This window comes from Nuphar pumila, chromosome 15, assembly GCF_984573655.1.
Source record: "Nuphar pumila chromosome 15, dmNupPumi1.hap1.1, whole genome shotgun sequence".
In the NCBI taxonomy this organism is placed as follows: Eukaryota; Viridiplantae; Streptophyta; class Magnoliopsida; order Nymphaeales; family Nymphaeaceae; genus Nuphar; species Nuphar pumila.
In genome coordinates this window covers 8,633,290-8,777,468 of record NC_143263.1, presented here as the reverse complement: position 1 = coordinate 8,777,468, position 144,179 = coordinate 8,633,290, and the positions used below count along the sequence as shown (strand labels likewise).

General features: G+C 36.9%; 4 protein-coding genes across 4 annotated transcripts; 3 read left to right on the top strand and 1 right to left on the bottom strand.

Annotated features, from left to right (window-relative positions):
• Positions 1-10,270: 10,270 nt before the first annotated feature.
• LOC149814390 (uncharacterized) lies at positions 10,271-19,616 on the top strand. Its single transcript, XM_089989012.1, has 10 exons — positions 10,271-10,375; positions 10,768-10,833; positions 10,983-11,137; positions 11,662-11,949; positions 12,334-12,460; positions 16,577-16,681; positions 16,771-16,873; positions 16,946-17,071; positions 18,464-18,657; positions 18,846-19,616. The coding sequence occupies exons 2-10, from the start codon at positions 10,781-10,783 to the stop codon at positions 18,934-18,936; spliced, it is 1,242 nt and encodes a 413-aa protein (XP_089845138.1). The 5' UTR covers positions 10,271-10,375; positions 10,768-10,780; the 3' UTR covers positions 18,937-19,616.
• Positions 19,617-32,572: 12,956 nt separating this feature from the next.
• Positions 32,573-37,134, bottom strand: LOC149814389 (F-box protein SKIP5-like). Its single transcript, XM_089988442.1, has 5 exons — positions 37,027-37,134; positions 33,780-33,924; positions 33,602-33,680; positions 33,129-33,187; positions 32,573-33,032 (listed from the first exon to the last, which is right to left on the bottom strand). The coding sequence occupies exons 1-5, from the start codon at positions 37,124-37,126 to the stop codon at positions 32,651-32,653; spliced, it is 765 nt and encodes a 254-aa protein (XP_089844568.1). The 5' UTR covers positions 37,127-37,134; the 3' UTR covers positions 32,573-32,650.
• A 935-nt stretch (positions 37,135-38,069) lies between these two features.
• FTSH12 (FTSH protease 12) lies at positions 38,070-103,768 on the top strand. Its single transcript, XM_089988441.1, has 20 exons — positions 38,070-38,476; positions 38,580-39,026; positions 41,414-41,601; positions 44,081-44,304; positions 54,719-54,996; positions 55,245-55,322; positions 55,425-55,667; positions 55,763-55,903; positions 56,035-56,202; positions 73,438-73,550; positions 74,632-74,848; positions 75,407-75,478; positions 79,290-79,409; positions 79,500-79,616; positions 79,813-79,986; positions 95,798-95,917; positions 96,059-96,133; positions 99,233-99,340; positions 100,388-100,468; positions 103,161-103,768. Exons 2-20 carry the CDS (start codon positions 38,586-38,588, stop codon positions 103,236-103,238), a joined length of 3,036 nt encoding a protein of 1,011 aa, XP_089844567.1. The 5' UTR covers positions 38,070-38,476; positions 38,580-38,585; the 3' UTR covers positions 103,239-103,768.
• Positions 103,769-128,498: 24,730 nt separating this feature from the next.
• LOC149814387 (IQ domain-containing protein IQM1-like) lies at positions 128,499-132,874 on the top strand. The gene is made up of 10 exons (XM_089989913.1): positions 128,499-128,589; positions 129,316-129,911; positions 130,010-130,124; positions 130,205-130,270; positions 130,462-130,550; positions 130,658-130,745; positions 130,881-131,027; positions 131,375-131,467; positions 131,654-131,755; positions 132,091-132,874. The coding sequence occupies exons 2-10, from the start codon at positions 129,391-129,393 to the stop codon at positions 132,499-132,501; spliced, it is 1,632 nt and encodes a 543-aa protein (XP_089846039.1). The 5' UTR covers positions 128,499-128,589; positions 129,316-129,390; the 3' UTR covers positions 132,502-132,874.
• Positions 132,875-144,179: the final 11,305 nt, after the last annotated feature.

The window sequence follows — 144,179 nt, the reverse complement described above, 5'->3', positions numbered from 1 at the left end:
TTCAACTGTTTCAATTTTTTTCACCTATCACCTACCTATGCACACCATTTGTTCGATCAATTGCTTTTGTAAGGAATTTCATCCGTTTTATCACAAATTTTTGTTTCGAGATATGACTTCTTTGAAATTGGGTATAATATTAGAAGAATACAAAGTTACCTCTTTGTTCTAAAGCATTTGGATGTTCTTGCACCATCTTTTGCGTCACGTATTATCTTTTATGTTTTAAATCCTGATTGGGAAGGTCTAAATGAAGCCAAAAGGGAGATTATGTTGTGATGATTATATTAGGTTGGCTTTATTGTTTATGTTGGCCCCCGATGATTCACTGAATCCCACGTCTGTGTTCGGGGCTTTGAATGAGCACCACGTATACAAGCACATGGGAGATTATGTTGTGATGATTATATCTGGTGTTGTTGCAAAGACTTAAGTACCCTTTCTTGCTATTCTTCTCATAAAGTGATGGTTTGAGAAAATGACAAAAATGCCCTTCATTCAAAAAAGAAAAAACAAACAGTTCAAAAAAAGGACAAACATATCCTCCATCCAGAAAGTCGAGGATGATGTTGACTCTTCAAAGTCTTCTTCTTCTTCTTCTTTCTCCGTTCAAAAAAGGACAAACATGTCCTCTATCCAGAAAGTCGAGGATGATGTTGACTCTTCAAAGTCTTCTTCTTCTTTCTCCGTAAAACACTGTAAAACCCTCTCTCTCTAGAGAAGAAATCAAGGAAGGCAAAGAGTTCTCCCTGGAGAAGGCCATGAACATCAACCCTCTCACTCTCTCTCCCTTCTCTCTCTACTTCTGTGCACATCCAACAGACGATTCTACATTGCTCCATCACCATCTTCTTTTTCTTCCTTCTCCATAAAACACTGTAAAACCCTCTCTCTCTCTAGAGAAGAAATCAAGGGAGGCAAAGAGTTCTCCCTGGAGAAGGCCATGAACATCAACCCTCTCACTCTCTCTCCTTTCTCTCTCTACTTCTGTGCACATCCAACAGACGATCCTACATTGCTCCATCGCCATCTTCTTCTTCTTCCTTCTCCATAAAACACTGTAAAACTCTCTCTCTCTCTAGAGAAGAAATCAAGGGAGGCAAAGAGTTCTCCCTGGAGAAGGCCATGAACATCAACCCTCTCACTCTCTCTCCCTTCTCTCTCTACTTCTGTGCTTGATTTAGAGTTTTTGCCCTTACAGGAGGGGGGTCCGGGGGCTCCCCCCCGGCGCGGATCCCGTCGGGGGTCCAGGGGGGGCCGCCCCTGGCGGGGGGCTTGGGGGCCAGCGCCCTCCAGACCAAAATTTTTTTGGGCCTTCCAACAACGATTTGTAGTATTATCGGGCTTTTCTACAACAATTTGTAGTATTTTCGGGTCTCCAACGAAACACTATAGCGATTTGCGGAAGACACTACAAATCGCTATAAAGATTTGCGGAAGACACTACAAATCGCAAATCGCTATAGCGATTTGTAGTGTCTTTCGTAAATCGCTATAGCGATTTGTAGTGTCTTCCGCAAATCGCTATAGCGATTTGTAGTGTCTTCCGCAAATCGCTATAGCGATTTGTAGTGTCTTCCGCAAATCGCTATAGCGATTTGTATTGTTATTCAGTAAGCAAATCGCTGTAAATCGCTACCCGAATTAGGACAAACTTGTCAGGGCCATATCTCCCTAACCGGAGGTCATATTCCAAATTCGTAAAAAGTGGTGTCTTCGTTATTGAGTCTAGTTTATTTCTGTAAATTTTCAGCGATTTCTATTGTCATTTCATTCCTTATTTTAACTAAAAACCATGCCTCTATTATTTTGTGTTATTTGAGTTGCACAACACCATTCTCGCTTGACATCCACATCTTGATTCCGGCATGCTCCTTGTTGGATTTTCCATTGATTTCTTCTAACCTTTCTTAGAACAAAAATATGTATTTCTCACCACGATACCCTGTGTATTTTTTTACCACGACACCCGGGACCCGTGCCGGGGGGAGCCCCCGGACCCCCCTCCTGTAATGACAAATACTCTAAATCAGGCTCCACAATGAATCAAGTTGAACGATGCTACCCACGCTGGGCGGAGCCCCCAAACCCTCCTCCTATAAGGGCAAAAACTCTAAATCAAGCTCCACAATGAATCAAGTTGAACTATGCTATCCACACTGGGAGGAGCCCCCAAACCCTCCTCCTATAAGGGCAAAAACTCTAAATCAAACTCCACAACTCATCAAGTTGAATGATGCTACCCACGCTGGGAGGAGCCCTCAGACCCTCCTTTCCGTAAGGGTAAAAACTCTGAGTCAGACTCCACAACTCTTCAAGTTGAATGATGCTACCCACGTTGGGAGGAACCCCCAGACCCCTCTCCTGTAAGGGCAAAAACTCTGAATCGGGCTCCACAACGAATCAAGTTGAATGATGCTACCCACGCTGGGAGGAGCCCCCAAACCCTCCTCCTGTAAGGGTAAAAACTCTGAATCAGGATCTACAACTCATTTAGTTGAATGATGCTACCCACGCTGGGAGGAGCCACCAAACCCTCCTTCTGTAAGGGTAAAAACTCTGAATCAGGCTCCACAAGAGTCAATGTGCAGGTCAGCCGGTGCTTGATGGAGTAATGTAAGATCTTCTGTTGGATGTGCATAGAAGCAGAAAGAGAAGGGGGAGAGAGAGAGAGAGAGTGAGAGGGTTGATGTTCATGGCCTCCTCCAGGGGAGATTTCTTTCTCAGATAATCCTGCAGTGCAGAGACTGAGTCTTAAATAATCATCTTCGGGGCACTTAAGTCTTTACAACCACTCTTTTTCAAGAATCGTCATTTTTTTTGCACCAATGGAGAAGAGGGTACTTAAGTCTTTGCAATCGCATCAAACTCCAATGCTAATTAATGCTGACAAACATGGGGATACGAGATGCACATGCTTACATACGTGGTGCTCTTTGGGACCCCTGAACATGAGATGTAGCTAACTGCCCTGTTCGGGGGAGAACATATAACCTGCTTTGGTATAATTGTGTGTTAGTTGTACCTAGAGTATGTAAGGATTTATATATTAGCGGAATGGGAGTATTGTTATCATTTTTTCTGCCTAGAAATAAGAAGCATTCTCCAAATAATCCTTTTAAGAGATTAAATTTGGTGTATTTGCCAAATAGCTAATGCAACGTGGTGTATAAAGATGCTTAGGATGTAAAATATTAGCAATAGCACTTGATAACCTTCTACCAGAAATGTATTGTTTAATGATTGAAATGAACAGTTAAGGTTGAATCCCCATGCAGGCCTAAAATCACAGTATGTTGTGATTTGCTAGTAAGAGGGGACATGCTTCTGTATGAACACAAAAATGAAAACAAATGATTTGCTAGTAAGGGGTGAATTGAGGGTAAATATGAGAACTTGTTTGTTTTATGTTGAGTATGATAGCAGTATGTATAAAATAGAGTTGGTTTTTGGCTTGATCTTTTTTTGCTCAGTTTTGATGAATTTGGAACACTCATGAATTTTCTCTTGTTGAATTGTTGAAAGATTTCAAAAGATTGAATTTTTCTTTGAGTGGAGGGTTCATTCCGTAAAAAAAAAATCTCTGTAATCAACTTGATTTCTTTTAGAAATTCATCTGTTTTTAAATATTTTAATATATGTTTTTTTGAACATTTTTAAACATTTTTTATTTTTTAGATCGGATCTGAGATTTTAGATTTTAAATATTTTTTATTTAAAATGATGGGTGGATCGAGTTATACGATCCAAAATGAAGTAATCTGACCCATTATCGATGACTGTTCAAGTTCTTCGCATATCATTATCAATCAGCAGGCATTTTGCAACACAACAATTGAGTATAGTCCAAACAAACGTTGCACTCTTCTTTTTTGTTCATTTCATTCAATCAAACATACTCTAACAAACGTTGCACTCTTCTTTTTTGTTCATTTCATTCAATCAAACATACTCTAATTGTACGGGATTGAGTAAAGAAATGAGCTTTTCTTCTTCCTTAGGATTAAAAACTATATGCGCAACCCAATGCTAGATAGAAGTTTCCGTTTGCAGAAAAAATATTTATTAATAATGGACCAAAAGATGCAAAGAACTTACCTGAAAAGTTTTCCGGGCCAGGAGCGATGTCACCATCTAGATCAAACTCTCTTTTAATCACTTCCTCACCTCGTCAACAACCGATTCTCTTTTGCATTCACAACAGGGTTCATAGGGTCATCAAATCCTTGAAAATCAATGTCAATCTTGGTAAGAAGCTAGTAAAAAATTCAGAAGTTTCAGGAAAAAGGTACACGGATCTTACACACGTCCCATCCTCTCTCTGCAACCATCCAATATGTTTACGCTAAATGTTCTTATTCGCCAACACATGGAAATGGAAAGAATTCCTGTCTCCCTCTTCAGCCACAGACAACGCGACTTCTGACGCCAATTGGCTTCCTCAATACAAAGAATATCAGCCTTCTCGTTCTATAGCATCATGATTCCCCATGTCCACTTAGACTTGTAACTGAGCAATTTCATCATTGATATCATCTTTAGGCGTCATGGCATGCTTTGCTTTTAAGGGGTACGTATCTTCATCTTCGTTGTCTTCAGGCTCGCCATCCTCGTCTCGTCGGTCTTTTAAGCGCATGCTTCGCTTCTAAGGAAATCAAACAATGGATGGCTGGATCACCACGTGCCCCACGATCCTCAGTGGTCTGAAATCCTCTCCCTTCGAAGACTTTGCCGTGAAACGGGAGCCGATGTGGTGGACGACGTTTGCCCCTGCGCTATCTCCAGCGAGGAAGCACCGTCCAAGATCGGCGAAGTCCGACAACCGGGCGGGCTTCGAGATCGACTAGAGCACAGCCTCGACGTCGTCGGGAACCGGTGCTCCGGTGCGATGCGGTAGTTCACCAAGACGACGAAGGCTCAGAGGCGACAGGCGAACTGGCGGCAAACAACATCGTATTGCCTGATCGGCCGCGAGGAGCGTGAACCCTCCGTCATGGAAAAAGACAATCACCGGGAGCTTCTCTCCGACGGGGGCTCCTGTCGGGGTGAAGAGGCGGAACCAGACGCCGGTGGTGGAGTCGACGACGAAATCGGTTGCGGAGACATCGTTCACCAGCCGGTGGTCGTCACCATCCACTGCTTATAATAGTTCTTATTTAAAAATTTTATTATTTTATTAATATTGTATATTTTACTATTTTGATTATGAAGCTCAGGCTTCAACGCCTCAAGGCTTAAGCCTCGCTTCATAATAGGCTCAACATCTCACTTAGTCTCATCGCATTTAACAACCTTGCTCACCACCCTTAATCAATTATTTTTTAATAAATATAAAAATACTAAAAAATAATTTTAATATCTTTAAAGATTATTTTAATAGTTTTAATATCTTTAAAAATACTAAAATATTCAAAGAACCACGCGCAAACGAGGGCACATCCCTTTTAGGCAGAAAAGGGCGGAAGCAAATCAGGTCATGCTCAAATGAAGACATAAAATATTCAAGGAACCACGCGCAAATCGGATGGCCAGGATGTCAGCATGAGCAAAAACGCTCATGTTCAGCATGACATGATCTGCTTCCGAAAAAGGACACGTGAAGGTTTATAGGAGACAAAGGAAAATAATATTTGCTTTATTGAAATATTAAATAGAACTAGTTTTTTTTTTAAATCAAGCTAGGGTCAGTCAGACCTTACCAGTTACACAACGATACCATTAGGATTTGAACTTGCAACGTCTCAGCACAACGTGACGGTGTGATTTCTTAGAGCAATAAAAATTTAAAAAAAAAAAACCCTCTTTTTAATTTATTTTCTTTGGGAAAGAGATCTTGACGTACAAATGGGTAGCGGAAAAATTCTGAGCTCATAACTCACAGTTGCTAGGATCTAAACCTGGCTTTTTAATACTTCAACTGTACATCCTTTTTTTATTTTTCAGTTGTAGAAAACTGCTTTTTCCCTCAAAAAGAGATGAGATCTTGAACAAGATGAGTGGTAGGGCTGTCAACGGGTCTGGTTTAATTGTATCGAATATCCAACATGACCCGAACCTGAATTCCTGGGTGTGTTCATGTAAAACGCCAACCTGAATAATATTCCAATCGATCCAAACCCGACCCGAACAAATATGCAGTCGGGGTTTGGGTCATGGTCTTGCTGGGTACCAAACCATGTCTTTGTATTGTACTTGACCAATCTGATTATTTTATATGTATTTTTTATAAAAAAAAACTGAAATTATTGGGTCCAAGTTTGGGATTCCATTTTCATGACCCGGCAAAACCCGAACCCCATCATTAATTATATGAGTGCGTATGGGTCGACCTTCACAAGATCTATTGACAACCATAATGAGCAGGCAATATTTTACTACGTCATGTGAAAAGTATAAATGTTCAAGATTCAAGGCAAGTTTATATGGAATCAAACAAGGTGTAATTGGGTCGGACATCGTAGTGAATTGTTTCCATTAGTTTGCATTATCTATTGCAAGCTGTTTAATCTTCTTTTTTTATGATAAAGTTCCCCACTGAATCGGGTTCCGATTCGTATTGACCTTGAATTGTTGGGCCAATTATTCAGGTGAATTGGCTGATTCGATTTACCTCTGAACCAAACTGAATCACCCAACTTTTAACCAGCAGTTGACACATGTCACAAAAGTATAAACAACAACAACAACTACGCCTTCATCCCAAAACAATTGGGGTCGGCGATATGAACCAACAAAGAAAATCAATATGGGTCTTCCACATGAATCCTTCTCATCCAATCATTTTTATCCAATGCCATGTCCTCGGTGAGGTTCAAAGCATTCATATCCTTTCCTATCATCTCCATCCAAGTCTTCTTAGGCCTACCCCGACCTCTTTTAACTAATATATTTTCTCATTTTTCCATCCTTTTAACTGGAGCATCATTAGGCCTTCGCCGAATATGTCCAAGCCACCGCAAACGATTCTCTCTCCTCTTATTTTCAATGGGTGCAACGCCTAACTTCTTACATATCTCATCGTTCCGAATCTTATCTTTTATTGTATTTCCACACATCCATCTAAGCATACGCATCTTAAAAATAATATTTAAAGTATTAAACAATTTTTTTATTTATTTGAAAAAAACATAATTGGATCGTTTTGTATTGATTTTCTGCCGATACTTATCGTGTGATTCAGGCCGGTGTACCATTACCTAAGCCCAGTTAACGATATTTCATAAAAAATTTATTTAATGCTATAATACCAGTGAAAGGCACCAGGTTAAAGATATTTCATAAAAAAAAATCTTTAATGATATAATATTTGTGAGTTTTGATTGATGTAATGATTACTGCAATTGGTAACATATCAATCAGTAATGATTGTCAATCTTAATCAAAAATTGGAAACCATAGATTTAAATCAGAGTTGATGTGGTAGGGTTGAATTGGGATTTGAATTATACATGATAGTAGTGGGTTTGGTAAAAAATATTCTAGAAACCATCTTTTTACATGTAAAAAGTGCAATTGGATCGGATTTTGATATAAATTGAACTGAAACCAACCTAAAATACTGATATGAATCCATGAATAATCTGAGTTAGCATATCCAAATCCAATCTGATTATGTTTTTACTTTAAGGATGTGAATGCGAGAATAACATGTGGGACTCGAATCCCCTCTCAAAAAACACATGCCAGACTTGAATCAGATATCGAATGACATCCAAACCTTTTGCAATGCTAATGTCTGTCTATACCATAGATGTCATAAACGGGTATGGGTACTGGTGTGGATACAAGATATTGGTATGGGTACATGAGGGCTTAAAAAGTTTCAGGTACATCTTTATTTGAAACACATGTTGTTACGAATCCAAAAAACATGATACGAGGTTCTAATAAACATTGATATAGTTTCTAAAATAATTGGTACGAGTTTTTAACAAGTTGATATGAAATATATATTTTTATAAAGATACCTACAAATTAAAATAGTTAAACATAATATGTAAATCAATCATTATTGTATAATAATATTTTTATATCTTCTAATATTTAAAAATCTTATTAAAAAGCGTATATATAAAATGAAATTGGTATTTGTATGTAGGAATACTAATAGAAACAAACTTGATACTCATTTATAGTATAATAAGTTACCTTATTCTTGGGACAAGTTTCTTAAACATCTTATACTTATTTCTGTGGTTTTGAAGACGAGTTTTGTACTGGTATATGGTACTGAAACACATGAAACGTGATACGCTAAGTTGTATCGAGTACCAATGCAAGTATGGTCTATACAAGAACCTTAGAAAGCAGAGGCGGAGCTAAATATGGGCCAGGGTAGGCAAGTGCGCACCTTGACCCGGAAATAAGGGAGTTTGGGTCAAGGTGGGTAGTACCCACCATCCTAACCCAAATGCTGTGCCCCCCTAAAACCAACCCAACCTCTCTCTCTCTCTCTCTCTCTCTCTCTCTCTCTCTCTCTCTATATATATATATATATATATATATATATATATATATATATATATATATATATATATATATATATATATATATATATATATATATATATATACCAACTCTAGGCTTGCCAATGTGCGGTTAGTGATGTGAGGTTTTCGTTTTGCCTAAAAAATATCTCCAATTACTTGTGATGCAGTCATTTTTTTATCTAATTTTTTTACAATGATATTTAAATGAGGATGGACCCATGCCTATTGTCAGTACATTCACAATTAAGATTAGGTACATATTGGGCCCAATTGGTATGTTTGGTACCCTGGTTAACTGTTTAAACATTTAAATTAATCTAGTATTGAGTCTAATAGTCAAGTTACAATGTTGAATGAATAGTTCACGATATTAACAGCCACACAAAATGGGCTCCTCTTTATTTTGGCATTCAGGGCTTGCATAGAATTTTTAACAAAATGTGAAAAATCTATAACAAATGGGGAAACCATAATATATTCACGCACTTTTGGATGAATATAATTTACTTTTTAATGATTTTTTACTAGCCATAATTTGAGAAATTTATCTAGGAGCTGAAGAAATGATGGTGAAAATTTTCATATCCATGCAGCCCGTTATTTTCATATGATACGGATATTTTATTTTTTCTAAAAAAAAATTACTACTTCCAAATGGGGTTAATGCCCTATCCTTAGACCATGTTCAGATGTGGCAAAAAAATTCTTAAAAAAATGGAAAACTTTGACCACCACTTTCCCACCTTCTTAGGTGGAGAAGTTATTCACATGCACGATTAGTGAAATCACACAATATTAGATTTTTTTTTGTTTGGAAGTGCATGAGAAGATTCTGTTTTTCTATTTTTATAGAGAAAATTTTCATTCTTTTCCCAGTTTGATAGGTGTTTTTTTTTTGGGATATCTGAGAAATGCCAAAAGTAATGTGACACAACTGGTTAAAGTAGGGACTCTTAAACCTGAATGTTCAAGGTTCAAATCTCACTGTTTGCACTTTGCACTTTTTTTTTAATATATACACGGAGAAACCGCCCCTAGGATCAGAGACCTAGCCAAGCTGGCTCTGCCTGCCCTACTTACTATCACTGTCCTGATAGTGTAAATTTCAGTGGGCTCATGCGTGATTTTTTCAATCAAGATTTTTTTTTAAAGAATTCAACCATGAAATCTTGACACATTGTACACCATTAAATTTTGAAGCCCTTAAAAAATATGCATATACAACGCCATCATACAATTTAAAACATCTTTCTGACTAAACAAACCATATAAATTATATCCATAAAGCTTGAACCACAGGCAAAAAAAAATCAAGAAAATGTGATGAAAAAGACGTTTCCATTAAAGGGTACGGTATACTCGAGGGTATCTAATATTGTTCCCTTTTATGCTGAACCACCTAATCTAATCGTGGCATGCCCTTGATTTTCATATATCTAATCTTCAAAATCAAAAATTAACTTTTCAACGTTCCATTTACAATTTTCATGTGCTAACGACTTAAAGTTGGCTACAATATACATTTACAATTTTCATTGAAAATATCAAGAAACTGCTAAAAGATATTAAAACAATACCAGTACATGTTAGAATCTTGTCATCTTCATAAAGTGTCTGACTCGTATTACCAATGGCACACACTCTAAATGGCGTGTTGTGACACCAACCTAAAAATTTAAAAGCCTGGGTCCAAAGGATCCGGATCAGATCCAACCCGTTGGCAGCTCCCTCCCCGGTTTCTCAACCCCACCAAAGAAGAAACGGAGAATAAGTAACCCCTCGACTCTCTCTCTCTCTCTGCTGGTAGCTGCGATCAACTTCTGCAAGACCGCTTCCGAATCGGTTCGTTGGTCGCTTCCGTTAGCCGAAAACCGACCACTCTTGGGGTAACTCTCAAGTTTCTTGTTGTTCGGAGATTTCCTGTACCTTGTCTTCCCTTTTTCTTAAGCACTGTCAGTTTCTTAATCGGTTCAAATACCACCAAATCTCTTCTTCTTATGTAAGTAAACGTTTAGTTAAAAGAGAACGATTTAGGCCATTCTCTCCCTTTATTGCAGCGTTACGATCCAAGATAGAGAAGAAATTTGGTTTAGATAGACAAACCCCAACATAATGTTAATGGCGATAACGTTATTGTTATATTTTTCTAAGATTGAGCTTAGATGGTGGTGTTCTCTCTTTATGAAGGGTTGCTTTCTTTCCTTTATCTTTTTAAAAAATTGGGTTTTTGGGTATGATTCTGTGGTTGATTTCCATCCCTTTATTTTCGTTTCATCAGGTGATCGGCAAGGATGCCGGACATCCAGTCTGCAGTTAACGAGATCGTCCTCAAGCTCAAGAGACGGTGAATTTCGATTTGATTTTGTTCGTTTTTTCGGTTTGATTTCGTATAGATTGCGCGAATTGCATTAGTTTTGGTTCGTGGGTATTGTGATTTTTTTTTTTTGGATTTTTCATCTGTTTAGTTGGAAGGTGTTGGGTATGTGAGTGCAGGCAAATTGAGGGATCCCATGCTTGTGCGAAGGAAACTGCGACGCTGCTGCGGACGGTGGTTTCTCACCATCGGATATCGCATACCAATCAGGCTGCTTCCTTGATCGATGCGGTCAAGGCGGTTGGCACACAGCTTATTGCTGCAAATGCTGTTGGTAATGCCATATTTTTCCTGAATTTGCTTCACCAACGTTGTTAATTTGTCTAGACATCCTTATGCAGTTCATATAATCGAGAAAGACTTTGGTTTTTAGCGACGTCCATGGTGAATTTGTAGCACTACCATGCGGAAAATGTGGCAATTCACACATAAAAAGTAAATGAATTGATCCTACAATGTGGCACTACCATTTTCTTGTTTTTGTTGGTTGAAGTGGTTACTATTTTTATTATTGATGTTAAGGTATTACTGGCAGCTATGTGTAGAACAAATCAGCCTCGTTGGTTGAATGGTTTGTTACCATGATTTTTGAAGGCGTTCATCTACCTTCTTTGTTTTGTTGGAAATATTAATTTACAACTATCACACTGGCAGTTATAGTGCTGTTAATTTTGCTATGTGATGATATTGAATGTCTGGTGTTCGTGCATTTGGAAGTTTGTTTCTGAAGAAGGTGAATTGTGGTTCGCATTTATGATGGCATTCCTTTGATTGTATGGAAACATGATCCTTGTGCAGAGCTCGCTGTGGGAAACATTGTACGCCGTGTGTTACATATAATTAGAGAGGAGGATCTTACTCTGGCGACTACTGGCATTGGGGACTTGAGTTTGTCTCCTGGCAGTGATGATGAGGATAATGACCAGGATGAGGACCGGCCTACCCTATCAGCAGCTGCAGTTGCTGCTGCTTCCAGAAGTGCATTACGTGCACCATCATTGCATACCCTTCTTGAGGATATACCTGTCACAGCAACTGCTCCTCATCCTAGCTCATCTGGAGGAGATTCTGAAGGGAGAAGCAAATGTAAGTTAATTGAGGTCCATTTTCCTACTAGAATTTAAAAATGCTGATCTATGTACCATGATCCTGGACCTTTTTTGTCTCGCCTTCCCCCTTCTATGCATGCAAACACACACACACATACACATACACATGGTCTACTTGCTGGAATGATATTCTCTTGGCTTCGTTCATTGATTAGCTGATTGGAGTAGTATCTTTTGAGGCCGAAATGTGCTGAGATTCTTTTCAAAGATTCAGTTTTACTCTTGCTTTCAAACTATGAAGGTTACACTAGGGCTTAGCTTGCTGTAAAAAAAAGTTGCAGGGTAGATAATGCATGACACCAAACACTTTTATTGTCACATAGAGATTTATAGACTGTTCTCTTCTTTTCTTGTGTTGCAGCTGACAAGAACTCAAGGAGTTGGAAGCTGAAGCGTGGTGTTATTGAGGCTATAAATGAACTAATTAATGACATTGACCATTGCCACTCACAGATTGCTGATCAAGCACTTGAGCACATCCATCAGAAGTACTCTCTCTCTCTCTCTCTTTCTGGGTGTGAGGGACTGTGTGTTTGTGTTTTACAGCAACCTTTTGGTTTGGGTTCTGGCTGATATCCTTAACAGTTTTGGTTTTAGAACTTGAATGCTGGTTATGACTTAGCATCCCATGGAACTTCTCCACTAGAGAAAAAAAGAGTGGTTAATTTTGGTGTTCAGAATGGTTTAGAAGGATTTTACATGTGGGAGATGAGAAGCCTTTCTATATCAGTCCAGTTTGGATTGAGTTTTCTGTTGAAAAAAATTCTCATGTTTGGGAAGACATGGGAAAGTTCGCTTTTCCTAGAAAAAGGAAATTTTCATTATATTTGTTCTGGTGGGGCGGGGAGGAAGGGAAGATGCATGATATGATATTGTGTTACGACTTACGATAACATGTGGACATGTGTAGTAATAGAAAGCTGGACAGAAGTGGCCTATTTATGCATATACTTTAGCACATGCAGGCACACTCAGTACTCAAGAAAATAATGTTATTTAAATAAATTTTAAGTACGCTAAAAACAAAAATAAAATAATGTTGTTTGCAGAAATGTGGGTTTCCCTAGTCCAATCTAAAGTGTTCATTATACTGTAGGTAGAGTAACCTAAACAAATCTTACTATGTCATATATTCATCCAGTTTCTACTTTCTAGTGATTCTTATAAGATAGAATGTGACTCGTATTACAACTACTTGTTATTGGAATGATTAACTGAAATATCTAACTAAGCCTTGGGAAATAAGAGGATGCCCATACTATCCCTAAATGTTGGTACTTGAAACTTCTTAGATCGCTTTTGACCAAGATTTTGAAGTATAAAATTGTCTGAATCTTGAAAAATTCTCAAAGCAGGTGTAGATTATCTAGAATTGACTTCAGTGGAGAGGTCAAGCTAAAATGGTTCCCCCAAGTATAAACTCATTGGCTTACGTTTATACCCTGCATTAGTTTGCTGCTGGTTGTTTTGTGGTTGTCATGTTCTTGCTCTGAACATAAAACATGCAGTCAACATCATTATACAAGTACCTTCCAGGGTTTCAGAAATTTGCAAGCACTAGTATCACCTGTGGAATCAAGGCATTTACTGTTGCAAGGGAAAACCATTGATTATAGTCAACATCAATGTACAAGTATCATTCATGCTTTCAGAATTTGCAAGCATTAGGGTCGCCTATGGAATTGAAGCATTTACTGTGGCAAGGGAAAACCTTTGACTGTCTTAAATTGTTGAAGGGGAACCATTGGCAAAAGTGTTCTGTGGCACAAGTGTTGGAAGAAGTTTGTCAAAAATTAGCTTTAGTCAAGATTGTAAAAAGCGCATTGTAACCCGTATTGGCCTGGATCAAAATAAGATACGTATTGTATCATAAAAAGTCACATTTTCCACTAAAAATTTCTTTAAAAAAATAAAAATACAAAAAATCTAAAAAAATCATAAAATACAATAACAAAATGTATTTATGCAATAAGATTAACTAAACATAGATATTGTCATTAAACATTCATTATTCAACTAAACATAGATGTTTCTCATGTCACAATCAACTAAATATAGATTTTGTTACACACAAGCTTTGTGACAAAAAATACAAAACAACAACATCAGTCATCTTCACTATCAAACATCCCACATTCTGCATCAGAGATGACATCTTGTTGTGGACCTTGTGTCTCTTCATTTGGTTGTGCAACCACTGCCCAAGCATGTGTCAATGCTTGTGTCGCTCGCTCCCTTAATCTAGTATTCATATTTCTAATTTCTTCTGTATCAGCACATATCTCAGCTCATGTCTCATTTGTAGCCGATGGACATCGTGGCATTCTTCCACCAACTACTACAATATGCTCTTTCATGCATTCCAAGCCTTCGTGAAGTAGTAAATGACAAAATCTACATTTTAAAATCATGTGCGCTCTATGATTGTCAAGAATCTCACAATATCGTAACATTGGCTTATCAGCCCATGGGGGACGTCGAGCCATTAGTAAATCTAATTACGACAAATACAATCAATTATGATAAAATAATACTACATTCAAAAGCCAAAAGGTTTTCATAACTCATTACAAAAGTTAAACTTACAATTTTTAGTTACAGAATGTCATAATAAGAAGAAAGTCAGACAAGCTAGAGTTTAGAAACATATGTCTATATATAAAAGTCAGCTCCACTCTTTAGTATCAAACTTAAGCTCAATGATTTTCTCTGTTTATTGCATCGTTTAGTAGCCTGAGATGATGATTGATCATCTTCTGAATAAGGTACCACCTTTGGCAAATGTTGCATGTTCTTGTGGGTTTTTTTTCTCATTATATTCTATAAGACTAGTAAGAAGCTCAACACAAATATCAAAATAAATGTGATGGGTACATAATTGTACGGTGGAGTTGCTATGTCCCACATGGGATTTAAATTTATACAATCTTCTATGCACTACAAAACCACAAAGGTTGCACGAGCACTACGCTTGCATGGAACGTCGAAGGAGGTGGATATGTTTTGTTCGCCCAGACCAACCCGTCTTTGAGTACAAAGCAGGTAAACCGATAGAGAAGGCTAAGTTGTTTTTAGCAATGAAGGCCCAACATCTAGTTGAATGCGATTATGAGACTTTTATTGCTAGTGTGTCTTTGGTTGAGCCCACACCAACCATGATAGAAGTGATGGAGCTCGTGAGAGAGTTTCTGGATGTTTTCCTAGAGGAGCAACCTAGGTTACCTCCTAGGCGAGAGCAACCATGCTATTGAGTTGGTGCCTGGAATGACCCCAATCTTCAAAGCTCCATTCATGATAGCGTCAGCTGAGCTTGAGGAGCTTGAGGAGCTCAAGAAGCAGTTGCAGGATCCTTAAGTCAACTGGTATATAGTGTTTTAATGTGGGATCCTTCGGGATGCATCATCCAAGACCGTGGCCCTCTATCGACCTCTTAGGGCACGTATTACTAAATCTAATCACCACAAAGATGTAAAATAATGTTCAATAAAACATTTAAGGACAAATTTTGAGTTCAAAGGGTAAAAAAAATGGGATTAGGGTTGAAAATGAAGAAATATTTTCTAAAAACATAAAAATAGCTTACCTTCCTCTAACTTTAATCATACACAAATGAAGTAAAGAATGAAATTTTTTACTTTATCTTACTTCTTTGAGTGAGAAAATGGGTGAAAATGCACTCTTACGTGAGAAAACTGCAAAAGCCCTCTCCCTTGCACAAGAATTGAGCCCCAAAACACTTTCAAGCCTCCTAGGATGTGTGGGTTCCCCTCTAATGACCTCTACACAAATGGGGAAATTGGCCCTAGGGAGGTCTTTAAACCCAAAACCCAAAGTAAAGTAACTTTCATGCCTTTTAAAATTGCGCTAAGGGTGTATCGTACGATACAATACAATACAATACAATACAGGGGTGTATCGTTTGATACACCCGATACGCATAAAATACACACTCGTATCACGATATGAGTGTGTATTGTATCATTTTACCTGAAAAAACTGTACGCATCATACTGTATTGTACCGCATTATATGATACTTACAACATTGACTTCAGTACTTTTCATTATTGAATTTGTGGGCAAATGATAGGTCTTTTTTTCTTATACACTGCAAGGTAAGTGATCTTTTTGTTGCAAATATTGAGCTTTTATCAGCTTCTTGTTTTTTTCCTTTTGATGGTCAAAATGGAAAACTTCATTGATTGAAGAAGAGGGGAAAGAAAGTGACAGGTTGTCACTTCGAGAAACATTATACAGTGAAGAATGCATGATAGAAACAATATCGACAAGAGAAGATCTTAGGATCCCATTACTATGGGAAAAATGCCTTCTAGCCTACTAGAACCAGCCAAGAGGAAATGGAGATTAAATTAGTTAAAGTAGTTATCCATGAAAAGGTTATATTTTCATACACAATAAGATACAAGCAAAAGAGCATATAAAGAAACAAGGTTAAAACAAGTTTCATGTAATGAACTGCCATCCCAGTTCTCTGCAGTAGCCAGTGCAAGAAATATCCACATCTGCTTCTGATCTTGTTCCCTGCTTTAGTATCTTCTTTTTTGTTTCCACATATCAATTAGATGACCTTTGATGTTTCTCCAGTGAAGTTATTTTAACTTTGGGTCGATCAAGAACAGTGAAGGAATTTCTCTTTGAGGCAAAGAAAAAGCGTTCCTTTCAGGTTTTTGTTGCTGAAGGTGCTCCCAGGTTTGTGCATCTTATAATGAAATTTATCATTTATTGCTGCTGTTTAGTTTTTCTGATTTTGAGATTAATTCTCATATTCCACTCTTCAGATACCAAGGGCATCTCCTTGCAAAAGAGTTGGTTGCAAAAGATCTACAAACCACAGTGATCACTGATTCAGCAGTTTTTGCCATGATCTCACGTGTAAACATGGTATGGTGTTCCACTTGCTCTTTGAGTGGTGCTTATTGTTGTTCCATTTTAAATCGGATATTTGATTTGAAGGTGATTGTTGGGGCTCATGCAATAATGGCTAATGGGGGAGTTATTGGCCCTGTTGGGTTGAATATGCTAGCACTTGCAGCTCGAAGGCATGCTGTTCCATTTGTCGTACTGGCTGGTAGTCACAAGGTCTCTCTCTCTCTCTCTCTCTCTCTCTCTCTCTCTCTCTCTCTCTCTCTCTCTCTCTCTCTCTCTCTCTCTCTCTCTATTGTGTACGTCTGTATGCACACGAGCTGAAGATTTTGTATATATGCCATACTATAGTGTTTACTATTATTCACCCAGAGAAAAGATAAATGATCACAAGGATTATGTTTGTCAACTGCCAGTTAATGACACATGTCACATCATGTCACTTGGATGTTAAATTGGCCTTGTGTAGAACAATCGCTGAATATTGTATCTGCATAGATGACATTCTGAAAACATAGATCTCAACATCCAAATGATGTGATAAAAGCATGTAAATACTTATGTGACAATTGCATCCTGAGGATAGGTTTGTAAATGGGTTAGATCCAGGTCAGATTTTGGTCCGTTCTAAGATATGCTAGCTAGTGTCAGGTACAGGTTTCAACTAGGTGGATTGTGATTAATGTACAGCAATATCTTCATCTCATCTTAAAGCAAACCAGTGGATTGTGGTATGAATATGCAGGGCTTATTGTATAGTGTACTGCAACACACGTTGGTTCTATGAGTAACATTGGGGCACTTCATCTTTTATTAAATGGCTCACCTATTTCAATAAATGTGACATCTTCAACACTTTAATACAGAGGAAGCTTTCATTTAATCGGTCAGGGCTCCCTAATATGCTTCATAATAGATGAGTTTCTGTCTCAAATGTGGAAGCTGAATACGGGCATCTATCTCATTGGTGTCCACGAGGACTAAGCTGATTGCTGCATTGACACATGACAAACTGTCTCCCTCTAGGGGCCTGCACCAGGGTGATCCTTTCCTATACTGAATAATCATAAAGTGTACCTTAAAGGTCAAAATAACCTACCTCATGAAATGCACAATCACAAACCCACCCTGGAGAGTGATTTAAGCCTCTAAGAAGATGGAAGAGGAGAGACAATTAGAGTGTTGGATCATTAGTTGGCCACAACTTTCTGCAATATTGATCACAGAGATATAAGTTGGGCTCAGGCTGACACCTTTGAATTACCGAGATCCCTTCTTTGACAATGCATCAGATTCTTCCAATTAGACCAAGGCCATCTGTGGTAATAACATTTTCTAGGTGTTTTTGTTTGTAGTATACATGTGATTCATGTATACCGATATTAGTCATACGGAGTTTAACATCTTGCTTCTAATTTCAACAATTCTCTAATGTCTGGAGCTTGCTTCAACTTGTATTTAGTTCATGTTATGTGGGTGGCTGCTATCATGTAAAGCATACATATTGAAACTTTTATCTTATTCTGGGCTTACGTGGTTAAAAAGATTTTAGTATTATGTGATCCTCGCTTTGTTATTCACTCACGATGTTCTGGTCAATTTTGGCAGCTCTGTCCGTTGTACCCGCACAATCCTGAGGTTCTGCTAAATGATCTGAAATGCCCATCAGATTTGCTAGATTTTGGGAAGTTTTCAGACTCCATGGATTATGGAATTGGGACTGGTGCACCTCTTTTACATGTTGTCAACCCAGCATTTGATTATGTACCACCACAGCTTGTCAGCCTTTTCATTACTGATGCGTAAGTCTGCTTTAATGGATGTTGCCTGCTAGTGGATGCCAAAATTAACCTTTTTTTCTCCAATACTTGAACTGAAATAGTATTCCCAAAGCAAGTAATTTTCTCCAAACTGTTGGAATTCATCGCCTTCTCCTAAGAATGCCATTTCTATTAGATCCTAAGCCAGCTTCTCTGTGTTCCTGATGCAGGGGAGGACATAATCCTTCATATATGTACCGGTTGATTGCTGATTATTACTCTGCTGATGATTTTGTGCTGCAACAAAGGCCTGGGAAGTAAGTCACAGGCATTTTGTTATTGCTCCTATGAGCGGAAGAGTGTATGTTAGAGTTTGTTTTCATCCTCTACCATTTTTATCTGCTAAATTGATAGAGGAACAAACGATTGGATTCTAGAATGCTGCATAAGATCTTATCACTTGATCGTAGGACAAGAAATTTTTCCTTATATGTTGTGTTTTCGTGTATTTTTCTACACAAGTTGCACATTGAGATGGTGAATGCAGATTAAAATCTAAAGGCAAGTAGCATCATTTCTCAAACTCTCGACCTAGAGACTCAGGATATGCTTGGGAAGGCATTTTGAAAATCTAGACCCGTAATTACTTGTATTTTTATTGTAACGTGAAGTTTATTTCTCAATCTTTTAGCCACCCCTTATATATATGCTGGCAACAATGGGAAACTCTGTAAGCAAGCATAAGCTGTAGGAGAAAGCTCCTTATCATGCAGTTGCACTTTCAAAGCCTAAAACTTGATGCGATGGTGTCCGGAATGCTTGCCAAGAGTGGGAGGATGTTTTCTTGACTGAGCTGCTAGCTGGAAAAAATTAGCCTGATTATTGGCTGCTTTTTCCTGTAAATGTATGGCAAATTTCCCTCCATAGTCTTCTCTTTTTTCTCCTGAATTCTCCCTGACTTTGTACGATTCGCTGTCAGATAATATTTATTGCTTTTATGAGTATGCTAGACATCTTAACATGTTCTCGAATTTAAGTGGTAGGAAATGGGTATCTTGTGAAGGGTATGCCATGCATGTTCACAGACAGCTGGATATCCCTTGTCACAATGATCTTGTGAAATTTATTACTTCTAAACAAACATGCATACCAAAACCTCAAGATTAGGGGCCGCCAAGAGGAAATTTTATACTTAAATGTGAGATGCACACTACCTGTGTATGTGTGGTAGAAGTATCACATTCTAGAGGGGTGGAGTATTAAGAACTGGTTTGAAAGAATGAGTTGCTCTGTTTAGTTCCTCTCTAGATTGTTTGTAAGGGGCGTTTGTTTCGTGCAAAGGGGCTCTCTTTCATAGGAAATAGAGCCTCTTTCTTAGAAAGGGTGAAACAAACATGCCAATGAGAAATGTGGTTGGACCCACACAATAAATGCAAAAAAGCAGATTTTCCTGTCAAAATGGGTTTTATACTATACCCCCCACACCAAAGGAAAACAATTTCCCACTAAAGTGGAGCTTTTAAAGGAAAGATGCCTCCTTTGGGTGGGTGTGTAACAAACACTCCTAAGAGCTCAAATAAGTAGAGTGGGTACTTAGTTGTCAAAAGCGGCATCTTGGCACCGCCTAGGCAGGTTAGGCGCATGGCCACCACTTAGGCTTATGGGTTTAGGCGGTAGGGCTTTTTTTTCACTTGGGCTGCTTATGCAGCGCATAGGCTATCTCCACCGAGGTTGCAGGAACATAGTTGCTCTTTTTTATTTATTTTTTGTCTTCATTCTTTTTCTCTTCCTCTCCCCCCCCAAAGTTTTTTTTTTTGTTCTCTTCTTCTTTTGCTTTTATTTTTTACCTTTTAGTTTTTCATTTTTCATTTCTCCTGTCACCCCCTGTTTTCTCTTTTTCTTCTTCTTTTTTTCCCTTTTTTTCCTTTTATTTCCCCTTTTTTCTTTTTATTTCTTTTTTCTTGTCTTCCTCCTCTCTCCCCTCCACTTTTCTTTTTTTTCACCTTTTTTCTTTTTTTCTTCTTTTATATTTTGTTGTTTACATGAATGCTTGTGTTTTTTTATGAACATACATAAAATCTCTCTCTCTCTCTCTCTCTCTCTATATATATATATATATATATATAGTCACTAGAATATGAGAACTAAAAATATGGGCATTTTTAACACTTTTTTTTTGCAAATCCAACCATGTGGATGTGCTTGGCATGGTGAATTTGCTAGGAATCAACCATTGGATTGTGTATTTTTTATGAAAAATGTGATTTTTGAATGCTTGAATATTTATGAAAATTATAAACCATTGATTTTAAAGCCTTAAAAAATACTCATTTATGCATCAAAATAGGATGATTCAAAAGTGGATTCTGATAAAACCAATCATGTAAATCACAGCTGTGTGGTTAGACTCAAGAGAAAAGAACAAAAAATCCACGAAAATCGTGGTTAACACATTTGTTCTCATATTTCTTATATTATATTAACTTTATATATATCTATATTTTGAGAACGAGGTTCATCATATCTCCTTTTTATTTACATCACATTTAAGACCCTCCATATATCAAAGTTTTAGGTGCTCAAATTTGTGTTTATCAATATTTATTTATTGAGAAATGAACTTTGTTTCAAAGTGATTTGATGTAACAATGTAAACATTTTATGATGAAATTTTAGTATGATATCAACAGATTTTTTTTTACCTCATAAAGATGCTTAATCAATTACATGTTCCTCATTCAACAACAATAATAAACACATCTAATGGCTCAGATCGAGCATAAAACATCTAGAAACTATGATTTTTGGATGGTCTTAATAGCAATCTAACAAAACAGGGGCAGGATAATCTCAAATCTCTCTCTCTCTCTCTCTCTCTCTCTCTCTCTCTCTCTCTATATATATATATATATATATATAGTAATCGGATGGTGTGCCTCAAGTTTTGATATATATTCAATATTATGCAGTTTCAAGAATTTTGAGACATGTTACACTGAATTACACACTTCATCCATAGTTACAATCATATGTTTGTTACTAAGTTTAACTATTTATTATAATATAATATTTTTGATTTTTTTTTTGTCCCACCTAGTCCCAAACTACTTTTGCCTAGGCTCCAACTAGTGCTTTTAACAACTAAGATGGGGTAGCCCTACTGCCCACAATTCATAAATCAATGCTATCACAACCAAGTATCTCTTGGATAAGGTTTTCTATGATGGAGAAAATGGAAAAAAATTCATGGGAGAAGAAAGTGGTTTATCTGAACATTTTTCTTTGAAAGAATGTGCTCATGCAAAACTTTTCTCATCTATGTTGCACGCAGAACATAGAAAAATTATAAAAAAATAACAGTACTGTCCTTGCAAAATGGTGCATTTTCTGAAATAACTTGCAATTTAACAAAATCTACTACATATCCAACATTGTTGATTCTAGACTTTTTTAGGACATTTTTGCTCTTTACACATGCAAACGTAATAAGGTTCGCCCGATATATAGCTATGTTGTAGGAAGTTTGCAACCCTCCAATAAAAAAGATATTCTTGAAGTAAATACAATACGACCTTCACAAATACAACATGAACTTCATAAATATAACTTGTGAACCTCTAAATACGGCTTGAAGAGATCCAAAAATATCTACTGACATTCGCAAATACTAGTTGCAAATGTCCCTGACTTTCTCACAATGATGAGACCTCTACAAATATAGTATGACCACCTCAAATACAGTATGAACTTTATGAATATAACCTCTGAAGATTATTCAAGTAAATGCAATTTGCAAATGTCTACTAACAATCACAAATACTTGTTGTGAATGTTATCAACTTTTGCAAAGTTTGCAAATATAGTACGACCTTCGCAAATACAGACAAACTTCATGAATATAACTTGTGAACTTGCTTTAAGTAAATACTTCTCGAGGAGGTCTGCAAATATAATATGAACCCCACAATTACAATATAAACTTCTCCAATATAACCTGCGAACCTCCGTTAAGTAAATAATCTTCCAAGAGATCCATAAATGTATGCTTATATTTACAAATATCTATATATGTAGGTTTTATGTCTTATTTGCAGACTTTTCAAGCATTCACACATTGGACATGAGATTCACAAATTTTGAGCATCTGAGACATCATCAACGGTAACATATTCTAGTAAGCACATTGTTAATGATTGAAACAATAATCTTTTAATTTTTTTGGCATGAACCCAATATTTTAACTGAACATTGACATGAATCAACACTCTTTTCCTATATGTACAACTCTAAAAATTTCATCATATTTTATCTGTTTATGTTATTTTGACATTCTCTTTTCCAGTAAGAACATATTTTTTGCATTTCTTTTCTAAATATTTTTCGAATTTTAGGCATGCCTATTTGTCCTATGCATTGCATTTTAAATTAATAATAAATTTATGTATGTCTGCCCATGTTTTATTTAATATTTGATACAAGATTTTCTCTTTAGGTTTTTCATAAATATATATTTGTTTGTATTGTAGATGATTTATGTTTATTTTTTATCATTTATTTAATATTTGATGGTTTTCTCTTGGATAATGGGGTTAGGGTTGACTCTTCACATGCATTCAATTAGCGTGATGAGGTTGGGGTTGACTGTGTAACGCCTTGCCTCAACTAAAGGAGATGTTTTTTAAATATAGCGAAAAACTTTTTTAACTCTATACAAACTATCCCCAAACTCGAACATGTCACTGAGTTAGAATTAAACCATAACAATTCGAATATCATAAAATGATTTCATTTACTTCATAAATAAAATTTCAGAGTTATACAAAAAAATAAATAAAAGAGTACAATCCAGTCCAATATGACAGTCCTCGTGTGCACCGACATTCATCCACCTACTTCTCCAGAGCTTAAAAATAAAAATAAATGGAGTGTTAGACACATAATGTCGCGGCACAATTCCACAGACCCTTACTAAGTCTCAAAAAACAAACAACACATAAGATAGCGGTTATAGTATAATTAAGGTAACCCTTACATTATCCTATGATGATGTGAGTATAAAAATCATGCACATGCAATGCACACATACCTTGATGCGTACATAAGAAAATCATCCATGTATGTTCTCATGTGTATATCAAACATATGATGCACACATATATTTATGTGCACGTAAGCATAAAGTTCACTCACTCTTATGCATACATCTTATTCAAACATATAATCATATATACTTGTATTTGTACATATAATTATGCACAGAGGTCATTCGAGCATACACTTATACTCATATACCAATCAACGTATACTGTTAATATCTATTTCATTTAAGCATGCAATCATGCTCATCCAAACATCATTCATACAATTATGCAGGTATCATATTTAATCATACAATCATGCTCATAAACAGTTTATGCATACAATTATGTAGACATGCTATGACTTAACTTATGTATGAGTGTTTTTTCTTCTTTTATTTAACTTTCTTTTATAATTAATATGATCCTTACAAACATCAAACCTTAAAATTGATCTTGTTACCTCGAGACACTCATGCCCAACCAACTATGGGTACTCAAGTCTTCCTAGGGGTGTTCATTTACACAATTTATATTTTTTTCACATTTTAATCTCCTAGAGAATAAGAAATTAGCACCAACGTCTGGGACATGTCGTTTCTCAGACTGAAATATTGTAGGCATACTATTATCAACATACAGTTGTAGCTCAAACTTCACCACGTTCATCAGAGTGCAAAGTTCTTTTAAATCGTTGTGGTAGGAAAATGGTTAACATTTAACCCTATGAGAATACCTTATTCTATGTCTGATAGGATCACAGTTCCCATAGGGTTTGTGCAGACACAAGTTTACATTTGACCTACTTACTACGGGCTAATGTCACCTCATCTTCTATAGTGACACATAATATAAATTTCTTAAATTTTGAGAATTTTTTCTCAATGCATGTCATTTTACACAATAAACGTACATCTTAAGCAATATCACGTCAGTGGTTGCACTTGGGTCAATACTCATAATCATACATCACATATGCCAAAGTTGCATATTAAATCACGAATAACAGAAACATAACACATCAAATAAATAGTTAGACACCCATAAATTCATGTCATTCGTCTATGCACTTCATGCATCACATAATATTTGATACACATGCATATTTCAACTTGAATGACATGAATTTTAATACACAAACAAACATTTGGGTCAATACCCATTAAATTCATGCTATTTGATCACACATTTTGTGCATAAATTGTACTTGCTATACTTGCAAAATTTAAAGCATAAATCATAGTTTTAATATATGAAACAAATATTTGGGTCATTGACCAATACAAAATATGTCTTTCGAACATGCATCACATTTATAACCCACCATTTGTTATATTCGCAATGGTCAAACATATATAACGAAGTTTCGTATTTGAAATAATTATAAGAGGTTGATGCTTGTTATGGACTTGAAATTTTCAAACCATTACAAATATATTATCCACCCATATATATACAATATACCTTAAGCAAATACCTTCTAATGCGTGCAATCATATCTATGCAATTAATTTCTAATGCATGCATCCATATATTCTGTCCAATTTCATACATCATCCCACACACTATGTATAATCATAAACATATATCACAATTATTTGTATGCATGTTGGTTGCATATATACACATCACAATACATAAGCATTAATGCATGTCTTAACTACATATGCATGTATCACAACACAACGACATTCATACGTGTGCCTTAATTGCATACACACGAATCACATCACATCAACATTCGTACACATGCATCAACTTCATATGTATATATCACATCGCAACAATGTTCATTATTTGCAAACCAACCTAATCACATGTGCCTCATGAATATTCTCATTTACTTGATCTTTCTCAATGAATTGAGCCTTATCTATGGCAATGCACCAACTGATCTAACTATTAGGGGGCCCACCTAAGCACAAGCATGAGTGTATATTAGTCCACTAAAACATAATTCATGAAGAGAATAAGGCATAACAAGATCTCAATCTCAAAAAATGAAAAACATAAATATATACCCCGAGCACACGCAAACAAACAAACATTCTTAAACGTATGTCATAATCGCATACATATCAATTCACATAATATACATTCAATGTTTATGCCTTAGTGGCATATACTTGCATAACACATAATTAAAGTTCACAGTTACCTGCAACCAATTAACAATATATGTCAGATTTATCTTTTTATATTAAGAGTTTAACCTACAAAACAAAATACTTCAAAACATTTTGGATCAACTCGGTTCTACAATTATAATTCCACGTTTGCCAATTTCCAACTCCAGTTAGTTCAACAACTAACAATACATACTTGTCTATTGTTAGGACCAATCCAAGTTTTAAAACTTCGATGATTAAATATTTATGCGTAAGTAGGACCTCAATGAAGGACTACAAAAAATATACCTTTAGAGAACACATTCCTTGTTTAACATGGCTAACGAGGTGGCAGCTCAACGACAACAACGATTGTAACCCGACGCGTTTGAGAGAGAGAGAGCGACATGAAAAACAATAAATAAATTAATTAATTAAATGCAAAAGAAATTGTAATAGCCCCAATCGAGCGCAACAACCAAGCGATCATGGCTTCCATACCAGCAGGGCCCACTCTATGACTTTACAAGGGTGGATAGCACCTTGCGCCCGCTGTCGTGCAACATCAGGGGTTGCAGTCAGCAGGGACCTTACAACATGACACAACACAAGAGGCATTTGCCGTCCAATGTTGGCGGGGCCCACATAGCCCGATGGCACACCAAAACATAGAGAGAGAATAAGATGATAGGGAGAGGGGCAAACCATGCAGGCTTTTCCTTTTTGTTTATTTCCTCTTCTTCTTCTCTTTTCCCTGATCTACTCCTCTCTTTCCTCTTCCACCTTCATGGTAGAAACAGAGGATAGGGGGAAAGAGAACGAGCAAGAGATGCAAATGAGAGGGAGAATAAAGGGAGAAAGAGAGGGTCATTGAGAGGAGAGAGAGAGAAGAGGGGGTTAGTGGAAAGGGGAAAGAGGAAAGAGGAGAGAGAGGGGGTTTCTACATGACAACTCTCCATTGATTGAGGGTCATTTTTTTGATAAATACCCCCTTTTTTCCTTCTCTTTTCATAAATTCTCTTTTTTTGTGTTTTTTTCTCAAACTACCCCTATCTCCTTTCTTTCGTAAATGCCCCTCTGGGCTTGGGTCATTTGGATCTCGATCAAATCCATATACATAACCGATCCCTTTCAATTAAATGGGTTTTTTTGATTTCTGGTCGATCTTAATCACATACGGATCGATCTTCTAGGGTATGTACCGTTCTATCTCTGGTTCCAACCGAATATCGGGTTTGGTTTGGTTTGTTCAAACATGCATGTAACCCAAAATCAATAGCTATGGGTTGCTCCCAGATCTAAACTTACGTAATCTTACAATCTTGAATTTATATATTTAAAAATCTTGAGTATTACATATCATGCACAAACATTCAATAGGGGTTAGGGTTTTGTTTTTAATTGAATGTATAAAGGATATATGTATGACCTTTTGTTGCATGCTATATTCATTAGATAAATGATATGTTGTGTTGTTAGTGTAAGTAGTTATTGATGACGTCTCAAATAACTAAAGTTCACTACCCTAGGTCTGATTATCCTAATTGGAGCTTTATAGAGGTCTAAAAAATAATAACTTTAACAAATTTGTGGCTTTGATTTCTCATAAAACCAGATATGAGGAAGAGTTATTGAGCCTCTGATATTGTTATTCTTCAAACATATACAACCAACAAATATGGATAAATGTTTTAGATGATGATGATGTAGAATCAATGTTATTTACTAGTGATTTTACTTGGAGGCTCACAAATTTAAACACAGAGGTGTTGCTGATGGGTGGTGTGAGTTTTATGAAAACGGTTTTAAAAACGATATTTTTATGTAAAAACAATGTGAAAGCCAAACACCAAAAATATAAAAATCAGCTCACACAAGTGGTGGAGTCCGGGTTGATCTCAGGGAACGGGAAATACTTGTATTCAAAGACACAAGCTAAACTACTCTTTGTTACCAAAATAAAATGAATTGATTCAATAATTAACTAATTAAGGGAGTACGGTTCTATGCAGAGGGCTTAAACAAACTAATTAAATGGTTTTATTACAGACCCAATTAATAAAATAAAAGAATTAAAAATTTTAAGCTAAAACTAAAAGAAAAGGCTTCAGTGCTTCTAGTTTTCTTGTCCCTTCTTGAGGTAATGCATATTTTCTTGAACTTTTGCTTTTTTAGGGGACTTCTAAAGGCTTGAGGGGACCTCAGAGGGTACTTTGAGGGCACAAAAAGGGCTCTACCATACTTTCCAACGCCTCACTATAAAACACAAAAACACAAACACAGCAGCACAAAGCTATCTAAACTAAATATGCTAGTTAACGAATTAAAAAACAACAAAAAAAAGATCTAGACTATGCTAAAAGACAGAATAGCCAAACAAACTAACAAATTATAAACCACTTCAAGAACTAACTAAATTAACGTAAATATATAAATCTAAATCCAACTACTGAATGAAAATTGGAATTAACTACAAAAACATATGATTAATGAAAGCTTAATATTAAAAGAAAGAACAATGAATAACTAATAAAATACCTAGCTATTGAGCTACAACAATGTATACTATAAAATATTCATATAAAATGTTAATGGACTGAACTGCTGTAAGAACACATAACATAAAACACACTAACTTGTTGATGAAAGAACATGTAAACACAACAACTAAGTGAGAAAAAAAATAATCAACTAATCTGGTAAAACCGTTAATTCTAATCACAGATATCAATAAAATAAATTTAACTAATGGGTAATGACTTAATGCTAATGAAATAAGATAACCTAATAAAATAACTAAACAAAACAAACAATGACTGTTACTAAAAGAAAAACTTTGATGCTAACATAAATTAAAACATTATTTGCTAACCTATATAAAAATTGAACACACTAGCCTATGTAAAAATCAAATAACTAACCTATGTAAAAATCAAATAACCTAACCTATTTAATAATCTGACTAGAAATAAATCAAACAAGCAACATTCAAAAATGTGAAACACACTAACGTCAAAACAACTACTAACTATTAGGGATGCCAACTGATTTACACTTACAGCTGAACACGGCTGCATACCAAATGTAAACAGTTTACCAAGAAATGATACTAAAAGAAACAATCCACTCCTATGCACTAATTAACGATAATGTAAAACAAAAATCAAAGGAACAAAAAAAAAATCTGAACGGCAACCAAATAACGTGAATCTAGACTAAATAGTTGTATCCAAAACTAACATTCAGCTATCAAAACTATGGTTATTTTAAAACAGCAAAACACTTATTAATTAACTCTTCAAGAAAACGCTGATCAGAAATCAAGAGATCGATTCATGTATAAAAACAACACATTTTTGTTTCTTTTAAATTTCTATTTTTTATTTTTTTTTTCACATAAGAGAATGTTATGTTATGCAAATCTACATGCAAGATGCAAATAAAACAATACTAAAATCATGAACCACTGAGATGCAATGCAATATACGTAAAAAGAAAAGAGAAAGGAGAAAGAGGCAAACTGTGATTTGCTTTCGATGGAGAGATTGGGAAGAAAAGGGTGGTGATTCCAGCTGCGTGCACACGATTTCGACGAAGAAGAGGTTGTCGATGATGAAAAGGGTTTGAAGCTTGAAGAAAAAGAGAAAAAGGAAGAAGAAGATGAGAACAAGAAGAAAAAAAAATCGACAAAATAGAGAGGAGAAGCAAGGGAGAAAGAGAAGAGGGAGGCAAGAAGGAGGGGAGGCAAGAGGCGGCTGGAAAACAACCTCCTTGGATGGAAAAGATGTAATTATAAAGATCTAATTAGGTTAAAAAAGTTTTTTTCAAAAAGAATGCAGATTTTCGCTAATTTCCAAAACAAAGTCTCTTATGAAAAACATGTTTTTCTAAAAATCAAAACTTACTAAACTAATTAAAATTTAGCTAATACAAGTCTAAACTAATTGAACTACAATTAAGAAGATCTAAATATAATAAAAACACAAAAACTGCAAGGAAAGTTTTGAAAAACCCGGTTTTCTAATAAAATTTAATTCAATGCGGTTTCTCAAAACTAACGTTAAAAATGGATTTTTAGAGCAATTTTAACATGGATCATGCATAAATAATGATTAATAAAATGCGAATATTATGCATTATCAATGGGCATGATGAAAATCTCGTGAAGAATACACATATATCTCAGACACTATCTATTGAGTACAATAATTTAATGAACATCTAACAGTCATAAATAGTGAGCGATATTGATGTTTCTAATATGCACAAAGATGACATGTAATTGCCTCAGCCAATTAAAGATATAAATATTCGATGTGCAGGCAATAAAGAACCTCTACAATCAATTAATGTTGTACATAATGAGATGATCATTATAGAGAATGCAGATGACTACACATAAATTATTGGACTCTATAATTTATTATTGAGATGTAAGTTTGATGATAAAAGTTTTATTTTTATGGTTAATCATAAAATTTAGAAATGCAGGAATGTTGCAATGCATGAAAACAAAATGAAGTGATAATTATGATACCTTTTGATTTAGTTTGTGCATTTGAATAATTAATTAGTCGTAACAACGATTACAATGAAAATGAAGAATTTGATGATGACTCATAAATGATAAAAAATTATAAAAGATACTAATGAAGAGACAATTAATAGTGCATGCAAATGATTTCACACCTGCCAAATCTTGGATATGGTAACTACCACCTGTAGGATGTGTACATAAAATCCATCACAGCTACCAGTTTCCAAACACCCACCACTAAGTATGACCACGTATCTACCAAATGCATAAACTCCCATCGCAGCTGCCAGTTTCCAAACATTTACAATAAAAATGCCTTGAAAGATATCTCATGTGCCTCAAACTAGGGGTGGCAAAATCTGACACGACCCGCCAACCCGCTTCTTAGCCGGGTTCGGGTTTGGCTTAAATGGGTTTGTGTCACAAATGGGTCGACCCGCCTAACCCATTTATTAAACGGGTCGGGTTCGTGTTAGGGGTATGCCAACCCACCAACCCGTTTGACCTGTTTAATAAACGAGTTAGGCGGGTGGGTCAACCCGTTTACACGAACCCTAGTGTGGGTTGTGGGCAAGGTAAAGAGGGAGGCAGACCGGCTTGAGAGCGAGCTCCAAACGCAGGAGATGGTGGACACAGTTTAGAGCCAGCCGAGAGAGCAACTCTGCCTGAACGAGGAGCTGATGTGGCTGCTTCTCTGCCTCGACATCGTACCGGGGATCGTCCTATTTGAAAAGGAGCTGAGGCGCCTCCTCAGCCAGAAGATCGTTGGCTTGCTATTGCATCACCACTGAGAAGGAGGTGGTGGTGGATGCCGGATGGTCATGAAACCCAACAGTCTGCTTCTACAGAGGTTTTCGCTGGAGCGCGCAAGCATCAGTGTCAGAGTCAAGGTCTCAATGGGATAGTTGCTGTCGGCATCAATGGAGGTGGCTTCAGGGGTGATGGTGGTGGTTTTCGAAGGTGGGAGCGGCAGAGGCAGTCGGTGGTGGAATCCCCTCCACCGGATGGGTGGGCCTCTCAGAACCCGTGATGAAGGTGACAGCAACCACCCCACTTCTTCTTCTGTTTTTTTACCCATTCGTAAAAGGGATTCACGGAAGAGGGTGAGAAAGAAAGGAAAAGCAAAAAAAAAAAAAAAGAGGAGAAAAAAGGGGCTTTAGGGTTCTAAAGGTTGGAATCCATTGAGATAAACAAGTCGCCGTGTTTAGGGTCTATGTTATCGGGTCGACCCGTTTAGTAAACGGGTCATCGTGTCATGTTGACCCAACCCGTTTATTAAACGGGTTAACCGTGTCGGGTCGTGTTTGCAACATCAGACCCATTTAATAAACGAGTCGTGTTCAAGTTGAGGTATTCTGACCCGCCAACCCGACCCGATTGCCACCCCTACCTCAAACACCATTTGTAAGGGCATCCGAAAAGAGAGGCCCAACAAGGAAAGAAGAACTAGCTTTACCATGCAGAATCCAACCAGACCATCCAACATGGCAGCAGAAGCCAATGAGAACATGGAATTCCCTATCCATAGACACCCGCCAAGTCAAACGTCCTGAGCATTCATCCAAGTTAAAATGGCCCCAAATTGTGCCCTGGTTTTGATCTCTGCCCTCATCCAAATTGGACTCCTTATATCCTACATTTTTGTTTTTGGTTAATACACGAGGAAACCAGCATCATGTAAAGAGACCTGTTACAATGGAAAGTCCTGACCAGTAGGGATGCAAACCGATCGGATCCCAAACAGCTAAATACATGGAAGAGTCGGATCCAAAACAGCCAAAATTTGCTAAATACATGGAACGCTTTGATCTCTGCCTTATCCAAAATTTGCAAATTTTGAAATAAATTGATGCACCATCCACAGCAGCAAAACCCTTAGGATGCTTAACATGCTTCCACCCGAGCGTGGACGAATCACCCACTAGAAACCTTACCATGATAGATCACATGCGTGTTGCACTTTGACTTGGGAGAACACTCTTCAATCTCCACTGCACAAACTAGTCATTGACCTTGAAACAACACTTATGCATCCACGCGCCCGAGGGTGTATCACGCACAAACCAGTCATTGACCTGCAAACCACACGTATGCATCCACGCGGCCGAGGGTGTCTCACGCACAAACGAAAGAGAGAGAGAGAGAGAGAGAGAGAGAGAGAGAGAGAGAGAGAGAGAGATGGGGACAGTCATCTGGATTTAAAAACGGTCTTGAGAGACACACAACTGCAATTAGACAAATAAACACCTTTACAATGAGCAACAACCATTACATCTCACAAGCATGATGAGCCAAACCTTTCTGTATGATCTTTAGACATTCTCCACTGGCAACCTCTGAGACACATTAAACCAGAAAAACACAGCTGTCCTAGCGTACATCACTCGTACCTGTTGCAGTGCCAGACTCCCACTTGCTAAGACAGCCCTGGCACCCCCTTCAATTCGTGTCCGTGACACAGAGACACTGTTACCTCCCTTCACGGGCTTGGCTGGTGATAGTAAATCGGAAGCGGAAGGCATCGCATTCGCAGTGCTCACTATCGCACATGACAGATGGTCAAGGGGATGCTCTTCGCATTGAAGCACACAGCCCTCAATGGTTAGCCTACCACTCCGATGAAGCAGGCAGCATCCCAGCTCTGCTTTCACAGTCAAATTCGATATCTTGCATGTTGATAGAAACTCAAGCGCGCTGCATGAACATAGAATGGACATCGAGAAATTTTTATTGACCGAAAAGGAAATAGCTCATGTATAACTCTTTGATCCGGCAAGGAGCCATGCGAACCTGTCGGAGCCTCGAGAGCAGATGAGCACTGTATCATCAGGGTTATTGCCGCCACCAATCTGGACAAAAACAAAATATGACATGATGAGCAGTCTGGCAGAAGATATATGCCACCACTGGGTAACAGAAGGGATTAGCAGCACAACTGCAACTTTCATTTTTGGTTTCAAAAATGAAATGCGACGCTAGAAGCCTAAGCAATATTCACTGGGCCAGGAACACTAAAAGAGGGCAGTCACCCGAGACACCCAAGACGACCTCCATTCACAACGGAAAATTTACAGTCAAGAGTGACTGGATTCCAAATACCAATCCAACAAAAGTCATTCTTCTAATGCTACAGTCAAATGATTCCAGCAAATCCATAACAAGAGCAATAATAGAAGTTAAATTTGGACAACTAACAGAAGTTTTACACGATAATAAATGACTGGTCATTTGATAAACTGCGATAAAAGCCAAGTGTTGCTTACCAGGCAAAGCGGCTTCTTTATCTGAATGTTACACGCCAAATGACTTCCACCGGATGATATTAGAATGGTATCACCAGGCCTTTAACAAATTACAAGGATTGGTTATATATTTTTTTTCCTTTTTTTCCCCTGACGTTCAAGATTCTCGTGCAAAGATGCATCAAACATTCAAACTAACCTTGCTGCAGTAATTGCATTTTCTAAATTGGAAAAAATACCCACTTCAGAGGAACTTGTGATCGATCTATCCACATGTAGCCACAAGCCAGGATGACACACCAAAAACCGCCATCTGTGGCAAACTAGTGCTGTGTTAAACCTATCTGCAAACCCAACATCAAGTGATGAATCCATATCTATACGACATATAAGACGGGAATGAAAAGCAAACACACATGAAAATCCTAAACATGATATTGAAGCATGCCAAACAAATGTGAAGCCCTAATAAAGAAAGAAAATAGTTACTGGGATTTGCATCAGTACCAAGCATGAGAGAGTACAAGAACGTAATACTTAACTAATCAAATTACAAGCAACAAATATCAGTGACAAGCATCAAGAGTATCAGACGAAGAATTACTTCAACTAACACCAATAAAGATCACCTATGCATGGTTGTCACGTTTTGAGCATTAATTTGACATACAGTTGAATCACAAAGTTGACAACTTAGCTTCATAATTTGTTTGAAAAGATTATAAATGACACTGAAACATGGAGAAGTGATTGAAAATGGCTTTAGGAGTGTAACTGGGTCAGGTATACCAGGCCTGACCCGATGTGCCAAATCGATATTGGTGGTCCTATGGGTTTGGGTTGGGTCCAAAATATAGACCCATAGTGAAAACAGGTCAGGTCTTGGGTATTGTAAATGAAGAACTGAACCTGAACAAACCCAACCCAACTATGTACCCGGATCCAAATGGTTCTCCATATTTTAAACCGAACCGACTCGATTATGTACCCAGACCCATTTATACAACCGATTATATACTTGAACCGACCTGTACCCAAACTTGCTTCATACCCGATCCATCTGAAAGTTTATAATTGGTAAATATTATATATTCAATTAAAAATTTATAGATGTTGATAAACTTAGAATTAATATGCATTGCATTTTAGTAATCTAAACTTTAATTCATTTTTGCATACACTTCCAATTGCTCTTTTTTCGTGAAAATTGTCGAATTGAATAATACTTGGGAACTCATTGAGTTTGAAACATTTTGAATATGATATATCATTGGTTTTTTTGTTTCAACTTAAAACGTTTGGTTGGCGTGGATATATTTTTTTTATATCTAGATTTTGACATGATTTAGAATAATTATTAAGCTTCTATTTTGTTAGCATATAATCTTCTAAATAAACAGTTGATTCCATTTACTATTTTTTATTTGCAGGTAATTAGGTCCAGAATAACAATCATATCAAGAACCAAGCTGAAATCCGAACCCGTTAATCTATATGGGTCTACTTTTTTCAGCCATACCCAGACTGAACCTGATCCTAATAAAAAAGGGTTTACTAAAGACTTGGTCCGCAAATGTATTGACATTCTCAAATGTGTGTTGCGAATATCCCTAACTTCACATGTTTTCATATTCTAGTTTGACAGGTTCACATCATACATTTACAGACGTCTCCACCTTCAGGCAGATATCAAGCAAACCTTTTTTAACTAAAAACTCACATAAAGTTTAGACCTATACTCGAACCCGTTAACCCATATATGGGTCCATAACTTTTAGCTGTACCAGAACCCGAACCCGTTAACCCATATATGGGTCGACAGTTTTAAGCTGTACCTGAACTTGAACCCGAATTAGATTGGATCAAGTTTGGGTCTTACTTTGAGACCCGATTCAGAATCATAAGACCCGACCCAAACCCAAACCCAAACCCAACCCAACCCAACCCAACCCAACCCGGGTACACCCCTAACTGGCTTGATTCTTGCATAGAAGCGTGGTTTATAATGTTTATCAGCAAGAAGGACCACAAGCCTGTCCCACTAATAATAATAAGCTCATGCATTGGAAGCATGGTTTATAATGTTTATGATAAGAAGAATTACAAGTTTGAGCTGCTAATGTTCGATTCTTCCGAACAAGAAAGGTTTTAATGGCAAGTTCATACTCTGACTACAAGGTTGGTGATTCATTTGCTTTAGGAATGGCCAATCCAGGTTAATCTTGGATTCCTGGTTGTCGGCTCCAATCAAATTATTCGGATATCATATTCAAGCCATGCCTATACATCATTGAAAATCTCTTTTTCCTTTTTGACAGGCAAGCAAGGAGGCAGGACTCAAGCCCAGCATAATCGGTAAGCCAATTGCAACTTTGAAATACCAGTATGATCTAATTTCTGAAGGGATGTTTGGATGCACCCATTTATCTGGAAAACAGCGATTGGCCTGTTCATTGTGGCATGGCCTCATGCTCCATATCACTATATCCCAAATAATCCCAAAGTTTCCAGATAAGTTCGTGCATCAAAACCCCTCACAAGAAACACGTTTAAAAAATAGCAATTCACTGCGGCATTTCCTTATGCTCTGTATTTCAATACCCAAATCCCGTTTTCCCTTCCCATAAAATTAAGAGTTGGGATATTATTATATGGTCCAAAACCCAATCTCATAACAAATCCCCAATTTGTGGATATGTTGGTGCAATCATAGTCACTGATGTCGCCGATATTTTTAAAATATCAGGATATTATTGGCATATCAAGGTCAGCCAATATTTTCAAACTTATCGCGATTTTTTCCTGAGATATTCTCAAGATTTTCAAAAAACATGTTTTTAATATATTTTAAGTGTCTTTTTTGTTTTGATATATTTTTAAACCCTTTTTTTATTTGTTTCTTTATATTGTTGGAAGACCAAAACTATAAAACCAATTATTTGTTATCTTTTTAATTATTCATAGCTTCCGAGATTTCCCGAGAAAAAATCACTTTTTGAAAATATCTCCGAGAAAAACCCTTGCCGAGAAATTACCTTGAACGATACAGGTGACTTTGAGTGCAATCCAATCACACCTAAGGAGACACTAAACACAAACAATCCATCTCTATCCAAACACATCTAAAACCCAATAGCCAGAATCCCTTCTGGTCATGCCTACTGCCACTAAGATCAACCACAAAAACAACTTAAAGGAGAAACATATACATGCATCAAGATTTGGGAAATACAACCTTATTAAAAAAAAGATTTGGGCAACACAATTTGTGATTCAAAAAAGAATTCCATAGCACTTAAAAAATAAGGAAACCCCAATTCATACGGAGCATATACTTGAGAGGATTCAACTGCCATACAAATTTGAAGGAATTTAGGGCTCGGATTGGGGTCGAAAGCGAAACCCTAGAAAGGGAGGGAGCAGAGGAGGTGAGAGGAAGAACGTACCGGGGAGGGGAGGCAGGAAGCTGAAGATGTGCATGAGGCATCCGTCGTCCAGCGAGTTGATCGACGGCCGACGGCTTCGCTTCGGCGTTCCGCTCTCCATCGACCACGAATTTGGGGCCTAACGACGACATACTCCCGGGAAATACCAAGACTGTGTGGTTTGATTGTGTGCATCGCGGCGCGTTTCTGAGAGCCGTCCATCTGAGATCTACAAACGTCGGCGGAGGGTGCGGGCTTTCCTGCGGGTCGGGTCCAGGTGAACCGAAAACCGGATTTCTTTTGAAAGGCAAGATGGGGTTAGACAGACCCCTACCAGTTATACAACTTACCATTGGGTTTTGAACGTGCAACGTCCCAACACAAGGTGACGTGCACTAGCTGCTCCTACCAGACAAGCGGAGCACCGGTTGGTACCGAACACTGGTTTTGCCTCGGCTTGTTGCAGGAGAAGCGCAAGCGGGTCGGATCAATGTTTAATGTTTTTAAATATTTGTTAACAACTTAACACTTTTTTCTTTTTTAATAATAACTCAATTTCATTTTTGAAATGTCAAGATATCTGATTAAACATTTTAAAAATCCGCGTCCTTGTGTCCCTTAAATAAAAAAATTTGGAATTTGCACATAGGGCTGTTAACGGGTCTAGTTTATATCGGGTACCTAATTTGATCAGATCCCGAATTCTCAAGTATCAGCCTAAAAAGTACCGACCCGAATAATATTCAAGTCGACCCGAACTTGACCCGAGCAATACGAGGGCCGGGCTTGGGTCAAGTTTTTTTATCTGGTACCCTGTCAGACAAGTTTTTTTTGCTGGGTATTCGACCTGACCGGAGGATTTTAAATATATTTTTAATAAAAATAAAATTTTAAAATTTATGCAGGTTCCGGTTTAGGATTCCATTTTCGTGACCCGATAAAACGTGAACCGGAAAACGGTAATTTGTTATTGGGGCGGAATCGGGTATGTGCTGATGGGTCAGCTATCCAACCCGTTCACAATGTTCAAGCCCCGCCTACGATCTCAAAAATCTTCTGCCACCGGATTACGTTTTCGTTCTCCGCCCCCTCGGAACGTCCTACCGACGCTACCTTCGGATTCCCTGCGACCCGGTGGTTTCCGGAGAGGAGGAAGAATCCGGCGAAGTCGCCGCCGGGATTCCGGCGATCAACTCTCGTCCACCGAGTTTCCCTCTCACCCTCGCGGTTTCTTGTAGCTCTACGCGGAGTGGAGAGCGAACTCCGTCTTCGAACCCCACGGGAAAAAGTTTTCCGGCGAAAATCGTCGTTCCGAACTCATACACGCTTTCTGAGGCCTGCATTATATGGCCAGAACGACGGCGTTGAGGAAACCCTAGGGTCTCTGTTCGTCTCTGATTCCTCACTATACGTTCTGCTCGAGGTCTGTTTCTTCCCGCTTCCTCTCCGTATAATTTTATCAGTAGTATCGGTGAGTAGAAATATTTTCTTGATTGCTTTCGTTTTCATTGTTTGATTCCCGACGCCGATAACTCGGTACTGAGACGTTGTTTCGATTCAATGTGGTTCGCTAGGAGTTGATGGATTTCTCACTATCATTATACAAAACCAACCCTCTCGTTACTCCCCCCGTCCTTGCTCCTTCTCGGCATTGTCTCTCGTTTGTTAGCCCCCAGAGAAACCGAGTGAACTTCCGGAATCGCGGTTTCTATAGGAAAAGGATTGCCGTTTTCTGTTCATCTGGCTCTAGTGGCAGAGAAGACGATGAGGCCGACACAGGTAGCCAAAACTGGTCGAAAGTTTTTGCTTCCATGTCTCAAGGATCGTGGCGATTCCTCAACCGCTTCGGAGATCGGTTGAAGAGGGAAATTGGTTTTGATGTGGATAGTGTTACTGCTCAGATGGGTAGTTTGGCAGATGGGTTTGTCGGAGCGCTGAGCACGGGTGAAGAGGAGCTTCATAGATTGAGGTTTGAGTTGTTTCCGAGGTTTCTTGACTGGAATCGATGGGAACATTGGAAGGTGCACAATCTTTTCCTTCATTATCTACTATTAATCAACAATCAATGTTGCTTTATACCTTCCTGAGCTGAATTGGATAGATTTTCTTTTCAGACATTGGCAGTACTCAAAACCATGTAAGACATATTGGTTTGCTTGTAACACTTGTTTTTATATGTTTCCTACTTTAGTTTGAGCTTGACAAAACTGTAGATTATTCGTTTAGATTCCGTGACATTCACCTGTTGTGATTATTTTGGTCTCTCATTCTGATGCATGTAGCGTCTCTCTCTCTCTCTCTGCAGAATTGCTGGAATAATTGTAGTTAGTATTACGTGAGGTCAAGCACCCAACACAAGCAGGAAAAGCAAAGAGGGGTGATGAGAATCATGCCACCAACACTCTTGGAGATTTCTCATGATACTATAGGTTCTAAATCCCAGGAAAGTCTTGGAAAATTCTTGTCATTTTGAATAGAAAAAATAGTCAATAATACAGACAACTAAAGAATGAATTGTAGTTAGGGGTGGTGGACATTGGGCCGGCTGGGCTGGCTTAATCCAGGGCTCGAGGGTCTGCACTCAGACCCGGACCTATGAAGTGTAAATCAGGGACACATCAGCAGAAATTGAGAGAAGGAAGAAGAGAGATAGGAGAAAAGTAGGGCTGCAGCATGAGACTCCACGCACACCCATTGTGGGTTGTAGGTTCCTTTTTAATTTCAAGACAACTTTACAATAGTGCCCCTAAGACTAATAAACATGGATTTTACATAAGAGAGGCAATATTGGAACAAGAAACAAAATACATTAAGTCAAAATACATTGGGACACCAGTCTAGATCTGGATCCTGACTCAAAGTATCATGTCTCAATAGCATCCCTCAAGTTGTGCATGGTGAGAACCATTGACAACTTGCTCTTCAAGTACCAAAATCTTTGCTTACCTAATTCCTTCGTGAATAGATCAGCCACTTGATCTTGAGTCCCAATAAACTGAACCATAATCTCCTCACTTTCTATCTTGCTTTCGACAAAGTGCTGGTTTATTTCAATATACTTGGTCCTTCCATGCTGAATTGGATTAAGAGAGATCTTAATCGCACTTTGATTATCACAAAATAGTATAGAAGATGGTGTCTGCTGATTTAGATAAGATAATAAATACCTAATCTAGGTTACCTCTGACGAAGCTGCAACCATTGATCGATATTCAACCTCAGTGTTGGAGTGGGCTACAACCTTTTATTTCTTGCTGCTCTATTAAACCAATTTTTTGCCAAAAAAAACACAATATCTGCAGACTGATCTTCTTTCATTTGGATCCCCTGCCCAATCTGCATATGAAAAGGCCTTCACGGTTATCATATCCTTACCACTGCTCATCCTTTGATAATGAAGTCCATCTCTAAGAGTACCCTTAAGATATCTAAGTATCTTTTTAATGGCTTACACGTGAGTGGTTCGTGGACAATGCATGAATTGTGAAACTTGATTCACTCCTTATACAATATCAAGACATGAAAAGGTGAGATATTGGAGCATACCCATAATGCTTCTATATCGTGTGGGATCATCTTAAATGTCCCCTTCATCATGTCCAAGTTATTGTTGCGACATTCTTGGAGTTAACAATGACTTACAATATTTCATTCCAGCCTTATTGAGTAAATCAATGGTATACTTGTGCTGAGTTAGTAATAATGCATCTTCTTTCCGATCAACTTCCACACCCAGAAAGTATTTGAGATCTCCTCGATCTTTCATTTTGAATATTCGACTAAGCACTTTCTTGATTTTGTTAATATGCTCTTTGTGGATGTGCATGTGCGTACTCTTGATTTTGCTCTTGTGCGTGTGTTGCGAGTTTGCTTGTATGCTTAAAAGGCATGCTTTCGGTGTTTGTGACTATCTGAAGCTACATCGCGGGGGCCTTCACTTCTAAGCCCGCGACACCAACAATCAATGACGCAGTACCAAAGTGTTGGTAGTAAATTTATCTTTTACTTATATATATATTTCATTAAATGCCTATATGGGTGATAATGTATGAAGCTACTATGACATTTCTGAATATACCGAGGCAAAAAGATGTGAACTTGTTAACATCCACGAAAAGCAGACACCAATAAGTGCATATTACTGCGATTAACATGTTAAGACTCTCATAAATGTCAATGTTGCTTTGTGTGGACATCGAGTTTCTACTTAAGACTCATTATGCAGTGTTTGTTAATTTCTATTGAGTTTCTTGTTATATTTGGATTAGGCTAAATCTTTTTCATGGTTAATCCGTCATTGAGTTTGCTATTTTATTCTATGCAACCAGATCTACTTTTCTATATATTGCATCAAAATGCCACTGAACTTTGGATATTAAATGATTCTCTTATCATTTTTCGTTTTCAGGACTTCAAGAAATGGGAATCTATGAGAATTGGGATCTTGATTGTGTACACATTTGTTGTGGTGTTTTCATGCCATAGAACTTATACGAAATTAAGGACACTATGCTTTAATCACCAAAACAGGAGGCAACAAGCAGAAGCTTATATGGAAGCATTGATACCTGAACCTTCACCAATCAATGTCAGGAAGTAAGTCTGTTCCTATGTCCTTTTGTCAAGCGAGACTTACCTTTAAGTAGATTTTATTCAGATATGTTGGGTTGTTTTCTACTGCCTTTTGTGTTCTCTGCTTGTGATCTTTTTGGTTGGTGCTCTTCTTTTCCTTATAGAAAAAAGTGTATGGTTTATAGTTTGTTTCATAGAGTGACTAGAGAATTGCAGGTTAGCCTTGATGCTACTAGAAACTGGGTGGGAAGAAATCCATGAGCATATACATCTCTTGGAATTAGAAGCACATGGTATTGGATTGAAGGTAAAACTGATTTCTGTTGGGAGTGGAAGTTGGAATCTCTTTGGGTGACTGCAATTATGCTTTCAAAGGAGACTTGGTTCTGTGTGGGGGTGTGGGAACTGGAGTCTCAAAGATTCAAGGTTGGGTGCCTACAACTTAGTGACTGTACCAGAAACGTTGATACTCAGTTTACTAGAATGAGTTTGAAGGAATGAAAATAATGTTTTCTGAATTAATGACTTAAATTGAGGGAAAAATGGCAGTTGCATGAAAAAACTGAAGGGAGTTAATTGGATGGAATGGAAGAAAAATAGAATGAGGTTCTTAAGTAAGATCACATATGAGGAACTATACGCCATTCACCATATTGACCTTAGCACTAGTAGACATCTCTTAGCGCCTGTTGGGGCCAGCACACACTAGCACTACATTGAGTTGTATAGTAACTGTACCATGCCTTGTAAAATATAATAGATAAAAAATGTAAACAAAAGGGAAAAAAGAAAAAAATCTTAGAGAATTAACAAATATTTAACACTTAAACCAATATGAGAGTGGCATAACATAAAAGATAATAGCTATCAAATGGTTGTTAACTACTTAACATACCATAAAAATATCGAATTCTATGATCCTTAATATATTCTATTTTCTCCAATACTTTCCCATAAAAAAATATTTAACATGTTTTCACTACTTTCTTTGTAATTTCATCATATCCATGAGAAATTTCTTTAACTTTTGCTGGTGGAGGGTCTAGATTTTACTAAGTCTTCCTCAGCTTCTGGCAGTGGTGTTTGATATTTATTCTATTGCAGGTTCTGTAGATGCTAGTGTAATGAGACTTCAAAGATCAAAGAATATATATATATATATATATATATATATATATATATATATATATAATGTACATACAACTCTTAACAGCTAGTGTTTGACCTTGATTGTCCACACTTTTCTTCCTTTCCTACAATTAAGCCACCAGGTTATCTTGTATCTTGGTTGGGGCATTATACAGTTGCGAGATGGCATTTAGTTCTGCATATCCAATGAAGGGGTATGAGAATAGAATGAATCTTATTAGGACCTTATTATGTTGCATTTGTTTTTTAAATATTATGGATGGCAGGGAGAAACCACCACTATGTTTTGGATGTCCTGTTATGGGCTGTGAGGCGCCATGTTGATTGCGACCATGTTTCAGTGTCCATGATGGTTGGCTTCGGTCTTGCGACAAGGGATGTGCAATTCTTGAGCTTGTTAACAACGTCTTGAGCTGCCCACCTAGCCAGGTGTGCAGAGCGCTTGCGAGACACTATGCTGCAATTCTTCATACAAAATACATTACTACATGTTGTACTGGATCTTTGCACTTGGTCTCATTATTATGTTTGACAAATGGAAAAGAAAAAGTAACTTTGATAGAGAATAACAATTTGTTCCAGCCAAATTGTGCTTTGTTGAGATGTATCCTTGCTATCTGCTTCTTACAGCATTTGTATTTCATGAACAACCATTTCTTTTCATAGATGTGCCATATTCTCAAGGTCGATTCTTTGCTGGTGTTAGAAGATCTTAAGTTTTTGAGATCTCTTATTAGGAGAAAAAAGAAAAGAAAAAGGTAACCCCTAATCTAATCTAACTAATCTTTTAACTAATTTGTAGATGTGCCTCCATGTATCACACTATTCTACTTCAAATCAAGTCGGTCTATGCAATACTATATGGTCCTCTGTTGATTTGAGGAAAGATTGTGAAAAGGTCCCAACTTTACAGATGTTCAAAACCTTAGAGCGGAAGCATTTATTTTTTTTGATGGTTTTATTTTTAAAAGAAGGTTCAGAAATGCCTCTTTTAAGAAAACTCTGACCAAACGGCTGGGAAAAAAAGTAATTGAAAAGCATATAATTCTAGCTATACATGTACCATCATGTAGTCCCATACAAAGTACAAATATCACACAATAGATTCCATTTTCCAATGCAGAACAAGGGGGGCAAGAGGAGCTATCCTATCACAGAACTATATAAGACATTGAGCAATCATTTTGTCATAAATTATGATGTGACTTTATAAGATTAGATTTGATTGTTTGAAATTGACAACTGAGCCTTTCAAGCATTTTATGTTTATTCTCTGTCACTGAATGTGGTTGGAATGCTTAGAGTGGTTGCCATCATTAAACACATTTGTTTGATATTTTAATGTTTAGTGCAGGTACAAAAAGGGTATGTGGAGGAAGACTATGCCAAAAGGCCTATTAATTAAAAAGTACATTGAGGGTCCTGATGGTGTACTTTTTCATGATGACACATATGTTGGGGAGCATGCTTGGGAAGATGATCTCGAGCCTAATCATGGAGCCATCACAGATATGATTGATACTGAGACAACAATGAAAGCAGAGGAAAGAGAAAAGCTAAAGGAAGAATTGGGCATTGGTCGGTTCAATAATTTTATGATGGAAATGTTTTTATTCCCCTATTACTGTTTGTTCATATTTATCTATTTCTGCTAAAGTATTTTAGGCATAATTGGCTATTTGAAGTTTGAACCTTGGATTTTACATGCATTTACAGTCTAAAAACAATCTAGGAACATCATTCCCAGTGGACTGAAATTGTAATTGGTTTATGAATTAGTGGTGCCCTTTGCACTATAAAGTGATACTCTTTAGCATCTGCTTTGCCCATGAGCATGCTTTCATGCTGCCATATTTAGTATGATATGCTGCAGAAATCTGAACTATGGGATTTTCATTGTGTTATTGTTCATAAAAAGGAATTCTTTGATTTCTGAGGTAAAGTGAACTGACATAAACAACCAAGTAATAAAAAGTACGACATTTTTTTTAAAATTTGGAACAACCAAATGGCTGCTGTCATATAAGTATATAATAAATAATATATTCTAAGTTAAAAATGAAACCAATCTAATTTTTTTCTGGTGACATCTTCTACCTTTGTTTTGATTATCTTTGATTGCTACTTATTTATGCAATTATCTTTTCATTAGAAAAAGAAAAGAAAAGGAAAAACTCTTAACTGCCCTATTATGGGTTGGCTATGACATGAAATTACCAATACCTAATTTTTCTCGTATACTGATACTTGTTTCCCCCCCTCTTAGCTGGCATTTGTTACCTTAGGTTCCTTCTTAGGATAAAAATGGCAACAGTTAAAGCTTGCTGGAGACTTGCTTGGATTTCTCTTTCTTAAGCTTCTTTGTGATAATCTGGCAGCATATATATGAAACAATTATAATCTCTTTCTTGGTTGAACAAAATCTGTCCTATTATGGGTTGGCTATGACATGAAATTACCAATACATGATTTTTCTCTTATACTGATACTTGTTTCCATCCCTCTTATCTGGTATTTGTTACCTTAAGCTCCTTCTTCGGATACAAATGGCAACAATTAAAGATTGCTGTAGACTTGTTTGGATTTCTCTTTCTTAAGCTCCTTTGTGATAATCTGGCATCTTATATATGAAACAATAATAATGCTCTTTCTTGGTTAACAAAATCTTGTGTAACCAAGCTTTCTATGCTTTAATTTAATTCTAACATGTTGGTATTTGAGTGCCTGATCTCAGTTTGATTTTCACATAAAGGAGTACTTGGAGGATAAGCAGCAAGTCCAGTGTTATCAATTATGTAGAATAGATCCTCGTGGTGGTGACCTTACACTACGGGCCACACTAATCTGTCAAAATAAATATTAGGGATAGATTTCAGTTTTCTATTTATTGAGGACATAGTTATAATTACACCATTACTGTGGGTATTTTCATCATTTTTCATATTCTTCTTATTGTAGCCCTAATAAAGGGTGTTCTAAACATTGAAGTAGTAATGGATAGTGCAGCTCAATAGGGGCCTTCCTTCTTCTTCTCACTTTCATGGCTTCACGTAAGATGGTACCAAGCCAAGGAGATGAAGGAGAAAGATAGGATTTGGATGTTAGAAAGTGAAAATACACATCAGACAGGGCTGAAATCTAATTGAAGATTGACTTTTGCATGGCAAGTCATTGGAGTTGCTGATGTCACCTTAGGGAAAATGATTGGATTTGAAGTTGGTCAAGGTTTGAGTTATTTGTGTCAGGCCATTGGGTAGCCTTGAGAAAACTTGATTTTAGGCAAAATTGGACTAGTATTGAGTGAGTTACAATTTTTTAAGTACTTTCCGCATGTTTCTAGAAACTTGTTGCCAATCTATTTTATGAGTTTTTGGTCTTGATTTATAACTATTTAGGTCTTAGTTGTGTGTTAACTTGGGTCGGTTTTTATTGTAAAGATTGCCAGAAGTATTGTTTCCATTATATTTGCCCTCATTTTAGGAGTATTAATGACTTTTTAGCTGTGCTAAGGGGTACACAAACTTTATTTTGGTGAATTTAGGGTGCAATTGCTTGAAATACTTGCTACTTTTGCATGTTTTGTGTGAGTTTGACATTTGTAGTAGAAATGGATAAGGGCTGTGCAATTGATCTTGGATGTTGAGTTGGTGGGCCCTGTTCTAGTACGTGCTCTGATACCATACTAGAAAATTAAAGAAATCATTATCGAGTGGGGGAAGTGTTAGGGCAACACCGACTTACATGTCAATTTTGTTTTTGGTCATATATTTTCAGTTCAGTTGGTATGGCAAAGCTGACTTGCTTTTGCTGGTGGTAAACATGGCCACACAATGTTAAAATGAAAACCGAACCTTAAATGCTTGGTTATGCATGTTTATAAATTTACATGAGCCTTTCCTTGCTATGTAACTTGATCAAGTTCTGGAATGAATGGTCTTGCCTTGAACTTCAATATAATTGTGCTTGTCAGGTATGTTTGATTTTTTTAATAATTTATTTTAGTTGATTATATATATATATATTTAGTTAGTAGGCTTTTATTGGACCTGATCAGAATAAGTAAGAGAGTGTGCAAGCTCTGTCAAAATTCTACTTAGAGTGGGATTCATCATCCTATAGTAGTGTCAGTCTGTCAGATCACGCATTACATCATAGCCCACCAAGCCATGCACATTCAACCCTGGGTCCGTTCGAATGTGATTGTGGGTTCATTCAAACATGATTATGGATCCATCTAGTTCGTTTGTGGATCTGTCCGGTTTACCCCAATCCATTTGAATACGACATCCAACCCATTGTGTAAGACTCAATATAAAAAAAAGTTGTTTGGATCCAGGTTGGATCCAATCGGATCCGGGTAACAAAACCCTCGTCGACTATTTAAACCCTCCCATAGGGGGTTTTCCTTTTTCAAAAAGAAACACAGAGACCTCCAACTCCCGACTCTTCCCCTGCGCAACCCTGACCCCCTCGCCTGAGTCTCGTCGGGATCCCCTTGCTGGAGCCCCTCCTCACGCCGGCGAAACCCGACCTCTCTCTCTCTCTCTCTCTCTCTCTCTCTTTCACGTCGGAGCTTCGCTGGAGGCACCGCCTCCCTTAGGTACGCACCTCTCTCTCTCTCTCTCTCTCTCTCTCTCTCTCTCTCTCTCTCTCTGCGGTGGTCACCGGAAACCACCCACGATGGTTTCCCCCACCTCTCCTTATCCTCTGTTTCTCGGAAGAAAACACAACAACAACAACGTGAGGCTGCTGCTGCCACCATCTAGCCGACCGGGAGGGGTGGCTGACGCTGCCGCATCCCCTCTTGCTGTCACTCAAGCCTCCTTCTCCTTCCCTCTCCATTTCATAGCACCCACCAGGTGCCACCCGCACCGGCCTACGTGCCTCATCGACCCCGATCCCTTGCTGGAATGCCCCTTCTCTGATTCAGGCAGTCCGCCCGCCTGCCCGCCTCTCTCCTCTTGCTTGCCTAGAAGAAGGGTGCTGAGCACCCTCTCCCCTCTTTTTTTTTGTTGTTGTTCGACTGTAGGCTGCTGCTGTCACCTTACCAGGACGACCAACAGGGGGTGTCGACTACTGTTGACACCTTACCAGGGTGTTTACTGCCCTGTCGCACCCCCTTTTGTGCTTCCCCTTCAGCCGGAGGTAGTCCCGACAAGGCCACCTCCCTCCCCTTTGTTTCCCCTCTTGCCCAGGAACTGAGCCTGGCTCGACTTTTTCCTTTTATTGTGTAGCAAAACCGAGCTTGGCTCGGTTGTGGCCTGCCCAGCTGTAGGCTGGCCACTGTCTACGATGGTGGCCTAACCATGATGGGTAGGCCTGATCGAGTTGAGCTCGGTTATTATCGAGCCTAGCTCGATCCCTGCCTTCAGCTAGTCAGGCGCAACCAAGCTGAGCCCACCTAGCATCGAGTCCAACTCGGTTCACTTTGGGCATGAGCCTGGCTCGGTCAAGGGGCAGCATTGGGCTGCCCCTTACTTGGCTCAGCCAATTGTCGAACTCAGCTTGATCCATTCTTGTGTTACCCTGCCCGGCTCGGTCAAACCAAATTCATCTCGGTCTTCGCTTTTAGACCAATTTGGCTCAGTCAGCAAACTGAGCTTGGCTCAATTGAGCTTTACTATTCGCCTCTTGTACTGAGCCCGACTCGGTCCGGTCGGCTCGAACTAGGTTTGGGTTCGACCCTTGCTACACAAGCATCACTTATTCTGTTAAATTAAAATTTGTTTATCGTTCTTTCGCAGCATGATAAAAATGCCTTTTAGCATAACACATCGGCGCAACGGATGTGACATGCGCACCAAGGCACAAGCCCTTGAAAACCCATGCTCGGAATTGTTAGCGAGTCTGACCATCTTTGAGATAGGAAAAAGTTATATACAAGGACAAATGACAGAACACTTCTAACATATATATATATACATATACATATACATATACATATACATATACATATACATATACATATACATATACATATACATATACATATACATATACATATACATATATATGCTTTTAACTCAATTACGCAATTTTGCGTATTCTTGTCCATTTAAATTTATGTCATTTACTTTGCCACCGCGCTGTTACATGCACAAGCTACTGCTTATGCAATTTACTTAGCCGATGTACGGTTTCGTACATCGTGCACTGCTTACGCAATTTACTTAGCCAATGTACGATTGCGTACATTGTACATCACTTATGCAATTTATTTAGCTCGATGTGTGGTTTCACACATCGAGTCTTGCTTTATGTCATTTACATTGCCGCCGCGTTGTAATATGTACAGACTTATGTTTTGATATATATGTATTATGCCGCTGCGCTGTAATGTGCACAAGCTTATGTTTTGATATATATGTATTATATATACATATATATAACTTTGTAAAGTACGTAGTTTTGCATACTCCTGCCTACTTTGCTTTACGCTTGCATTTAAAGACGTAGAATTGTGCATACTCGCCAAGCCTTTAAAGAAAAAGGGGATTTCATGCGAGATTCCAATGCTTGTAATATTGGTTGTTTCGAAAAGCAAAAACCAAATATATGGGGGTTGCTTATTCGTAACCAAGTCTTTCCCTTAACCCTGCGTAGCCCTAAGTGGTACGTACGAGCCTTTTTTATAACCAAAATGTCTCAGATATCCCCGGCCTAAAGCACATGACTTTGAGATTTTCTAAACAAAGTTTGAGTTTTTTTCTAAAAAATCGATATCCCTTTCATTGTAGTGGTACTATCAAACATGCACGATATGTTAGTACTACGATTGGATGAGAGGTTTATGGTAACCTCGTAGCGTGCAAATGCACATTGATGAAAAGCAAATCACATACATAGTGATGATCACTTTCACATGCAAGATGCTCGAGTTGGTTTGAAAGACCAGGGCATGTCTAATTGAATTAAAATGGTTACGTCATTTTTTTTTCAACACAATAAAGTTGGGGTTTCTTTCTGAGAAATCGATACTCCTCTTATCGTAACGATACTATTAGATATGTGCGACATGTTAGTACTATGATGATTGGATGAGAGGTTTATGATAACCTTATAGCATGCAAATGCACAATGATGAAAAGAAAATCGCATAAATGGTGAAGATCGCCTTCACAGGCAAGATGCTCGAACTGGTTTGAAAGACCAGAGCATGTAGAATGAATCGTCAGTTAAAATAGAACTTGACATACCTTTTTGTCTCTTTGGTTCTGTTAAGAGAGATGATGTGATGGTACAAAAACTCTAATGGACAGGTTGTTAACAACTATGCTCCTCGAGTAGCAATTGAACTTGACGTTCCCGGTCATCGGAGTTAGGAGATTGCGCTACAAAAAATTATCTTAGGTGGTAGGTCCCAATGACTTCTGCAGAAGTACGGATGCATCCCCTTGAACAAGTGGCCTCTGGAGATTTCTTTCTCGGTTATTGGACGTCCCCTTACGAGCAGACTCAACTAGTTGTCTGGGGTATTAAAATACATGGAATAACAAACCCCTGGACAGTCTCAATTGTTTCTACGTTTTTCCTGTGCGTATCTTCAGGAGAGGTAATTATCGAAACAAAATTATCATGCTCATTTTGTTTATTCTGAACTGCACATCACGAAATGAACAATGTATATGTTAGTTTTGTTCTGAATTTTGATATCTATGCACCTACCAAATTTTTATAAGTCTTACCCATTTCATAGTTTCGAGTGATGATTAGGTCGGTATGACAAGCGATGACGTGATAATATCAAGATGAGACTCTTTCCCTGATGTTTCGTTCCTTAGGACATTTTTTGTAATTTGGTATAAGGGTTTATTTGAAATTCCAGTTTTTGTATAAACTTTAATTATTTAAAACTTCGTTTTGAATCTATTTTGTTTCAATGAATGTACGAAGTTACAAATCTGTTGTGTAAAGGAAGGTTCACCTGTAATGCGCCCAAGGTCCGTCGGCTTGTTATTTCAAATACCATTTTTCCGTTGAACTGCTATTTTAAACTCTGAAAAAGGATCGATTACAAAGCTTTTAAATTTTTTTTGAAAAGTTACAAGTCCGAGATTTTTGGGGCGTTACAGTTGTAAACAATATGAGTTGTCAGGTCAGAGACTGAACTTCTTGGTGTCGAAGGTCCATGCATGACTACACCAATCATGATGGTAGACTTGCTGGCACTACCATGGGTGTGGAAAAGTTGAACCATTATAACTATGATTATTGGTGTTCCTGCAATAAATTGTATTTTCTTGGTCAAGATTTGTGAGGTGTTGACAATAGTGGCACTACTGTGCCGACACTAACAAGTGTAGAGGCACTTTGTAAGTGGAAAAGTAACCAGGTAAAGCCCTGTTTATGATATTGGAGTATATTAGGGACACTGAAACTCCCAAAGCTTCTTGAGATGTCTTAGCAACTTTATTTATTGAGACAAATGATGCTCGACTTTAGTTTTTGGTGAACGAGCTAAGAATAATCACTCAATGCTTGATGTTAGTCAGCCAATACTTCATGAAAGTGAAGGCGTTACACTAAAAAATATCTCAGCTAGATTTATAGGCAAAGATCATCAATGTGAGAGTGAGGTGAATCATCATTAGAGGGCTGAATCTCGAGTACTTCATGACAATAGTTCGAGGCTTGCTGACCTAGCCATCTACTATAGAGTTGAAAAGTTTACTTGCAAATCAAGAGACTCTGGCCAAATAAACCATCAGTATGTCCATCAAAGAAGATGAAGAATCCCTTCTCAGCAAAAGGGAGAGAGTGATCTTGAAATTATGAAGCCAACAAGAGCAACCAAAAAGGGGGAGTTGTGCAAAGAAACTCCAGCAATCGCAGGCAACAGATGCATCATCAGAATGTCGAGCGCTACAACTGTGCAAGAAGGGCCACTATGTTCATAAATATCAAGCAAGAAGAAAGATTGCTGAAGGAAGCTCACTGATTGCATCTCGAGACCGAGATGAGAGTGAAGAGGTTTGAGATGTTGAAGCTTATGTTGCAATATTGTAGAAACTAGAAATGTATGTTGTCAAAGAAGATGAGATAGCTCTGACATCATTATCAGATATCAATGTGATCAATTACAATCATGATTAGATGATCGATTCAGGATGCTTGAACTATATGATGAGATATCAAAGAAAGTTCGAAAGCATGATTGAGTACAAAGGTGGAAAGGTCATTGTGATGGCAAATAATACAAGGTTACTAGTTACTGACTCTGGAAACACCATATGCATGCCTAAATTCAGTGATGATGAGGCTTAGTTATAACATGCATATCATGTGCCAGTATGAAGAAAAATTTAATTTCAATTGCTTTGATACCACTTGTTGAGTTGGTGGATCTTGCTCTAATATGTGCTCAGATACCACTTGTAGGATGGCTGGTCTAACGCTAAGTGGAATTTGGCAGAGCTTTTGCACTCTCTTATTTGGGTCCAACAAATATCCAATACCCTTTCTTTCTCTCTCTCTCTCTCTATATATATATATATATAACTAATCAACCAAAATAAAATATTAAAAAAACATGAAATATACTCGGCAAGCATAACTATACTATACTGAAGCTCAAGGCAATACCATTCATTCTAGAGCCCTATCATGCTGCATAGCATGGAGGGGTCATGCGTACTTATAAACATATGCAACCGACTCTGTATGGTCAGTTTTATTTTTAGCATGGCATGACCATGCTTACCACTACACAAAAACAAGTTGGCTTTGACATATCGATTGAAAACATATAAGACAGAAAAACAAAAAAACAAAAAAACAAAAAAAAAAAACAAAAAACCGACATGCAAGTCGGTGTTGCCCTTTGTATGGCACTAATTATGCGTTTTGGGCTAAATTTGTAAAAATTGTAGTGGAAGGAAAGTGGCTTGAACGATTCTTGAATGGAACCAAACCTACATCTAGGTTGGAAAGGCTAGATGTGAAGTTTGGAAGATAATAATGCACGAGTCAAGTCTTGGTTACTTGGGTCATTTGAGCAAGGAATAATCATTAACTTGACAAAGTTCTAGGACATAAAGGTGAATGAAATTTTGAAGTATATAAGTAGATTAACTAGGCAAAAAGTATTTAATTTTTCAAGAGCTAAGGTTATTGAGAGAAGAGAATAAGTCCAGTCACCATTTTATATGGAGATGCAACAATTAAGGAAGGCCATAGAAAATGTGGAGACAAATAGCAAAATGTAGAAAACTTAAAAGTGCAAAACTTGTTTGATTGAGAATAGAAAACACAGGCAATCGTGTGTAGTAGAGTTTCTTATGGCCTTGCATCTTGAACTTGATAATGTGAGAAGTGCTATACTTCATAGAGCCACTTTTTTCTTCTTCTTTAATACATGCCTTGGCTAAGCTCATGGCTGAAGAGGGTAAACTGGGTCTGAATTTCTTATGTCTGTGTTTCTTGAATTTGGTTTGTTTGGGACAAAGAAATTAATAGAATCATGAAAATAAGAAGGTAATCACGCCAACCATTTCCTTCTGAATCCTTATTTCATATCCCTTCATAAAGAGGTGATCATTGCTAAATTCTTTTCTTGGAAGGATACTGATTCTCCCTTTCATATCTGTTATCATTAGATTAACTCCAAGTCATTTTCATTAGTCCTCGCCACATACCTCCTCCCAAACAAACCCTAACAGATTTTGTGTTTGTGTTGCCAGATATAGCTTCATAGTGACAAATATCACGAGATTTATGAACATCTCACGATAATCGTGAGAAATTGCCTGAAAGTTTAAAACGGTAATTTCTGGCTAGATTTTCAAAATATCGCGAGATTTATGAAACATAAATACTGCGATTTAAACATGATATTTATATTTTAATCAGCTATTTATAGTAAAAAAATCATGTATTTTTTTAAATAATGTTTATTAATATTTTCTTATAAAAAATAACTTTTATGTTTTTTAATTTCTTTTTTTATTGATGAGATTTTGCTGAAAAAATGCGAGATTTATGAAAATTTTTCAAATTCTTGTGAGTTTTTGAAAAACGAGATTTTGCCATTTTTAACGTTTGTCACTATGATAGATATCACCAATATAGGTGGCTATACATTGGAAAACCCAAAGCCATTCAAGAGGCCTTAGCACTTTAAGTCAACCAAGCTCTGCTGAAGTCAATTAGTGTTTACTTGTAATTGATGATATGAATGTATAAATTATCAACACTAGTTGCAAGGAAGACCCTACAACCTTTATTGTTCGCTTGTCTGCTTATAAACCATGCTTCAATCTATTAAATTAGGTTGAGACAAGAGGATTAAAGAGCCTCCAAATATGATAAATGGACATTTAAATGTGTCAAACTGTAAAAAGCTGTCACGTAGGTGCAGGTGCAATATGACAATTTCAAAAAACATGGGTTGGGTGTGTGTATCTCTCTCTCTCTCTCTATATATATATATGTATGTATGTATGATTTAATCGGTCACAGACCTAGTTGCGGTCTAGGTTTAATCAGCCGAGCCTATATTTTAATTCCATTAGAATTGACTTAGATCAGTGTCAAACCCCAGGTTTGGACGCAGGTCTAATTTAGTCAAATCAGACCTGGGCCCAGAGTCCAGACTCAGATTTGAATTAGTCATTCAGACCTAGGTGCAGATCTAGGGTTGATTCAAATTAAATGAGACCTGGGTCCAAACCCAAGTTTCATTTAGTTTAATCAACTTGGGTCAACACTCGGGTTTGGCTTGTTGGAATTAGACTTGGACCCATATCTGATTTGGGTTAAATAAATCTAACACCTAGCTCCGTAGGGCTATTTTTTTTTGTTTTAATGCCTATTTTTCTGTTTGTGGTATTGTTGGTTTCTTCAGTTGTCTATGTGCGGAAATACATACATGTAACATGCATGCTGCATGAATGTAAAAGTGTATGTGTATTTGTGTGCATGTGCCTGCTACTGTTTGGTCTTGCAGTTTTAAAAGCATTCATCACATTCAATAGTACTTGTTTTTGTATTTTAGGGGATGATCAGAACAATCAAGAAACATGGCGTGAAAGGCTTGGAAAATGGAAAACGATTCTGGAAAATGAGAAGTTAAAGGAGCAACTTAGTTCATTAAATTCACAGTATGTAGTCGATTTTGATATGCAAGAAGTTAAAAAGAGTCTTCGTGAACAAGTGGCAGAAAAAGCATTTGACACGCAAGGAACTAGAGCTTTATGGATTTCCAAGAGATGGTGGCTCTATCGTCCAAAACTTCCTTACATGTTTTTCCTGGATAAGCTTAATTCTTCTGAGGTATAAGTGTCATCCTTTTCCTTTTTGAGAGAATTATAGATTATCAATATGACATGTTAAGTATGCTTATAGAAATACGCAGTTCTGCAGGCCCTTTTTTTGGGTTGTACTTGATATTTTTTCTATTAGTCATATAAACTCTATGCGGATTGCCTTCTTTTGTTGTGATTGTTTTATATATCTTTGCAGTGTTAGTTAAAATGTGGTCCAGGGACTCACAATCTAGGCAATGTTTCTTACCTTTGCAGGTTGCAGCTGTTGTCTTTTCCGAGGATCTCAAGAGATTATATGTAACAATGAAGGAGGGGTTTCCATTAGAATATGTTGTAAGTTCAATAGAACATTCTTTTTTTTTTTTCTGTGTAACCTGGAACTAAAGAACGTTATGCTTGGAAAATATATGGTTGAGACATTTTAAATTTTCATAGGTTGATATACCCCTTGATCCTCACCTTTTTGAGACGATCTCATATTCTGGAGTTGAAGTCGATCTTCTTCAGAAAACTCAATTTCATTACCTTCTCCGTGTGGTGATTGCATTGGCACCTGGGCTGCTGATTTTGTGGTTTATAAGAGAAGTGATGATGCTTTTGCATGTTACTTCTCGGCGCCATCTTTATAAAAAACATCGCCAACTTCAGGACTTGGCATATGCTGAAAACTTTATTTTGGTATGTTCTATATTTTAAAATCAGATATTGGATGCTGTATTAAGATCAACTTTTTGCCTGGTAAACCTGTCTCTGATTATTTGACATTTATTCAGCCTATAGAAGGTACTGATGAAATGAAATCAATGTACCGAGAAGTCATATTAGGTGGGGACGTATGGGATCTTCTGGATGAGTTAATGATATACATGGGCAACCCGATGCAATACTATGAGAAAGAAGTGAAATTTGTTCGGGTAGTATTTTCTTAATTTATTTGTTGTTGCCATTAACATACTAGTTGTATTGTCATACATTTTAGGGGCATGTTTTGATTTTCGGGTTCATTTTCTTTCTTGAATTCCTAAATTGTTTTCTTGCTTGGCAGGGAGTTCTTCTCTCTGGACCACCGGGGACAGGAAAGACACTTTTTGCACGTACTCTGGCAAAGGAAAGCGGGCTTCCTTTTGTCTTTGCCTCTGGTGCAGAGTTCAATAACAGTGAGAAGAGTGGTGCTGCAAGAATTAATGAAATATTTTCCATGGCTAGGAGAAATGTAGGCTTGTTTACTCTTGATGCTGCATGTTGTTTATTATGGTTATATTGATATTTTTAGCAATTATGGATTTCACAACCTGTATTGATTGCTATGGTTAGAGAGATGCACCAAAGAAACATGTCAATTTATTTGATATGGAATTGCTAAGCCATCTACTTTAGAACAACCCATGACGACTAGCTTTATGCACCTATATTCAGATCCACAAGTTAGACAAAACATCAACTGATGTGCATATGAATGTTTTTAAAACTTGGAATCACATGAAATTCAGCTTAGGGAACAATGTGATGTTTTCTTTCTTTCTCTTTTTCTTTTGCTGTTGTTGTTATAATTACTGTATGTCTTCTGCATGCGTGCCTTCATGTATTGCTCATATATTTGCACATGCGGTGTGCCTACATGCACAAGCATTTGCACACAAGTCTGTCTCTGTGCAAGCATGCATGTTCATACATATTCCTACTTAGCAAACTGTGTATCTGGACATAATGCAAGGTCAACCCTGATCAAAACAACTCAGCAATTGTGTCTTCAGATGATTCAGTTAATAAAATGGTAGATGGAAAGATAATATAACTGACATTGATAAGGAATGTGAAATATTGAGAAGCAGAAGAAGAGGTTATTGTTGCGAATTGTTCTCAAAAGATGGGATGAAGCGAGGGACAAATCAGTAGGAAAAAGAGGGGAATTATATGGTAAATCGATGGTGGATGGACTAAGCTATGTTTAACAAATGGATGAACTTATGACACACTTTGCTTGCACATTGTTTGCTGATTTGCATAAGATATGAGGTCATCGTGTCCCTGTGAAGAGAAGATATGGAAGTTGCAATTCAATGCTATCAAAGTCAGAGCAGGGGAATATCTCTTACTAATTTTTAGACCTCAAAAGGTTGCAGTAGTCCTTCCTGATGTGGATGTACAATTGTTTTTGATGTTATGCATTAAGGCCTTTATAGCATATATTGTTAATCTGAGCAGTATTCTTATTCAGCACATAACTGAGCAAGTGTTCTCACCATAAACAACGCAAAAAAATAATCTAGAGATGAGCGCATTGTTAACATACAGAAGTTCTGTAATTTGGAAACTTCTGTCATCATCTCTGTGTAGGCTATTTTTTCTTAGGTAGTTCCGTCTTTGATGTAAACTTGTTGATCCTGCACTAATAATGATCTATGTGTGAAAATCTCTATAAAAAGAGATTTTGTGTATAAACACTAGAAACACAAAGTGTGCACAAAGGCATAAAAGGAGAACTCTCACAAGTGCACAAAGGCACGGATACAAATGCACATACGTAAAAAATATATCAACTTCAATATCTTGGGTCCCAAAAGGGGCTTTACAAAAGTGTAAGTTAAAGGGGGTAACACCCCATATTTATAATACAAGGGAGAGAGGGAATGAGGGAGTGTTGGGCTCCCAACGTCTCTAAATAGAGCTGTAGTCCAACAACTCTCTCTACTTTATACTTTTTGACTTTGGTCAAAAAAACATAAAGCCAAATAAGTCCAAAAAGAAACTAAAAAAGAAAAAAGAAACCTAACCTAGTTAAATAAACTAACCTAATCCTAACTAAACTTAAAAGTAAACTAAAACTATGAGATTACATATTAAATTATGTTACTTTATTTAACACCCCCCCCTCAAACTTAGGGTGACATAACCAAAAGTTTGCCAAGAAGGAAGATAAATCTTAGAGAGCACAACGCTTTGGTGAAGAAGTCTGTTAGTTGGTATTCTGATGTAACATATGGAAGGTCTATGGTTCTTCTTAAGTATTCTTCACGAACATAGTGGCAGTCCATCTCAATATGTTTTATGCGCTCATGAAATGTGTGATTTTTGGCAATGTAAATTGCACTTTTATTATCACAACATAGTTTTGTGGGCCCTTGAACTTGAATATTCATGTCTCCAGCAAGTTGCGAATCTAAACAATCTCCATGGTAGTAGATGCCATGGTTCTATATTCGGCTTCTGTGGATGAAGGTGAGACTTTATGTTGTTTTTTTGCATCTCTAAGAAATTAAAGATTCCCCTAAAAAAATACAAAAACCAGTGGTGGAGTGATGGTTATTTGGGTCACCTCTCCAATCAGAGTCAGTATAAGCAATTAAATTCAATTCAGAAGAAAAAGATAAAAATACCCCATTGTTTACTGTACCCTTTATGTATCTGATGATGCGGAGAATGACGCTCATATGAACTGTAGTAGGTGCATGCTGAAACTGACTAGCAACATGTACTGCATGAGAAATATCAGGCCTCGTAATGTTGAGATACGTTAAAGATCCAACCAGTTGCCGGTAAGGTGTGGGATCTTTTAGGAGAATCCCATCATCAATCTTCATCTTTGAACCTACTATTTTAGGAGTTTCACAGACCTTGTCATCTGTGATTCCTGATCTGTCAAGAATCTCACAAGCAAGTTTAGTTTGAGACAAAAAATAGTCTCGGTGAGAATATGCAACCTTAATTCCCAAAAAATATATCAGAAATCCTAAGTCTGACATTTCAAATCTTGAAGTCAAGATAAATTTAATGCTCTTGATTCCTTTGACATCATCACCTGTTATTAGCATATCATCAACATATAACAACAATATAACAATCCCTGCATCAGATTTCTTAACAAACAATGCAGTGTCAGTATAGCATGAAGTAAAACCATTTTCGGTCATTACATTGTTAAACCTATCGTGCCAAGCCTTGAGAGCTTGTTTCAAGCCATAAAAAGCTTTACGAACACGAAAAACTTTATTTTTAGGAATTTCCATACCAGGTGGAGCACCCATGTAGACTTCTTCATTAAGATCACCATTTAGAAATGCATTTTTGACATCCATTTGATAAATATTTCATTTTCTAATGGAAGCAATGGTGATCAGACATCTGACAGTAACCATACGAGCTACTGGAGCAAATGTCTCTTCATAGTCAATCCCGTATTCTTGACTATACCCTTTAGCTACAAGATGAGCTTTATACATCTCAAGAGATCCATCACTCTTGGTTTTGACTTTGAACACCCATCGACATCCTATAGTTTTCTTTCCACCAGAAAGCGTTTGAAATTCCCAAGTGTTGGCTTTCCTATGCGATTTGAGTTCATTCTCCATGGCTTCTCTCCATTCAATACATCTTTTGACATCTTCAAAATTTTTCGGTTCAAAATATGAGTGAATGACACTTAAGCAACCCGGTATTTAGGAGAGAAAGAATCAAAAGATACAAATCTAGAGGGAGTTCTTCTAGGGTTTGAATCATGTGGGAGGATAGATTCGCTAGGTTCACTATATTGCTCAATAGCACTTGTAAAGGTTCATCTATCTCTATGAGTATAGATGATAGGGTCTCTAGTTATATTTTCTTCTTGAGAGGTAGTAGGGCCAGAGTTATTGTTGATTTCAACCACTTCATTGTCAATGTTATATGTTGATTCATCATCACTAGAGATATCATCATCTTTAGATAAAAGATCAAAGAGAAAGGAATAATTGACATTTTCTAAATGAGATTCATTCTTTTCAAAACTACTATCATTTTCCAAAAATGTTACATTACTTGAGACATGTAACTTATCATTTTTAGTATCATAACATCGAAATCCTTTTTGGGTTTCGGAGTAGCCAAGAAAAGCACAAGGAATGACTTTATGTGAAAGTTTATCATTCTTATCTGTAAGGACAAAGCACTTACAACAAAAAACTCTCACTCTATTATAATTGGGTTCTTTTTCATATAGAGTTTCGAAAGGAGAGATTTTATCTAAATTTTTGGATGGAAGACGATTAATAAGATAAACTGAAGCAAGAGCCGCTTCAGCCTAATTTTTTTTTGGAATACTTTGGGAAATAAGAAGGGTTCTAGTGGTTTCAATGATATGCCTATGCTTTCTTTCGGCTAACCCATTTTGTTGTGGGGTCTTAGGACACGATCTTTAATAGACAATACCATAGTCTTCAAGATATTCTTTAAATTCATTGGAAAGATATTCGGCTTCGGAATTGGTCCTAAAAATCTTTAAATTACTATTAAATTGATTCTTAATTATCATATGATATGATTTTAAACATGAAAACACTTTGTGCTTATGTTTAAAGAAATATATCAAACAATATCGAGAAAAATCATTCACAAAAATCACATAGTAGGCAAAGCCTCCCTTGGATATGACGGGTGCTGGTCCCCAAACATCTGAATGAACAATTTCAAAAGGTTTTGTAGTAAACATAGATCTTTGTTCAAAAGGCATACTTCTCATTTTTTCAAGAATGCAATCATTACAAGATAAAGTATTTTTACAAAGATTTTTAATAAAATGCAAATAGAATAACTTGGTGATGTTGGGATGACCAAGTCTTTTGTGCCAAACATTTATGTCTTTATGTTGGGTCACATTACAAAAAGGGGTTTTAGGGATTTGAAGAGAATCCACATAGTACAAGTCTCCTTTCCTAGAGCTTTCCCCAATCAACTTCCCGGACCGGTGATCCTGTATTAAACACTTATTAGATGAAAATTGAATGTCATATCTAAGGTCCGAGAGTTAGAGACGGAAAGTAAGTTTAAATTCAATTTAGGTATAAATCTAATTTTGAGAATAAAGAAATTTTGAGTTTCAAAGTTTTCAATCCCCTTAATTTCAAGAGAAGTGTCATCCGCGGTTGAAACAAAAGATGATGACAAACTTTTAGAATATTCGGAAAAAGAAGAGATATTTGGAGACATATGAAAAGATGCACCCGAATCTAAAAGCCAAGAAGTTTTAGCTGGAGGAGAAGGAGTGGATACAACGGCACCGAAAATAGCTCCCTTAATAAGGGGTTGAAGAGCTTCCATAATTTGATTTAGAGAGGGAGCTCCACTTGTAGATTCCTCTTTTTGTGGTTGAGATGTGGTTGCCATTACAAGTAGTTTCTTCCATTTAGGACAAACCGGTTTGATGTGACCGGGTTCCTTGCAAAAGTGGCACACAATTTTGCTATTGTCCCTTCTTCCGCCTTGACCACCATTGTATCCTTGATTTTGGTTTTTAAAGTGAGGAGGTTTAAATGTCCTCAAGTTGTTGTCGGGCCTAGACATGACATTAGCTCCATCACATTCATCTTGATTTGTGGGCATTGCAAGAACACTTGGATTTTGCTTGCTAATGCTCATACGAGTTTCCTCTCCACTTAACTTGGTAATAACATCTTCAATGGAAGGAGATGTAAAAGGAGATAGAAGAGAGGACTGAATTTGTTCAAATTCGGGTCGAAGACTATTTAGAAAGTTAAAGAAGTGATCTTCCTCTAATTGCTTGTATCTAAGTTCAATAGCTTCACCACTCCACTTGGGCTCAAGCATGGAAAACTCATCCCAAATAGAGGATAATTCGGCAAAGTGTTAAAATGTAAAACTGTACATATATGTATATATAATAATATTATATATATATATAAATACATTTTTAATTTCTTTCTTTTCTGTATTTTTTTCCTTTATTTTTATTTTTTGTCTTTATGTCATCTAGTTCAGTTTGAACTAGAATGACTGTTGCTAGTCAAGTCCTGTCCAGACTTGACTAGCAATAGAGCTGTTGGACTGACACAGTCCAACAGCTCTAAATAGAGCTGTTGGACTGTGCCCAACAGCTCTATTGAGTCCTCTTTCAGCTGTGTATATAAAGGGGTGCAGCCCCTCTTGTATTTTACTCCAATGCTTCTTAAGCAATTGGTTTTTCATATCAATAAAGAATACATTTTTATTTTTATTTTGTTTCCAATTATACCCTTTTTAAGGGTTATGCTTTAGTGTCATTCTTGACACTTGCTCTTGTTAATCAAAGCTCGTGTTTCGAAGATCCCCATTTCATTTCATGGTATCAGAGCCGCGGAAGTACTAAATCTTGAGGAAAAGTTGCCTCGGTTTCCGTGCCCGTTTGCAAAAGTGTTCGCCACTTGAAGAGAAGTGTTTTATCACTTCATTGGAGAAGATTTCACATCTTGTTGTATTGTTTTTTTTTTTTTTTCTTTCTCATTTTCCTTCTTGTTTCTCTTCTATCCCTATTCTTTCTCTCCTTGTAATCGATGGATGACAATGATAAAGTCACCATCATGCCTATGAAACTAAGCGATACGAACTATGTAACATGGGCTTCAATCATGAAGCGCCATATATGGGGAAAAGGCTTATGGGGGATTGTGGATGGTTCCGATTCGGAACCTAAGCTATCTCTTACTAAAAAGGAGGGAGATAAAGACGTCCCTCTATCGGAAGAAGAGAAAATCAAGGCTATTGCCTCATACGAGAAGAAATGGAAAGAATGGAGAATATCTCATGCGAAGATAATGTCATGGCTTATCAATAGCGTTGACATTAAAAAATGCTCAAGTCTTGCCAAATTTGATCATGCCGATAAGGCATGGGAATACCTTAAGAATATGTATTCCCTTAAAGATATTGCACACGTGTGCAACCTCCAAGAAAAAGTTCGAATGATGACACAAGGAGACAAAACTATTCGTGAATATTACAATGGGTTGTCCGAACTTTGGGAAGAACTTTCCCTTTAGAACCAAAGTGGCATTGTGCCGAAGACATCGAGCTTCGTCAGAAACAACTCGATGTTGAACATTTTTACCAGTTTATCACTGGATTAAGGCCGGAATTTGAAACCACTAAATCGGCCCTACTTCACCGGGGAAAAATTCCTTCTATTGTTGAAACTATTGAAGAGTTAACAATGGAAGAAAATCGTCTTCGGAAAGGTTCTTTAAAAATTGAAGATGATTCCGTTTTAGCCGTGTCTAGACCAGAGAATCATGTTCGATCATATAGGCCTCCTCACTTTAACCGACAAAATGGTGACTATGATAAGAAGAAAGTTATTTGTCATCACTATCATGAACCGGGACACTACAGGCCACAATGTCCCAAACTTAAGGAGCTGAGAGAAAAAAGAGCTGCAATTGCTGGATCAGAGCCTAAAGATCAGGATGCACCAGTTTCCCTGGCCCAACTAATGGAGATCCTTCAGCCTCTCATCAAAGGTGCCTCTTCCTCATCTGAAGCTTCAACCGGCGCAGCAGCCTCATCTTTTTCTGATTTAGGTAAAATTTCTTGGCTTCTTGACTCTGGTGCATCTTTTCATATGACCCCAAATAATCGAAGTCTATCCAAATGTGTTAAAAATAAAACAAGTGTGTCAAAGGTCTTTACTGCTGATGGGACTTCTCTTGAAATAGAAGGAATAGGAGATTTTGAAAAAATTTATAAAACAAAAATTTTTTTTATTCCAGAAATTAGACATGTTCCCAAATTAAATTTAAATCTTTTATCTGTATCTCAAATTTCTGATTATGGGTGTAATATTTCTTTTTCTTCTCATGGTTGTTGGGTACAGGATCGCCAGTCAGGCAAGCTGATTGGGGAAGGCCATAGAGAAGGAGGACTCTATTACATGGATTTTTTGGAAATGCCGAAGAAAGCTTTTTGTTATAATATTCAAAAAATAGAGTTGGAACTGTGGCATAAGAGACTTGGTCACCCACATATAGCCAAAATCCAACATTTTCCAAATCTAGGGAAATTTTGTAACTCTGAATCATTTGATTGTAAAGATTGTATTCTCGGCAAAATGAAAAGATTACCATTTCAGAACAGAACCTTTTTCTCTTCAAGACCACTTGAATTAATACACTCGGATGTTTGGGGTCCTGCACCAGTAATTTCTAAAGGAGGATTTGTTTACTATGTTATTTTTGTCGATGATTTCTCCCGACATACGTGGATGTACTTTCTCAAACATAAGTCTGAAGTATTTTCATACTTTCAAACTTTTCATAATATGGTTAAAAACAAATTTCAAAATTATATTACTATTTTTCGCACAGATTCAGGGGGAGAGTTTTTATCTACAGATTTTCAAAATTATCTTAAATTGCATGGCATCACACATCAAAGATCTTGTCCTTATACACCTCAACAAAATGGACTGGCAGAACGAAAACATCGCCATATTATAGAAACCACTAGAACTTTATTAATAGCAAATCAAGTCCCTAAAGACTTTTGGGCAGAAGCTGCCTTAACTGCCACCTATCTCATTAATAGGATGCCATCTTCTTCGTTACAAAATATCACTCCCATTGAAAAACTTATGAACATTTCTCCAAACTACTCTAGATTAAGAATATTTGGGTGCAAATGTTTCATATTTACTGACAAAAATGATAAACTTTCCCCTCGTGCGATTCCCTGTGCCTTTTTAGGATATGCTGAAAACCAGAAAGGTTATAGATGTTTTGACTTCAAAAATAATAAACTATGTGTCTAGAAATGTTTCCTTTCTTGAAAAGGAGAGCTTCTTTGATTTTAGAAAATTAAAAGACGTCACTGAGTACTCCTTTTTGCTAGATCTAACATCAACATCTGATGAATATGACCTTGATTGTAACTTTGATGATGATCCAAGAATTATTGATCTTAATGTTGAAAATGAAGAAGTTCATAGAGATACTAGTATTCAATATTCCAGGCGACAAGAGTCTAATACTCCATGTGCACTTGAGAAATATTCTAACATTCCAACTAGACAATCATCCCGAATCTCGAGGCCTCCAGAAAAGTTTGTATCATACGAGTCTTTCTCACCCACATATAGGGCAGTTATTGCATTAATTCACTCATATGAAGAACCATCCACATATTTTCAAGCAAAAAATGATATCAAATGGATAGAAGCCATGAAAGCTGAATTAGATGCACTTGAAAAGGCTTCTACATGGAATATTCAAGATCTTCCTCCAGGGAAGAAAACTATAGGATGTCGATGGGTTTATAAAATTAAAACCAAGAGTGATGGTACTCTTGAAAGATATAAAGCCCGTTTAGTAGCCAAAGGTTATGCCCAAGAATATGGGATTGATTATGAAGAAACCTTTGCTCCGGTGGCTCGTATGACTACTGTCCGAACCTTAATTGCCTTAGCTTCTATCAAAAAATGGTCTATTTTTCAAATGGATGTCAAAAATGCTTTTTTTAAATGGAAAGCTAGTTGAAGAAGTATATATGGAACCCCCTCTTGGTCTAAGTATTCCTAAGGGTAAAGTCCTTCGCTTAGAAAAAGCTCTTTATGGACTTAAACAAGCACCAAAAGCTTGGTATGATAGGTTTAGTCGTGTTATGATTGATATTGGTTTTCAATTCTGTTTAACTGACACTGTTTTGTTTATTAAGAATTCTGATGCAGGGATCATTGTGCTTCTTCTCTATGTGGATGATATAATCATCACCGGAAGCGATAAACAGGGAGTTGAAACAATCAAAACACTTCTTAAATCTCATTTTGAAATGACTGATTTGGGCTTGTTGAGATATTTTTTAGGCATTGAAGTTGCTTATTCTCCTAGAGGATATTTATTATCTCAGACTAAATTTGCTTTTGATATTGTTTTCAGGTCTGGTATTACTGATGATAAGAAAGTTGACACTCCAGAAGTTGTTAATGTTAAAATGAAGATTGATGATGGAGAACTTCTTGCAGACCCTACTCCTTACAGACAGTTTGTCGGGGCACTTTCCTATCTATCCATTACCAGACCAGATATAGCACATGCTGTTCATACAGCAAGTCAATTTCAACATGCTCCTACTTCTGTTTATATGGGAGCAGTCATGCGTATTATCAGATATATCAAGTCCTCTCTTTCACGAGGACTTTTCTTATCTTCCTCCTCTTCTCTTGATTTAATTGCATATACTGATGCTGATTGGGGAGGTGATCCCAATAACAGACACTCAACCACTGGCTTTTGTGTCTTTTTAGGGGAATCATTAATCTCGTGGAGGTGTAAAAAGCAGCAGAAGGTATCTCTCTCATCCACCGAAGCTGAATACAGAGCCATGGCAACCACGACCATGGAAGTAGTTTGGCTCCGACGACTGCTTGCTGACATGGGAGTTGAAGCAACAAAGGCTTCACAAATGTGTTGTGACAACAAAAGTGCGATCTACATTGCCAGTAACAGAACATTCCACGAACGCACCAAACACATCGAAATGGATTGTCACTACGTCAGAGAGGAATATCTACACGGGATAATTGATCTGCCATATGTCACTTCAGAATATCAGTTAGCAGACCTCTTTACAAAGCCTCTCGCTGCTCCCCGATTTCACTTTCTCTTAGACAAACTTTCGCTCATTGTACCGTAAGTTTGAGGGGGAGTGTTAAAATGTAAAACTGTACATATATGTATATATAATAATATTATATATATATATATATATATAAAAATACATTTTTAATTTCTTTCTTTTCTGTATTTTTTTTCCTTTATTTTTATTTTTTGTCTTTATGTCATCTAGTTCAGTTTGAACTAGAATGACTGTTGCTAGTCAAGTCCTGTCCAGACTTGACTAGCAATAGAGCTGTTGGACTGACACAGTCCAACAGCTCTTAATAGAGCTGTTGGACTGTGCCCAACAGCTCTATTGAGTCCTCTTTTAGCTGTGTATATAAAGGGGTGCAGCCCCTCTTGTATTTTACTCCAATGCTTCTTAAGCAATTGGTTTTTCATATCAATAAAGAATACATTTTTATTTTTATTTTGTTTCCAATTATACCCTTTTTAAGGGTTATGCTTTAGTGTCATTCTTGACACTTGCTCTTGTTAATCAAAGCTCGTGTTTCGAAGATCCCCATTTCATTTCACAAAGTACTTACAAATAGACATCTCTTTTTGTTGTAGGGTCAAGGCCCTCTACTTGTGAGATAAGTCTCGTGAAGTATACATCTTCTCAAGATAATGCCAAGCTTCGGAGGTTTTCTTGAATTTGATGATATTGGCATTGATATTGGTTTCAACGGATGAGAAGATCCAAGATAGGATATTGAAGTTTCTCATTTCCCATTCCTAATGTTTCTTTGAATATAAAAATACGTACCACAAAGAGATTTTAACTCTTACTTGTAGTAATCTTTTAAAATATTTGATGAAGAGAAGTCCGTAAAAGTATCTTCAACAAGATACTAAGATCAAGACCTTAATATTCTTGATAATAAACTTGGCACACATGCACAATAAGAACACTTTAGAACACTTGTGCACAAAAGCACAACTCACAAAATCTTACAAATCATAATGGCATAAAAATATTGGAATCACTTTATTGAGCACTTGGGCTTTGACTCAAAGCCTTGAGAACACACAAGGGGGAATAACCCTATTTATACACAAAGGGAAGCCATGGAGGGGCTCCCAATATGATAGTTGGGACCCCTCCAACGGTTATAATTATAACCCTTGGAAGGGCCCAACGATCATGTTGGGTGGGCCCCTCCATGCGCCAAAAGGAAAAAAGAAGGAATAAAAAAAGAGAAAAAAGAAAAAAAAAGAGAAAAAAGAAAGGAAAAAAATACATATATATTCTAAAAAGAATATGTGTAAAATGACGAGTATACCCCTACGACTAAGGTGAAATAAACATATATATTTTATATATATATATATATATAATAGGTAGATCCATATAGATATATTATATATATGTATTACCTTATATATATAATATATATTAGATTACATGATTAAATTACATAATTTAACACCCCCCTCAAACTTAGGGCAAGATGATCGAAAGTTTGTCAAGGAGAAAGTTGAATCGTGGAGCACACATTGCTTTGGTGAAGAAATCTGCCAACTGATATTCTGAAATGATATATGGAAGATCAATGACTCCTTTCAGGTAGGCTTCACGAACATAGTGACAGTCCATTTCAATGTGCTTAGTCCGCTCGTGGAAGGTATGATTTTTGGCAATATAAATTGCACTCTTGTTGTCACAACATAACTTAGTGGGTCCTTCTAATGTGATTCCCATGTATTCTAGAAGCTGATGAATCCATACAATTTTCATGGTAGTAGTTGTCATGGCACGATATTCAGCTTCGATTGAAGATAGAGAAACTTTTTGTTGTTTCTTACATCTCCACGGCATCAGTGAATCACCCAAAAATACACAAAAACCAGTGGTAGGGTGACAGTTATTTGGGTCACCTCCCTAATCAGAGTTAGTATAAGCAATTAATTTTAAAACAGACGAAGATGATATCAATACTTCTTTATTTACAGTACCCTTAATGTATCTTACGACTCGTAAGATAACACTCATGTGGACGGATGTTGGTGCATGCTGGAACTGACTTGCAGTATGCACTGCATGAGAGATATCTGGTCTGGTAATACTCAGATACATCAACGATCCTACAAGCTGTCTATAGGGAGTAGGATCGGAGAGAAGAACACCATCATCAATCTTCATTTTAGCTCCTACTATAGCAAGAGTTTTACAAACCTTATCATCTGTAATACTTGACCTGTCAATAATCTCAGATGTAAGCTTAGTTTGAGACAAAAAATACCCTTTATGAGAGTATGCTACTTTAATACCAAAAAAATAAGTTAGAAAGTCAGACATTTCAAACCTATCCTTTAAAATTGTTTTTATGCTTTTAATTCCTTTAGAATCGCTTCCGGTTATAAGCATGTCATCCACGTATAGAAGTAAAATAACAATCCCTGTATTGGATTTTCTAACAAACAAAGCAGTATCAGTAAAACAGGATAAAAAACCATTTTCTAACATTACGTAGTTAAACCTATCATACCAAGCCTTGGGGGCTTGTTTCAAACCATAAAGTGCTTTTCGAAGGCGAATCACTTTTCCTTTTGGAGACTTTATTCCAGAAGGAGCATCCATATATACTTCTTCATTTAGATCTTCGTTTAGAAATGCATTCTTAACATCCATTTGATAGATGTTCCACTTGTTGATCGAGGCAACGGTTATAAGACATCTGACAACGACCATTCGAGCTACCGGGGCAAAGGTTTCTTCATAATCAATCTCATATTCTTGACTATATCCTTTAGCAACTAAACGAGCCTTGTATCTCTCGTAGAACCCATCACTCTTAGTCTCAACCTTAAACACCCATCTAACCCTATTGCTTTCTTACCTTTAGGAAGGTCTTGAAATTCCTATGTCTTGGCTCTTCTTAGAGCTTCGAGCTCATTATCCATTGCGACTATCCATTCAGGACATTTCCGTGCTTCCTCGAAGTTTCTAGGTTCTATGTAAGAATGAATGACGCTTAGACAGACTCTATGTTTAGGTGAAAAAGACTCATATGAGATGAACCTAGAAGGGGCTTTTCTATGTCTTTCGGTCCTACGAAGGTTTTCCTCACTTTGAGGAGCAGTTCCACTAACATCATCATATCTTTTGAGGGCACTTCTGAAAGTATTTCTATCTCTATGAGTGTAGGTTATGGGATCTCTATGCGGTTCCTCGTTGATATGTTGATGAAATGAAGAGGACACAAGACTGATTTCATTATCACTTGAGTCATTCTGATTGAACTCATCATCACTGGTTTCATCACCTTTAGTTAACAAATCAAACAATAAAGAATAGTTTACATTCTCGTCATTAGATTCAAATTTTTCGAAACCACTTAGATTTTCTAAAAATCTTACATTTCTGGAAACATATAGTTTATCATTTTTAATATCATAACACCGAAAACCCTTTTGAGTTTCAGAATAACCAAGAAAGGCACAAGGAATGGCCTTGGAGGAGAGTTTGTCATTTTTATCAGTAAGGACAAAACATTTGCATCCAAAAACCCTTAACCTGCTATAATCAGGTTCTTTTTTGTACAATTTTTCAAATGGGGAAACCTTGTTCAAAATTTTTGATGGGAGTCTATTTATGAGATAGACCGATGTAAGGGCTACCTCAGCCCAAAGTCTTTTCAGAATATTCTGTGAAATGAGCAAGGTTCTAGTTGTTTCAATGATATGCCTATGTTTTCGTTCAGCCAACCCATTTTGTTGTGGGGTTTTTGGACAAGATTTTTAATGGAGAATACCATGACTTTCAAGATAACTTTTGAATTCATTGGAAAAATATTCGCCACTGGAGTCGGTTCTAAGAATTTTTAAACTTCCATTGAATTGATTTAAAACCATCATATGAAATGTTTTAAAAATCGAAAAAACTTCATGTTTATGTTTAAGAAAATATATCCAATTAAATCTAGTGAAATCGTCCACAAAGATAACATAGTATGAGAAACCTCCTTTAGATATCACTGGAGCCGGACCCCATACATCGGAGTGAACAATTTCAAAAGATTTTGTTGTAAACATGGATCTTTGAGTAAAATGTAGGCTTTTCATTTCCCAAGAATACATTCATTACAGACAAATTTTTTATTACAAAGATGCTTAATAAAAGGCAAATAAGAGATTTTAACAATATTGGGATGCCCCAATCTCTTATGCCATGCATGAATATATTTGTTTTAAGCAACATTACAAAATTGGTTCTTGAGAATTTGGAGAAAATCAACATAGTAGAGATCTCCTCTCCTAGAGCCTTCCCCAATCAACTTCCCGGACTGACGATCCTATACCCAACATTTATTAGAAGAGAATTTTATATCACAACCATAGTCCGAGAGTTGAGAAACCGAAAGTAAATTTAAGTTTAGTTTTGGTATAAGACAAATTTTTGGAATAAAGAAGTCTTGTTTTTCAAAATTGCCCATTCATTTAATTTCAAGAGGTGTTCCATCCGCTGTTGAGACAAAAGATGGAAGAGAATTTTTAGAAAAATCGGAAAGAGAACAAGCACTTGGAGTCATGTGAAATGATGCGCCAGAATCAAGGAGCCAAGATGTCTTACCAAGAGATGAGGAGGATGACATAGCGGCTCCAGAAATGCCTCCTTTGAGAAGAGGTTGTAGAGCATCCATAATTTGTTGAAGGGAAAAAGGCTCATTTGATGAAGAAGGTCGTTCCTCTGGTTGGGATGCCATAGCCGCGGCAAGTATTTTCTTCCATTTGGGGCAAATAGGTTTGATATGCCCAGGTTCTTTAGAAAAGTGGCTTGCTATAGTCTCTTTTGCCATATCGATCATTTCCTCCTTGACCTTGATTTTTAAAATGAGGAGGTTTGTAGGCCTTCATATTATGCCCGGGTCTTGACACATCATTAACCTCTTCATAATCATTTTGAGAAGAAGGTGTAGCAAGGATGCTAGGATTATTCTTACTAATCCCCATACGGGTTTCCTCACCACTTAGCTTAGTGATTACATCTTCGATAGAGGGAGATGTGAAGGCGGATAAAAGAGATGACCGAATTTGCTCAAATTCGGGTGTAAGACCATTTAGAAAATTGAAGAATCGATCTTCCTCTACTTGTTTGTGTCTTAACTCAATTGCTTCTCCGCTCCATTTTGGTTCGAGCATAGCAAGCTCGTCCCAAATAGATGATAGTTCAGCAAAATATTCTCGAATAGACAAATCGTTTTGTTGAAGGGTCAATGCCTTCTTTTGGAGGTAATACTTGTATGATAAATCCTTTGAAGTATACATTTTTTTAAGATACAACCAAGCTTCGGAGGCTTTTTTGAACTTAATGATGTTGGCGTTGATCTTGGTTTATACAGACGAAAAAATCCAAGACAAGATCTTGAAGTTCTTCATTTCCCACTCATCATGCTTTTTTGAATAATCTTCTAGGGCTTTTTGTCTATCTTCTCCCTCAAGAATCTTAATATCCCATTTTTCAATGATTGTAAGTTTGGGTTCGAGTTCCGGTATTGAGCCTTGAACGTACCCCCAAAGACCCTTTCCTTTGATATGGGCTTCCATATTGCTGGCCCAAACATGATAGTTTGAACCACTAAGTTTAAAACCAAGGGAGAAGTGAGAGTCTTTTTCACCCATTAGAGAGGATAGAGGATAAAAAATAACACTTACCTCAAAAGATTTTCAAGTCTTTCTTGATAAAAGAGGCTTCTAAAATATTGCCCGAAGAAGATGATCCACTTCAAACTCTAATAGCTTGAAGGCATGTTTTTCGAGGTACTTCAAAAATGAAGAGATGCACGATTTTCCTTCTTCAACTAGGCTCTGATACCATGTAAAAGTATCTTCAACAAGATACTAAGATCAAGACCTTAATATTCTTGATAATAAACTTGGCACACATGCACAATAAGAACACTTTAGAACACTTGTGCACAAAAGCACAACTCACAAAATCTCACAAATGCACAATGGCATAAAAATATTGGAATCACTTTATTGAGCACTTGGGCTTTGACTCAAAGCCTTGAGAACACAAAGGGGGAATACCCCTATTTATACACAAAGGGAAGCCATGGAGGGGCTCTCAATATGATCGTTGGGACCCCCTCCAACGGTTATAATTATAACAGTTGGAAGTGCCCAACGATCATGTTGGGTGGGCCCCTCCATGTGCCAAAAGGAAAAAAAAAAGGAATAAAAAAAGAGAAAAAAGAAAGGGAAAAAATACATACATATTCCAAAAAGAATATGTGTAAAATGATGAGTATACTCCTACGGCTAAGGTGAAATAAATATATATATTATATATATATATATAATAGGTAGATACATAAACATATATTATATATATGTATATGTATTACCTTATATATATAAAATATATATTAGATTACATGATTACATAATTTAACAAAGTCTTCACGCCAATCTCGAAAAAATTGAAGGCACACTTTTCGAGGCACTCGATATTGTGAAGAATCACGAGATTTTCCTTCCCAAGCAACCTTGCTCTGATACCGTGTGAAAATCTCTATAAAAAGAGATTTTGTGTATAAACTCAATACTAGAAACACAAAGTGTGCACAAAGGCATAAAAGGAGAACTCTCACAAGTGCACAAAGGCACGGATACAAATTCACATACATAAAAAAATATCAACTTCAATATCTTGGGTCCCAAAAGGGGGATTTACAAAAGTATAAGTTACAAGGGGGTAACACCCCATATTTATAATACAAGGGAGAGAGGGAATGAGGGAGTGTTGGGCTCCCAACGGCTCTAAATAGAGCTGTTGGGAGTCCAACAGCTCTCTCTACTTTATGCTTTTTGACTTTGGTCAAAAAAGCATAAAGCCAAATAAGTCCAAAAATAAACTAAAAAAGCAAAAGAAACCTAACCTAGTTAAATAAACTAACCTAATCCTAACTAAACTTAAAAGTAAACTAAAACTATGAGATTACATATTAAATTATGTTACATTATTTAACACTATGCTCGTTGAGCCTATATTTGTACTTATTGATGATTTAGTTTGACATTTTAATTGTTTGTTTTTACCTGTTCAGTCTCCCTCTTTTGTCTTTATTGATGAAATTGATGCTATTGCTGGTCCGCATGCAAGAAAGGATCCACGAAGACGTGCTACTTTTGAAGCATTGCTTTCCCAACTTGATGGGGAGTAAGTATTCTTTTTTATATATTCTATTTGTCACTATTGTCACGGTTTGTTTTGTAGGGTTTAAATGTGGTTCACCTATCTAGTGTTGTCACTACATGTAAGGATTTTTTTTGGATTGTATGCAAGTTTATATGAACAAATATTACTTGGAAAGTTTAACATAGTTAGTGCATGCTTGGAATTTTCTATGTTTGGCATTCATTATGTCAAAATTTCTCATTTGCTTTTTTCTTTCATGTTTGTCAAAATAGGGAACTTCATAAGGTGAAGTGTTTTGAATTTTCAGACAATTTTTTGTGAAATACTGACTTTATTTTCCTGATAAATTTGTTTGTATCAATTCTACCATGCATCTATAGTCCATCCTTTCTTTGAATCCAAAAATTGCATTTATCTTATTCACAGTGGCAATATTAGAGTATTAAAAAAAACACAAATTTTTCAGCATTTCAGATTTTTTTGATGCTTTTGTTTAAATAAAGCTATTCTGATTTTGTTATGATATATATGTTTTTATCAGTAATATCTCAGAAAGAAACATTTATTTTCGACATTGCGATCCTTTTTGGAAAATAGAGCAGGTCACTCCAGAAACATGAATGATAGTAGATGCACTGCATTCTGTTGAAGAACTGGTAAAAAAGTCCTGATTCTTTGGGTTAATTTTTTTGGTTAAGTTTCAAGAATTTAGAAATCTCTTTAGTTGATAAAGATTTTACTCTACTATTAGAGTTTTCAATGACATCTTTTGCTAATATGAAGATCAGGTCAAATTATATCTCAGTAATGATTCTGAGAAGTTCTCAAGTTATCATAAATCCATATCCGTATTTATTCATCATCCAGATTGACTTCTCTTTAGTGTTTTCAATGATCGGCTAAAATTAAATCTCCTCTAAGTAACAATTTTGGAAGTTCTCAAGTTACCATTAGCCCGTCACTGAATTTATTGTCATACAGATGGACTACCCTTTCTCATACCAAAGGTAGAGCCAACCTGTAAAATGGGTGGTTACCACTGAATCCTTTGAAATATTATCTGTTTGCAAATGAAATGAACTGATATTGGTATTTTTGGCAGGAAAGAGAAAACTGGCATTGATAGATTCTCTCTCAGACAAGCTGTAATTTTTATTTGTGCAACAAATCAGCCTGATCAACTGGATCCAGACTTTATTCGTCCAGGGCGAATAGATCGTCGACTTTACATTGGGATGCCAGATGCAAAACAGCGGGTACAAATTTTCGGTGTGCATAGTGCTGGAAAGAAGTTTTCTGAAGATGTGGACTTTGAGAAGGTGATTGCCTGCAGCCAATGCCTGCAAATTGAGCCATTCTTTCTACGTTGGTTATTGACTTTTATTGTCAGGATTGCTTAGTATATGAAAGCAAGAGGTTAATTTGAATTGCCTGTGGGTGGCTATTATGCTATTCATTTGTTGGTCACTGATTGATACAAGTGTAATTTATTGTGATAATTTGAACGACTATATTTCTTCTCAGATGTCTTCACTTGGTATGAAGTTACTCTTTTTTATTGTGATAATTAATTTTCTAACCATGCTTATCTGAAGCTTTATCTGTCTTTTTAGTGTTCAGTCCAATGATATCAGTATTTGTATAGAAGTTTTGAACAGGAATTTGCAGCTTTACCTATTGCGGATAGGTGTTCTAGACAGAATATCTGTTGAAAGTTTTTAGGTGTCCTATGAAACAATATTCTATATTGTAAACACATATAATGCTTCTAGCAAGTCATTGAAGGTGTCTGTTTACCTAAGCCATATATCTTTTGTGCATTATTGCTTCTTGCGGTAATTGTTCTCACATTTTTCTTTAACTAATGTATCTTCCAGCTTGTGTTTCGGACTGTTGGTTACTCTGGAGCTGACATGCGGAACCTTGTGAATGAGGCAGCAATAATGTCGGTATGTTTCAATTGTACTCTCATCAATAAAACCTATCCTTTGCATTATGTATATCACTTTCAGTAAACTTTATGAGCATCTTACCTGCACCTTTATATTTATGCACGTCCTTTTTACATGCATATGCATGACCTCCCAGGTCTTATTTTCTGATTGTTTATGCTTGTGATGTGCTTATGTAACTCTTTGTTATGTTATTCTATGTTTTCAAACAGATGTTTCTGACTGTCCTCTTCATGGATATTTCAAATGCTGAACTACATGTCTTGCCCACATCAATTTGATCTACGTTGAATTATTGTTACCCTTGTTGAGTTAACCCAAAAGGTGCTGTGAACTTTTCGAATTGCCAACACAAAATGATTTTATGACATTGTTTGCTGTTAACCAAAGGAGTAATGACTAAGAAACACACAATAACGAGGAAAAGTGCCCTAATTAAAGGTGACACTTATGTCACATGGATGCGGATGCAGGTATGGGATACAATTCAGATTTGCTTGGTACAATATGGCAATTTTAAAAAATTAGAATTTGGGGTCATGGCCATACAATTATATATATTATCCATTAAAATAAAAACATATATTTATAAGCATATTTTTACCATGTCGGACACTGTGTCGGATCGTGACCTACATGAATCACACCGTGTCCCATGTTTGAATCCGTGTTGTGTCGTGTCGACACACGATTTGCCCCCAAGTGGTGTGTCCCTGTGGCATAGGGTGCCACAACGTAAACCTACTTTTGGATTGGAATAGAGAGTAACAAGATTTGAAAATAAGGGGAATATAGTCCTTTTCCGTCTTTCCCATGTCTAGAGGTTTTTCTAGTCCTTCATTCCTGTAAGAAATACCAGGTAGGATTAAAGGTTACAGAACGTTTAAGGTTCTTAGTTAATGAGCTTAAAGAAATCAAATTAACTAGCAAGCTGGGGACAGGGAATTAGGATATTAGAGGAAGCAGATACATGGATCTTCCTGCTTTAGAAATTCAAAATGGGATATGCATAGAGCTAGTAGGAGCATGATCGTCAGAAAATTGGTCTACCATGCCTACTGAGTGTTGCTTGAACTCATGCTTTTAATCTGATAAGCTTGGTTCGAAAACTCGGCGATACGACTTGTGACTTGGCCGAGTCGTATCGAATCGGGCTATGGGTGATGCAAAAAATCATGTGAACTCGGTATCAGCCAATAATCGCTCCAATTTAAGAAAAAACTCAGCTGATTCACAGGTCAAGAGCAACTCGGCCGAGTTTGGTAAAAAAAAGGGACTTGTATCGGCAAAAAGAAACACTAAAACTAAAACATATTTCAACAGACTGAGTCACATTCCCTATATGATTCGGCCAGTTCTTAAAAATGTAAAAAGTGAAAAAAGAAAAAGAGTATGGTTCGAAGCCCCACCCCTTATTCGACATCCACCTCTTTTATTTTGGCTCTTCGCCTCCCCCCTCTCTCATCATCACTCTGCTACACCGTCAGCGGTGTTGTGATTTCCGGTGGATTTTCTGGCAATGGTGAGCTAGCGAAGGAGACACTGAGATCATCTCTCTTTCTCTCTCATAATTCCATGATTGAGAGGCAGGGCTGCTGCTGCCGATGGTTTCTGGTGAAGGAGTAGGCTGCACAAACGACACTACTGATGTTGCAGACCACCCCAGCCTGCTACTCCCAATGGGTTTTCTGCTGAAGGATATACTTTCTATTTGTGTTTAGCATTCTAAAGGTTGCTTTTTTTAGTATAAATCAGAGTTGCTAGTCGAGGAAGTGGGAGCGGAAAGCGATTTGAGAAGCGGAAGGCACTTTCAAAAATTTAAGAAGCGGGAAGCGTGGGACGACTTAGAAGTGAACCAAGAATCGTCTTGGAAGCGAATCAGAAGCGAGGGGAAGCGAAAAAAGAGAATAAAATAAAAATTAAAATTAAAATTAAAATACAAAAAAAAATGAAAAAAGGAGGGAAGCACGCTTCCCATTTTTTTTTGCGCTTCCTAGCACGTTTCGGAAGCGCGACGTTTCATGCTTCCGAAACACATTTTTGGGGAACACGCTTCCCCACTCCCTATGACGCTTTCGGTAACTCTGGTATAAATGCACTGGGAAGCGTGCTTTCTATTTTTTTGTACGCTTCCCAGCATGTTTCGGAAGCACGACGTTTCGCACTTTTGAAACACACTTCCCCACTCCCTCTGGCGCTTCCGGTAACCCTGGTATAAATGCACATATAGACAATTTTTTCCTTAATCTTTAGCCTCTTTTTTATTTTTTATTGTTTTGTTATAGCTATAATCTTACATTTTAGATGTTGAAATTAGCTAAATATGAATAATAGTCAACAAAAAAGTTGCTTTTTAATGCTTGTAATTGGTTTCAGACTTTAAATTATTTATTTTTTATAGTGTAACATTAAAATTTATATATTTATTATTATTTTTTACTAATAGATGTAAAACCTTGACTCGCCCGAGTCACCGAGTTGACTCGTCCGAGTCACCGAGCTGCAAGAAGCCGATCTGAGACCCAGTTCGGAACTGATAAGAGGTAGTAGTGAAGGATGCACAATCATTGTTACTTATAGTGTGAGGAAACATTGAGATGATGTAATCTATTGCTTAAGTATTCCCCAAAATGAAACTATTTTTCTTTTGCTTTTAAATGAAACATTTTCTTCGAGACTTTGGAGGTATAGAAGACTCTTATGCTCATGTTAATGTCAAACTTTTGAGCTGAATATCTTTTGTGGGCATGCATGCTTTTTTCATGAGTATGCTTGAAGTTTTTGCATTAATCAAGACCATAGTCACCTCTATCGTTAAAGGTAATTTCTCAGCGAGGGTATTTCTCGGAATGATTTTCAAAAGTTGATAAATCTCGTGAGTTTAAAAAACTGAAAAAATATAAATAACAACAAAAAACCTAAGAAAATAATAAGTTTTGTATTATTTTTCTTTCAAAAATACAAAGAAACATGTTTTAAAGGTTTTAAAATATAAAAGAAACAAAAAATAGGAAATGCAAACTTATTTAAAAAAAAACAGAAAATATTGCAAAAATATCGCAATTTTTTCTATTTGCCGATATTTTTAAAATATCGCGATATATTCCTGATATTATCGGCAACCTTGAAATTGCCGATAAGATCACAATATTTTCAAAATATCGGCTATATTGGTGACTATGATCAAGACTAAACACATTTCTATCTTCATGCTCCAGAATCCTGGAAATTTTCTCCCTCCATTTCAATCTATTGAGGACAATGTGGATCAAAGTTCAAACGTTCCAAAAACCAAAATTTTCTAAGGCACACGATTCACGATATGTTTTTAATCAGCAAACTCTTTGGGCTTGGAATATGCAACTAAAATTTCTTTACCACTTGAATGGATTCTTGATGAGAGGTGTAACCCTCTTTATAATGAGAAACCATGAAAAGCCTATCCAAAGTCTCTGAAAATCATATGATCATACTGCAAAGTGTGTGAGATTCTTATATGTGTGTATGGGTTATAAATAGGAGGTTGTTCCACTTGCACCTCATATTACAGGTCATCATGGAGGACATTTTCAGATCTTGTTGTTGAAGGGCGACGAATGAGAGCAATGGCTCAGATGATTCTCATTTGAACTGCTTGTTTAAATGTTCTCTTGATAATGAAACTGTAATTACTGTTTTTTGAGAAGAAAGCTGCAATCATTGTTAATTCCAAGTTGCTCCAGAGTGCCTTAATATTATCATGGGGTCTCCATGTGGTGGTTTTACTCTTCTTGCAGTTCAGTATTCATATTCTTGTTGTTGATTCCAGGTAAGGAAAGGGCATTCTGTGATTTCCCAACAAGATATCGTCGATGTTCTTGATAAGCAGTTGCTTGAGGGAAAAGGGGTGTTGCTTACAGAGGAAGAGCAGCAAAAGTGTGAAGAAAGTGTACGATTTTACTTGTCATTATTCACATCCTGGTTGTTCCTTTCATTTCCACTGCTATTTAATTGATATGGATCTGGTTAATTGAAACAGGTTTCCTTTGACAAGAAGAAATTGCTAGCGGTTCATGAAGCTGGCCATATACTGTTAGCTCACCTTTTTCCGAGGTATGATTGGCATGCCTCTTCTCAGTTGCTTCCTGGTGGCCAGGTATGTATTCATAACCTAGTGTTATTTTTGCAAGCGTAGCACCTGATTAGGAATCATTTACTAGATTGTGTTGATTTTGTTTAATTCATCTGCCTTCTGATTGAATAATGCTTCATATAATAACCTTTTGCCCTTTTTAGTGCACACGATCCTACAATTATCATTTTCCTGAATCTGTTTCGTATGTTGGAAACAGGAAAAAGCAGAGTCACTTTTTTATCCCAGGGAGGATATGATAGATCAAGGATATACTACCTTTGGCTACATGAAAATGCAAATGGTTGTGGCACATGGTGGTCGTTGTGCAGAACAAATTATTTTTGGTGATGTGACTGATTATGGTCGAGATGATATTCAGAAAATCACAAAAGTATATGAAAAATTCTGTTTGCCACCTTAAATATCTTTAGCTTGGAATTCTTGTGACTGTTTGCTATTCATCTTCTTTATTATAATTTGGTTTATGTTAATCTTAAATTACCTCTCACTTTTTCTTGAATATGTTTCTATTAATTTATCATTATTGGCCTTTGTAATGTACTGGACAGTCTTACGACAATCAAATCTTTTTTTCTCACATTTCCTCCCATGTATTCTTTTATTTAATTATTCTTTTTTCTAATGGTTTGAGATATCATATCATGGAGAATGTGCAGTCTTATTTCTTACCAACAGTCTCTTCATTGATGTACTAGACTGCTCATTCTTTTAGGCTAGCATGTTTTTGTCTCTTTTTTTCACTGCAGTTGGCGTGCAAAATTGCACTCTGGTAAGAATTAGTATCTAGGGTGGAATTTTATGGTACTGAAAAAAACCAGACTCTTGCTTGTCTATATTTGAATGCTGTAGGGTCCCCAAACTTAAACCACACTTTGTTAATGATCACTATTATGGTGGAGACTATCTGATGCTTCTGTATTCAGTGTATTCATGTCCCCTTGCTTAGTGTTGGACTTTGAATGAGGAATTGTCTTTTAACCTTGACTCTGTAGATTAAAGTTGCTCAAGGGTCATGTTTGTATTTTCTAAGATTAAGCATTCTTAGACTTATTCAGTTACTGTAAGTTCTTTGTTTTTTGGATCATATGATGCTCTCATCCTTTTCCACTGCACGCTTTTATGTGCTAATGTGGCTATAGCTTTTTAAGTTTGGCCTATATATTTGACAAAGTAGAGACAGAGGGCAGATAGTTGATAGTATGCTGCAGCTAGTTGTTCAAATAAACACCATTATTGCTAGAAACAGTCGGCCAATATGAATTTTGGCACCCGACAACTATAACATGAATACCCAGAGAAAAATATTGAGAATCTATAACATGATTGTTTCCTAGAGACACGGATATATCATGAAATACTTTACTTTAGGAATAGTTGAGTTTTGTAACTGGAGATACATCATCTTTATATGACTGAAGGAACTAGCTAAAGCTTCTAAACTGGATAAATATAGTAGTAGTCCCAGCATAATATCATAACCAAGCAATTATACATATGATGGATGACCAAAAAGCTAAAGGATAGTGTGTAACATGGATTGCAGTGCTGCTAGGTGATCTATATATTTATGTATTGGTACTACACGTTAATTATAAACTTTATACTTCTTACTGTTAGAATACAGTTTGCATATGCGTATGGATCTGGATCCAGATCCATACGCATATTATATGAAACACATGTTAAATAGGATCTCATTAATGGCATACTTGTAATATGTATACTTCTTTACTTTTATAAGGTTTAAGGTTTTGGAGGTCGAGCATTGCTGTGCCGCCCCAGCCTTTGCGTCTCTCTCTCTCTCTCTCCCTGTTTCCTGTGAAGGCTGTACCAGATATCAAATCTGATATGGTATCAGAGCTTAGGTTAATTGCGTGAAGAAGTTCTGAACAACAACCCCAGTTCGTGATTCTCCAGCGTGAACAACTCCCAGCGTAAACAATTCTTCAGCGTGATTCTTCAGCGTGGACTGTGATTCTTCAGCGTGAATAGCAAACCCAGATCGTGATTCTTCAGCGTGAACAACTCCCAGCGTAAACAGTTCTTCGGCGTGATTCTTTAGCGTGGACTGTGATTCTTCAGCGTGAACAACTCCCAGCGTAAACAGGTCTTCAGCGTGATCAGTTTCTCTTTATCTCAAATTTCATTCTTCTGAAATCTGAAATCTCATCTCTATTCTGAAAGTTTATCCTCTTCATTCCATCGTCTGTGTTGATTTTATCTTCTCTTCAACACCAACGACTGGTTTTCAGACCTGTGTTGGTTCCATCTGCACTCAACACAAACCGACAAATCCCTTTTTATTACAAACCAGTTTTCTCTGATTCCACAAGTTTTCTTTCCTTTATTGCTATTTCAGTGTTCTTTGTGCAACACTTTTGGTAGTACAGAACTTATTCACTGTTTCACTGTTATGAATTTCTCTTCGTCATCCGGTCCCTCTGCCAATTTCTTGAGTCAGCTCGTTACAGAAAAACTTACTCATTCTAATTTTTTGACCTGGAAGAGGCAAATCCTTCCTTTTATACGGAGTCAGGATCTCGATGAACATTTGGATGGTTTAGTTTCTATACCACCGCGGCTTATTTTGCAGGAAACCAAGGATGAGAAGGGTGACACAATTACCATTTCCATTAAGAATCCAGAGTATACAGCTTGGAGGAAGCGGGATCAGTCTTTGGTTGCTTATATTACGTCAACACTCTCTCAAGAAGTGTTGGTTACTCTTTCAGATGATTGCACTGCGACAGGCAGATCTGTGGAGTAAGTTGTCTCAGACATACTCTCAGATATCAGAAGCCCGAGTTATGTACTTAAAAAATGAATTTCAAAGTTTGAAGAAAGGCTCCATGACCGTCATGGAATACATAGGCCGCTTGAAGAGTATTACTGATCAATTGACTATTGTTGGAAGTGCTATTGCAGATAAAGATAAAGTTCAACAACTTCTCAATGGATTGGGTCCTGATTTTGACATGTTTACCACAACTTTATCATGCCTTCCTCACTTGCCCACTTTTGACGACCTCCAAGCGAAACTTCTCCAGCATGAGATGATTATGAAGCAAAGGGCAGAAGGAAATGAGTCAGCTCGTCCTCATTCAGTTTTGGCCATGGACACTTCTGTAGGTTTTGGACGAGGGAATGGAGGGTATCAAGGAGGCAGAGGCCACAGACGTTTCGGGCAGGGAGGACGTGGTATCTTACCTACACCTAATATTTCAGGGGCTTTTAATACAAGGAATCAGAGGAGAGTGCCCACTTGTTTCTTATATAGCAAAAGAGGACATGTGAAAGTTGATTGTTGGTTCAATCCACAGAATAGAGAAAAACTAAACAAAATTGAAAACAAATCAACTACTGCTGTGGACACAAAAGTGCCATCTACAGATGTGCAACAACTTTTGTTATCAGCATTGTCACAGATGACGATCAAGCAAAATGAACAAGGCGAATGGTATGTTGATTCAGGTGCCGCCACACATGTTACGGGTAATGCGGGTAAGTTATCTCACTTATTGCCTTATTTTGAAAAAGGTAGTATAGTTACGGGAGATGGAACTTATCACTCCATTAGTCATACTGGCAATGCACATATCTCTATGTCAAAGTCCTCACTTCATTTGTCAAATGTCCTTCTTGCTCCTAATATTAAAAAGAACATTGTTTTTGTAGCTAAACTTGTTGACGATATGAATTCTTCCGTCGAATTTACTCCCTCTTCTGTTTATGTTAAGGATCTACGAACGAAAGAGACGTTCGCTAAGGGGGAGCGACGAGGAAACATGTACGTCTTCAAGGAGATTCCTCCAGTGTCTTCGCCCTCAGTCCCAGTCCTTCAGTTGAAGTCGTCCAAGCATTCTTCAATGTCTTCACCTTCAGAGTCTTTCTTTTTTCCTTCATTGGAAGTTTTTTATTCATCTCATTGTAATAAGCCAGATATTTGGCATAGTCGTTTGGGACATTGTAGTCGAGGTTTCGTTGAAAATCTTGTATCTGATGATCTCCTTCTAGAGTCTAGTTTAAGTTCATTTTTTGATAATAATAATAAATGTTCTTCATGCGAACTCTGCAAAAGCCATGTTCTTCCTTTTCATATTATCAATAAAAGAGCTTCAAAGCCATTTGAGATTATTTGTTCCAATGTTTGGGGACCCGCACCTATTCCTTCTCTTTTTGGCAGTCGTTACTATGTTGTCTTTATTGATTCCTATTCCCGTTATACTTGGATATATTTCTTAAAACACAAGCATGAAGTTTTTCAAATATTTCGGGAATTCCATTCGATGGTCAAAACAAAGTTTGCTTGTGATATTGTGCATTTACAATGTGATGGTGGAGGAGAGTATTCGTCGAACAAGTTTATTGCCTTTCTTTGAGATAAAAGAATAAGCCGACAGGTTTCTTGCCCTCGTACTCCTCTACAAAATGGGGTTGCGGAGAGGAAACACAGGCATATTGTCGAGAGCGCGATGAGCATGTTACATGATAGCAATGTGCCCGTTAGTCTCTGGACAGAAGTTTTTCACACATCTGTTCATATTGTTAAAATGTAAAACTGTACATATATGTATATATAATAATATTATATTATTATATATATATATATAAATACATTTTTCATTTCTTTCTTTTCTGTAATTTTTTTCCTTTATTTTTATTTTTTGTCTTTATGTCATCTAGTTCAGTTTGAACTAGAATGACTGTTGCTAGTCAAGTCCTGTCCAGACTTGACTAGCAATAGAGCTGTTGGACTGACACATTCCAACAGCTCTAAATAGAGCTGTCCCAACAGCTCTATTGAGTCCTCTTTCAGTTGTGTATATAAAGGGGTGCAACCCCTCTTGTATTTCAATTCCAATGCTTCTTAAGCAATTGGTTTTTCATATCAATAAAGAATACATTTTTATTTTATTTTGTTTCCAATTATACCCTTTTTAAGGGTTATGCTTTAGTGTCATTCTTGACACTTGCCCTTGTTAATCTAAGCTCGTGTTTCGAAGATCCCCATTTCATTTCATGGTATCAGAGCCGCGGAAGTACTAAATCTTGAGGAAAAGCTGCCTCAGTTTCCATGCCCGTTTGCAAAAGTGTTCGCCACTTGAAGAGAAGTGTTTTATCATTTCATTGGAGAAGATTTCACATCTTGTTGTATTGTTTTTTTTTTTTCTTTCTTTTTCATTTTCCTTCTTGTTTCTCTTCTATCCCTATTCTTTCTCTCATTGTAATCGATGAATGACAATGATAAAGTCACCATCATGCCTATGAAACTAAGCGATACGAACTATGTAACATGGGCTTCAATCATGAAGCACCATATATGGGGAAAAGGCTTATGGGGGATTGTGGATGGTTCCGATTCGGAACCTAAGCTATCTCTTACTAAAAAGGAGGGAGATAAAGAGGTCCCTCTATCGGAAGAAGAGAAAATCAAGACTATTGCCTCATACGAGAAGAAATGGAAAGAATGGAGAATATCTCATGCGAAGATAATGTCATGGCTTATTAATAGCGTTGACATTAAAAAATGCTCACGTCTTGCCAAATTTGATCATGCCGATAAGGCATGGGAATACCTTAAGAATATGTATTCCCTTAAAGATATTGCACACGTGTGCAACCTCCAAGAAAAAGTTCGAATGATGACACAAGGAGACAAAACTATTCGTGAATATTACAATGGGTTGTCCGAACTTTGGGAAGAACTTTCCCTTTTAGAACCAAAGTGGCATTGTGCCGAAGACATCGAGCTTCGTCAGAAACAACTCGATGCTGAACATTTTTACCAGTTTATCACTGGATTAAGGCCGGAATTTGAAACCACTAAATCGGCCCTACTTCACCGGGGAAAAATTCCTTCTATTGTTGAAACTATTGAAGAGTTAACAATGGAAGAAAATCGTCTTCGGAAAGGTTCTTTAAAAATTGAAGATGATTCCGTTTTAGCCGTGTCTAGACCAGAGAATCATGTTCGATCATATAGGCCTCATCACTTTAACCGACAAAATGGTGACTATGATAAGAAGAAAGTTATTTGTCATCACTGTCATGAACCGGGACACTACAGGCCACAATGTCCCAAACTTAAGGAGCTGAGAGAAAAAAGAGCTGCAATTGCTGAATCGGAGCCTAAAGATCAGGATGCACCAGTTTCCCTGGCCCAACTAATGGAGATTCTTCAGCCTCTCATCAAAGGTGCCTCTTCCTCATCTGAAGCTTCAACCGGCGCAACAGCCTCATCTTTTTCTGATCTAGGTAAAATTTCTTGGCTTCTTGACTCTGGTGCATCTTTTCATATGACCCCAAATAATCAAAGTCTATCCAAATGTGTTAAAAATAAAACAAGTGTGTCAAAGGTCTTTACTGTTGATGGGACTTCTCTTGAAATAGAAGGAATAGGAAATTTTGAAAAAATTTATAAAACAAAATTTTTTTTTATTCCAGAAATTAGACATGTTCCCAAATTAAATTTAAATCTTTTATCTGTATCTCAAATTTTTGATTATGGGTGTAATATTTCTTTTTCTTCTCATGGTTGTTGGGTACAAGATTGCCAGTCAGGCAAGCTGATTGGGGAAGGCCATAGAGAAGGAGGACTCTATTACATGGATTTCTTGGAAATGCCGAAGAAAGCTTTTTGTTATAATATTCAAAAAATAGAGTTGAAACTGTGACATAAGAGACTTGGTCACCCACATATAGCCAAAATCCAACATTTTCCAAATCTAGGGAAATTTTGTAACTCTGAATCATTTGATTGTAAAGATTGTATTCTCGGCAAAATGAAAAGATTACCATTTCAGAACATAACCTTTTTCTCTTCAAGACCACTTGAATTAATACACTCAGATGTTTGGAGAGTTTTTATCTACAGATTTTCAAAATTATCTTAAATTGCATGGCATCACACATCAAAGATCTTGTCCTTATACACCTCAACAAAATGGACTGGCAGAACGAAAACATCGTCATATTATAGAAACCACTAGGACTTTATTAATAGCAAATCAAGTCCCGAAAGACTTTTGGGCAGAAGCTGCCTTAACTGCCACCTATCTCATTAATAGGATGCCATCTTCTTCGTTACAAAATATCACTCCCATTGAAAAACTTATGAACATTTCTCCAGACTACTCTAGACTAAGAATATTTGGGTGCAAATGTTTCATATTTACTGACAAAAATGATAAACTTTCCCATCGTGCGATTCCCTGTGCCTTTTTAGGATATGCTGAAAACCAGAAAAGTTATAGATGTTTTGACTTCAAAAATAATAAACTATGTGTCTAGAAATGTTTCCTTTCTTGAAAAGGAGAGCTTCTTTGATTTTAGAAAATTAAAAGACGTCACTGAGTACTCCTTTTTGTTAGATCTAACATCAACATCTGATGAATATGACCTTGACTGTAACTTTGATGATGATCAAAGAATTATTGATCTTAATGTTGAAAATGAAGAAGTTCATAGAGATACTAGTATTCAATATTCCAGGCGACAAGAGTCTAATCCTCCATGTGTACTTGAGAAATATTCTAATATTCCAACTAGACAATCATCCCGAATCTCGAGGCCTCCAGGAAAGTTTGTATCATACGAGTCTTTCTCACCCACATATAGGGCAGTTATTGCATTAATTCACTCGTATGAAGAACCATCCACATATTTTCAAGCAAAAAATGATATCAAATGGATAGAAGCCATGAAAGCTGAATTAGATGCACTTGAAAAGGCTTCTACATGGAATATTCAAGATCTTCCTCCAGGGAAGAAAACTATAGGATGTCGATGGGTTTATAAAATTAAAACCAAGAGTGATGGTACTCTTGAAAGATATAAAGCCCGTTTAGTAGCCAAAGGTTATGCCCAAGAATATGAGATTGATTATGAAGAAACCTTTGCTCCGGTGGCTCGTATGACTACTGTCCGAACCTTAATTGCCTTAGCTTCTATCAAAAAATGGTCTATTTTTCAAATGGATGTCAAAAATGTTTTTTTAAATGGAAAGCTAGTTGAAGAAGTATATATGGAACCCCCTCTTGGTCTAAGTATTCCTAAGGGTAAAGTCCTTCGCTTAGAAAAAACTCTTTATGGACTTAAACAAGCACCAAAAGCTTGGTATGATAGGTTTAGTCGTGTTATGATTGATATTGGTTTTCAATTCTGTTTAACTGACACTGCTTTGTTTATTAAGAATTCTGATGCAGGGATCATTGTGCTTCTTCTCTATGTGGATAATATGATCATCACCAGAAGCGATAAACAGAGAGTTGAAACAATCAAAACACTTCTTAAATCTCATTTTGAAATGACTGATTTGGGCTTGTTGAGATATTTTTTAGGCATTGAAGTTGCTTATTCTCCTAGAGGATATTTATTATCTCAGACTAAATTTGCTTTTGATATTGTTTTCAGGTCTGGTATTACTGATGATAAGAAAGTTGACACTCCAGAAGTTGTTAATGTTAAAATGAAGATTGATGATGGAGAACTTCTTGCAGACCCTACTCCTTACAGACAGCTTGTCGGGGCACTTTCCTATCTATCCATTACCAGACCAGATATAGCACATGCTGTTCATACAGCAAGTCAATTTCAACATGCTCCTACTTCTGTTCATATGGGAGCAGTCATGCGTATTATCAGATACATCAAGTCCTCTCTTTCACGAGGTCTTTTCTTATCTTCCTCCTCTTCTCTTGATTTAATTGCATATACTGATGCTGATTGAGGAGGTGATCCTAATAACAAACACTCAACCACTAGCTTTTGTGTCTTTTTAGGGGAATCATTAATCTCGTGGAGGTGTAAAAAGCAGCAGAAGGTATCTCTCTCATCCACCGAAGCTGAATACAGAGCCATGGCAACCACGACCATGGAAGTAGTTTGGCTCCGACGACTGCTTGCTGACATGGGAGCTGAAGCAACAAAGGCTTCACAAATGTGTTGTGACAACAAAAGTGCGATCTACATTGCCAGTAACAGAACATTCCACGAACGCACCAAACACATCGAAATAGATTGTCACTACGTCAGAGAGGAATATCTACACGGGATAATTGATCTGCCATATGTCACTTTAGAATATCAGTTAGCAGACTTCTTTACAAAGCCTCTCGCTGCTCCCCGATTTCACTTTCTCTTAGACAAACTTTCGCTCATTGTACCGTAAGTTTGAGGGGGAGTGTTAAAATGTAAAACTGTACATATATGTATATATAATAATATTATATTATTATATATATATATATATATAAATACATTTTTCATTTCTTTATTTTCTGTAATTTTTTTCCTTTATTTTTATTTTTTGTCTTTATGTCATCTAGTTCAGTTTGAACTAGAATGACTATTGCTAGTCAAGTCCTGTCTAGACTTGACTAGCAATAGAGCTGTTGGACTGAGTCCAACAACTCTTAATAGAGCCGTTGGACTGACACATTCCAACAGCTCTAAATAGAGCTGTTGGACTGTGCCCAACAACTCTATTGAGTCCTCTTTCAGCTGTGTATATAAAGGGGTGCAGCCCCTCTTGTATTTCAATTCCAATGCTTCTTAAGCAATTGGTTTTTCATATCAATAAAGAATACATTTTTATTTTATTTTGTTTCCAGTTATACCCTTTTTAAGGGTTATGCTTTAGTGTCATTCTTGACACTTGCCCTTGTTAATCTAAGCTCGTGTTTCGAGGATCCCCATTTCATTTCACATATCATCAATCGTCTTCCTATGGCACTCTTGGATCGGAAATCTCCCTATTATACTTTATTTGGGCAACATCCCTCTTACGATGAATTGCGTGTTTTTGGTTGTGTATGTTATGTACATATTGATTCATCTCTGCGAAATAAGTTTCAGGACAAGGCTGTCAAGTGCAGATTTGTTGGGTATGCAGATGAATACAAAGGTTATCGATGCTATGACCCTACTACAAAACATATTAGGACTTCCAGAAATGTTTTTGATGAACAAAATTTTCAGGTCAATGACTCTGCAGTGTTGCCACCTCGATAATTAGAAGTATATGATCCATGGATGAGCGCAGATCTTTTTGCTAATACAGGAGAAACATGTCACACAAATTGTCCTTCCTTCGGCTTGAGTAGGGAGTTGAATGACTCACAAGTGCATGGTGAATTATCTCCAGTTGAGCCACCCCCAGTAGAACGTTTCTCTGGACAGATATACACTAGACGAGACAAAAATACAGAGCCGAGGAATGTGGAGAAAAGCATCGCCAATGATTCGGCTCAAAGGTCATCACGCATTAAGCATCCTATTCAACGATGGGTGAGTTATGAGACCTTCTCCCTTGATTTCCAGTTGTTTATGTCTCAACTCACAAAACAGGATGAACCCACTTGTTTTATTCAAGCTCTTCAATTCCGTCATTGGACTAAAGCTATGAATGAAGAAATGGAAGCTCTTCATGAATGCTAGACTTGGGAAATAGTCCCTCGGCCAGAAGGAAAGAATGTAGTTGGCTCAAAATGGGTTTATAAAATAAAATATAAGCCTGAAGGAAGTATTGATAGATATAAGGCGCGACTTGTTGCTCGCGGATTCACACAACAATATGGTGAAGACTACGATGAAACTTTTAGTCCTGTAGTCAAAATGGGTACTATTCGTATAATCATATCCCTAGCAGTCGATCAAGGTTGGAGCCTTAGCCAGATGGATGTTAAAAATGCATTCTTGCATAGAACTTTAAAGGAAGAAGTGTATATGGAGCAACCACCTGGTTATGCCGAGAAGGATCCTATTGTCTGGGTGTGCAAACTAAGGAAATCTATGTATGGGTTGAAACAAGCGTCCCGTTCCTGGTTTGAAAGTTTCTCTATGCAGATTTAGAGTTATGGTTTTAGAAGATGCTCTCTGGATCACTCACTCTTTATTTACCAAAAGGCGGACATTGTTATACTTCTTATATATGTTGATGACATTGTGATCATTGGGAGCTCAGATAGTCATGTGCAAGACGTGAAACAGTTTTTAATGAAAACTTTCAAGATGAAAGATTTAGGGGAGTTGCGGTACTTTCTTGGTGTGGAAGTTGACAGACAACAAGACACATTGACACTCATGCAACAAAAATACACTCTTGACCTTCTGGAAAGAGCCGGGATGACGAATTGCAAACCAGTCAGCACTCCTAGTGTATTACATCAAAGGTTGAGCTCTGCAGATGGTCATCTCTGTGTCAACCCTACAACGTACAGAAGTCTCATGGGGATGTTACAATACTTGACCTTTACCAGACCTGATATAGTTTATGCTGTCAATCAGGTATCCCAGTTTATGCATGCTCCAACAGAAGGTCATATGGAAGCTGTGAAGCGCATTCTACGCTATTTAAAAGGAACTATAGGAGACAAACTTGTTTATCGCAAGAACGATAATCTGCATAGAGGCCATGCACTCATTACTTATACAGACACAGATTGGGCAGGGGATCCAGATGAGAGACTATCTGTCTCTGGATATTGTGTTTATATTGGGCACAATTTAGTGTCCTGGAGCAGCAGAAAACAAAAGGCAGTGACACGATCAAGTACAGAGGCTGAATACAGATCGATGGCTGCAGGCACGGCAGAAGCCACATGGATTAGACACTTATTGAGTGATCTTGGGGAGACAATTATTCGATCATTTCTTTTATGTGACAATCAAAGCGCAATAAACATTGCATGTAATCCTATCCAGCATAGCAGAACGAAGCACATTGAGATTGATCAACATTTCATACGGCAGAAAGTCGAGATGAAGGAAATAGAACTACGTCATGTTCGTACAGAAGATCAAGTGGCAAACCTGTTTACCAAGGGATTGACAGGACGTCAATTTTGGCTCTTAAAGAGCAAGTTGTACATGCTCCAAAATCACGTACAACTTGAGGGAGGGTGTTAGAATACAGTTTGCATATGCGTATGGATCTGGATTCAGATCCATACGCATATTATATGAAACACATGTTAAATAGGATCTCATTAATGGCATACTTGTAATATGTATACTTCTTTACTTTTATAAGGTTTAGGGTTTTGGAGGTCGAGCATTGCTGTGCCGCCCCAGCCTTTGCGTATCTCTCTCTCTCTCTCTCTCTCTCTCCCTGTTTCCTGTGAAGGCTGTACCAGATATCAAATCTGATACTTAAGGGCTTTCTTTAGTTATACCTACAAATGAATAAATGCATATGTGCACACATACATCCGTTCCAATGTATGCATTTATGTATGCACGATCATAGCAATGGTTTCATTCTTGGGATTCTGTCGACAAAGGAAAATCTCTTATTTTCTTGAGAAAATATGAGGAAAATCTCATTAAATTCATAGTCAACAAGCTATAGGAAAGTTAACAAAAGCTTGTACAATATTAGAAAGTTTTTTAAAACCATGACTCGATGATCTACTGTTAGTGGGTTTATCACTCAGAAGTCTAGCAGTAATGATCTTCAAGCTGCTGAGATTTGCCTCGTCGAGATGGCAACTTGTGATGTTACAGAGGTGGTAGAATCATACTTTTCAATTGAGAGTCAGTTTTATGACTTTAATAGTGTGATAATAATGTCACGACTTCACCTTTTTTGCTTTTGGGACTAAATTTTAATCCCATATTGCCGGTGGGAAGGGAGAAGTTCCCATTATGTGGCTATAAAAATCATTGCTCCCCTCTTTTAGTGCTGCAGAATGAATTAATGGGAAGAATTGCTTCTCAACGCAAGCATAATAAACCATATGCATCATAGGTGGACTTTTGCATTATTTATTACTCAAATACCAACTGTGGCTATTCCCCAGTTTGCCTATAAAGAAAGAAACAAGTACATCATGTAATGAAGTGCCAAACGAGAGAGGCGAAATCTTCAAGAGTAAGCACGGAAGCACACACATACACAAGAGGCCACTAATGGGCAAAATAAACCACAAAAGTGGTCAAACACACAAAAAGGTGAAAAAATATATTTCACTCATAAAAGGCTTCATAAGAAGCTTGAAGAATACATGGGGCCAAGCCCCTTATTTATACACACTAAGGGACCCAAGGAGGGGCTCCCATAGAGTTGTTGGAGCCCCTCCAACGGTCATATTTATGACCGTTGGAGGGGTCCAACGACTCTATGTGGACCCCTCTCAAATAAAAAAAAAGGAAAAAAAGAAAAAGTAAAAAAAGGAAAAAGGAAAAAGAATGCAAAGGAAAAATAGAAGCATATCTTTTAGGATATGCGTGTACAAGTGAAAAGACAGATTTACCCCTATTGGGTATTACAAAATAAATATATATATTTATATATGTAGATAGACACATAGACATATATATGTTAATATATATGTGTATGTGTCATAATCTATATATATATATATATATACATCATATTTTAACACATCAGATATTTCTGAGTCTCTGACTGAAAGAACAATAATAAGTTCTACTTTTATAATTTGATAGGCAATTAAATGCGGTTACTGGGTAGAACTTATGTTATTGAAGAATATGCTTATAGTTATCAGCAAAAATGGAAACATATCTATTTCTTGTGACAACAGTGAACACATGGTCATTGTGGACTGCCATATCAAAATCTTCACATTAGTTGTGGTGTCACAACTAGGGTACTTTAAGCACAGGGTCTCTTGGAAGTGGATAACTTTAATAATTGAGGAGAATTAAATTTCATGAATTTAGTTCTGGAAATTTTGCATATGCAAAACACATGCTGATGTTATGGTGCTCTTGCCAAATATGTGGAAAGGAAACCATACTGTTCTTGCTGTTGCTATTGTGAACTTGTGGTGTCCTTTGCTGTTTATCCAAAGCACAACCACCTGAGAAGGAAGAAAGAGGTGTTGGGGCTGGGAAGACCACAATTCCCAATGTGGGAAGACACGGGGTGTATTGCCCATTTATATTAAAACTGTTACAGCATTGATTAGTGACAATAATACCCCTAATAACGAAACAAGGACAAATACAAATACAAGGGGTAATAATGCAACAAATAAAATACATAAAGGAATACTAAAACACAACACAGAATTGTTTCTCAACTTGCTTCATTAGACTCAAGATCCAAAATGAATCACGTTGGCTATCTAGTTCATGACTTTGTATTGTACAACTCGATGATTTGTGCTTTATTCAATGAAAAAATATGGACTACATTATCTTTTGATTTTATTATCTTAAGCATGTTCACATGCATGTGTATATGGGTGGATAACTAGTTGAGCATCTTACAAGAGGCTCATGTTTGGCCCATTAAAAGCTTGGGTTGAGCTTGCTCCTTTAATAAATGACTGAAGTTTGAGCTCAAGTTGTTAGGTAAACGAGAACTGAAGCCTAAGGTTGGGCTTGTTAGAAGCTTGATGCGCTCACTTAAGATTCTTCCAATTCTTAAGTGAGCCCATCAAGAGCTTAACATAGGTGTTTAAGCTCGTTTTGAGCTAGAGCGAAGGCGTGGCTTTTCTTGTGTAGATTCCTCATGTGCATGAGTCAGACATCTTTATTTCTGTATTATGATATATTATCATAGATGTGAAAATTCACAAGCAAAATATTTTATTGATTTTCAAAAGCTTTTACAAAAGATTTTTTTTTTAGAAAACTCACCTCCAATTTCAGAAAATATGGGAACCCCGATGGTATGAGCATGTTTTGGCTATAACTTTTCACTCTGATTTCTGATCGAAGCGGTTTTTGGTTCGTTGGAAAGCTAGAAACTTTTACTTTTGGTTGAAAGTGGTTGAGGACATTATTTCATGGGTCAAAATACAGTAAAACCGGATTTTACTTCGAAAAAACTCGAAACACCAAAAACCTTTGGAAATATTATATTAATGCATCTTATCGAATGGATCTTTAGAAATACCCTTTAGAAATGTTTGAGGCGTGATTGGAGATGTTTTTTGCGCATCCTGAGAATTTTCTTTCTTTCAAAAAGAGTAGACACCCTACTCCTCTTGAGTGCGAACACACATCTCAATTTCGACAAGTCATGGCATTGACTTTACGTCGGGGTTGGTTGAGAACCCAGAAAAAAATTTGGGTGTCAACATTTATTATGGCTTTTGTATCTCCTGTTTTAATTATTTTTCGTTAAGTGTTGCATATATCTTGTATTTTATGGAAGAACTCAACCTAGTGGGTTATCTTCAAAGAGTCTCCCAGTCTTCTGTTCAAAGCTTCAGAAATTGTTGGACTCACATATTTTTTTATTCTTGACGAGACTTTGATAGGATCTAGGTTATCTATGCAACTTTCTTAGGTTACAGATTCCATGACTAGCCACCTGTCTGTCTTAGTTTAGGTGTTCTATGAGCTTGATTGTTAGGGAATGGTTAGTAAAGAATGTTGGTAGAGTTGGCAATTTGAACTTTGATCAACTGATGTCTGATGAGAAGCTGCTGAAAATCATACTGTATATAAACTATTTGTTTGCGTTGGTTTATGTGACTACTTGAGATCATGTATATCATAATTTATTCATATTGTCAGTTTTATAGAACTTTCTCACTTGTCATAATCTACTGTTGGAGGTTGGGGCATTTGCTTTATGTCTTTGTGGCTCATGGAAATAACTAATTGTTGCAATAAAGGCTATATATAGCAAAAAGAGCTGTGAAATAGCATAAGCTAACAACTGATCTCTTTGTAGCAATGTCATATATCCCCATGTTTCGGAGTGGTTGATGAAATATCTGCATAATCTAGAACAAGTGCTTTTTAAGTTCTTGACAGTTGCCTACTTGTTTTCCTTTGTCTTTGAATCTTTATTAGTTGGAGATGTACTTTGTATATTTTGCTTACTTAGATTATCTTTGTGGTGACATTATTCTCTACTTTTCTATTACTGTACATGGGTTGTGAATAATCTCATAAAAATGAAAAAGTTCCAGGAGTTAAATCACTTAAATGTCTAGAATCCTAGCCAAGACCAAGTTATCTAAGTTCAGGATCTGAGAGGGTACACCATTGTGAAGAGTGCAGGCTAGGTTTTCTCCTAAGCTCAATTTCACAGCACTGTATGGAAGTAATATCTGACACTTTCTTCTACGTTTCTGCTTACTGTTGAATGGTTGACAGTAATAATAATGAATTTGTGTATTTCTTTCTCCCGTTAATGGTGAGTTGGTTAATGCTTCAAGGCCTTCCCAGTGAACTTATTTGAATTTTCATGGCAGATTGCTAGAGAGATGGTGATCAGTCCTAGAAACACAAAGCTAGGCCTCATGCAGTTAACAAAACGTTTTCAAATGACGGAGCGACCAGATAGTCATGATGGTCAGCTTATAAAATATAGGGTACATATTCTTTTTTAGTTCAGAAATATTTTCTTCTTCTGTTTGTCCGTTCCTGGTGCCACTCCTATTGTATCCTTTCTACTGGTTTCTCTAACTGTTTCTTTTTCATGTTTCTTTCTTTTTGACCTTTTAATGTTGAAGTGGGATGACCCTCACGTGGTTCCTGCTGATATGACCTACGAACTGTCTGAGCTATTCACCCGCGAATTAACTGGGGTAATTTTTCTTAGCTTTCTGTTACACATCCATTTTGTCATTTATTTTTGCTTATATGTTTTTTACTGGAATTTTTGTTTCTGTATATGTGTACTCTGCAGTTATTTGTATCATTAAAGCATTTTATACCTAAAAGCTTATTTGCACATGGGTAAAGTCTTCTGTGGGCTTGTCTGATTTACTTTATGGTAGGAATTAGGTAAATGAGTAACAACCCCTGATTGTCTAGGGTGTATTTGGAAAGGTAGGCACTTGTGTGCACAACTGTTGCACTTGTGCGCGCGGCTGCAGTACTTGTGCACGTGGCTGCGGCACTTGTGTTGTGAGCTGGCCTCACAACGTCCCAAGATCACATGCCGCAGCACACCACACAAGCATGGTGGCTCACAGCCAATAAGCCCTGTGCACAGGGCAATATGTACAGAAAAGTGCGATCTCGGATGCATGCAGTCACCTGATCCACACTAGGCCACACACGGTTCAGGCACACACATGCGCTGGCACAACCACAGCCGGTCTGTGCAAAGTACAGTTGCACAAGGCGCAGGCACACACAGGCACTTAGCGCACGTAGGTGCTTGGTCAGTAGCACACACGGGCGCTTGGTGAAAATGCGCACATAGGCGCGAGAGTGCGTGCATAAAAGCTCAAGCTGAACAAGTGCACAAGTAGCCACATGCGCACAGGCGTTCAGTTAGCAAGCACACATTGACGCGGGCAAATGCACGCACAGACTGCGGCACCCGGATCCATGCTGCATACGAGCGTTGAGTCCTTCTCTGTCAAGGGCGCACAAACAAAACAAATTAAGGTGCACAAGAACAATAGTGCAGTGTCTGATAGAGCTGTGCCCATGCACTTATCTGAAATCTAGTTTAATGATGTTGTGAGCATGGCTCAATCAATCGTCGATGCAGCGACCTAAGTCAGGTTGCGCAGAACCCATGTTCCAGCACAGTCAGCAACAATGCAGCCACAGGCATCTCCGTTAGCTGCAGATCAACCTGTCGTAATGTGCGCACAGTCAGACACGGTGAATGTTCACAAAACTATCACAACAGAATCGGAAATTGTGATTGCAGTTAGCTGGATCTCAAATAAACGATGGAGTGTGCTTAATGATGCTCAGAAAGCGTCGGAGGCAGAATAGTCTCATCCACAGCGTTGATAAGATCATCATGCCGTGTGATAGCCACTCCGATCAACAATTCCACAGCCGAGTGTATCTATCGATTGCTCTACCGCTAAAACAGGAAAATCACACAACACAGGCTTATGCATCTAATCCACACAATCAGGAAATTTCAGAAGTAAATGCACTCATCTGTGAGCCGATCTAAGACGAACAAGAGCTCAATTGAGGCTCTCAGATGCGTCCGAAGTGAATTCCAACAAGCGAAGGATCAAATCTATGATCAGCTAACTGAATTCAGTAATTCTGCAACAGCTGCAGCCACTGCAGACACGTTGATGATGATCAGATGTCTCTAATCCATCTCCAGCCGTTGATCCTCACACAAGAACTTGAGTCCATGGGTTACAAGGGAATGGACAAGCATCTAAGGAAGAAGAAAACAAAGTGAAGTCTCTCTAGGAAATTCAAGAATTTCCAAAAGAGCCGAATCCTCAAAGGAGGCCGATCTCCAAAACTGGAGCCAAAATGAATTCCTTTCTATTCCCTCAAATTTTTGATACACTCTTCAAATGAAATACACTATTTATAGTGTTTACAAAAGAATGGCGCCAAATGCTTTGGGCGGCCCACACTTCAAAACCTGTTGTGGATGTTCTTATCTTGGCACTTCTAACTGGATGTGCTCCTGAACTGAGTACTGCTGTGGCGTGATGCGTGTTGATGTGCCTATGCCGAGTGTGCACATTTTGCTGGACTTGTTGTGCACATGCCCAATGTTGAGGGTGCAACATTTGTGTGCGTGGCTGTGGCACTTCTGTGCACAAGTGTGGCACTTGTGTGCGCAGCTGCAGCACTTGTGTGAACAACTGTGGCACTTGTGTGAACAACTGTGGCACTTGTGTGCACAACTGTGTCACATGGTGCGCATGGTGGGACCTCACTAGGACCGGTGGGTAAGGCCATAGGCTCATTTGCACACGCGGGATTGGGGTTGGTTGCGGTTCGGTGGACCAAATCTAAGCCTACTTGGCGTAGAGCCTCCCTAGCACATGCCTTCGTTCTTGGTGCAGATGGGAAGTTGGCTAGGGGGGTCCAGCCTTACGACTGGTCTACAAAAATCAAGGAAAAAGACAATACAAGGTCAAACAAAGGGGGGGACCGCATTATCCTTTGGCTAGATACAAGGCTCGGCTACCTCGGGTATGCAAATCCGGCTTACAAGCCACCTTGGGCCAATGTAGGGCCAAACAGTGCCCTAGGTCCATAAATTGTGATAAAGCTGGAGGTGCCTCATGTTGCTGTTTCATGTTTTGGGACACAGGAGATGATCTATTGGTTCTAGTTTGCTTTTTCAAGGTTAAGTATATTGGCTTGCTAGCCTCAAAGATGGCAACTGTGATCAGAAGAAACACAATTTGTTGAAGAACAAGCTGAGCACATCACTGAACAGTGTACATACCTTAAAGGGACATGGGTGATATAAGGGACCCTGAAATAATTTACTTATTCAAAGTCTATCCACCAGCTTGACTATCCCACAAAATGCAAAAATGTAGTTTTATTTCAGTAAGCATGTGATCTCAGTCTTTGGGTACCCTGCCACTTGCATGGACCAACACACACATGAGTGTCTGCATGCACGTGTGTTAATGTATGTGCAAATAAATATTGAAATTGGCAATAGGATTTCTTGATGTCTTGTATCCTGTTTTGCTGTATATATGCATCTGTTGTCTGTCTATCTACATCATCACATTTTGGATGATTCTGATATAAAGATTCTAAACTGCAAATGTAGTTGCTGTTTTCAAGGATGCATTCTGTTGGTACTTCATTCTTTCTGGGCATTTTGCCATTTTCTACATGGTTGTTTGGAACTTGATTGATTTCTCTAGATCCAATCTGTCTATTGTGGATAATCTGCATATGGTTTTGAAAGTTAATCTTGTTGATTTTGAAACCAGTACATTGAGGAGACAGAAGAACTTGCCATGAATGGATTGCAGAGAAACCGTCATATTTTGGATAGAATTGCGATGGAATTGCTGGAAAGATCAAAGCTTACTGGACTGGTACTTTTAGTGCATTTATGCTTTGCAATTTTTTGGAGGGCTCTTGCACCATGCACTTTAATTTTGTTAACTACTAGAGGAGTTCACTATTTATAATTGGTTTTCACACTTTATACATTGTGAATATGAGTTTTCCTATTATTGTTCCAAATAATATGCGATCATTTGCTGCAGGTTCTCATAGATCTCCTCTAAATGATTAAGACCCTCTGTGGATCTTTTGATGTTTCAGATTCATTGGCCCTTGGCCACTGTAGGCACATTTTAGGAGAATTGAAATACATGGATGCATGCAATTAGTTGTTGTTCGGACAACATGGTACCTGAATACTGCTGATTTGTTGATTCATAAGTACATATGCATACCTTCTGAACTATGTTATATGAAGGCAGAGGGCCTCGTCTCACCATGGGCCAGGACTTTGTATGAGCCTGGCCCTCTTAACATGTTTTAAGCATGGCCTTTCTTTTCCTTGTCCTTATGGTGTATGGTAAAATTTAGTGCCCATTGTGTCATATAAAGAAAGAATAAGGTAATTTGGGGAAAACATGATCTTCCTTGAAGGTGCTTGTCATGAAGTAATTTTGGGAAATCATGGTGGTGGCTGTAGTTAAAATAAAAAACTAGAATTATGGTACTGTACCATTCAGTGTATTAAAACTAAGAAGGGGGTCGCAGTCAGGACATCTCGAAACTCAGGCTCAAGTGTGTCATGGGTGTTGGTTCTGGAACATTTGACAGTTTTCCATGTTAACTCAAAGCTTTCTTTAGATTTTTATCTTCCTAAAAACCATAAGAGAAATGAGTTTTTGTATCAAAGGTATTCCACAATTTGTTTCATGCTGGCATCAGTTGATTTCTGAATTATACATGTGGTGGTTATCAACTGGTAATGTATTTTTGCATTTTAGCTTTACTTTATTTGCTTATGGGAACTATAGATATTGTCTCAGTCAACTCAGTTTATGCATACAGATAATCATAGTAACACTCAACAGAGATTATTAACATTGTAACTGATGTTGACTGATTGTCTAATTTTGTAGGAAGTGGAGGAAATAATGCAAGATCTGAACCCAGAAATGTTTGATGATTTTGTGGCGCCTTATCAAATAGACTTAGAACAGGTATTTATTTTTATTAATCTTTTTACAAAAATTTGCTTTATCTGTTGAATCTTTAGTTTAAATTCTGTAATATAGCTATATCTAAACTTGGCAATGGGTCAGATCTCACTGGGTTTAGTTTTATCCAGATCCTGACCCGTCCTCTTCTAGTGTAAACTGTATTCATATCCATGGCCCACATCCAGCCCTGCCAGGTTTGGAAACTAAGATACCACACCCACCTCTGTATGAGACATGGATACAGATCTCGATATGGGTTTTCACTCTTCTACAATAAATAAGCCTGCTAGATCTGCCTTGGTCATCTAATTGATAGGTTCTAACCAGTTTATCCTCCTAACCATAATAACTACTTAAAAAAAATCATAGTTACAAGTGTTTTTTGCTTAATCTGAACCTGTAGATGTGTTTATGATTGCTTTGTAATAAAAAACATGATTTGATAGTATCAATTTTAAAGAAAAAACTCTAACTTTTATCACAAAGTTTTAGTGCAATATGAGCTGTTAATTTTTGCTCTCCCTAAATACATCTGAATATGAAAAATGCCTAATCTAACACTTGTTTTCCACTAACTAAGCTATATAGCATGCATTGGTAGGTTCAGATTAAGCAAGAAGCTAAGTAGTCAAAAGCGCTAAGTGGTGCCTAGTCGGTAGACCCCTAAAAAGACTAGTCGAGGACTAGGCGGGATTAGTCAGTACCCCAATTAAAATATAAAAAAGTACACAAAATATACTTAAAAATCTGTTTAATTATTTTATTAATATGATGTTTTCATTACACATACAAAATTACACACGCTTTCACAAAATATATTAATATATATAATTGTACACAATATATATATATATATATATATATATATATATATATATATATATATATTTATATCTCAATTATTCATAACATATTCAGTATAATCAACAAAAAATGCCTTCAACCTTTCACAGAAGCACAATAACACATACATGTATAAATAATGTATTATATAATTCATAATACTAAACATGCTTTCAGGCTTTTATAAAAGAAAATCACCAGAAACAAAGTAACACACATAAAAAACATAATCAATTAAAATTAACTGTGCATGCTTTCAATGTTTCACAGAGAAAATCCCAAAAGCAAAGAACACACACACACACACACACACACACATATATATATATATATATAAAATAACTACGCATGTTTTCATGATTTCACAAAACAAATCATACAAACACACACACATATATATAATTATATATATATAAATTATATAATAAGAATAATGACTAAGGCAGATTAGTCGCCGACTAGGTGCCTTAGTCGGTGTCTAGTCGGCAAAATTGGCACCTTTTAAGGTACCCACCTAGGAATTGCAAAGCCTAGGTGTTTTACATATGCCTAGATCGACTAGCCGGTCTAGTCAAGGTTTTTGACTACATAGGCAAGAACTAGCCTCTTTTGCACACCAGTTCAGTTCATATTCTGCTATTGCAGCTTTGTCAATGTAAATAAAAAAAAGAAAAAGGAATCACTTCCATACGAGTGACAACTAGACAATGGATGGTTTTTGCTCATGGTTTAAATGTGTCAAAAGAGTTCTTGGGATTTTATCACAAAGTGAATATCTGAGAAAAGTTTTTATTACAAACAACCTATGGGAAATCTTAACTTCACCAAAAATGAAAAAATATTTTGTCAAAAGAAAGTATGTTTTTACTATTCTAAATTTTTTGTGACAATTATCAAGATAATCTTGTGATATTATTGATAACATATCGTGAAACGTTCAAGCTAGATGATACTTTGAAATTGTTGGGTTCTATTAGAGAAAATCTTGGTGATAGTATACGATATTTTGAGTATGTTGGAGATACATGTGCTAAAGGTGTCAATTGGTGTGTGTTTTAGCTTGTACTAGGGAAATTAAAAAAATATTCATTTATGTCACTAACATTCCATCACTTCATCACAGAAATTGGTTGAGGTTTTTTTTACCGGTAGTCAAGCATAGTAGACCACACTTGATGGTCAGATCAATCCTATGTGAAAACATAGGCAACACACGTATCCGTCAAACCTAGTTGTTCCTCTGTAGTCTGGAGTCTGGGCTTGGAAAGAAACCATAAAATATCCGACCTTAAGCACACGTGAGTGCAGGGCCTATCCATGTGTTGTTTTGAGTATATAGAAATAAGTAATCCTGAGCAACTGATAAGCTCGTCTCCCTAGAGGGAGGCTCGGAAGGCACTGGATGGTATTTTTAAGTTCCACACTGGCTGCACTCGACTTCTGTCAACCACCCTTTTTCCTTCCTTTCTTTATAGTGAGGGAATGGGAAGGAGAAGCTTTCTTCGTTCATGAGCTTGCTATAACCGGTGTAAACAGAACATTGAGAAATTTCTGTCACATTATATTAGTCATTACTTGAGCCGCTGAGAGTAGATTTGAGAATAAGTGCACAATTTAGTCAAACTGCAGCTGCATATTCTTGGTACATTGGAACCATTCTTTACACATGCAATGCGAGTGGCACATCATTCCAGTTTACTGTTAAATTTGGCGCTGCTTGTATGATCCGGAGTAAGACCCACATTGGAAGAGGAGCAAGATTATTATTGACTAACATAATCTGTTGAAGAGTTGTAAATTAACCTGTATCTCATCTAAGGCCACTCCATTGTGTTGCTGAATGTTGTAGGAGGACCCGTTGCCAAAGAATGACAGGTTGCGGTATCAACCGTTGGTTATATATCCTGCACCCATGCATCGTTGTTAAAGAATGTTGATGATGGTACAACACCAGCAATCACTGCAATCCCGCAATCCCATGGCCATGATTGCCTGCACTGTGATGTGCGTAGAGTTTGATGCTTACAGTAGCTGATCATGGTACTCCATTCCATTGCCACTATATCAACATCTACACATGCAAGCTGAACATGTCTGGAAGGTCAAGGGTGCTCATCTTTGCCCCAAAAGAATGGTCGGTTGGTACTCTTGGTTGCTTCCCAAGTATGGTTGTGCATTTCTGTGCATGACTTTGAATTTTTGTCTAGGAAGGGTTTTTTGAGTAGTCCCACATTTTTGCTGCATTTCCTTGCAAGCCCAATTTTTCTCGCAACAGTTTGAGCATAGTTTAAAATCATTGGTGGGGTACTGGGTAGGTGCTGTGGGATTATCTCTCTCTCTCTCTCTCTGGGTTTTATGGGGTGTATCTTCTAGAGACGGGTAAATTATGCTCCAATAGATGATTGATATTTTTAATAATATTTGCCTTTCAAAATAGAAGGCACATTGATGGTCAAACTGCTAAGAAACTTTCACTACCTTCATGGAAACGTGTGTTCTAATTCGCTTGGCCCCCAAAAAAGGATAAAGCCTGAACTCCATTTGCAAGATGGTGTGAAGCTTGACTTTAGGTGATAGGAGCATGTAAGATAAGTGGCTACCCAGTTCCAAAGGATGAGAGAGAGAGAGAGAGAGAGAGAGAGAGATTCACTGTCTTCCATGTAGGGCTATGCTCATGGCTCAGCATGGTTTGGCTCTGCAAAAGCTCGTTAACACTGGTAAAATAGGCTGGGCCAGTCCGTAATCATTTGCCCCAAGAGCGGTTGGCATAGTGGGGTGGGGCCTTGGCTGCTAGATGGGCAGTCAAGGTTCGATTCTTATGGGCATTGCTCCTCTGCGGAACCAATGTGTAGCATAGGCCCCGGGGTCTGGGGTCCTAGCCTCGGAATTTTATGCTGCCAGCATGATGTCCGTAAGTATAGCAGGCTGGCCCAACCAGATCTTCGTGCTGGGTGCGGTTTCTTCGGGTTATAAATTAAGAAAAAAGTCCATAATCATCTTGTGATTTGTTTTTGACAAGGAATCTGCGCCGAGAACCGGGTCACTTAATGGGTACAGCATGAATAAGGGGTGCTTGACTCAGCTAAGTTCAATTCATATTTTCTAGATAAATAAATATTTTATGACATAATAGTGCAGTACACTTGGTTGGGGTGGGTAGTTGGGAATAAAGTGGTTGAGTGTTTGATTCCTACTGTATTCAACATAAGAAAATAATATTTTCTTATTAAGGCTTGTCTAGCGGCAGCTTGTCACAAGCGCTCATCACGAGCTTGAGCTGGGCTATAACATAAACAGCCCAATTGCTTGTAGGGGAGCAAACAGTTTGGATCTAGAACAGCTAAATACATGGTGATTCAAATCGAAATCAGATCCGAAACAGCTAGAAATTACAAAAAACCCATCTTGTATCAGACCCATTTGCATCCCTAAGCTTGGCTCATTTGCTTCTTGAGAATAGTGGTTTGGTAATGCTTAAGCCCAAATTTGATCAAATCTAAAACCACTTAATCAAATTTGGTATGGAAGAGATTATGAGATTAACTATCAGATCTGAACCCGATAGTTTCTAGCTCAATTTTTTCTTTCGAAAGACAAAAAATTGAAAAGACAGTAATTACACTAATTAAGAGGTGAGCAATTCCCTCAAAAAACCAAATGACATAGTGCATGACTTGCCGTTAAGCCTAAGCTGGGTGGACTCCTTAGTGGATGAGGGAGACTTGGGGTTTTTTACACTAATGAGCTCGTCAATGAGTAAGATGGCTTTCACTGATTATCAAAAAATGAAAAGAAGAAAAAAAAAACTAAATTGGGTTAAAGCCATAAAACCCCTTATTAAGGCATTAAGTTCTGGGAAATTGACGAATAACATTTCTGCTTCTTTCTCCTAAGGTTGTATGCTGCATCTTTAAACTCTTTGGCACTAACTTGATAGGAGGGAACTGAAGATTTCTGCCACGATGATTATTTTCAATGATATCCTATTGATCTAATATGAGTTGAGAAAATAGGTTGCAGTTAAAATGAACCCACAAATTGATAGAACTGGATCAGGCCCAAGTTGCAAATGACCTATATGGTGCTATGCAAATTAAGTTTTTTTTTTTGCTTAGAGACTAATCTTGGTCGTCCTGCTTGATGAGCTAAACACAACCTATGTAATTATCAAAGAAATAGGACACCCAAAACTATTGATTACCAAATTTGAGCGGCACAATCAACTTTCTTTAGAAATGCATAGATGACCCACACTAACTAATATATCCAATAAATTGATCGATATATGTGTTGATTGTTATAATAGTATTTGAAAAGTGTGAAGTACTCCAAAAGAAAGATCTACGATAGATCCATATGAACAATTCAAGATCAATGTCCAACACTAGCTACACACAGGCTACCTCAATGGTATTGTGCAGTAGTGTTTCTCAAAGTGCAATAGAGTGGAACTACATGAGCATGAACTGGGACGGTTGGTTCACAAATTTATTGAAAATGAAGGCCCTCAAGCAGGTAGTAGTGGCGGACTTGTCGCAGAAAGTTGCTGCGAAACATCACGTATAGTTGGCAGAGTCTTTGGATTCACTTGTATGCACATGAGCGCGAGTGTTGCTGCATGGGTCACTTTCTCTGCAACTTGATCCCCTGGGGGCAAAATGTGCTGATCCAAAACATCTCCAAGCCTTAATTCTTGTTGATTTAATATGGATGATGTAAGTTCCCCTGAATGCTGTCTCATTAAGACCTCAAGTGCCACCACCCCAAAGCTGTAGACATCACATTTCTCCATTGGGCGCATGGTATATGCCATCTCTTTGAAAGCAAACATCATCGTTGATTGATGAATCAATACATTCTTCTTTGCTTACTCACGCTTCAATTGCATTTTGATGATGGCCGATGTTTGGTGCAGTGGTAAAAGTACGTACACAAGTTTAAAACCCTAGAGCTGTTGTTCCATGCAAAAGCTAAATGGTTAGAACCATGTTTAGTTGAGGTGCGGTTAGGTGATTAGGCCCCACACACAAAATACAGAAGATCACTAACGCGGTAGCAATTTTTTGTGTAAAATGCAAACACAGAAAGTTGCTACCTGCGTGAGCGATTTTGTGTAAAACAAAAAACACAGAAAATCAGTACATGCATAAAGGTTTTTTCTTTATAAAATACTCAGGCCTGATCACTGGATCTGCTCCCAGTCTTAGTCTGTGTGAGCAGATCCAGTGTTTGGGGCAGAACACTTACCCTACCAAAGGGAGCCATGTAGTGGCTGCCCTCCCTCCATAAAGAATTCATGCAACTTTACATGCTTGCCAAGCTTCCCTTTTCAACGTACTCATACACCAAAAACATGTTTCTAACATGCCAACAGAATCCATGCAACTTTACTATATTCCTATGACGAATTTTCAATAATGTTTTGATCTCATTTAGCATCTCCTTCAGATTGATCAACTTTCTTAACAGCCAAAGTTTGACCTGTTTCAAGGTTTGCCCTGTAAACCGTCCCATACCCTCCTCTTCCAATGATATACTTGTCCTCGAAATTCTCTGTGGCTTTTATGATATCCTCATAAACAAGTCTTTCATTATAATTCCATATTGAAAACAAGTCCCCACAATTATTCTCTCTTGGGTAGCTTTCTTCTTTCTCAACATGTGCTCTACAACATTTGGCATAAATCCCAATGCTAACAAGCAACAGAAACAAAAACTATCTTGAGCACTTGAAGAAATCTTGCCTTATTTTTTATTATTCATGTGTAAGCCTTGTTTGGCTTCTCCACGTAGACCATGGTTTCCTTCAAATGCATCTGGTGGAGCCAGCAAAAATGCTTTGTTGCTTGGTAGAGGACTTTTGAGGTCATTATACAAGAGATCAATTGATGTCAAACTGACCATTTCATCAAAAGATGAGGGAATTACCCTGAGAGTCTATTATGAAAGAGGTTAAAGTTCTCCAGGTTTCCTCAACTGTGTGGGTATTTGTCCACTAAGTGCATTTTCACTAAGGTCTAATGAACTTTCTAGATATGTTAGATTCCCTATTTGCAATGTAATTGTTCCACTTAACTCATTGTGACTCAGATTCACACTAATTAAGCTGGAACAACTCCCAAGTTGTTCCAGTATGTCTCCACTAAGATTATTCATTGACAAATCAAGCCATTGTAGCATGACTAACCTTCCTATCTCAGGTGGCATTCTCTCAGAAATTTGGTTGTTGACCAAGTTCAGCTTAGATAGTAAATTCAATGCTCCTATTTTTGTAGGAATTTCACCATTCAAAAAATTGTAAGAAAGTTTTAGCTCCTCTAGGTGAGTCATGTGCACAATTGATGATGGAATGGTACTGATTAAATGATTGCTAGAGATATCCAAGCGTATGAGATTATGACATCCTCCCCAATATGCTGACAACTAACAAGAGAATTGGTTGTCATTCAAATAACATATGCTAGGTTTGGAAGTGCCCCAAAAGCTTCTGTTATATTAAACCTGATTTGGTTCCCATTCAATCTGAGCCTCAATAAGCTTTTGCAGTTCGTTAAGCCTCTCAGTCCAAGCCCAGAAAACATGTCCAAAACAATAAATTTGGATAGCAGCCTACCATTGCAGATTTCTGATGGTATGGATCTTGATAGATGATTATTAGCTAATTGAAAATCTTGAAGGTGCAAGAGGTTTCATATATCTGGAGGGATGGGTCCAGTCAAATTATTGTTAGAGAAGTACAATGTTACAAGATTGGACAAGTTTCCTATAGAGGCAGGTATTAGACCTGTAAAAGAGTTATCAGATAACTCAATCAGTGACACGCTTCAAGTTTCCTATTTTTTGAGAGATGGGTCGAGTCAAATTGTTGTGATAGAAGTACAAAAGCACAAGATTGGATAAGTTTCCTATTTAAACACGTAAGAGTGTTATAAGATAAATCTAAATCAGTGAGACACTTCAAGTTTCCTATTTCTGGAGAGATGGGTCCAGTCAAATTGTTGTTATAGAAGTACAAATTCACAAGATTGGACAAGTTTCCTATATAGGCAGGTATTGGACCTGTAAGAGAGTTATCACTTAACTCTAAATCTGTGAGACACTTCAAGTTTCCTATTTCTGGAGGGATATGTCCAGTCAAATTGTTTTGATAGAAGTTAAAAAGCACAAGATTGGACAAGTTTCCTACAGAAGTAGGTATTAGACCTGTAAGAGAGTTCCAGATAAGTCTAAATTAGTGAGATGCTTTAAGTTTCCTATTTTTGGAGGGATGGGTCCAGTCAGATGATTGAGATCCAAGTAAAAAGTTACTAGATTGGATAAGTTGCCTATAGATGCAGGTATTAGACCTGCAAGAGAGTTATTAGTGAGATGCTTCAAGTTTCCTATTTCTAGAGGGATGGGTCTAGTCAAATGGTTATGATAAAGGTATAACATTTGAAGATTAGACAATTTTCCTATCGTCGTGAGAATTGAACCATTAGAAGAGTTTACAAGTAACTCCAACCTTGTAAGTTTCTTTAGGTTTCTTATTTTCAAAGGAATAGATCCGGTGAACATGTTGAAGCCGAGGCTCAAAGCTATTGGATATTTCATAAAATGCAGATCGTTGAGACCAAAGCTTTGAGGCACACAACAAAGACACTGTCTTGAGAGCGACAGTTGCCCCCACCAGGACTTAGCTCGGGTGTAATAGGATTAAACACAACCTCACTTTCAGGATACAACCAAGCCTTCACCTCTTGTGCAATACTAACCTCTCTTGGCACTGGGTAGGTTAGTCATCACAACATAGTTACCCTGAACAACTTCACAGGTAGAGAGAGAATGAGAGAAACTCCGAAAAAAGCAAAAAACTAAAAAAAGTTAACTCATTTTTTGAAAATCTTTTCGATATAAAACAATTTGGGTATACCAAACCAAGTGTTGTAAGGTAACTCAACCATCCTGGGCAGCCACTGACCCGACATGGGCACCACATGTCACTAGTGTCCCATCATGGGCGGCCACCATCCTAACATGGATGCCACATGTCACTAGTGTCCCATTATGGGCAGCCACCATCCAAACATGGATACCACATGCCAATAACGTCCCATTATAAGCTACCACTGCTACAACATGGGCTCCTCGTGCCACAGACCTCGCAACGTGCTTAAATGTAGAGGTTATAAAAAAAGATAGGTGATCCTCCCAAAAAAGTCATAAAAGACCTTTTGAAAACTTTTAAAGGTTAAGGTCAAGGTCAAGGTTAAGGTTAAGGTTAAGGCCAAGGTCAAGACCATGACCAGGTCCAACTTCAAATCCAGGTCCCAATTCAAATATTAATATTAATATTAATATTAATATTAATATTAATATTTAATATTCAAAATTCATTTGACAAGCCCAAGATCTAATTCCCTTGAGGGTCTTGCCCTCTAAAGCAACACTTCGCATTATAAACTTATGAGGCAAAACATTTTTTATAAAATGAGCTTTTTCCTTAAGAAGACTTTCTCAAACAACTAGTAATAAGAAAATGTTATTTTACCAAAAAATCTTAGTTTTAAAAGGTTATATTTTGAACCAAATAACAACAATCCTCCACATGGGTCAAAATATATGATAGAAATAAAGAACTAAGTTGTTCATAAAAGTCACATGAAGGTACCTTTCAGTTTGAATCTACACTTAGTGTGAATAAGATTCAGACAGTCTCAGAAACTAAGTAGCTAGCAGCTTTGAACTTGGGCTCTAATATTTACTTCTGAGGCATGTTCACACACATACTCCTTTCAAGTAACTATATGTTATCAAATATATAAAGACTGCATTTATTAAGTGTCTTATGCAGTATCCCACTTCATGAGTGCTCTAGAAGCAATCTCCATCTCTTAGAAGGTGACACACATCTTACACTCATATAGGTGAGTCTATCAAAGGTGAAAACTTGTTTCAAACACCTTAGCCAATTTGGCTTACAGATCTCATTAAGATCCAAGAGACTCATCCTCATGTCATAGGTTTTTAAGCACTTACATCAGAATGAGACTTGAAGATACTCTTTATCTTATATATTCCTTTGTGCTCACCTAATTACTCTAGTGACTTGTTCTTCCCATTGAATAAAGAACTTAGGAGACCCAAGTCACTCGATTGAGTTTTCATTACGGGTAATCTTTTTAGTAGGTTTTAATCTCATTCCCTCAAATGTATTTTTAATAATATTACGTGAAAAAACTTTCGTAAGTGAATCTGCCAACTTTTGGCAAGATTTCACATATTACACTGAAATTACTCCTTGCTTGAGTAAATTATTCACAATGTTATGCTTTAGACTAATATGTCTAGTTTTTTTATTGTATATATTGCTCCATGCTTTATATGTAGCAACTTAGTTATCATGGTGAATAGCCATAGGAGGTAAGGGTTTGCTACCCAATAGAATCTCAATTAAGATATTCCTTAGCTATTCAACTTTCATGCTAGTAGATTCTAGTGCTATGAGCTCAGCCTCCATAGTGGATTGGGTTATGGTGGTTTGATTCTTGGAAGCCCAGAAAACAACCTCAGATCTAAGGATAAAGACCCATCCACTTGTGGATATCGAGTCATCCCTATCAAAATTTCAATTAGCATCACTATAACCTTCAAAGTTAGCAGGTTCTTCTAAATAGAATAACCCATAATCCAAAGTCCCTTTAAGGTACTTTAAGATCTTAAGGGCAACATCCCAATTGTCAAGTCCTAGATTGCTAGTATATATACTGAGTTTGCTCATGCAAAATGCTATGTTTGGTCTAGTTTTATTCATAGTATACATAAGACTTTCCATAATACTAGCATACTCAAATTAAGAAATACCTCTCCAAGTGTATTTAGATAATTTAACATTGGGATCAAACAGAGTATCAATAGTTTTACAATCAAAATGATTAAAATTTTTAAGCACTTTCTCAATATAACACGATTGATTTAAGCCATATCCATGCTTATGTCTCACAATTTGATTCCTAGAATGACATCAAGAAGCCCCATATCTTTCATGTCAAAATTAAGTAACAAAAAATGCTTAGTATCATTTATGCATTCTATATTGCTACTAAGGATCAACATGTCATCCACATATAGTATATATGCATTTCTCATATCAAGTGTGTTAAACCCAAAACTGAAATTACTTGATCAAAATTTTCATGCTATTGTTTTGGAGCTTGTTTCAATCCGTATAAGGACTTAAGCATTTTACAAATTTTATTTCTTTGATCAGGAACTATAAAACCTTTAGGTTGATCAATGTAAATCTCTTTTTCTAAATTGCCATTTACAAAAACAATTTCAACATCTATTTGATGAATTTTGAGTTTGAAAATAGAAGCTAAGGCTATAAAAACTCTAATTGATGTTATCCTAGATACTGGAGCATACTATCAAAATAATCAATCTTAGATTTTTGTTTAAAACCTTTTGTTACTAATCTTGCTTTAAATTTGGCAATTGATTCATTTGCTCTAATTTTTTTTTTGAAAATCTATTGCACCCACCAGCAGGCAAGGCAGCCCGATGAAGTTGCTAATGTTGTTTTTAAATGGTGGAAGGGGGACCGATTTTCTTTGTTAAGTATGAAATCAATTTTACTTTGAATTGCTTCTTTACAAGATGCAGTATTAGGTGATGACATAGCCTCAGAAACACTTAAAGAATCTCTATTAATCATTTATAGATGAAAGTCATTTTCAAAATTCTTTGGTTTTCTGATCCTCTTACTTCTAAGTTTTGTATTTTTATGTTTCAAAGCAGGTCTTTTGGATACAGATTCATAAAAACCAGTAGGAGAAAGAGTTTTCAATTCTTTGAAAAATAGGTCTTCTCTAAACTCAATTTGTACAGATTCATAAATAACTTTAGTTTCTCAGTTTATAAATCTATATGCCTTGTTGTTTTGAGAATAGCCAATAAAAATGCATGTATTAGTTTTAGGTCTTATTTACCTTGTTTGGGTTCAATCGATCTAACATAGACTACACAACTTCAAACTTTAAGATAGCTTAAATTCGGTTTTCTGTTTTTTCATAATTCATATAGAGTAGCATGTAATTTTGAATAAGGCATATGATTCAAAATATGACATACACTGAGTAGGGATTCTCCCCATAAATTAAAATTAAGTCCAAAGCTAATTAATATCACATTCACCATGTCGATCAGAGTTATGTTTTTCTGTTCTGAGACACCATTATGTTCAGGAGTGTAAGGTGCAATGTTCTATCTATGTAGACCATGTTCTTCACAAAATTTAATAAATTCATGAGAAGTATTTTCCACCTCAGTCAGACCTAAATGAAACAATTTTGCCATTGCTAAATTTTTCAACTTAAGTCTTAAAAATCTTACATTTCTCGAATGACTCATCTTTACTTTTCATAAGGTAAACACAAACAAATTTAAACAAATCATCTATAGAAGTTATGAAATATAGATTAACCCATGAGTTGGAGTGTTTTTCAAATCCTAAACATTACTATGTATGAGTTCAAGAATTTTAGAACTTCTTTCTACTCTATGATTTTTTTTTTAGAGAACTTTGCTTGAATGCATAGATCACATTTATTATAATAATCATATTTCTTGCAAACATAAATTAATCCTAACTTATTAATTTTTTTAATAGATCCAAAATGCACATGACCAAGTCTAGCATGCTATACATCAAGAGAGTCAAGCAAATAAATAGAAACATAGATATTATTATTGATTACATTCAGTTTGAACACTCCATCAAAAACAAAACATTTTTCAACAATTACACGATTCTTGGACAATATTATATTGCTGGATTCAAAGACAAACTTAAAACCATGTATTGTTAGTAGGAAAGCTGATACATGGTTCTTAGTCACAGTGGGTACATGGTACACATTCGTGAGGATAAGACATTTTTCAAATGTGAATTTTAATTACATAGTCCATTTTCCTTCAACCTTTGCAGGATGAAAGTCTCCCATGTAGATTTGATTGTGTTTTCCCATGATATCATATATTTTAAACATATTTCGGTCATTACAAGTATGAATTATAGACTCTAAATCCATATAGCACCCTTTGTCCATTTGAACCATGAAAACATAGCTTACTACAACCATTGTATTCTCTTCGAGAGCTTGTGCCTTGGTACCTTGTCGCTTGTGATGATGACACTCTTTCGCATAGTGCCTCGATTTGCCACATACATAGCAGGAAACAATTTCACATTTAGATTTCTTAAAATATTTGGGTTTCTTGTCTTTAGATTTCAAACCAGGCGTGAATCTTGGCTTACGATCCACCATATTCACTTTGGTGCCAACTTCTATGACTTCCTCCTTTTTGTCTCTATGACGAGTTTCTTCTTCGATACGAAGATGAGAAATAAGTTGTTTCAAAGTGAAGTCTTCATTCTTATATTTTAACATATTATGAGTCTTTCCATGAATTGGATAAATTTTCAATAATAATAGTCACTTGAAAAGACTTATCAAGATTCATACTTTTCACCCTAAGCTGGTGAACAAATGCATTTTATCAGTTTGAGGGTAGAAGTGGTTTGTTATCAATAAACACAAAATTCATATATTTATTAAAATCGGTTACCTGCATCATCTGTATTGTATTTTCTCTGAAGAGCTTCTCAGAGCTTTTTTTGTAGAGTCTACTTCAGAGTAGAGACCAAATAGGGGGTCCGATAACGCATTCAAAATATGCCCTCGATACACATAGTCATCTTCCATCCACTTCTGACGCTTCCTGTTCTCAGTAATGATCTCTTCTTCTCGTTGAGGAGGATATAGTTCAACGAGCACATACTTCACCTTGGCCATGGTCAAGAAGATTATGACCTTGTTCTGTCAGCATTTGAAGTTAGTCTCATTGAACTAATTCAGTTTGGGGATCTCCTGGTTCCTGATCTTCATAATAACGCCATGGAGCTAGACATGTTGCTTTCAAATTGTTGGATATTTGATAGAATTCTTCTCATATCGTTGGAATTGAAGCTTGAAGGTGCACAACAATGATACTATCTTGAAAGTGACAGTTGCCCCGCCAAGACTTAGCCCCGATGCAATAGGGTTAAAATACAACTTCGCTTTCGGGATACAACTAAGCATGCACCTCTCATGCAATACTAACCATCCCTGACATTGGGTAGGTTAGTCACCATGACACAACTACCCTGAACAATTTCATGGGTATAGAGAGAAGGACAGACTCCGAAAGAATAAAAAAATAGAAAAAGTTAACTCATTTTTTGATTTTTTTTTCATATAAAGCAATTGTGGTGTACCAAACCAAGTGGTGTATGGTAACACGTCCATCCTAGGCAGCCATCGACCCAACATGGGTGCTATGTGTCATTAATGTCCCATCATGGGTGGCCACCATCCCAACACAAATGTTATGTGTCACTAGCGTCCCACCATGGGTGGCCACCATTCAAACATAGACGACATGTGTCACTAGCATCCCATCATGGGCAGCCACCATCCAAACATGGATACCACATGTCATTGCCACCATCTCATCATGGGAATCCATCGTTACAACATGTGCTCCACGTGTCATTGACCTCTCAATGTGCTTACACATAAAGGCTATCTAAAAAAGATTGATGTCGTCTTTCAGAAAAGTCATAAAAGACCTTTTGAAAAATTTTAAAGGTCAAGGCCAAAGGTTCAGGTTTAGGTTTGGGTTTGGGTCCAAGTCTAAATTTAAATATTAATATTTGACGTTCAAACTTCATTTGATAAGTCCAAGATCTAATGCCCTTGAAGGCCTTGCCCTGTAACACAACCCTTCTTATTATAAACTTATGATGTTTTTCAACAATGATCAATACTAGGCAAAACATTTTTCATAAAATGGGTTTTTCTCTTTAAAAGACTTTCTCAGACAACTAATAATAAGAAATAGTTATTATGCCAAAAAAACTTGGTTTCAAAATGTTATATTTTAAGCCAAAATAACAACAAAAGTTACAAGATTGGACAAGTTTTCTATAGAAGTGGGTATTGGACTTGTTAAAAGGTTGAAAGGCAATCATAAACCAGTGAAGGTCTTGAGGTTTCCTATTATAGGTGGGATAAGCCCGATCAAGTTATTTCAGGCAAGGTATAGAGTGGTGAGATTTGAAAGTTCTCCTATCAAGTAAGGATGGAACCTATAAGGAAGTTGCCTCCCAAATCTAGGTATTACAGGTTCTTTAATTTCTCCTATCTCCTCAAGGATTGTTCCAGTAATTTGATTGCCACTTAGCTGAAGGACAGTGAGATTTTTCCAGTTGGTGAAAAAGTTGGGAAGCAACTCTCTACCAATCATGTTGTCAGCGATTAGGAGCTTAGAAATGTGGGTGAGGTTGACCAAAGAATGTGGCAGGAGATAAGTTGAGGTAGAAGAGACTGCCAATCCCTTCTGGAATCGATCCAAAAAAGTTGTTGTTGCTGAGATGGAGGCCTGTGAGACACAAGAAGGCTGAGAAGTTAATGAAATGGAGCCTACCCGTTAGAGTTGTGTTTGGAAGATTGACCTTGACGATGCTCCTTCTGTTATCATCGCAGACTATCCTGAATCAATTACCACATGGGTCACTATTGGTAGAGTTGATGTGCAGTGGCCATGAATTCAAGTTGGGATCATGAGACTATCCCTGAACTTGATAAGTGTTTCACCTTGGGCTCGCAGTTGTTGTGGATGACCCACGTCTTTGGACAACAAGAGAGTCCCAGAACTACAACAATTTCCCTTTTCAATATTGTGTGTGTGTGAGTTTAAATAGTTGGGGTGGGGGAAGCAAGGGAGTCAATTCATTGGTGGTTGGTGCATATCCAGTAGGGTCATCATGTGGGTCCATATGTATGATCAGAGACGTTAGCATGTAAAGCAAGTTATATGTGCACCCCCAAAACAGGTAGGTGCGTGTTCTCGGGTCTGAATGAGCACCACATATGTAAGCACATGGGGCTCATTTCCCGGTGTGTGTTGGCATCACTTAGCATCAGAGTTCGGTGTGTTTACAAAGACTTAAGTACCCTTTCCCGCCATTAGCACCATAAAACAACATTTTGAGTAAAGGACAAAAATGTTCTCTCACCAAAAAAGGTTAAAACCATCATCGTTTCGCCCTAAGGAGTAAACTCCTCTGTTTTAATAGGCGCTCCTCGCAATATGTCACCCTAAATGTTTCGAATCACCCTTTAACGATGCATCATCTGCTGTAATAGGAGCTTTCTTTGACGATGCACCATTTACCGTCGTCTGCTGTTGTTGGAGCACCCTTTATCGTCGTCTGTTGCCGTTGGAGCACCCTTTGTCGTCGTCTGCTTTCGCTGGAGCACCCTCTGTCATCGTTGACGTCTATTATCGTCGGAGCACCCTTTATCGTCGTTTGTTCGTGAGAAATAGTTGAACTATCAGAAGAATCAACATTTTGTCTATTGTTCAACATGATACCAGGGTGCAAGCGTCGAACTGAGTAGACAGAGAATAGTGATTTACAGTAGAGATAATGGTGGCAACGTAGAACTGAGTAGAGTAACGATTTATAGTAAAAATCAGATAAGAGACTAGTGATTTACAATAAAAATCAGATAAGAGAGTAGTGATTTACAATAGAAATAAGATAAGAGTGTAGTGATTTACAAAAGAAATCATATAAGACAGTAGCGATTTACAGTAGAAATCAGATCAGAGAGTAATGGTTTACAGTATAAATCAGATAAGGGAGTAGAGATTTACAATAAAAATCACATCAGAGAGTAACGATTTACAGTAGAAATTAAATCAAAGAGTAGCGATTTACAATACAAATCAGATTTCTACTGTAAATCGTCACTCTCTGATATGATTTATACTGTAAATCGCTACTCTCTGATTTGATTTGTACTATAAATCGCTACTCGCTGATCTGATTTTTACTGTAAATTGTCACTCTCTGATCTAATTTCTACTGTAAATCACTACTCTTTGATTTGATTTCTACTGTAAATTGCTACTTTCTTATCTGATTTCTACTATAAATCGCTACTCTTTTATCTGATTTCTAGTGTAAATTGTTACTCTTTGATTTGATTTATACTGTAAATCACTACTTTCTTATCTGATTTCTACTATAAATCGCTACTCTCTGATCTGATTTCTACACAAGGAAGTGTTAGGAAACACTCAAGCAAGAAAACAAAGAAACAAGAACAATCAAACCACAAAGAAGAGGGACACATAGATTTACGTGAAAAAAACTTTTCCTCAAACTAGAGAGAGTAAAAAAAACCCACGGCCGCCAAGAGAGAAATCTTATTGCTCTTTTCAACAATTACAAAAGAGAAAGAAAAGAAAGAATTTATACAAGACAAGGGCGACAACCCCCGAGACCAGTACCGAAGAAACCCCCGGACCAGCGCTGGGGGGAACCCTCAGACCCCCCTTATGTAAGAGAAGAAACTATGAACCAGGCTCCACAACTCATCATGCAGGAATGAGAAGACAACCATGTGTTGTAACACAAGCTAAGAACAAAGGCGGGACGTGCAAATCTATTTATGGGGAGTGGGAGGACATTTTCGTCCAATGCATATCTATCTTACGAGAGGACATTTCTATCAAAAGCATATCTACCTTTTTTTATATGTTATTTTATTATAAAGTCATCGTAGACAACATTGGCATATGCATTATCATGGGTCCCAAGATATTTCTCCATACACACTGAAACACACACTGTAGCTACAATGCATGTTTCGGGGAGAACATGCAACACCCTCTCCACAAATATAATATCAAAAAAACATGGTGTAAAGTAGAGGAAAAGAAAAAACACGCCGTCTTTGAAATATATTTATATGACATTCATTTATGTTTTTAAACTTTTATGCATTCAATTATTTTTTACTGACTGGATTCCAAGCTCAAGTCAGTCCCTCTTGCACTTGATTAATTTGGGTCCAGCTGTGTCCTACTTGACCCTGACCCAGACCAAGCCAAACCGTTGAAGACTTTTAAAGGAGCTCAGCCCCTGCTTCTCTTCATCGGTGCTCTGATGGACCCTCCCATTTAGATAGAAGTACACCCGAACCTATCGTATAGTTTGTGATGGTAACTCACTATGACCCAATAGAAAAATGGTGAAAGCCAATAGTAACTTTTTCTTCTTCTTGCAACTTGTCTTAATTGGATCTGACTTCCGGATCCACAGCTGCATCCTCCTCCCTAAGTTTTGAAGGATTCATCCCCGGTGAATTACAGGTAGTGGTGTAAACATCACCAAATGTTAGCCTGCACAGGTCATCCCCATGAAAATAAATGGTTTCTTCATCCAGATCCGCATCTTAGCTCTTTTATGTGGTCTCTGGACCCAGCTCTTCATGTTCTGCTCATTGGACCCGTTTCTTGATAGTTGCACATTGTGCTACAAGATGTCCGACTCTATCACAAAAACACCTCTGCTCAACCTTGCCTGCCTGCGCATGATAGCTGGTATTGTATATGAGACCCAAATCCTCACATCGTGGTGGTGGCTTTTGTTTCTTTTTGATGGGCGGTCGTAACATCATATTGGTCCAAGTTCGCTCCCTGGGTTGGGAAAGCATCCTTAGACTACGATGACACAAATCACCCTTGATCTCAACTTCTCCTCCAAATTTTAGTGTATATTGATATACCTAAGCCACTGACAAAACTTTGGAAACACTTGAAAAACGTGTATTGTCTTGTATAGAAACAAGATTCTATTACATTATAAATGAGTATCAATCTTGTTTAATCTGGTTTCTATTAACATTTTTTGCATACAAACAAAAATTTCACTGAACAAATACATTATTTTTATCAAGTTTTTTAAATTATATATATATATATATATATATCAATGGTTGATTACATATATATGTTTAACTATCTTGATTTGTAGATATCTTTATGAATGTATAAACTTCATGTTGACCTCTCATGCCAATTATTTTAGAAAACATATGAATGTTTATTAATTAGAAATACATATCGATATTTTTCAAAATTGTATCAATATATGTTTCAAATAAAATGGTACCTGCAACTTTTTAAGCCTTCACATAACATTACCACTACCTCGTACTCATACCATTGAGAAGGCAATTCTTGAGGAGGAATCTCAACCTTCGTGGAGTTACTCCTTGTCATTCAAGGATTAACAGTTTTAACTCATAACAGTGAGTAGGCCCATCACTTTTTGTAATGGAGGCAAGTTTTGTAAAGAAAAATCTTTTATAAAAACTTTCAAAAATCAATAAAATCCTTTGTAGAATTTTGCATCTACCGAGTAAGAGTCCAGCATCATAGTTGAGTTATGACAAAATTTTCTGATTTAAAGTCTCTGATATTTTCCTATTATTTTTTTGCATTTCCTTTCAATTTCCAACTTTTTTAGATATTATTAGATATTCCTAAATAAATTCATAGTTGGGTAGAATTCTATGTAAATCCATTCTTGAGTTTACATCAATATACCTGGGTGAGTTTTCACTATTTGTAATGTGAATCATTTACATATATCTTGAGATCATATTTCATCTGATTTCCTTCCATTATAAAAGCAATTTAGGAAACTGAATCACTAAGAGATAGGTTTGTTATTTTGATGCACTTGCATTTGGTGCCAAGGACATTGATCTATGGATTTAGATCTTCTTCAAAATCTGATTGTTGGATCTCCACTTTAGATTTGTATTGTCCAACATCTATGTCTTTAACAAAGTTAAGATCTTTGTCTCTTTATGTTATCACCAGTTGATCATTTATACACCTCCAAAACATCTGATTGTATTTTCTAGTTGAAATAAATATCACTATCAAAATTGGCACACAAAGAAATTGAGGGTTCTAAGGCGAGTATTATGAAGTCATTAATTGCACGTGCCTTAATCGAAGTTAGATTCATTCTCAGAATGAATTAAATTTGAGTTTATACTGTGTGTATGGTAAAACAATCTGAACTTAAATTCATTTAAATATTTAATTTGAGTCAAATTCTTTTCATAAAAAAACATTTCTACACATTTATTAATGAGTTAATATTTGGTGATATTGAAGACACAGGACTATTGTGTCAAATCCGTTTTCATTTTTTTTTAGATTGGACCTTTATGGATTTGTTCTATAAGGTTTGGTTAATAAAAAAAATAAGTTTTGAATCATGTGATTGTGACATATAAGCAGGTTTTTTAAGGGCTTCAAAAACCATTCGCCCAAAATGCAATAAAATTTCACTATTCAAAAAAGTTATATTTTTAAATTTAAATAAGATGATTATGATTTCCATTTTACATTCAATAACACCAAATATTAACCCTTTATTACTAACTTGCAAGTGGATGGGTCATTAGGCAAAGCTTGAAATGCGCACTCTCAAGACCCAAATTCAAACCTCGTTGGTGCCTTACACCTTTTTGAACATTTATAAGAATTGAATTTAATCACAATAAGAACCCAAATCCAACTCTAAATTTAATCATATTAGTAACACAAAAGACCAAATGTGACCTAATCACCTGATCCAATGCAAACTTTTTCACCAAACCCAACTAAACAGGTTTAGATAAATGGAATATCTAATCCAAACCCATACCAACGTGAGCATTCCCATGCCAAGACCAGATTACTCAGTAGTGGTTTATTTAGAGAGCTCGGTTAATCCAAAAGTAAAATTTTATGTTTTGGACCATGCAACCTAATATCCGATCCCATCCTATGGCTTATGATGCTTCATTTCCTAAGCCAATAAAAGTACAAAACCTGTACTGTTTTGTGGTCCTCCCTATTAAAGTGAGAGAGACTTACAAGAAGCGTGGGACCAAAAATGTCCCATTCATCTTTGTCTCTTTTAAGCCATTTTGATGCAAGAAAATTTCTATATACATAAGGGCCCACGAGAAAATACTACAAGCCAGTTATACCCATTAGGAGAAATTTTAACATCCTATTTGGAGAAGCTGACCAGACCATCGGGTCTTGTACGAGATATGTTGCTAGTGACACTAACACTGACCCTCTTTATCACCAAACTCTAACCCTATAGAGTTTAGTATTTGTTGAGAATAGGTCAAACCCGATCCATTGACACCCTATCCATGTAAAATGGACAACATGTGAAATTGGAAAGGTGAAAAAGGAATGTTGATAAAAACATGTCTACCTTTGTTTGGAGGAGAAAATGAAAACTTTTAGTTTGACGTGGGGAAGAAAAAATAATTTTAAAAAATGATCATATTGTCCTTCTAAAATGACACATTCTTTGAATTTACTGAAACCTTTCCATGTATTCCCATATCCAAATCTGCAAGGATATTCAACAGATAGATTAATGTACAAAAATGACAAATTCATGTTTTCACATGAATCAAATCAAATCAATGAAACAATTTTTGTACCTTAATAAAATCAGCAAAGTTTTTCCTTCTGCACTTCATTTGACTCAAATTTGCATACATGTGTGCACGTGAAGTTGTTCTCATGCATATTTATCATTACGATTCAAGTCTTGCACCAATTGCACATAGGATGCATGAATCAACTTCTCGTTAGTGTCGATGAATACACAAGTACCAAAGAATTTGTAACAACTGCAAATTTCTGTGCCCTTTTAAATAAATGAGAAATTTCTTTTCATGATGTGATGGTCACCCTATTTGTGATTTTTTATGTTCTGACATAGTTAGTGGGATTTTTAGGGTCCTGGAGATGATAATTAGTTATGAAGGATGAAAGAAAACCATTTTCTTACTCTTGGATCCATTTGATGGATTCAATCCAGATAAGAAAACTAGATTTAATTTGGGATGCAAACTAGAAAGTTAGGTTATTTGGGTTTGATTGGATCCACCTTTTGGATCGTCAATATAAAATGAATTAAACACATGCAAAGAATAAAACAAAGGGATTTGGATCAATTTGGATCTAAACAGGTATCCCAACTATGCAATAATGTGGTATTAATGTATATATACACTATAGATTTGGATTTGGATCAACTAGATCCTAAACCAACCCACTAACATAATTTAAAATCTATTTAAATACTAGGTTAGGTTGGTAACTAAAAAGAAAGGTAAGAGTAAAATGGTACAACATTTTTCTTGGGATTAAGAGAAAAATTAAGGACAATTAAGGCACATTTTTTGTATTTCGAAAATCACCACATGGAGGTAATTTTCTTAGAAGCAGTTGACTAAGGTGGGCTGCCACTTGTGTCAAACCACCAACCAGCCATCGACCCCTCTCTCCGATTTAAAGGGAGCCTACACTACAAGAAAAACATGGATTAGCGACGGACGCTATCCGTCGCTAATCCATCGCTAAACAGTTTAGCGACGGATTGTCAGTGGATTAACGATGGATAACGTCCGTCGCATAATTCTGGTCGCCAATTAGTGACAAAACTTATCTGTCGCTACTTTCGTCGCTAATTTGCGATGGATTAGCGACAGACATGATCCGTCGTGAGTCCGTCACTATTTTAAATTAGCGACGAATAATATTCGTCGCAAGTCTGTCACTATTTTAAATTAGCAACGGATAATATCCGTCACTAAATTTAAAAAAAAATAAAAAAAAAATTGCTCCCTGCTGGGCGGTATTCCGGCAGCAATAGGCCGGACTTATACCGCACCACACATGCATTGCACCTGAGCGGCCCAGCCCGCCACTGCAGGGTCTTTTGCACAGAACCGTCGTGCTCTCCGGTGCACTCTCCGATGCGCTCTCCAGCACCCTCCCGACCTGGTTCCCTACTTTTTTGGCCTGACCTGCCATTGTGGGGTCTTCTGCACAACGCAGGAGAGTGCACCTCCGAACCGGTGCACTCTCATATGCGCTCTCCGACGCCCTCTCGACCTGGTTCCCCGATTGTCCGGCCCGGCCTGCCATTGTGGGGTGTTCTGAACCGATGCGCTCTCCGACGCCCTCCCGACCTGGTTCCCTCGCTTGTCCGTCGACCTGAAACCATAACCCCCCAATAGAATCGTTAGGCCAGAAATGAAAAGTCACGCTCGGAAAAGAAAACCACTTACCGGACCGGAGAGGTCGGGCCGACCTAGTCCTCCAGCGTCGGTGGGCGTCTCCGACTCCTCTTCTTCCTCGCGTTTCTCCGCCACGAAGTCGTCCTCGTTCGAGAAGTCAAGGAGGCCTTCCTTTAAAGTAGTCGGATTAAATTTCGAACAGGGAGAGAGGGAAAATTTTGTGCCTTAGATGGGGCGGTTTAAATAAAAAATTAACGACGGATTAGCTATGGAATAATTTCCTAGCTAATCCATCGCTAATTAGCATTTTTCTTATAGTGTTTGGCGACGGAAAAATTTCATCGTTAATCCGTTGCTCATTAGCGAGGGAGATATTCCCGTCACTAATTTTGCAAATATTTTGAATGTTAGCGACGGATAGTTTTCTCTCGCTAATCCGTCGCAAATTTGCGACAAAAAAATCTATCGTAAATGTCCGTCTTTAATTAACATTTTTCTTGTAGTGTTAGTCCCTCCCTTGTATACGCATCTCTTGACTCATCTCTCTCCCTCCCCACTTTTGTTTTCTCCTCTACTTTCTGCGACTTCCAGCAAGCAAACAGGTTGGTGCCTGTTGCAACACCACCCGAGTGCATCATCACCACCATTGCCAACCTCTGAATCCTCTTCATGCTGAACTATTGCTCCACCATGGTCATCACCCATTCTGCATCCTTGTATAGCCTTGGTGCCATCACCCTTTCGCCAGATTCCTGCTAATTATTTCAAATTGAAAATTTTGGGGCGTTACAAATGATGCTGCTTTTATCTCAAGTTATGTGCAGTCAGATTCTCGATGGAGTCTTTAGTGTGTGTACCTGGATTCAAATCTAAATAGGAATTAGATCCAATCCAGTTTAGAGTTTTTAGTTCTTTAAAAACCCAAAATTATTTTCGTTGTGTTTCGATCCTCTCACTTGAGTTGGATTATATTTAAAAAAAAATGATTGTAAATTTTCACTTATTTCAAGTTGAAAATTCTTGGGCGTTATATGCAAGATTGAGGAGTTCTTAAATTTTCAAAATGCTCACTAATAGAATTCATAAGCATGGTCTTTGGTTGAAAAAAATGACAAACGTGTGCATAACATGAAAATGACCGTATGTTGTTAATAACCATGCTCCTGTTTCACATTATACATGCATAAAACATTCAAATTCATGAACTTGGTCATATTTTCACGTGATTCAAGCACTTCATAGCAATAAATATTACTGATATTTGAAAAAAAAAACTTTTTTTTGGTGGGGGGGGGGGGGGGGGGGGGAAACAAAAAAATAGTCTTAAGGTTTTCCGTCAAACGAAACTTCCCTATGTCGATTTATTATAAATCTTGCGTGCACTTTATTGCCACATTCGAAAATAACAAAATTCTGAGTTCCCTGACTGATATAACAAATACCATAGCGTTGATCATACTAATGCTATGTTTGGGAGCCTTAACTCGAAGGTTGCCTTATGGTTTTTGCCATGCTCTCATCTGGCTGTTTGGGAGCAGTAGCATTATCCAAACAATGCATTGGGAATGGTGTTGGCAGCTCCAACACCACGTTTCAACACCATCCACTGGAAAATGTTTTTGGCAACTCTTCTCTCAATGGCAAAACAATATTTTTGGCAACACATGTTTTCAGCCCAATGCAAGGTTCCCAAACATAGCCTAGATTCCATGCAATCTCATGCATAAAATACAATCCAGTGGAGTCTGAAATCAAACCATTTATTTGTATAGAGGGGACACTTAAAAAGGATCATGAAACACACAGGCACATGCAAACAGCTGGCGAATCAACACGGACAGCCTTCCTCCCAATTAAGATTAAGATGGTGACTTCCAATTAATGTTGACCAAACTTTCAACCATTTACCTGTTATTTGAGACTTGACTCTACTGGGTTTGGTCCATGGTCATGCAAGAAGTCAGTATGAGACCCACATGACATGACGGTTAGCTTTTACTTGCCCGTGTTTCCATCCCTATATATCTTACAAAACGTGCGAATCCCACGGGCAGGGTATCCTTAGCTGCTTGCTAATTATTTAAAACGATAAATTAAAACCACACGCACGCGTAAACTATATATATTATATATAGTGAGTGGTGGTTGCTTAATTCATAGGTGCTTAATGAAAACTCACGTTGAGTGTCCATCGCGCGGCGCTTCAAAATACCGCTAAAAAAACATTTCAATTTCTGTGGTACTGCTGTTGAGGTATTTAGTGATGTTTAAAAAATATCTTTAAAGGTTCCAGTGAAACCGAGACTTTTAGGTTCTTCAAAAATGCCGCTAAAAGCAATTTTTAGCTGTTTTGCATGCTGAGCGTCCATCACACGCGTGATGAATTGGCATCTGCATTTTCATTAAGCATGGATGAGATTAAGCAGCTACTATATATATATATATGTGTGTGTAGGGTAAATGTTAGCTATTAATGAAGGTAAGGAACTAATCATCTAGGTATCATTAGTGCAAGTTGTATCAACTCAATCTAACTACATAGCTACATAGATATGTTCAACATGGTTCATTTGCTAAGGATCAAGCCTTGTATAGTGATGTAAAAAATGTGATCTTTTGAGTTATGAAATTTTGATACATTTTAGGCTATTAATTTTTGGACCTCTTTAAAAATTTAATTACTTATCATAATCACATGATTCAAAAGAATTTTCCTACTAAACAAATGTATCACTTCAGTAACATTTGATCTACAAAAAATTATAAATTTTTGAAGAAAAAATTATTTTTTACTCATTAGTTTCCTTCATTAGTAGCATATATATATATATGTGTGTGTGTGTGTGTGTGTGTGTGTGTGTACCCAAATTTTATGTTTGGTTATTAAACATGTTTTATTTATTTTTGTTAACATATAAGATTTTTGTTCCAGATTCACCCTGCTTTCTTTGTTATTTCTTTATTAAAAAAATACTTAATATATGTCACTAAGGCTTTTATTTCTAAAATAAATTTGAGAGATCTCTGGCACTAATATAGACTCTAACTACACTTTTATTTCTTCGAGGCCCATAGTCTCATAAACCTTATTAGGTTTTTCTCGACAAGAAAAAAAATCATGATAAAATATTGTTTTAAAATTTGGAGAAGATCCCAGCATACATACAATAAAAAATGCATCAAAATAAATTATATAAAAATAAAAACCATTAGTTTGCAACAGAATTGTCCTACATTGAAAAGCGAGATATCTTGATTGCATCGTGATTTTATTTAAAATTGTATCATTTTATAAATGTATTGCACTAATATCACGATAAATTTGAAATATCAGCAATATTTGTGGCTTACATTAGCCGTCACTGATCAAGCTTGCCAACCAACTTAATTTACTAAAAAACAGAATCAACTAGCCTCTTTAGCAGCGAGAAATTCCCGAGTTTTTTCCGATATCTTACCGATATTTTTATGTTTTCACAGAACCTCGCATAGAAGCTGCAGGGAAGGTCACGTAGCGAGCGGTTTTGACTAAGGGCAGTCAACAATGTACAGTGTTGTTACGTTACGTACTCAATCCATCACGTTATAAAGACAAACGGCACCACCATACCTCTTCCATCCCATAATTCAGCCCTTTTCAGGAACATTTTCTTGCTCCAATTACAATCATGCCCCCCATTATTTTTCGATGTTACGACCCCTACCCTAGTAAATAATAAGTCTGCTTGGACCACTGATGATGCCAAAACGGGTTTTTGGATTAAATCGGATTATAAAAAAAAAAGAAAAAAGAAAACTGAATAGGTTTGAATAGAATCGGTTTGAAATGGTCTCTTAGGAAAAAAAAAAGTTGTATAACAAAATTCAGGAAAAACATAAATCTTCAAAAGTGTAGATATATCGTCCGATTCAAACTTGGTTAATTGTAAAAAATAAAAATAAAAACATAAAAATTCATGAAATATATGTATAGGCTGATTCAAACTTGACTACAAATTTTATTTTTTTAAATGTAGGAGAGTCTGAATGAGCCCCTTTGGAATCGAAAAGAGGCCGACTCATGTTATTTTATGGCCCACTGTACGTGAGGCACACGCTTTGTGCAATTTGACGCCTGCAACAAGCCAATGTTGACATGTATTACTCCACCAACTAAAATTGACCTATTTTAATACAAAATGGTTGACGCAAAAGATATGGGTAGTTAGTAATGATGGAGATGGTACAGATTAATTTGTACCAAGATTTGATTATGATGGGTCTATATGAATTTATGGTGGGATCGGATCGGATCGGTCCGAGTCTGCCAAAGACCCAACAAGTTTTGGTCAGGTTAAGGCTAGGTCTAGACCTCCAAGCCCACGATGATTTTAGACGGTCTCCATTCAAGTCCAGCAACCTTGAGCTTTGTCACTCGTGTTTTTCCATTTTCGGGGTTTGGATTGGTCAACTTGTGGAATGACCAATAACTTGGCTCACGGGAGTTGATGAGGTATGTCACAGTTTGGTGAGCCGGGGATGAATCAAGTCTCAGGTTGACTCAAACCAGCTTGCCAGTTTGGGTCGTGTTGGGTTTATATACAGCACTAGGCTTGCATTGGACTTTTTGACATGGGTCTGGTGGCCTACTTCTTATGCAAGGCAAATACTTGGATGGCTCAACCTAGGTTTGGCTTAATGCTCCAGCCTGGACCGAGTGAGTGAAGCTCGTTCACAAAACCGATCCGCCATGGGAAATTGAACCATTCAACTCAGAAAATACTGTCACCCCAGAAAAGGGCGAAAAAAAAAACAATAAAAAAAATAGTAGTAAAGAAAGGCAAGAAGAAGTTTCTGACCACCATGTTGGTGGTTTGACTGTAGGAGGAGGCATTCAAGCAAAGAAGCACGCATTCAGATTTGAGCAAAAGAGTGCAGTATCTATATCTCTTCAACCCAATATAAAAAAGCAGCCGTTGAAATCAACAAAGCGCCACCATGTTCAAAATTCTCATTCTGGTCCTTGGTTTTGTCTAGAGAGAGAGAGAGAGAGAGAGAGAAGAACGGACCAACAACTACAAGGTACACCTTTTTTTTACCCCGCTTGTTGCGTATTTGAAGGTTTGACAAAGAGGGAAGAAATTCAAAGGCCACACCTCGGATTTGGTGCTTCTCCTGATCTTTTTACGATCATATATAAAGAGAGTTTGGGAGGAGCAACCAATGTGGTGCAAGAGTTCTTTCAGGATCTGACTGATGAAAACTTCTTGTTGAGTTGTGAATTCTTTTAGCCTGTGGTTTGAGGTGTGTCTTAGCCTTCTGCCTTCCTTTTGCTCTTTCTTTTTCCCTTTTGTTCCCCCTCGGATGTCACCCCAGATGATTTTTTGGTTATGAGAAATCAGATGTGTTTGTGAATAAGTTGAGAGATTTTTCATAGATCTAAGTTGGTTTTGTGTTTTTTATTACATTTTTTTCTCTTTTTGGATGTCCATGGTTTAAAGTGACCAATCTTTTATTTTTCTCGTGTTCATTTTTGTTCATGGTGTGTGCTGAATCGTCCTTTAATAGAGTCATATCTCCTTTTCGTAATTTTCAGAATAAGGGTTTTGCATAAATTGGACATTTTCTTTTTCTTTGGCACAAAGGCCAATTGGGCATTCACAATTTTCATCTCTCTCTCTCTCGAACCAATAGGAGGGAAGGACCGACCAAAAAGGAGTGATCCACTAAGAATTTAGCCATCCTATTGATTTTAATTTCCTTTTTGGTTCTGCTGATCACTGTTTTGTTATTTTTCTTTCTGACGAAAAAATCCAACTACATGCTTTCAAGCTTTCTTAAATTGATGCATTGTTTGTCATATGTTCATAAAAATGAAGCCTTTATGCAATTGTGGCTCTTTTCTCGGTGTATACTGTAAATGGTGACATCACTTTGATTCTCTAGTTGCATAGATAAAGTTGTCCCTGTAGATTTTAACCATTGAAAGGCACTAACATCTTTTCTTTTCTGGCTTCATTTTTGTACCAGATCCTCAGTGATTCCTGATTGCACTCAATTCTTAGCCTGAAAAAAACAAATTAGTCAGTATTTGTTGTTGTTCCAATGGGTATCTCTGTTACTTTGGTACCGTCTGGTTGGGAAAAGATGGGAGACCTTAATACTGAATTGCAGTCAACTGACAGTGATGGAAACATCGTAGTGAGGTCCGTCAGTTTTAATGGAAAGGATGTAGAGAAAACATTAAGATCAGTTAGTTTCAAGGATTTAGACACACACAGCATTTTGTGTTCAGAGACGTCCGGCAAATTGGTGATCCACGAGCCGGTTATGCCCAAGAAATGGGAACCCATGAATCTTAAAGTTGAAACTACTATTTCTTTAAGGACGCAAAATTCATTTCTAGACAATGGAGAGTCTTTAATTTTCAGAACTTGTGGTGATGCCCATGCTACACAGCCACTTGTATCAAATGACTCCAGCAAGCAACTCTGCAGGGAAAACTCTTTCTCCTTGAATTCCCCGTCCGATATGCATGCTGCTGCTCTGAAGGTGCAGAAGGTTTATAAAAGTTACAGGACTCGAAGAAATCTTGCAGATTGTGCTGTTGTAGTCGAAGAGCTCTGGTTTGTCTAAATACCTCATCATTTTGAGTTAGTATGTGAGCTTTTCTTTTTTTTACATCTTTGTTTTTCTGACTATGGATTTATATTGTTATAACCAGGTGGAAGGCATTAGACTTTGCTGCTCTTAAACAGAGCTCTGTTTCATTTTACAACACTCAAAAAACAGAGACTGCATTATCACGGTGGTCTCGAGCTCGAACAAGAGCTGCAAGGGTATTACTTTTCAGACAATTTGGTGTCAAGAGTACTTTCTTTCATTATTGAATGTAAACTCATCCTGGTTATTTCCGCAGGTTGGCAAGGGTTTATCTAAGGATGAGAAGGCCCAAAAGTTGGCTTTGCAACATTGGCTTGAAGCAGTAAGTTTATCTGCTTTTTTCAAACTCTTCCTTTTCTGTTAATCAATTTACAAGTCATGCTGACTGCTGAATACGATTTCTGTGAACTCTACATGAAATATTGTGTTTATGTTCTGTTTATCGAGGTTAAAAATGTTGAATACAATTATTCAGCACAGTGATGCTGATATGTGTATGAATGTCTTATGTAGATTGATCCCCGCCACCGTTATGGACACAATCTTCATTTCTATTATGATGTGTGGTTTGATAGTGAAAGTAGCCAACCCTTCTTTTACTGGTAAAGATTTAATAATTCCTTGTTCTTTTCCTCTTTTTTGGGCTTATCATGGAAAATCAAGCAAATCTGACATCTCTTTTCATTTCCATTTTCTTCTGAAATCGCAGGTTGGATGTTGGCGATGGCAAAGAAGTGAATCTAGAACAGTGTCGTAGAACCAATCTTCAACGTCAATGCATCAAATATCTTGGCCCAGTGAGTCTCATAGACAAGCAGCATTTTAAAAATACTTGGTTATATTTCAGTTTTCAAACATTACATTACATCTGGCTTTTGCCTTCCCTTAACTATCAGTAACTCATCTTATTCTTCTTCATTTTTGTTTTGCAGAAAGAAAGGGAAGCCTATGAAGTGATAGTGGAGGACGGGAAGCTTGTCTACAAAGAAAGTAGGAGTTTCGTTGACACAGTTAAAGAGAATAAGGGGTCCAAGTGGATATTTGTGCTAAGCACATCAAAGACATTATATGTTGGCCAGGTACATATTTGCTAGAACGTCGGTCAACTGAAATTAGACGGAAGAGCCACATTAAAAAAATTATCAAATTATTTTATTATATGCAACATATATAAATGACTTGTCAATTTTTATGTGCTTTTTTAAAATAATTTTGTATAAAATTCACAAAATTTTCCAGTTATGCCCGAGTGATGCTATTTTATCCTTGGATTTTGAGATCGACCAGTTGGGTGCTTATTTGCCAATCTTGTGTTTTTTGCTAATATGGCAACATTAGCAAATAAAAAAATGAGAGAATACTGTGTTTAGGACTTTCATTGCCATAAAAATTGCCCACTTAGTACGGATCCTTTTGGGTTTTGCAGAAGAAGAAGGGTGTATTTCAGCATTCAAGTTTTCTTGCTGGAGGTGCAACATCTTCAGCTGGGAGATTGGTTGTTGATTATGGTGTCCTTAAGGTATGACTTCTCATAGAGCATGCTTGAACAATTTCCTGTTCATTTGCTACATGGTAGTATGGACTTTAGTTGTATGATATCAATCCTGTTATGATGTTTATACAATTGCTTAGATTGTTATTTGATCTCTGCCCATCTGAATGCTCAAAATTTTTGTCTGATCAGCATGTTTATCATTTACTGCAGGCTATTTGGCCATACAGTGGTCATTACCATCCTACGGAGGAGAATTTCAAGGAGTTTGTTAGCTTCCTCGAAGAAAACAACGTTGACCTCACTGATGTTAAGGTAGAGTTTCCCCATACATTTTGAGATGTCCCATCCAACCATTACATCAAATCGCTTACCAAGAAACTTGGCAATACCTGTATTTGTAAGACCAATTTAGGCAGCTCTAATGGGGTAGAATGGGGTGCTGAAATTGGTTGTATTGGCCAAGTTGGTGCACCTTCAACAAAGTTAGTTGGAGTGCCTGAGTTCATGCAATGCCAAGGCTCCAGTTTATGACCATAGTTTCGTTGTTTCCCTTTTGAGGCTTGACTTTGATCCATAAATGCTCTCTCAATGCATTGGCATACTCATAACTTACATCTGACAATTTGCATCTCATGTTTCATCTGCAGAGGTGCGCTGATGATGATGACAGTTACCCCTCTGAAGTTAATAATAAGGTTGAGAGTAAGACAGAAGCTTCATCAAGTAGCAACTCATTCCTTGATGTGATAACAAAAGCTACTGCTGCAAACAAAGTCACTAAAAGTAAGGAAGAGGAAGTCACCTTCCAACTGGGCAACCGGCTGTCATGCAAGTGGACCACAGGTGCAGGTCCTCGCATTGGCTGCGTTAGGGACTATCCTGCTGAGTTGCAATTCAGGGCACTGGAACAAGTTAACCTCTCACCCCGGGTCACTCCTTCACCCTTCGGTGCCTCCGGGCCGATACCTTCACCTCGTCCAAGTCCAAGGGTCAGGCTCTCTCCCAGACTGTCAGGCATGAGCATCCCTAGCCCAAGGGTATCATTCCATAATGCTTGATCAATGACATTGGAAACAAACATTTACAGAACCTGACATTGCCAATAGCAATTTAATTGAGCAAATACCAAGCGTTTTGACAAATAATAGGACTGCCCTTCTTGCCTAACCATTGTAGGCTTATAGTGGGGACCCTTCTGAAGTAAAAGAATCTGCTACATCTTGCACTGGGGCTTGGCTTAACCTTTTCTGGCCTTTCCAAATTCTGTAAATTTTCAATTTTTGGACGCATAACATTCCCTTAGAGCAAGAGCCTCGTTGTGGGGATATTCATTATTTTTTTGTAGAAAGATGGTGTATGTATCTACAGAAAAGAAATTTGTATTCATTGTTTCATTTATTAGTGATTCATTTTTCAGGAGCATTTGAAGCACTTGATACTGAAGTTGTCAATAATATATTAATGAGAGTCCAAGATTAATGGTTGGTCCATTCTCATCCTAGTAAATGTCCATATTGTTGAGATAAAAATCAAAAGGAATAAAAAAGTTTTAGCTGTAATGAGGAGACTAGTTGTTGCTCCAAGGACTTCACTAGTTTTTTTTTTCAACAGTTCAGTAACTGGTATATATGGAACAGAAAGATTCCACCTGACCAAGTATAGAATTGTTTCAAATATTGAAGAAAGTAGTAGATTTAAATAAGGAGCAACATACAATACCAATTCTGATACCTGAATATTCAGCTTGATAATACATATTCAGGTATCATCTAACACAGTCCAACTTAACATCGGACACAGTCGGACATGCTTGGCACATCCAATTTGTGGGCAAAAACACACTTTAGCGGCAGTTGTGACCACCACTAAAGGCCTTTTTGTGTGTGCATCAAAGGTGCACACTCCTTTGAATTAACATCCGATGCTTTAAGCATCGGACTCTACACTTTTCACACACACACACATATATATATATATATATATATATATATATATATATATATATATAACTAGAATATGAGAACTAATTATGAACCACTATTTTCATAGACTTTTGTCATTTTCTCTTGAATCTAACGGTACGGATGTGATCTATATGCTTGGATTTATAAGAACCCACCCTTGAATCATCTGATTTTGATGCATAAATGAGATTTTTTTAAGGTTTTAAAATCAATGGCTCATAATCTTCATAAATATTCAAGCATTTAAAAATCATATCTTTTCATCAAAAAATGCACTATCCAATGGTTGATTCTTAGCAAATTCACCATGCCAAGCACATCCACGTGGTTGGATTTGCAAAAAAAGTGTTGGAAATGCCCATATTTTTAGTTCTCTCTCTCTCTCTCTCTCTCACACACACACACACACACATATATATATATATATATATATATGATTGGGTGTAACATTGGACACCCAATTATCAAACAAAGCGTCGGACATGCCCAGCACATCCGATTGTTTTTTTTCATGTTTTTGGGACCTTTAGCGGCAATCTTGACCGCTAGTGTCCTTTGGTGAAAAAAAAAAATAGCCGCGGTGCAGGATCAGTGAAGAAAATGGGTCCACTACCAGTAGACTCTCTCTCTCTCTCTCTCTCTCTCTCTCTCTCTCTCTCTCTCTCTCTATATATATATATATATATATATATATATATATATATATATATATATATATATATATATAAAGGGGGACTATCTAACCAAAGAAAGGTCCAAAATCTACAACCAACCACAATCAGATGGCTCTCCCATCTCATTGATCGGACCTCACATATTTGTTCCTTATAATTTATTTAGTAAGAAATACACTTTATGACATATAAGCATGTTTTCAAAACATGAAAAATCGACCACTTATAATGCATTCAAAACTTTATAATACAAAGTATTGTGGGCCATTGATTTTTAGCTCTTTCAAAAATTTATTTTAACATTGAAAATTCATAATCCAAAACATGTCGCTCACTCAATGAATGATAAAATCCAATATGTAAAGTCCGATCAATGAAAAATTTGATCGGTAGATAAGGAATGCTGTCAATTATCATCGGTTGTGGATTTTGGACCTTCCTTTGGTTGGATGGTCACCCTTCCTATATATATATATATATATATATATATATATATATATATATATATATATATATATATATATATATATATATATATATATATATATATATATATCTTTTTATAACTTTATATCTTCAGATTTTCAGATTTATTAACTACCCCATATAGTATGAACTCCCATTTTATTAAGGATCTATTTGGATACTTCGATTTGGCATTCACTGAAGTTGGATTTCCAAGGTCATGAATTCCGGATCCTGTATATCTGATAGATGTGTATGGCTCTTTGGCAGAGTCCAGGGTATGTTAATAGAACTTGGGAATTTTTAAACATTTGATTGAAAGAAAATTAAAAGTATTAATGCCAAGAATTCCAATTTGGAATCTGAACTTCACCTAATCAAAACTTCACCTTATTTACTCTTCTAACCAGAGGATGCCATAGAGTTGAAAACAGAAAAAGGAAACAAGACAGAAATCCTTTAAAAATTAGTAGTAATGGAAACCACGCTACATAGAGAATTAGACAAAAAAAAAACAGAATCGTGATGACAAAATATGGAACTTTGCCAGCCTTCCTAATGAGAGCGACATGCTTTCCGTGTTTGATGTCAAACAGCTTCACTTGCATGAACTTCACCTTGACCTGAAACATGTTGAGGGTTAACCAAAGGTGGTATACAAGGCATACCCAGTAAACCTTCCAAGTAAACAGATATGAAGATGACAAATAGAGTTGCAGTCTCCACTTTTAGGTAATTTGAAGACCACAATGGATCTATGATAAGATAGTTTATAACAATATAACAATGCTTGTTGGTGCTCATGCAGTTGGGATGAACCCTCATGTTGAGCACCATGAAACTTGAAAACTAACAATCTAGGTACGTATAAGGCCAACATTTCATGAAGAAAACATGACTCACAAAGGTAATAAATCCATATATCTCAAACTCAGCTAGTTAACATTAACTGGCACCTTATCATTTTTAGTTCAAATCTAGCTAGGTGGAGATGTTTTATACAATGAGTCTTGTAGGAAACGAGTCATGGCATGTTGCTCAACTGACAGCTCAATAGATGGAGAATGCTCAACCAGAAGATTGTTGACATAATTGGCCTACCCAGTATATATGGTTCTGATAGCTCCATCTTGACCATATTCTACCTTAACACCTTAGCAATACCATTAGACATGACCAAGTCAGAGGGCTACATGCATCTTTTTCTCTTTTCAATATCAGGTGCACTACTAGTCCGTTACATGGACTCGCGATTGACCTGATTTTATATCTATCTCACAAATTAATACAGTATAGGTGTAAAGAAACTACCACCTGTATGGTAATATAAATATAACGGAGAGATAAGTAATAAATATGTGTACTGGTTACTGTATACGAGTTCTTTGAGTCTTGATCCATGTTAATGTTAGTAGTGGATAATGGATTGGATACAAGGAGTTGAGAGTGAAATTTGTTTGACTCCATAGTACTAGTGGCAGGTGATATGGTTCAAATTTTAGAGGACCTTGATCCAGATCCATTACCCCAGACAAGTGAAACGGATCATGTGTTGACAACCCTGACTCACACTCATTGGCCCAAATAGATCTAAGCATGGTACGTGTACTCAGACCCAAATCTGTTATACCAAATGATTTGGGTGGATCCAAGCAATTACTATGAAGCCAAATATCGAAGACTCAATTGGAGTTGTGGAAGGCCCAAATCTAAGTTTCATGGTATATGCAATCAACAAGGACTCATTTTTTGCAGATCTAAATCCAAGTTTCATCCTACAGTGAGACTCACCCCTAATGTGCCACAACAATATTTGCAACATCCTTAGCCAAGTACAACATTTGGTTTAAGGCGTCACCTTATTTCACATTTGAGACACAGATCCAATGAACATTTGGTTTGAGGTGTCACCTCATTTCACATTTGAGACCTAGATCCAATGAAGCGCCCAACAAATCAGATCTTGACCCAATAAATTTGACTAATTCGAACCCAAGAAAGTAAACCAACTATTGACGACCTAAAACCAAGTTATCATCAGTTGTGAAAAGGAGAACGTCCAGAAGACCGCGTTCAGATCTACATATGGGCATTATGAGTTTCTAGTGAAACCTTTTGGCCCCACTAATACCCCAACACCATTCATGGACTTGATGAACCATGTTTTTTGCTCTTGGCTGAACTAGTTCATTATTGTTTTTATCGATGATATTCTGGTATTCTCGAGAAGTGAGGAGGAACGCATGAAGCATTTGAGTATCATTCTTAAGACACTTAAAGAACATAAGCTCTATGCTATCTTAGGTAGTGATATTGAGGTTGATCTGGCGAAGGTGAAAGTGGTATTATCCTAAAAGCAACCAAAGAGTGTCACAGATATCTGGAGTTTCTTGGGGTTAGTTGAATATTACAACAGGTTTATCCAGGACTTTTCTCATATAGCTGTCCCAATAACCAAGTTGTTGCAATGCGAGGAGAGCTTCTAGAAGGTTGACCTCAACTCTAATGTTGACTCTGCCATTAAGGTTAGGAAACTTCATTGTGTTTAGTGATGCATCAAGAATTCACTGGGTTGTATCTTGATGCAACTGAAGGTTCGTGAGAGAAACTACTTGATACATGACTTGAAGCTGACAACAATCATTTTGGGACTAAAGATTTGGCGTCACTACTTCTACGACGAGCAAATTGAGGTATTTTTGGATTGCAAAAGCCTGAAATACATATTCTTGTAGAAGGATTTGAACTTGAGGCAACGTAAGTGGCTTGAGTTCCTCAAGGATTATGAGTTCACCATGATCTTATCATCCAGGTAAAGCCAACATGGTGGCAAATGCGCTTAGCAGGAAGAAATTTGTTTTAGTCGTTTGCTTGATTGGTCAAAATTGAGATTTGTTGGAAGAGCTCGTTAGGTGGAGGTTGATTGCTATCAATGTCGAAAGGATTTCATGTGTAGAGATAAGAGCTCGACCTGAGTTTATGGAGTGTGTGGAGAAGTTGCACTCCGAGGACACAAAGTATGAGAAGTTATGCGAGATCACCCAGAAGTTTAATGTAGATGTCCATCGTGGAGACGATAAAACTATCCGATTTAGGGAGTGATGGTGGGTTCCTTTAGCCTTGAAGGAGGAGTTCCTTGCTAAAGCTCATAGATCAAAATATTTCATCCACCCAAGAAGCACTAAGACATTTAAAGATTTATAGAGCATTTTTTGGTGAAATGGGATGAAGCGGGACACATCCTTTATGTCTAGGTGTCTTGCCTATCAGCAGGTTAAGATCGAGCATCATAGGCCAAGAGGAGTACTGCAGCCGGTAGTGATTCCTAAGTGAAAGTGGAATGATATTACAATGGATTTTATTATGGGACTACCAAAGACTCATTGTCAGCATTATGCTTTTTGAGTGGTAGTTGATCGTCTAACTAAGTGCACACACTTTTTGTCGATCAGGATTAGTCAGAGCATGGAGAGCCTGGTAGAGTTGTATATTAATATGATAGTTAGATTGCATGGTATACCACGTTCAATCGAGATCCTTATTTTACCTCATATTTTTTTTAAATCAGTTTTAAGTGAGCCTTGGGTACCAGATTGAAGTTCAACATTCCATTGATGGGCAATATGAGAAAATTATTCAACATTCAAACTCTCAAACATATGCTTAGAGCATGCACAATAGATTGGGCAGGAGAATGAGACTAACATGTGAAGTTGTTGGAGTTCTCGTATAACAACAGCTATCATGCCAACATTGGCATGGTACCATACAAAGCTTTATATGGTAGATCATGGAGATATCCTACATTGGGATAACATGGGTACTAGGTTAGTAGAATCCCAAGAGGTAATTCAATACTCCTCAAACCATGTGCAGATGCTTCCTCAACGTTTAACCACGGCTCAAAGTAAGCAAAACAATAATGTAGATCAGAGGCGCAAAGCACTTAGTTTTGTTGTGGGAGATCATGTCTTCGTTCATATATTGCCAACAAAGATTGTTTTTAGGATTAGAAAGAAGGGGAAGCTTAGTCCTCGGTTCATGGGACCTTTTGAGATCCTCGAGTAGATTGGTGAGCCGATGTATCAAGTGATACTTTCACATCAGTACTCTCACATCCATAATGTGTTCTAAATTTTGATATTGAGAAAATATGTATTAGATCCCTCACATGACGTTCATTTTGGGGTGGTTGTGTCTAGGAGGACTTCACTACATATTAGAGATAGGTGTAGATTGTGGATCGTCAAAAGAAGGTGTTTGCTAAGACAATTTTATTAGTGAAAGTGTATTGACAACATCACATATTGGATGAGTGCACTTGAGAACTTGAGCAAAACATACGCTAAATTTTTTATTTTGAAGATATCTACATTTATTCGCTATATTTTAATTTTGAAGATGAATTTCTTTTAAGGCGATAAAAATGTAATGACTAGCATTTTTGATATTTCAGAAATCAAACTTATATTGATTTAAATATAATTATTAATATTAATTTATTTAATAATTAATCAATTAATGGTGTTTAATTAATTAAATGAAGTAGGGTATCACATTAGATCATGTATCTATTTTGAAAATCCAATAAAAATAATAATAATTTTAAAAATTAGAAAACTTAATTAAGAATTTAATTTATTAAATGTGTAGAAACTCAAAGTGATTGTTATGTTTCTTTAGAGGAAAATAACATCTCCTTGGTCCTCAGTCATCGATTGTAAGGGGCCCGAACAACTAATGAAGCCTATATATGTAGGCAAGTCGAGAAACTTTGTATAGTAGAAATTGATTTCGCATAGACCACTTTGAGTTTCCCTCAATCACTAACCACTTCAGTGGCTGTTTTTAATACTCTTCGAATCAATGAAAAAAAATAAAATACATGGTATAATAAATATCCCATATGATTGCTGAGTTTGGGTTAAATTTTTCTGATTATACATTTACAGGAACAGGACGGTGAAAGAGTAACAATGTAATAATGCAGTACATAAAGTTCATAAGTGCATCAATGTTATATATTATATGTATGTTTATGCATTCTATACATATTTTATGATTACATGCATAAGTTTGAATATTGACATACCTGGTTATGTATTTCTTTATGATCTGGATTTTTAACATATGTGGTTGCAGGTGCTCTTACCGGTAGGTAAGATTTGTTAAATTTAAATGCTTGTGTGTCTATAGCTTATTTTAAAATATTGATCCCTATTGTGAATGTTTATATACCATAAAATTATCATGTTATAAAGGTTTTGTGAATATGAAAAGATATATGCGATATGTGTTTTTTTTTTATGCCTATGTTGTGTTATGTTTTCTACCGGGGTTATTCTTAATGCCCCTACTTTTAACATTTTCAAGTAATGAGTAAACTAACTTTTAATAACGGGGGGCTTGGGGTGGTTCCATGAGAGTCACATTCTTTTAGGAATTTTGGGAGAACTTGACTTATTTTATTTTTAATGTTTTGAATTCATTGAACTTGTAAACTCTGATTAAGTGAGGCTAGTTATTTGAGTTATTTTAATTCTATTAATGGTTTGATTCAGCTAATTTTTAGCTTATACGTATGAGTTGAGAACTATAAGTCGTTCAAGGCTTGAACCATGTTTAAAAGAGTTTTCATTGTACTTTTTAAAAATATTGTAAAGAAATATAAAAAACAAAAAAAAATTAATTTAAAAAATTAAAGTATTACAGACTTGGTATCAGAGCTTAGAGATAAGATTCTTTGGGTATATCAACATATATATCTTTAGGAAAGACAAGCTTAATATCACAACCTAAAAAAAGAAATTGACAAGTTGAACAATCTAACATTACAGTAAGTATGGTCCAGTTTAGTTTTGACTATTTGATTATAATATTACTTGAAAAACTATAGTGTAATGTGAAAACCTATACACATACTAGGGACGTCACATGACAAACCTGACTGTAGGGTCTTGAAACTTGCATAAACATTTGTTTTTCTTTAAGGGATAAGTATTGATCTTTGAGGGTAAATTGTTTTATCAGAATATAAAGCGAAAGCTTTGTGTAACACATTCATTTATAATCCTCTAAGTTATAACTATAAATTGATAACCTATGTACTGGACAAAAACATAAAAATATATGAAAGAAGTAAAAAAAATAGTAGATTTTGTTGATATATTCAACCCAAATCCAATAACACGGTATTGCGAAATATAGATGGAAACCTAAGGCAAAATTAAAAGAAAAATATCCTCGCTTATTCAAGTAAGTACTAAAGTTTGCAAATGAATTTGCTTTAAGGGGGTAGAATGTAACATTTATGAATTTTTGTTTAATTTAACTTTTAAATTTGAGCAAAATTAAAATTCAAGTTAAATTTAGGTGAAATTTAAGAGTTTAAGTTGAACCAGGAATATAGTTAAATTTGTTATGAGTCATAGATCTCATAGGAAATCCGATTTGTCAATTTTGGATATGAGTTGGTTCAAAAAATACATTTTCCAAACTGAACCGATGTCTATTTTAGGTTTTTCAACTTGGATCGAATTCAAAATTTAATTTTTCAAAATTGATCAGACTATATTTTGGACCCAACCCTGAGTCCTATTAAGATACCACAGTGGCATATGGAGCCTAGAGTGGCCCAACCCAGTAGGGCACCACATGTCAATGTAAGGGTTATATGAGCATGGAAGTGGCCAGGGATATTATGATCATTTTTACCCTCTCTATATCAAGTGGCGATTCTAAAACACATAGAGATCCTTTAGGTGGATCTCAGGTCATTTGGTATTTTTTAAAATAATAAATTTTGGATAGTTCATATATGGATCAAAACATTAATATTTTGGAATATGGATTTGAATTAATTAATGGATTTTAGATATATCGGATATGAATCTAAACCATATTAACTCGATCCAATATGAATTTGGATTTAATTAATGGATATGGACTTTCAATTTAAGAATTGCATTTGATTTTAACAAATAATTTTTTAATCCAACCCAATTGAGATTGAATATAGTTTATGGTTTTATATGTAATCTTATTGGATTTGGGTTTACGTGAGATCCACTTTATGCCCTAGAGTCTATATAGATGAGACTCTTGACCATTTAAGACACCAAACTAGTCAGGAGTTTTAAAGAGGTTAGAAGTCCATAGGGGGGATGCCTCCTATCTCTTTATTTATCTCTACTCTCTCTAACCCAATTTTGTTTATTTTAAGTTTTAAAATTGAGTGAAATTCAAGTTAGGTTTGAGTTAAAATCGAGTTAAATTCAGAAAAAATTTAGGAGTTTAAGTTGAAGTACGACTCTAGTTAGATCTGTTATAAGTCTTAGATCTCATAGAAGATCCAATTTGATGATTTTAGATATGAGTTGGTTTAAAAAATGCATTTTTCAAAATGGACAGACATTAATTTTGAATTTTTTAACTTAGATCAGATCTAGAATTTAATTTTTTAAAATTGATTGGATTGTATTTTGGACATAACCCAGAGTCTTAATAGGATGCCACAGTGGCATATGAGGCCCAGAGGATCTCCCTCAGCCTAGTAGAGTGCCATATGTCAATGTGGGGCCCACAAGGGTCATAGAGGTGGCCAGGGATATCATGGTTATTTATACCCTCTCAAAATGCGTAGAGATCCTTCAGGTGGATCTTAGGTCATTTGGTATTTTTTAAAATAATAGATTCTGAATAGGTCATATATGGATTCAAACATTAGTATTTGGATCTAATATAAATTTAGATTAATTAATTGATTTCATATATATTAGATATGAATATAAAAAATATGAACTGGATCCAATATGAATTTGGATTTAATTAATGAATATGGACTTTCAATTTTAAGTATTGGATTTGATTTTAACAAATGGTTTTTGGATTCAACTCAATTGAGATTAGATATGATTTATGGTTTTAGATTCAATCGTATTGGATTTGGACTCATGTGGGATCCATTTCATGCCCTAGAGACCTTATGGATGAGACTCTTAACCATTTAAGAGACCAAACAATTATAAGTCTTAAAAAGGTTAGAAGTCGATAGGAAGGTCTCTTTATTTATATCTCCTCTCTCCTATTTCCACTATACCTCTCATCTGTCTCTTTCACTTTTTTATCTTCTTTAACTTGTCATTGAGTGAGAAACCCATTTAACATGGGAAACATAGCTACTACTTTATATAGGAAACTCATTTTTCTTATCTATGAAACATGTTTTCAGTATGTTTTTTTTATGTTTTCTTAAATAAGATTTTTTTTAAATAAAAGTTAAAATACACATGTTATTCAAAATTTAAATTTTTTATTTTAAAAGGCTGAATTTTGTACATATTTCATATTGGATCAAATTTAAAAATTTCGAAAATTTCATCTAACCACATTATTTTTTCTTATTCATGGGTTATCTATATACAAACATATCCTGAACATTAAAACTTTATTTATGATACTTAATATCTTTTTAAAATAAGCTGATTATGCACTCATTTATATAAAAATATGAGCAACTTTATAGTAGTTCTATAGTTATAATCAATGTAGTATTGTATTTTATAAAAAAAAAATTATTAATTCTTATTAGTTATGAAAATGTTAGTAAAGAAGTAAAGTTTTTCAAAACTTAACAATATTATGGATGCATATTCTCAGTATTACACACATACTCTCTCTCTCTCTCTCTCTCTCTCTCTCTCTATATATATATATATATATATATATATATATATATATATATATATATATATATATATATATATATGTGTGTGTGTGTGTCGACATTACATACAAATGAGTTTTCTTTTTCATTTATTTGATTTTTTTGTTGCTTTTCATGAAACTAATCTTACAGATGTGATCGTACAATGTGTGATATTTTCTGGGCTCATAAGACTGAAATAATTTGCTGCCAGCCAAGCAGCGTATCCCATAGGACCTTCTTGACCTGTTCGCGTGTCCCCAGCTGATGGTAATGTTTATCTCTACGTGGACCTGCACTTCATAGAAAAAATGTTATTGCTCTGAAAGAGAGTTGCATGCATGTCAAATCTGTCCCATTACCTTGATAAGACTGTGGGACATATTATTATATATATGCAACAAAATTTCTCTGTCATGAGGGCCCATATGAAAATACCACCCAAATGAGTTGTACCCACGGGGAGAAATTTCAGCACTGGCTTTGGAGAATGGATATACACTGACACCAGCTCAAGGGAAAAAAAATGCAATCTGTCCTCACTCATAAAACGAGAGCAACAGAAGTCAGTCATAGGGACTGGTCACTTTTGAAGCCATTTTCATTACAACATTTCTATGTAGTGGAAATGCGAGTAAAAAAACACAGGGCAACAGGGTTATAACCATCCACAAAATTTTCACCGCAAACTGAAGTTCTGAGAAGCCAACAGGCGTGTGTGATGGGGAGACTGACTAGAACCCTGCCGTATGGCATACGTTTGCTGTTGACACTAACTGTAAATACATGGCCTACAGGCCATCCTCTTGGCTTTCTTTCAAAACATAAATCCAGAGAGGGGGTCGCCATTTACACTAATTGGTATTGACCCCTCTCTGGATTTAGGCCTCTTGGGTCAGATCGGGTCCAAACTCGATCCAGACCCAATT

What these genes read in the sequence shown, in the direction of transcription:
- LOC149814389 (XM_089988442.1), bottom strand. Translation starts at nt 37,126, where the DNA reads ATGGAGAGCGGAACGCCGAAGCGAAGCCGTCGGCCGTCGATCAACTCG. An exon ending in CTTCCTGCCTCCCCTCCCCG is followed by an intron (nt 33,925 to 37,026) that starts GTACGTTCTTCC and finishes TTGGGTTTGCAG; the next exon opens with ATAGGTTTAACACAGCACTA. An exon ending in TAAAGAAGCCGCTTTGCCTG is followed by an intron (nt 33,188 to 33,601) that starts GTAAGCAACACT and finishes GTTTTTGTCCAG; the next exon opens with ATTGGTGGCGGCAATAACCC.
- LOC149814387 (XM_089989913.1), top strand. Translation starts at nt 129,391, where the DNA reads ATGGGTATCTCTGTTACTTTGGTACCGTCTGGTTGGGAAAAGATGGGA. An exon ending in GCATCAAATATCTTGGCCCA is followed by an intron (nt 130,746 to 130,880) that starts GTGAGTCTCATA and finishes TTTGTTTTGCAG; the next exon opens with AAAGAAAGGGAAGCCTATGA. An exon ending in TTGATTATGGTGTCCTTAAG is followed by an intron (nt 131,468 to 131,653) that starts GTATGACTTCTC and finishes CATTTACTGCAG; the next exon opens with GCTATTTGGCCATACAGTGG.
- LOC149814390 (XM_089989012.1), top strand. Translation starts at nt 10,781, where the DNA reads ATGCCGGACATCCAGTCTGCAGTTAACGAGATCGTCCTCAAGCTCAAG. An exon ending in TTCTGAAGGGAGAAGCAAAT is followed by an intron (nt 11,950 to 12,333) that starts GTAAGTTAATTG and finishes CTTGTGTTGCAG; the next exon opens with CTGACAAGAACTCAAGGAGT. An exon ending in AGCCTTTTCATTACTGATGC is followed by an intron (nt 18,658 to 18,845) that starts GTAAGTCTGCTT and finishes TTCCTGATGCAG; the next exon opens with GGGAGGACATAATCCTTCAT.
- FTSH12 (XM_089988441.1), top strand. Translation starts at nt 38,586, where the DNA reads ATGGATTTCTCACTATCATTATACAAAACCAACCCTCTCGTTACTCCC. An exon ending in ATAAGCTTAATTCTTCTGAG is followed by an intron (nt 54,997 to 55,244) that starts GTATAAGTGTCA and finishes TTACCTTTGCAG; the next exon opens with GTTGCAGCTGTTGTCTTTTC. An exon ending in CTTTCCCAACTTGATGGGGA is followed by an intron (nt 73,551 to 74,631) that starts GTAAGTATTCTT and finishes TATTTTTGGCAG; the next exon opens with GAAAGAGAAAACTGGCATTG.